Source organism: Eubalaena glacialis, chromosome 8 (genome assembly GCF_028564815.1).
Source record: "Eubalaena glacialis isolate mEubGla1 chromosome 8, mEubGla1.1.hap2.+ XY, whole genome shotgun sequence".
Classification (NCBI taxonomy): Eukaryota; Metazoa; Chordata; class Mammalia; order Artiodactyla; family Balaenidae; genus Eubalaena; species Eubalaena glacialis.
Genome location: NC_083723.1, coordinates 116,264,398 through 116,408,576, shown reverse-complemented (window position 1 = coordinate 116,408,576; position 144,179 = coordinate 116,264,398). Strand labels below are relative to the sequence as shown.

Genomic DNA, 144,179 nt, shown 5'->3' with positions numbered 1-144,179 from the left:
GAGTTCCCCATGTTTATCAATCCTTTGTCTTTGGAGGAACAGGAGATCTGACTGCAGTGTATTTATTCACTCATCAATTATTTATTAAGCTCCTACAATGTGCCAAGCACTCTTCCAGGAGCTGGTTATGCAACAACAAACAAAAAGGTAAAAATTCTTGCCCTCATGGGACTTACATTCCTGTGGGTAGAAAAAAAGAGACAAAAAAATAAATGAATACCCATAGGTTAGACTTTGGTAAGTGCTGTGGAGAAAAATAAAGCCTGGGCGGGGGAAGGACGAGGAATGTGAATGAGGGTTGCAATTTTAATTAGGCTGCTTAGGGAAAATCTCACGGGAAAGCTGCAAATTATTACTGTACATAAATTGTGCAGACTCCAACGGTAATTTTTTCCTTGAATTAAAATGGTTATACAAATAATTGCCAAAGCTCATTTTCCTGGTACGGTTATAATCATTTAGGCAAAGTAGATGGAGAAAGCAGGTGGGGCCCAAACTACTGAGATTGCTATCTGAATTCATTAGGAAAAACTGGATAATCAATTTTCATTTTTTTCTGAATTATAGCCATTAGCTGATTTACATATGGCATTCTAAGCCTTTCTTTCAAAAATCCTTTGATAACACAAGGCAAGAGCTCTCGTGGAAAAGAGAGGGTTAGTTTTACAGAGGCTGAGAATAACTTGCAAAGAGGACCCCAGCAAGTCATGGCTATTCCTCAAAACTCCTGGGCAAAATTTACTGACTTTGTACATTGTCGTCCGGATATTTAGAGAATGGGAAGGAAAAAAGGAGCTAACGATCTTTTTCTCCCTAGTCTGGTCACATCCAAAGTGCAAAGATGTAAAAGCCAGCTTGACCCGACTTAGCTGTGTGGCCTTGGAAAAACGTGGGCCTCATTTTCCCCATCTGAACCCAAAGGGATTGTGTCTAGAAGACAGCTATGACCTACGGTGACCCCAGCGGCCGGGTGTGCAAAGGCTGATCTGCTCCATCACGTTCTGCAGTCTTGGAAATTTTTAGATGGACAATTTCTTCTTCTAGAGCCATCCAGTCCTTAGTATTCCATGCTCAGGGAGCAGTTTACAGAGTAACGTTATTAGCCCATCAAAACTCCCATTTGTGAGGGATGCCGGATAATAAAAATCACTGGCATCTGCGGAAGCGTGAGTGAAACAGCGATGAGCTATCTTCAGTTGGGGGTACAGGACAGAAGGTCCTCCATATCATTTGGTCCTTCTCAGCACAGCAAACCAAAGACCCCTCCCTCTTCCTCCTACCTGCCCACCACACATACACACTGCTCCACACCGTGACAAAGAGCAATAGACAGTTTGGAGATCTGGAGGTCCTTTTAGCCCATGAAAGCTGCCATTCAGACCCTCTATCAGGAACCCATGGAAGCTTTTTCTAGTGAGACCTGGGGGACTGATCTTGGTCTCCTGTTTCCCCAGTTGCAACTCTCCCTTCTCACCTCCATGGCCCATCAGAAAAGGAATGCCCACGTGTGTTTAGCTAGACTCTCAACCACTAGTGAGGATACCCCCCTCTCTTACTTTGTTTTACCAGAGAGGAGCCAGCAACAATCCTTCCCTTCCCTTTCCCCTAGGCACTTTCATTCCATTTGGACAGGAGACAGTTCAGACGCCGAGTCTTTCCCTTCATAACCTCCTTCCAGACCCCACAGGAAATCACTACACACCAATGTGTGCACACACCCCAGTACTTCACACACACACACACATGCACTTTTAGACTCTTCCCCATAATAATTCTTTATTTGATCAATAAAGGCACCAAACTCACAGGGATAGAAATATATAGATTTCTCGATTTCCTGACCGTGATGGGTTCTCTAAATACCACTTCTCAGTCCCAGCTCCACATCCTTTTAGAAGGAACATCCCCAAATGCCCTAATCTAACTTCCAAATTCTAACTCCTTCCCCTCACTTCCCCCACCCCATCTCAAGAATCAGAAAGAATTTCTACCAGTTACCTCACCCTGAATATTAAATCATTCATCACCACACAGACATGCACACACACATACATCCCAAGAAAAAAAGAGCTGAATTTTGTTAAATATGTGTAATTTTGTGGTTTGTTGTTGATGTTTTTTTTGGTCTGTGTTTAACCAATTAACATGGGCATTTGATTGAAAGAGCTGAGCACAAGTCCATGCACACTTGCACACACACATCTGCAGCTGTAAGAGAGCGCACAGTTTAGGTACATACCTCATCCCCCCCGCTGCTCCCTCTCTCTGAAGGATGGGCTGGCAATCAGGGCAGAGCACCGTCCACAGAAAGCAGCCACAGCCCTGGTGACTGGTTACTGTACTGATGTTAATGGAGTTCAAAAGCAAATGACCGCCCAGCTCTTTTTCAGGATCAGATTTGCTAGTTAATTAGTAATCAAGGTCTCTCTGAGGCAGTCATCCCTAAGACCTTGGGGCGAGAAGTAACCACCCTGACCCTTGGGGCACTGAATGTCTCTGCCTTAGTGAGGACGCTCCCTGTGCCTGGTAGCAGAACAAGACTGACCCAAAGTGTAGACGATAAAGAGCAAAAAAAAAATGATCCTGGTACCCCAGAAGAGCCCCATCTCTCCCAGTGACCCCTAATCTCATCCACTGATCTGTGTTTGAAGGAAATAATTCTGAAAATGTTTTCAAAATAGTTTTCCTCTTTTCCTGCCTCTAGGAGGGGTATCCTTAAGCTTTTTTGTGTTAAAGAGACCCTTTGGCCATCCGGTCGGTACCTCCTAGGGTACCTCTCTTAGAATTACATTTTTTTAGAATTACATTTTTAAATGAATGAGACAAAATACAAAAATACAAAATAAGCATACAATAGAAACCAAGTTCATTGAATTACAGTTACTAGAATACTTTTTAAATTGTAGTAATGTATGTGCTTCTTTAATGATATATTGTATTAACTAACAAATCTAGCAGTTGGTCTAATAGCTACTGCAGTTTCAAAATAGTGTAAACAGTATTTTGAGATTATCTTCAACATATGATATAAAAGTATCTGTGACCTCTCTTGGAATCAAAGTCTTAGGTACTGCTCACACTACTGTGATTTGTGGCCTAACTTTACATTTTGAAAGACATATTAAACGTCAGTATTTCAGCAAAGAAAAAAACATAAACACTTCCCCCTTCCAAGTTCACCTGCTCTCTGAATTAAATGCACAAACCCCAGGTTAAGAGCTCCACTCTATTGCTAGGCAGACCCTCCCTCAAAGCAGGCAGTGTCCTTGCCTGGGTGCCACTCCAAGTGATGCCAGTGATCCATGAACCCATTATTGCCAGTCCCGAGGAAAGAAGTACCAAACCCGAGGATAAATATTTAGACGCTTCTATTGCCACTTGTCATGGTAATTTATGTCCATTGACCCTAATAATTAAAAACTGGAGTTTGTGTTTGTGTATGTATATGGTTTTTAATTTTCTTTTTCTAGTAATTTATTTTTTTTAATTAATTTATTTATTTATTTATGGCTGTGTTGGGTCTTCGTTTCTGTGCGAGGGCTTTCTCCAGTTGTGGCAAGTGGGGGCCACTCTTCATCGCGGTGCGCGGGCCTCTCACTATCGCGGCCTCTCTTGTTGCGGAGCACAGGCTCCAGACGCGCAGGCTCAGTAGTTGTGGTGCACGGGCCCAGTTGCTCCGCGGCATGTGGGATCTTCCCAGACCAGGGCTCGAAACCGTGTCCCCTGTATTGGCAGGCAGATTCTCAACCACTGCGCCACCAGGGAAGCCCTAGTAATTTATTTTTATTTTAAATTTACAAAAGTCTCAGTCTGTGATATAATGGAAATTTTTATTTTTAAAAAAACCTGATTTTTTACCACGGATCATTTTAAAAGCTCTGCTCAACTACTGTTATTCCTGGTCATTTGCTTTTATGGATCAGTGAAAATTCAAGAAAAACTTAGGCCAAGGGACATAAATTTATAACCTGTGTATCACCGAGAAAAACTAAACAAAAGTCACCATCTATTATCATTATTTCATTTTGGACACAGACTATTAAAATGGAATGAATTTATCTTTTTGAAAAGTTCACTTTCTTGTCCTTATTTTTCTCATTTCATCGACCAACAGAGAAGGAGGCTCAGCTCAGTGCTCTGTGATGACCTAGATGGGTGGGACTGGGGGGGGGGGGCGGTGGGAGGGAGGTCCAAGAGGGAGGAGACATAGGTATACATAGAGCTGATTCACTTCATTGTACAGCAGAAACTAACACAACATTGTAAAGCAATTATACTCCAATAAAAAAATTAAATAAATAAATTTTTAAAAAGGGAGTTTGCGATTGACATGTACACACTGCTATATTTAAAATGGACAACCAACAAGGACCTACTGTATAGCACAGGGAACCCTGCTCAATATTCTGTAACAACCTAATTGGGAAAAGAATTTGAAAAAGAATAGGTACATGTATATGTATAACTGAATCACTTTGTTGTACACCTGAAACTAACACAACATTGTTAATCAACTGTACTCCAATATAAAACAAAACGTTAAAAGAAAAAAAAGAAATGTTGGGAACCAGTAAGACCTGCAGACCAGGTATTGGGAACCCCTGATCTACTGCGTTTGTTTGGCATCACAACGACAAAGAATTTTGAGCTAAAGAGGAAGAAAAGGAAAACTAAGGTGTATGGAGGCCTGTTGGGTACTGACGCCTTTTGCCGTCATTATCTCACCAGTGTTCACAACGGCCTGACAGCTGCCAGGGTCTGAACTGCCATGCGGATACTTGCCCACTCTGCATCAGGGCCCACGCAGACCGTTTAGTATTAGCCCGAAAGAACTTCAAAGATCACCACATATAGCCCCTTCATTTTACAGACGGGGAGCCTAGGACCTAGCAATTTAGCGAGGTTTGCATTAGTCTAATCACGGAATGTAGTACGTGCGTGTTAACATTTAAAAAAGAAAAATTTTTGGCAGCTATATACTTTGCCCAAGGCCCTGTACTAGTCACTGACTCTATGATGTTGCCTGACTAGAGCTTTTGAAAAGTGTAGCCCTTGGATTTAAAAAAGAGATGATTCAGGACAGACCAATGTACAGAACTGTGATGCTGAGAGTGGGTTGTGACTCTGGTGACACAGCCTTACTTGAGCCTGAGGATGTCAGGAAAACATGTCTGTCTGGGAGCCATGGGGGCCATGCAACTGTGAGAACCAGTAATGTGAGGACAAACCCTCCTCCTCAGAACTCTCCAGCCAAGCCCCTTCCCCAGACCCCGTGGCCCCATGTCTGGATCATGCAGTAGCTCCTGGGCCTCCTCTCTCCTTCCAACCCCTGAAAATACGATAACCACTTCCTAAACACAAGTCAATTCAATGTTTAGTTATTATACGTGTGTATAAACAAGCATCTATCAGAATAGCAATGACAGCAATATTTATGGAACACTTATATGGCCCGTGCATTATGTTAAATGAGTCACAGGCATGATTTCAATTTCTCCTGATAATTACACTATGAGGCAGTGACTGTTATCACCCCAGTTTTACAGCTGAGAACCCTGAGGCACAAAGAGCAACTGCCCGAAGGCTGTGTAACTAACAAGAGGTGAAACCAGAATGCAAGCGCAGGCAGTCTGGTCGAGCCTACACTGGAACACAAATGTGAGTGATGCCTCCGTAACCTCACAGCCAAGAGCGTGTAAGAAGTCAAATGGCTACGCTACAAAAGACAAGGCAGCACTGACAAATGTCATTGGAAAAAGAACACTCCCAATTGGGAGGGACAGGAAAGAAAGAAATTAAAGGCCAAGATAGATGGGAGTGGGAAAGACGGAGAGACGTTAAGATTTTGCGGGCGAAGGGATCAGCATAAGCAAGGCACAGAGGTAAGAAAGAATGGGACCTGCTTCAGAAACTGCAGCAGAAAGACAAGGGAAGACAGTTGTGGGAAAGTCAGGACATTATTGGAAAAGTACCCTAGAGCCGCCGCATCACGGAGATTCTGTTAACAAGAAGACTTCCACCAGCAACAGGGACCCATCGCAGGCAAGACACTGCCCAGGCTGTCATAAACATGAAATAGATTTCTGAGCCTAGGATTTCTCCGCCTAGGACTCAATGTGCAGGATTATCTGTCTCTGAGTCTTTACGCAGAATATTACTTCTTCCCACACCTCCAAACAGAACAAGACATATCCATAGGGAACACTGGGAACTGTACAAGCTGCATGTCCATTGGAGTGGCCCAAAAGTATGGAACTCTGCTACCCTGAGATCCTCCATGGGCATTCCCTGAAGACCAAAGAGCCAGTGGATCACAGTCAATCCTGGGCGAGAACACCCGTCTCTCCCTGTGCAACTTTCCCAAAACAAAACTTTATTCAGGCTTCTCTTCTAAAACCTAAAATAGCCATGGTCTAGTTCTCACGATAAATCGCACTTTTCTTTCTCTCTTTAAGCCCCTCACTGTCATTTTGACTCCACTACTCCAGTGTTTTTCACTATGCACCAGTCAACTTGGCTCATGGCTGCTTCTGCATTTTTGCCTGAGGGCAGCCCTCCACCAGGGCTGTGTCTACATCCTCTTGTCCTCTGTTTTCTGTGAAAACCCCTCTCCTATTGCAAAGCCAAGTTTAAAATCCACTTGGTCATGAAATTTTCTCCAAACACTCAATTCACATTGGTGTTTCCTCTTTTCTGAACTACTGAAGTAATAGTACATTCAAGAATAGTGTTCTGTCTTATGGGTGAACATACCCCAAAGTGCTCAGGGGAAAGCTAGCCTCTCATCAAGTCCCTGCTGGCTGAGTTCCCTCAGAGTCTCCCCAAAGCCAGACCCAAGTGAGGAGCCTATTCTGACCTCTTGAGTGGAGAAGGGACAGCTGAGCCCCAGTGTGTGTTCTCCATCCTCCTAGCACTGAACATGGCAATGGATTCTCCCTTCTTGGAATAAAATCCTTATGAAAAGATACTCATCTGTCTGGATTTTACCAGCAATGGACTGTGGGTGGGTTAGATAATCCTGAAAGTATTCCTAAATAAGCTTATTAATCTGAAACAGGTAGATAGAACATTTAAATCAAGTTAAATCATCTCTTGGACACTGTTTCCATGTTAAGTCTTCAGCTGGTGGTTTAGTAGTTCCCTGTATGGTGTCATAGAAAGAGCATGGGGTTTGGAAACAAACTAGCTGGGGTTTGAATATTGGATTCTCTGCTTACTTTCCACAGGCCTTGGGCAGTCATTTCAATGCTCTGAAGCTCAATTGCCCTCTCTGTACATTAGGGGTGAGAATACGTGTGACATATTATTTTGCACCTAAGCTGAGATAATAAGTACCTGATATCCAGTGTCAGTTTCCCAGTCCCTCCCTAACTTGTCTTTTCTGAAAATAAGGTCAAATAAAACCCAGCAAGCAGTCACCTTAGCTTAAATTCTGTTAACAACTTCTCCTTCAGTTCATCCACCCCCAGGAAGAGCCTCACAAGCCTGGGCCGGAGGAGGCGTTCTCTTGCATCCATGGACCACCGACAGACAAGTGCGGAGCATCAGTGCCTCCCACGGGGAACCACAGGCTGAGGGGGAAAAGCAGCCCAGCCCATGACTTTGCTCTCCATGGCTCCTCAACATTCCTTCTTCCCCATCTCTCCCCACCCCCCACTCCCAAGCACATGCCGTCTCCACACCTTCTTGTCACAAAGCATCTCTCACAGCCTCCACAGCCTACAAAATTGTATAAATTGTACCTCTTTCTTTTTATTGCGACCGAGTTCCTTCTTTCATTCCCAAAATAAGCTCTTCACATCAGATGCTATCTGGCAACGGAGAAGTTGCTTAGAGTGAGAGTAATTTCCCTGCCCAGAAATGTTCAAAGAAAGGTGAAAATAAAAGAGACTTATACTGGGCATTACAGCATTTCCTTCTCTTGTGAAATACCTATTATTCAGCAGTTCTACACGACCTTTCATCCTTTCCTACCTCACCCCCACAGACAGGAATACGTGCAAACACTGGTGTGAGTCCAAGGAGAGAGTTATTAGGAATAATATGTTACTTAGTATTCACCTGTTAGTAATGAAACTTTGTATTTGTATAATACATTGCAGTTTTCAGAGCACTTTAATCTGTATTATCTGTCTGATCACACAAAGAAATAGAGCAGGAATTTTTAATCCCCATGTATAATGAGGAAACAAACTAAGAAAAATGATTTGCTAAAGGTCACTCAAATACTGGCCAAGTCGAACTAGTGCTAACTTAGTTTCAAACTAGTAATCCAGTGTTCACAGAGTCTGAAGTCAGTAAATCCAGAAACTGCTTTTTCAGACTAAATACTTGTTCATTCATTCAACAGATTCAGAGTTCACTCTCCACGTGTCCCAAAGAGGAAAGCTCAGATCCCATCCGTTATCAAATTCTACCATCCTCCCCTCACAGATGGATACTTCTCTTAAGTCCAAAGCTTGTCCTAGAGATTTCTACCATTTCCTCCATGGCTCCCCTACCCCATGCCCAGGGAACACTGGCCCAATCCTGTAAGGGACCCCAATACAGCCCTAACTCACTAGTTACAGCTGACTGGACCAGCACTGGACAGCTGATCCAACCTGGTCCAATTGGATTCTCTCTCCTGGAAATTAGGATTTGAGACACAGAGTCTGAATCATATTCAGGCTGTGGGATCATGTCATGTTACTGAGAGGCAGAAATTAAGGTTTTACTGAAAATACCTGTTTTCCCAAAAGAGAACAGGATAGACATATAGAAAGAAGCAGGAGTAAGAGATTATTCAAACCCAAAGAAGAAAAAGTAAAGAGACTAGCTACCAGTATTTTTCCTATTTCTTTTAAGACCAATACACAACAGAATTTCAGGTGATTCTCCTGCTTCTTCACCAAAATACTACTTCTACAATTACTGCCACCACTTCTACTACTAACCACCATCATCACCACCACCATCACCACCACCACCGCCACCATCACCATCACCATTATCACCATCACCACCACCACCATCACCACCACCATCACCATCACCACCACCACCATCACCACCACCATCACCATCACCATTACCACCACCACCACCACCATCACCACCACCATCACCATCACCACCACCCTCACCATCACCATCACCACCACCATCACCAGCATCACCATCACCACCATCACCATCAACATCATCCTTTACTGCAGCCATGTACTGTGAGTTTCTATACCTGGCAACCAAATAGTCTCTGATGGCCCTGCTATGGCAGGCTCTAACTGTCTCCCTCTGTCCAGTGTAAATACCTTCACGAGAAATTTCTAACCACTCCAGTCCAACCTACAAGCAACATATTGGCAACACTTTGCTGACTTCTACAACCACTTGCAATTGTAGGACCTTCAAATCCCCACAAAGTCCCTCTGAATTATTTGGCCTCCCTATAGAATTGTGCTTTTTAGTTCAGGATACATGTAATCTAGGGGTATGTGGTGACACACTGAGAGGTACGTAACACATCCTCTTGGAAAATCAACTTTAGTCAAAGTCCTTGGAGAAGAATAGGCAATTTGAATCAATATTTGGAATTATGAAAAATATGGCAGTATAAAGTAATGGCATGCATAATTTTTTTCAACATAAAACGCTAAATTTACAGAAATTTTCCTGTGAGCCTGCTTCCCCCAGGTCCCCACCCCAGGGGAAACTGTGAAAAGAATGCCATAGGGAATGTCTTAAAGGCGCCAATAATGTCTCACAGCCACACACAGGCTCTGGCTATCATTGTTGCCCTCTTCTCTGGCTTGGCCTCTCTCCCCCACATACTCCCTCGCCGTTCCGGTCTCTGGGAATCTCCGTGTCACACCATCTCCCCCGTCTCTGCCAGACAGTGACCCTCAAAGTGTCACGGCTGCTCAGCGTTCTCTTCCTTTTTCCATTACAGAGAAACGGAACAGGGCTGATTGTCATCCCATGTCTCATCGCTCTATCAGCTTTCACTTAACACCTCCTCTTCCATAATTCATATTAGTGGACAAAATAAAGCTCAAAAAGGGGTCGAGCACCTTCTAAACCAATCCCTACCCACAGGTCCCTGCTGGGGAAAGTGACCCAAGTATGTCCCTGATCACAAGATTCCGTGCTGGCACCTGTGCTGACTGGACCTGGGCTGGGCACTAACCCAAGACAGCCAGTCCTTCAACTGACTGGCATCTCCAGACATCGCCTGCTGTGTGAGCACCAGACAACTCAGATTCTCTTTCTGAATGGAACGCACAGAGAATCTGCAGCAGGATCGGTTAGTAGCAAGAGCAAAACTGGAAGGTAGAGAAACAGAAATAAGAGCTGTGTGAGACCATCTTTAACCTCATCTCCCCTGGCATTACCTCTCTGCCCTCCTCCCTTTGACAGTTCAAAAGGGACAGGATATGCTTTAAATGCAGGAAGCAGAGACGTCCTTCCTTTTGTTTCCTCTCTTGCGCTTCCTGTTTTCTGCCTCTTCATGACAAACGAACCTAGACACAGGGCAGGCTGCCTTTCCCTCTGTCCACTTCCTCGCTTCACATCCCCAGATGTGCAGAGGGACTCAGAGCCCTTCTCACAGGCAAGTTATCAGTTAGTCGTTGCGTTCAGCGTCCAGGCACAGTGGCCCAGGCATTGTGACTTAAAGACAGAAAGATATTACCTTTCTCACTTTCTCTGCTCTCTCTGGAGCACAGTAGTCACTGGTGTGCTTTCACGAACTCAAAAACTTCAGGGTTGAGATTCTCTTGGCTTTTCGCTCATGGTTGGAGCTCCAACCATAACATCTTAGTTCAGGCACAGAAGGAAGAAAAGGAGACAAGGGCTTTCTAAAAACTCCCACCCAATGTCTTCTTCTTGTGTCTCACTGGCTACTCTTATCTGAAAGAAAGATGGGAAATGCAGTTAATATTGACATACCCAATAACACAGGGGTTCTGTTGGCAATGAAAAGGAGAGAACTAATAGTCTGCAGGCAATTAGCAATAACTACCATGAACAGAATGGCAAGTTGATGCGTGGATTCTGCCTAGGTCTACTGCGTGCTCCAAACCAAGCTGTACCAGAGCTCCACCTTGGGAGCTTTCAGATGCTGCTCTAGCTTTTAAAAAAGTAACACACACCCTACACCCCATTTCCCTGCTGCTCCTCTCATGTAATCGGCGTGATTGGCAGAGCTGGATTTGGGAATTCCCGGGACTCTTGGCTACGTGCCATCTAAAAGCATCAACATCCTAACTCCTCACTTAGTAACCTTGGCCAAGATATCTAACTAACCTTCCTGAAACTCCACTTTGTCATCAGTAAAATGGAAGTATCACTACACTCTTCACACAGCAACTCTGAGATTAAAGGATATTCAGCCTGCCATAGCATGATAAATGGTATCTAAAATTTCACTTCTGTGACATACGGGCCACATTATTGCAAGAGTAAATCAATGACGGGCGAGCTTGCACGGAGAGCAGGGCAGGAATTCCAGGTCTCACAGTGGTCTGGCGCCACCTCGTGGCAGCTGTTGAGTAATGATAGGAAGATTCTGGATCCCAAGCTGGCTTTGACTTGGGAAAATGGGAGGGATTACATGACTCTTCCAGTTCGATTATCTGGGGAGTTCGGAGACACAAGACTCATCCTCAGGTGCCATGCTTCCTAAGAGCAATTTACCTGTTCTTTCCCACTGGTCTCAGACAACCCTCTGAGGCGGGAGATAGATGGGCCCCAGGCTGAGCAGCTGGTGTCTGTCCCCTGTGGACAGATACTCCAAGGTAAAGATAATGGCAGGGGCAGGGAGGACCTGAGTGCCGCCCAGATAAAAGATCAAGAGGCCACATATTTCCATTCTTGAGGTCAAGGAGACTTTCCCAACTACACAGGAGCAGAAAGGCTCCTCGGGGGCCAAAAAGGGAGGGGGCGCCACCCCATAATAGGTGGTGTCAACCTTCCCATAGGCCTCTGTGCTAGAATCCATCTTGGCTAAGAGATGCACGGGCACACAGGGAAGGACCCGGAGTTAAACCAAATACGGACTCAGAACCAGGCAAAGCAAGATGATTGGCCAGAGGAAACCCAGAAGAAATGTCCACATAAGTGATTCAAACACCACGGAGGCACGTCTCTCTCTCTGAGCCAGCCCGTGTGCGCCTATTCACAGGTACATTTTTCCTCCTAAAAAACACTTTACTTGTTTCACTATTTTCCATTTCTTTGCTGAAATTTATTTCTACAAAGCAGACAAGCCAGGGCCTTCTCACTGGTCACTGGCCCTCATGGTCTAGTGGCTAGGATTCAGCGCTCTCACTGCCACAGCCTGACTTCAATCTCTGGTCAGGGAACTGAGACCCTGCTTCAAGCCACTGAAGGCCGAGGCCACACAAGATCACCTCCATAACTGCCTACCCACAGGGTAAGAACTGAAGCCAGTCCCCAGGTAGGAATGGGGGCAGGTGCCAGACGAGAAGAAGCCAATCATGGATCACTTTATATTATAATTCTCACAGAAGTGAAAGAAACAGTCTTGATCAGGAGCCCGGCCCCTCCAGTCTCACCTCCTGCTACAAGGCAGCACTGGCCTCGTCTCACCCATCAGAGCACAGGGCTCCTTCCCACCCTGGTACCTTCCTGGGGGCCATATCCTCATCGTCACCATGGCCCTACTTCAGAACAACACCATCCCAGTCATCTGCTTCCTGTCAGTTGTCTGTCCCATTAACATTAAATTGTTTCTTTCAGTTATCTCTGTTATCTCAAGTCGTTTAGCCGTACTTTCCCGTCTAAATTAAAATGATCTCTCTCCCTGAGGAATACACTCTTTCACATATAAACTGCCATTTCTTCACAATTCCTGTTGTCTTGGCTTACTTTCTCAAGGCCTCACGGGACTTCCCTGCTGTCTCTCTCCCTCCACGCCTTTGCTTTGCATCTAGATAATTAAGCAGGTGAGGGCGAGTGAGGTTGCAGGGACTGAGGAATCTCAGCTCAGTGATGTTCAAACAGGAAGCTCACTTTCTTCTCAGAAATGTACATACTTTCTTACAATAGCCAAGATATGAAAGCAACCTAAGTGCCCATCAACACATGAATGGATAAAGAAGATGTGGTGTGTGTGTGTGTGTATATATATATATATATATAGTGTGAAATACTACTCAGCCATAAAAAAGAATGAAAATTTGCCATTTGCAACAACATAGATTGACCTGGAGAGTATTCTGCTTAGCGAAATAAGTCAGAGAACAACAAATATTGTATGTTTTCACTTACATGTGAAATCTATATATATTTGGTGAGAACATTTAAGTTTTACTCTCTAAGCAAATTTTATTTATACAATTCAGTGTTATACATTGTACGTTATACACTGGATCCTCAGACTTTATTTGTACCCTTTTACCAACCTCTCCTTATTTCTCCCACCTGCCAACCACTGGCAATCACTGTTTTACTCTTTGTTTCTATGTTTGACTCTTTTTCTCATATTCCACATACAGTATAAGTGATACCATGCACTATTTGTCTTTCTCTGTCCGGCTTATTTCACTTCGCACAATGTCCTCATGGTCCATCCATGTTGTCGCAAATCACAGGATTCCCTTTTTCTCATGCCTGAATAATATTCCACCGTATCCATTCATCCATTAATGGACCCTTGGGTTGTTGCCATATCTTGGCTATTGTGAATAATGCTGCAATGAACATGGGAATGAGGACATATCTTTGATATCCTTTTGCATTCCCTTTGGATATATACCCAGAAGAGGAACTGCTGGATCGTATGATAGTTCTACAACTAGCATTTATTGATTGGACGTCATGTGCCAAGCACAATCCCAGTCACGTTACATGTGTCAATTCGGGTCATCCTCCCAACCCTCTGAGGTAGGTATTATTTTGTTCATCATCTCTATTTCATATGAGATGAGCGAAGAGGGTTCAATCACTTGCCAAATTCTCACAGAGAGGAAGCAGCAGAGCCAGGCCTTGACCTGAAAGAGCTTGGTTCTAGAGCCCACACTCTCAACACAGAGCGCCCTTCAGAGGAGGACATCTGAGAAGGGACAGAGGCCCTGATTATGTACGCAGGACCTCTAGGTCACTGTGAAAACTTGGCTGATACGGTGAAGGAGATGGGGGGCCCTGAAAGGTTTGAACAGAGCAATGACGTGATCTTAGTTATATGTTAACAGGATCACTATTGCTGCTTTGTAGAAAGTGGGGTATGGGAGGGGTATGGGAAGCAGACAGAGCAGTTGTAAGGCTTCGGCAATGATCCAGGCCAGATATCCACCCCCTACCCCTTCATAGCAACACGCTGGCCTTGTTCATGTTAATACTCCTCTTGCCAAGCACAGTACCTGGCATAATAATGATGGTTGAATGAAATCTTTGGCAATGGCAGTCATACTAGTCATACAGGGGAGGAACCATGCACTTGTCCATATTAAAAACATAGTCTATGATCAGTCACCCTCAGGGGTGATAGAAGGCATGCAAATGGAAAGAGGCACCATCTCAATCCTTAGTTCACAGAGAATATATGCTCTGTCTGCTGCCAGTTTCCTTAAAACCCATAAGCAAATCCTGCTCTCCTCTCCACTCATGTGGGTCCAGATGGGCATGCAAAACTGGGCTTGGGAAATCAAGACCTTGTCTTATTTGCATCCCTGATGCCAGGCCATGGTCCTCTGGGAAGGCTGTTGTTACAGAAACATCCGGGTTTATTCAAAGCTTCTGCATCACCCAAGAGATAGAACCATCATTCTTCTACTCTTATGATGAGCCTTTGTGTGTATCCAAGAGATATTCTAAAGCAACAATATCCCTCTAAGTTTACTGTCAGAACTTTTCATGCACTCACTCTGGGATAGCTCTAGAGCAAGAGCTGGATGTCTCGTGAAGGAAAGGTCGTGGCTCAGAATGTACACTTACCCTTCTCTGCTGGGCGGTATTTGAGTCTTAGATTAGCCAAGTAAGAAGAGACATCATGGTGACTCTGACTGCCATCGTAACTGTGCCCTATGAAGTCAGGAATGCATTTCTGTTCTTTTCAGTCCTGGAGTTTGCAGTAGGGATCCTGGTCAATGCCTTCATTTTCTTGATGAATTTTTGGGTCGTGGTGAGGAGGTGGCCACTGAGCAACTGTGATCTTGTCCTGCTGAATCTCAGCCTCACCTGGCTTTTCCTGCACGGGCTGCTCTTTCTGGATGCCATCCAGCTTACCCACTTCCAGTGGATAAAAGACCCGCTGAGCCTCTGCTACCAGACCATCCTCATGCTCTGGATGCTCGTAAATCAAGCTGGCCTCTGGCTCACCACTTGCCTTAGTCTCCTCTACTGCTCCAAGACTGTCCATTTCTTTCACACCTTCCTCCTCCGCTTGGCAAGCTGGATCTCCAGGAAGATCCCCCAGATGCTCCTGGGTGCTATTTTTTCCTCCTGTGTCTGCATTGTTCTCTATTTGTGGGACTTTTTCAGTAGATCTCACTTCTCAGTTGCAACCATGTTACTCATGAATAACAATACAGAACTCAATTGAGAAATTGAGAAAACTCAATTTCTTTCATTCCTTCCTCTTCTGCAGCCTGGGGTCCATCCCCTCTTTCTTGCTTTTTCTGGTCTCTTCTGGGGTGCTGATTGTCTCCCTGGGGAGGCACATGAGGACAAGGAGGGCCAAAACCAGAGACTCTCGGGACCCCAGCCTGGAGGCCCATATCAAAGCACTCAGGTCTCGTCTCTTTCTTCTGCCTGTATGTGGTGTCCTTCTGCGCTGCCTTCATCTCGGTGCCTTTGCTGATGCCGTGGCACAACAAGATCGGGGTCATGGTCTGTGCAGAGATACTGGCAGCCTGCCCCTCGGGGCACACAGTCATCCTGATCTCAGGCAATGCCAAGCTGAAGAGAGCTGTGGAGACCATTCTTCTCCGGGCTCAGAGCAGCCTAAAGGTAAGGGCGGACCACAAGGCAGATCCCAGGATGCCAGATCTATGTTGAGAGTGGACATGAAACAGGCTCTTCATAACTATGCCTCTGATTGTTCATAAAGCCTTCAGAAACCTATTCCAATTTCTTTTCTAAGGTATAACGCCAAGTCTCTCTACTTTACATCCATGATCCCACCCATAGTAGAAAAAAATAATTAAAGCTCTACACATGGCCTAGGCAAGTAGAATGGCATTGGTTGTCTAGATAAAATGAACAAAATAGAGAAGTGAAGTACTCAGTGTAAATTCTTTGTATACTATAGCTTACTAGTGCTTGGTATAAGCCAAACCATGAGAAATCCCCTCTTATGAAATGATATCTAAATCCCAATATAGCATGGTTGGTTTTTCACATGACTGCTATTTCTTAACATGAGTGCTAGTGGGACTTCCCCAGTGGTCCAGTGGTTAAGACTCCGTGCTCCCAATGCAGGGGCCCTGGATTCGATCCCTGGTCAGGGAACTAGATCCCGCATGCCGCAACTAAGATCTGGCACAGCCAAATAAATAAATATTTTTTTAAAAAAATAGATGCTAGCATATAATATTTGAACATATTCACTACTATGGCAATTATATTATCCTCCTCAAGCTCCACAATATTCATGGAAACATAAGATATGAAAAGACAAACTTGGAAGAACAATGATGTCATCACTTCAGCTTCAAGAGGTACTACATTAAAACGCCTACAGGAACCAGAGGATGGGTCATTTTGTCTGAAAATGCACTGACTCAGAAATGTACATTCACCTGCTTTAGAGTGGGAGAAGAAGAGAGGGAGATACTTGCTCCGTGGGCGCCCTGGCCGGCAAAGCCTGCGTGTGTCTCCTGGCTCTACTCCACTTGCTCATGAGGACGGTGCTTTGCCTGGTGCCAAGCACCGGTCAGTCTAGTTGGGGAACCTGCCAAAATAGCCTCGCTAAAAGGCCTATTTGTGGAGACCGGCATTCTCTGCCTGCCTGCACAGGAACCTAGCCGGGAAGGCTTTCCTCAAATCACACCCTAAATGGCTCAGCAGAGAGAAAGGTATACCAGACATAGATCTTTATGGGCTTCAAAGCACAGCCCATGACCACAGTGGCTCCTGGTTCTGCTGGCTGTGGGTGCTGCTGAGTACTGCTTCCTCCTCCCAGGACCTGTTCTTGATAACTCCAATCCCTCCTCTCAGTTTTCCCAAATTACCCTTTTTGCCACCTCCAATGGCTGCAAAATTTGTGCCTTCATCTGGTTTCCTTTTCTTGGTGGACACCAAAGTTGTCCTAGAATTTCCTCAAAGACAGTGGTCCCCACTCTTGGCTGCACATTAAAATTGCCCGGGGAGCTTTTAAAATCTCAATGCCCAGGCCACATACTAGGCTGATTAAATCAAATCTCTGGAGGTTGAACCCAGGCGTCACTTTTTTAAAGATCCCTGAGTGATTCCAGGGTGCAACCAGTATTGAGAACCACTGTTCCAGATGCTCTTTTTCTTGAGCTGGATCATGTGACCCTCTGACTGAACTGTATTGTGACCTTTTAATTCCGCCTTTCCCTAAAGTACTTGGAGGAATATGAAAGAAAACCTTAAAGGACATCCTTTCTTATTCTTCTTTCTCTCTTTTTTCACAAACTCTCTCTGGACAGGTCTCCATTACATCTTACTGCTCTCCACAGCTTTATTTTTATTTAACATTATATTTTGATGTAATTTCATACTTAAAGTTGCGAGAATTTCCGTATACCCTTTATCCAGATTTACTCATTTTGCCCCATTTCTCTCTCCTCTCTGCCCCCAATTACAATCCAAAAATATAGGGTTCACTTTAGTCTTCCGCTTTTATATATTTGTAACTCCCTTCTCTAACCATGAGAAATATCCTCCACTCATACTCAATATATTTGCCCATTTGCCTACGGCTAGAATACAGAGAAAGTGGTTTCAGAATTGCTATAACACTGCAAAAAGCAAAATTAACTAGAGTTCAATATTCGTTTACAGATTTTTTTTCATTTTTAGGCAAAATTTATACACAGCAAAATACACAGATGTTAAATGTACAACTTGGTGAGGCTGGATAAGTATGAATATATATATATTTTTTTTTCATGTAACCAACACCCCAAATATGATATACAATATTTCCATCAGCACAGAAAGTTCCAGTATTCCTCTTCCAGTAAATCTCCACCCACCATGGGCAACCACTGTACTAATTTCTTTCCATAGGTTATTTCTTTCCATAGATTATTCCTTCCCATAGATTAGTTTTGCCTGTTCTTGTACGGAATCATGTGGTATAGACTCTTGTTTTGCTACTTTAACTCAACACAACGCCTTTGAGATTCACCCTTAATAGTATGTGAGTCATAACTTGTTTATCCACTTTTGATGACCATTTGCATTGTTTACGGTTTGGAACTATTATGAATAAACATTCTTGAATTCATCTTTTTGTAGCCACAGTTTTCATTTCTCTTAGATAAATACTTAGGAGTGGAATTACTGTGTCATAAAGCTGATGTACATTTAGCTTTACAAGAAACTGCTAAAGAGTTTTCTAGAGCGATTCTAGCATTTCACGCTCCCATCAACAATGTAGGAGAGTTCTACATTTTCACAAACATTTGGTATTGTCAGTCTTTTTTAATTTGGGCCATTCTAGTGGAGGTGAATGGTATCTCAATCTCGTTGTGGTTTTAATTTGTATTTCCCTGACAACTAGTAATATGGAGCACCTTTTCATGTGGTCCATGGCCATTTGAACATCTTCTATTATAAAGCTACTATTGACTTGTTTGCCCCTTTTTTAATATTCAGTTGTCTTTTTATTATTTCTTTGTAGAAGTTTATTGATCTGCAGCATTTGTGTGTGTGTATGTTCTTAAAATATATATATATATATTTTAAAAATATTCAGCCTGTAAAAAACTAAAAATAGAGTTACCATATGATCCAGCAATCCCACTCCCAGACATATATCCAGAAAAGATGAAAACTCTAATTCAAAAAGATACACGAACCCCAATGTTCATAGCAGCACTATTTACAATAGCCAAGACATGGAAGCAACCTAAATGTCCATTGACAGATGAATGGATAAATAAGATGTGGTATACATATATAAATATAATGGAATATTAATCAGCCATAAGAAAGAATCCATTTCCAGCAACATGGACTGACCTAAAGATTATCATACTAAGTGAAGTAAGTCAGAAAGGAAAGACAAACATCATATGATATCACTTATATGTGGAATCTTAAAAAATGATACAAATGAACTTATTTACAAAGCAGAACAGACTCACAGACATAGAAAACAAACTTATGGTTACCAAAGGGGAAAGGGGGCAGGGAGGGATAAATTAGGAGTTTGGGATTAGCAAATACAAACTACTACATATAAAATAGATAAACAACAAGGCCCTACAGTATAGCACAGGGAACTATATTCAATATCTTGTAATAAACTACAATGGAAAAAAATATTTAGTCTAACAATCTATGAACAGGATATAGCTCTTCATTTATTTGTCTATAATTTCTCTCAGCAATATTTTATAGTTTTTAGTGTAGAGGTCTTGCATGTCTTTTGATAAAATTATACCTAGGTATTTAATATTTTATAATGTTACATACAGTAATGTTAAATGGGATATTTAAATCTTCATATTTCAATTATTTGCTGCTAGTTTATAAAATTTTTGTACATTAACCATGTATCTTGTCACTTTCCTAAATGAATTTAATAGTGCCAATAGTTTTTTGTAGGTTCTTTGAAATTTCATACTGAAACAATCATGCCATCAGCAAATACGAGAACTTATATCTCCCTTCTCAATCTTTATGGCCTTTATTTAACTTATTTCACTGGCTGGAACCATCAGTACAATCTTGATTAGAAGTAATGTGAGTATACATCCTGCCTCATTCCTGATCTTACAGAGAAAACATTATTTCATCATTGAGTATAATATCAGCTGTAGATCTCTTATAGATCTCCTTTATCAGATTAAGAAAGACCATTTTTATTGCTAGTATGCTAAGAATTTTTATCAGTGGAGGTTGAATTTATTGAAATGAGTGAATGGTTTCTCTCCTCTATTTTGTTAACACAGTGATTTATATTGAAAAAATTTTGCATGTTAAATCAGTCTTGCATTCCTGGGATAAGTCCCAATTAGTCATAATGTATTATTTTTATATGTTGCTCTATTTGACTTGCTAACATATTGTTAAGAATCTTTGCATCTATCTTAGTATGTACTATTAACTTAACTTTTATTCTCGGTAGACTATATTTGTTACTTGCCCTTTCAAAGAGAATCTGTGGGTTATAAACTTTATGAATCCTCTATGTCTAAAATTGTTTGCCCAACTAAAATAGGTTAGCTGAGTATAGAATTCTACATTCAAGTTTATTTTATCTTAATTATATGAAGATATTACTACTTTATCTTCTCAAAAACAGTATTACTAATGTTATTCTATTTCTCATTCCTTTGTAGTTTATTTTTCTTTTCTATATAAAGTTTCTCCTCAGAAGTGAATTTCTTTCCATTATTTTCTTAAGTTTCATTTTGTTATTTCTAGTTATGAGTGTTTGTTCTTCTGTTTGTTTTTTAATCTTGCTTGGTAGCTACAGAAACCTTTAATCTTAGGAGTCATGTTTTCTTCATTTTTGGAAAATTCTTGGTCATATTTCTTTAATATTATCTCCCCTCTATTCTCTCTCTTTTTTCCTTCTGCAACTTCTTTTAGCTGAATATTTAGATTCTGGACCTATTCTTGTCTTTGACTTTTCTTTAATATTTTCAGTATTTTGGGACATGTTCAGGGAAGTTTCTCAGCTCCGTTTTCTAGCACATTTTTTAACCCCTTTGTTTTTTTAAAATTAAAATACATTTTTTTAATTAATAGAATTTTTATTTTGTTCTTCATAAGCACCTGTTCTTTATCATAATGTTTGGTTCTAACTTTTTGAAGCTAGTTTTTGGAAGAAGTTACCTCCTTTGGCTCTTTGAGAATATTAAATATTACTTTAAAATCCTTTTTAGGCTGCATTATGACCTTTAATTCCTAGGTTATATGTTCTTTTGGTGGTTGAGTTTATCTGTGTTTCTGTAAAGATGTTGGTGTTACTTAGCAGTTTTGTCATTCTTAGCTGTTTGTACAGGAATTCTTTCCACACTCTGTGGCAGGAATTTCTCCTAGTATAGTGGCTTCACAATTGTGTAGATACTAACCTTGAAGATGGCTTAGCTTTAGATTTGTCTGCTGGGCAGAGACATATCAGAATTTGTTTCCAAGAAACACAGCCCTAGTTCCCACTTCATGATAGTAAAGCAGCAGACTCTGTGGTGGTTTTGAGTTTGTTTTACTCTTTTAGAAATGCTTCTCCAATTCTGGTTCATGAAACTTTCTCTTACTTGTTTTTGAGTGTGGCTAAAAATCTGTGCATTAAAAAAATATGTATATATCATTTTAATGGGTTTTGTGTAGAGGGGAGATATTTTATCAAATTTCTCATGTGCCACCTTGAACTTAAAAAGAATCACTGATATTTCTAGTTTTCTAAAATATTTTATAAAGAATAAGAATTATTTTTAACACATATCCTTTCAGCAACGATTGAGTTAAATATGACTGTATCCTCTGTTGTGCTGACATGATATATTACATCAGTGATTTCTGAAGAGATGTATGAGTGCCTCAGTAGCTGTTTGCCTGCTTTATGTTAAAGAATATTTTAATAGTTCCTATGGGGTATGGTTTTTTTTTTTTTTTTAATTTCTTTGTTTTGTTTTCCACTTCCTCATTCTTTTAAAAGTGAGGTCCTCTTAAGTCTGGTGTTAGAATTTGTATGAGTGGATTTCCCTAGATCTAGTTTTATCTTCAAATGATGACTGGAAGAATATTTCTCTGACCTTACTATTTCACTCAGACTTTAGTCTGAAGATCTGGTTGATGTGTAAAACATTTAGTTAAATCTCTAGTATTTAGTTGTCATTTATCACATTATTTTTCCTAAATTTTCCTGCTTTCCTGTTGGGTCATTTCTCTTTGTGTGGAGAAATATATTCCTGGAAAAGTTGAAATTGATTATTATATTTCAACTGAGTAATAGTCTCTTTTTTTTCTAGAGAAAAACTATAATACTATTTTTGAAATGAAACGCACCTGTTGGTCTAGAGGTTCTATACTTCACTGAGGGTATAACGGTCCAAATTATATTCACTTCTGTCTCTAAAAATACTGCATTCTTTGTGTATAGGCCTGAAATGTGAAAAATACAGTACTAACTAGAGACCTAGAATATTGTCCTAACCCTGCACCTCATAAAGCTTTGCAATAATTTCTTTTTAACCCAGAAATGGCTTTCTGGCTTCTATTCGGCAAAAGTTCCATATCTCTTAGAGAGGCATGGAGAAGGGTATTGAAGTCTCCATTTTCCTGCTTGACTTTGTTATTTTGCTTCATTGTTATTGTTTTAACTGCTACTGCTCTTAATATTCAATACCCAAAGCACTACAGACCTCAAACATAAATAAAAATTTTCTCTGCTTTTGTAAATTTCAAAAAAAAAAAAAAAATCTTTGCATCTATTTCCATGAGAAATACTAACTTCTATTTTTCTTTTTTTCTTTTAAATATCTTTGTTAAGTTTGGTATCAAGGTTATTCTGGCCTCATAACATAAATTGAGAAATGTTTCCTCTGTCTTTATTTTCTTTAAGATTTTGTAAAATTGGTATTATTCCTTCCTTAAATATTTGATAGCATTCACCAGAGAAGTCATTTGGGCCTGAAATTTCCTATTCAGGAAAAGTTTTTTAATTATAATAATTACAATTTATTTAATAGATACAGTATTATTAAGATTGTCTATTTCTTCTTGTGTCTATTTTTGTAAGTTGTGCTTTTAAAGGAATTTGTCTCTTTCATCTAAGTTTGTAAATGTATTGCCATAAATTTGATCATATCCCTTTATTATCATCTTAATGTCTATAGTATCTGCTTTGCTATTCCCTCTTTCATTCCCAATTTAGATAACTTTTGTTATCTCTTTTTAATTCATCACTCTAGGTAGAGATTTATCAATTTATTGATAATTCCAAGAAATCACCTTTTGGTTTCGTTTATTTCCTCTATTTCTTTTATTTTCTTCTACCTATTTTTTTATTATTTATTATTTCCTTCCTCTACTTTTTAGGTTTAATTTCTCTTCCTGATTTAGCTTCTTAAGTTAGAGAATTAGATCAGTGATTTTAAGTCTTTTTTTCTGTTCTAATATAAACATTTAAAGCTTTAAGCTTTAAGTTTCCTGCTAAACACATTTTGCCACATCCCCACATATTTCAATACATTGCATTTTCCCCCAGCTTTATTGAGATATAATTAATGTATAATGTCTGTAAGTTTACAGTGTACAATGTAACAATTTGATTTCACATATATATTGCAAAATGTTTACTACAATAAGATTAGTTAACACATTCTTTACTCACATAATTACCGTTTTGTTGTTGTTGTTATAGTTACAGTGAGAACACTAAATCTTTATTCTCATAACAACTTTAAAGTATACAATATAGTATTGCTAAATATAGTCACCATGCTATACATTAGATCCCAAGAACTTATTCATCTTATAAGTGAGAATCTGTACCTTTTGACCAACATATCCTCATTCCCCCCATGCCCCATCCCCTGGCAACCTCCATTCTACTCTCTGTTTCTATGAATTTGATGATTTTAGATTTCAAAATAAGTGAGATCATACAGTATACTTGTTCTTCTCTGTCTGGCTTATTTTATTTAGTAATATAATGTCTCTTAGGTTCATCTATGTTGTTGCAAATGGCAAATGACAAGATTTCCTTCTTTCTCACAGCTGAATAACATTCCATATTATATATATGTGTGTGTGTGTGTGTGTGTGTATACACACATCCATCTTCCTTACGCATTCATCTTAGGTTGTTTCCAAATCTTGGTTGTTGTGAATAATGCTGCAACGACCATAGAAGTGACCACCTCTCTCTGAGATACTGATTTCATTTCCTTCGGAATATATACCCAGAAGCAGGATTGCTGGATCATATGGTAGTCCTATTTTTAACTTTTCAAGGAGCCTCCATACTGTTTTCCATAGTGGCTACACCAATTTGCATTCCCATCAACAGTGTGCAAAGGATCTTTTTCTCCACATCTTCATTAGCATTTGTTATCTCTTGTTTTGATAACAGCCATTCTAACAGGTGTGCGGAGATATCTCATTGTGGTTTTGACTTGAATTTCCCTAATGATTAGTGATCTTGAGCACCTGTTCATATACTTTTTGGACACTTGTGTGTCTTCTTTGGAACAATGTCTATTCAAGTCCTTTGCCCATTTTTTAACTGAATTGGTTTTTTGCTATTGAGTTGTGTGTGTTCCTTAAACGTCTAGGATAGTAACCCCTTATGAGATATATAGTTTGCAAATATTTTCTCCCAGTTGGTAGGTTGCCTTTCCATTGTGTTGATTGTTTCCTTTGCTGTGTAGAAGCTTTTCAATATTCTTTTTTATATAGGATAGACTGCTCTGTTGATGCTGAGTGTAAAGCCATAATTTGCCCCTCTGAAGGTCTTTTCTGATGCTTTTATTCCACTTGATCTCTCGGTAGCTTTCTTTTTTTGATTCAGGTACTATGAGAATGGCTGAGGGCTCAGAGCAGTGAATTAATAGACATGTGCTAGTTTCCTATAGCTGTTTTTAAGATGCTTAATTTAGTTTACAGAAATTTGACATTATGTGCCTAGGTGTGAGTTTCTTTTTATAAAATCTGTCTGGAGTTTGCTGATTTTGTTCAGTCTATAAGTTGATATTTTTCATTAGAGAAATTATGAGCCATATTTCTCCATATGACTCCTCCAGATAGTGCCCTCAAGAAACTTTTTTTTTTCTTTGCTCTCTCAAACAAAAAAAATTTTTTTCTCTTTTTAAAATTAAAAAAAAATTTTTAATGAAATATAGTTGATTTACAATGTTGTGTTAGTTTCAGTGTACAGCAAAGTGATTCAAGTGATATATATATAATTGAATATATATATTATATTCAATATATATATATTCTTTTTCAGATTATTTTCCCTTATAGGTTATTACAGAATGTTGGCAAGGTTGGAGGCCATAAATTTCTGGCAGCAATAAGTGGGCAAGAAGTAATGAGAATCGTTGGAATAGGCCAGATGTGTGTGTGTGTGTGTGCGTGCGTGCGTGTGTGTGTGCGTGCATGTTTGTGTGTGTGTGTGCCTTCCCAGCACCTTCTTTCTTCTGAGAACAACCACATCCACCTACGGGTAACTGCTCCTCATGCTCCAGTTAGGATGTTTACCATGACCCTGCCCCTGACTATATTTGCTGGGTCTTTTCTAGTGCCACCAATGTCTACCTTTGGGATTTTTCTAACTCGATCCAAGAAAAATTTGTAAGACATGAAATACAGCAGCTTCTCCTGGTTACGCTTCCTGCCATATTTCCTATCACAAGAGGAAATGAGCAGAGACAAGAGGTAGATATGGCAAGACCTAGTTTTATTTGGTTCTTGATGTTCCAGAGGTTCAGCTATATCCTTTGCCTGCTTTGGTTTCATTGTACAACCCTTTATTATATGTCATGAGCCAACACATACCACTTTTGCCTAAATTAGTTTGAATTGAATTTTTCACTTGCAGCCAAAAGATTTATGACACAATGATAATACATAACCCATGAATGGAAGAGGGGGATGTGACTGGTGAGTAGTACAAAGAGTTTCAGTTATACTATAAAGTTTCATTTCTTGGATTAGGAGATGGGTGTTTATTATATTATTCTTTATCCTTTTTTGTACACCTGAAATATTACATGATATAGTTTTTAAAATACTGCATCAGAGACTTGACATTACATGTCATCTAAGTACTTTGAATATGTTGTTGCTGGGGCATTTACATGGAGGCACACCGCTGTATAATTAGATTCACTCTGTCCTACAAAAAGTCTGATTTGGGAAAATTTATTTAGCACTAAATAATCTAGTTCACTTTCTATGCCAAAATTAGTTTTCAGAAATGAAACAGATGACATGAAATAAATTTCTGAGCCTATAAAAAATTAATTTTCAATATATGTTCTCCAATTTCAAAATTATTGGACAAATGTTCTATTCATATTTAGAAGACCCTATACTTAAAAAGAACTATTTTCCATTTATGAAGCAGAATGCAGTTAAATATGGTTCCTAATTAAAAGAATTCAAGTATGAATTCTGTACTTTACATCTCAATGCACAATATTAACCTGAAATGGCAAACCACAAAAGAAAATAAGTTTTTAGTTCCAAATCAAAGACATGTAACAATTAAACGTTTCTAACTTTCAATTTGTATTTTTTCAATGAATTTAAAATATTGTCTCCAATATCATACATTTGTGTTATGTGTTCAGTTGAGTAAAAATTAAAAGTTTCATATGGTTCTGGCAAGTGTTTGTCTTATGCTTGGTTAACTTCATTCAATATATTCATTGTCAAGTATCGATAGGCATTTGAGTTTGTAAACCACTGGTTTATAAGCCACAATACTATAAAAACGTATAAAGGAAAGGTGTATTTCTTCACTCAGAAGGAGGGGGAAAGATCTCTGAGGTTTAACTTTGGCAGAATTACACACAATATCCATCACCAAACAAAATGATGAAATTTGTGGCTTAATGTACCTCCACTGCAGTTAATTCGCTGTTTACACCAGCCATCACCACAAAATCTGAAGGTCTTACCTTTATAATTGTGTATCTGACCAATTCAAGAAGCCAAGGAATAGTGTTCCTCAAAAATGATTTCACAGAAATCATTAACACAGAAAATGCCACGTTTAAAAAACATTTTCTTGCAGTTTTGCTTTACAATTTCCAAAATCTTAAGGCCATCTGTTAGCAAAGACACTTCAAGTTTTCTTCTCATGAGTCCATTTTGATAAGTTATATTTGTGTAGTGATTTATCTATTTTATCAAAGTTTAAAACTTTAATGGCTTAAATTTATGGTATTTTCTTACCATCATAGTTCACAGAATCTAAAATAGCATCAATTGTAAGATACACCCTTATTTTACATACTACTAAAGAAGAAAAATTCAAAGCTGTCAATTAAACAATGCTTTCTTATCATTAACTATGATATATCCTAAATCCAGAGATGTCATAATGTGAAAAAAAATGTGTTTCTCAGAGTCGGTGAAATATTGTATATTTTAAATCTCAGTGTATGTGTTCCTTTGTTAACTTCTAATGTTGCTTAGTAGATGCCTGGAGTACAACAGACTATGGTGTGGTGAATCCAATTCACACAAAGCCCTGTTTTTTCTGTAGTTCCAGACCTTTCAAGCGTGTCTGGTACACAGCTTTAATTACCACATCCATGAATGTTTTAGCACAGTGGGTTTCTTGACAAATGATGCAATGAGCAGGTTTCAATTCTTTGCCATTGCAAAATGTTGCCACAGTGGTTTAAATTCAGTAATAAGTCTGACTTTCACACCTACCATCACAGAATTTCCACCTAGTCACGCTTACTAATTTGAACTTTCTATAGTAAAATATCAAAGCTTTTCTTAGTACACAGATATAGATCATTTCTTGAAGTTGTAGATATCATGGGTACCATTTTAATAAATGCATTGGTTGCATAACCTTTTCAATCAATACCACAAGTAAATATAGCTAGCTACTTGTAATTATTATTTATACCCTTGCTTTCATCTGCTGCAATTATAAAACACCACAGATTAATTCCTCTCCAGCAAGTGCTCAGGCAATATTCTAAGTGACCGTCCTTCTGGCTATAATATATTCATGAATGTTTGATTCTGTTGAAGTCATATAATTTCTCCTTCACTTCGTAGACAATCTTTAAGAAATTCATTGTCTGTAAAGGATTTTATGGCCACTTTTCCACAAAAGCATTTGGGAAACGTTCTATTTTCATTCAGAAATTAATCATGGAAAATCTAGTTCTCTCAGTTAATTGAGTTTTCATCATATGTCTTTTCTATAGAGCAGCTGTTCTTTAATTTATTTCGTAACTGTATTTAAGTTTTATTTTTTGGTGAAGACACATTTTGCATTTTCAATACATAAAATATTGTTTACTTTTTGCAAAGAAAGATTTTCTCTCCCATTTTTCTGAAAGCATATAGACTCTTCATTCTACTTTTTGTTTGCCCTCTTTCAATAGACTTTAAACAACTCTTGCTCTACTCCAGGAAAAAAAAATAGCTATGTAAACATGATAATAGCTGGTACAGTAACTGGATTTCTTACAGTGAGATGGTGAGATTGGAGGCAGACCGAGCGAGCCCTGACCCCTGCTCCAACCAACTACTGCCCGGAGGGAATGTGTTTTCAGCAGTGTCAGAGCTTCTAGATACCTGGATAGCTACTGAAATCTCCAAAGCTTCAAAATGTTAATTCAAGTTTCTTTCTGTTTAACAGATCAAACAGAATATAGCTGCAATCTGTGGGCCACCAGTTTGTAACCTCTGCTACCAATTTGCAGCCTCTCCCTAATGGGATATGAGAGAGTATTTTTCTGTTTGAGCAGAAAAGAAATGAGGAACTGAGACAAAGAACCATGAGATAAACTCCTAAGAAGGTGCTATTTAGGCTGAATAACTCAGAATGTAATGTGGGACTATTATCTACTGGTGCACATAGCCCTGCAGAATCCTCCTGAAAGTTGCTGAGTTTCCAAACTAGAGAGAAGGGTAGACTCTTCCATCTTACTAAGCTTCCTATCCGTTAGGCCTATAGTCTGGAGACCACAGAGAGGCTCTGAGAGCTCCCAGTATGGAGAGAGTGGGGGCTGGGTGGAGGTCTAACAGCCACAGCCCATGAGCAGTTACAAGTCAAACTCTGTATTGCACTTGACTGATATTATTGGTTCCTAGATCACAATGTTTCTCCATCAGAACTTTAGATATCAATTTATGGTCTTCTGGGATTTAGAATTTTTGAACAAAAATCTGAAGAATAGTGTTTTACCTCCTTCTTAGGTTTTTCTACCTAGAAGCCTCTGGAATATATTTTACCTACTTTTTAAAATTAAAACAAATCACCAGAATTATGCAGGTCTGAATCTAATTTCATTGATTTTGCCTGACTTTCAGCCTTTTCAATTACATTTTCTTCCACAATTTCTTTGGTTATTACTGCTGTTTATTAAGTTTTCATGTTTTCTCTTCTGCAAACCACAGCATATGTAAATGACCTGCTAGATCTGACATCACATCTCTCTTTCTCTCTCCTCTAATCACATTTCTTTTTTCCTTTTTTCTATGAATTCTGAATTAATATTTTAGTAATATCTTCAAATATTCTCATTTTTTTCTGGAGCATCTAATCTGCTATTCAGACCTCTTCCCTCCACTGATTTTTTTTTTAATCAATAATTAAATCTTGAAGCATTTGTTTTTTAATTTCATTATATTAGGTCATATTCTTTTTATAAAATCAGTGTTCTCTAAACTCTGAATGAAAACATAAGTGAGATGTTTTCTAACATTTCCTATGACTTATAATGACTTTATTTCACAGACAGGCATTGGATCTTTTTTTTTCATAATGCTCATCTTATTTTAAGTTATTATATTCTCACACATCCATTGATTTTTTTTTTTTTTTTTTTTTTTGCTATATATTAAACTTTGAAGTAGGAGGTTAGCGAGTCTTTTACCCCACATTTGAAGTTGTGATGGGACCTGATAGATGTTGGAAGGGTTAAATATTGTAAGATTTGATGAAGGAAGATGGGGGAAGTATTTTATTTTCTCTGGTTCTGTTTTGCCAGGCTACAGACAACCTGAGCAGAAAGTCTGATCACTGAACATAGTGTTTCTTCTGCCCGGTGCTGTGGCAGCTTGATAGAAATGAAGTCATGTCCTCCCTACCCAATTGAATGACTGTCCTCAGCAGAAGGACTTCTAATTTATTCAATGAGCCCCTGCACAACGTGAAAGCCAAGTGTGAGCATCTCCCTAGGATCTCTGCGCTAGAACCTGACAGCCTTCCCACAGGCTCTAAAGCATCCCCTCTCCAAGCTCCAGAGCCACACCTCACCTCCAGGCCCTAACTCTTCAGATTAAAGGATATATTATAGAGTTCTCCTAGGGGGTCCTTCTAGTTACTCCCAAAGCAGGCTTATTCCGTGCATTCTGTGAATTCTGGATTGTCACCTTGTCTGAGTGGTAATGTGCATTAAAATAACACAGTAGTGGTGATATGTCTGTGAATATAAATTAACTCTATCACAAACTAGGGGGTGGTTAGCTGCCATCTGAAGTACTAGAGTCATAATTCATACTCCAGGGTGGTTATTTAAGATATGAAGCTTTCTAATCGGGAATTAGTATCTTCAGAAATGGTCTAGCACTTAAAGTTTCCTTATTGAAAACTACAATAGCAAATGTGTTAATTAACATGAAGAATACAACACAAATTTTTAACTGATTAGGAATATTTTGTGGACCCTACAAATGAATAAATTGCAAAAATCCAATAAACTTAGAAGCCTAATGTCATGCAGCAGTGTTCTAAGCACTGTGGATGAGCTGCAGTTACAGCGGTGATGAAGAAAGACTCAGCCCTGCTTCCACGATTTCACAGAATCTAGGAGGCAAAGCAAACAATGCATTATCATGCACTTTCCCCTCAAGGATAAAATACGAGACCATATCATGAGACCATAGATAAGGGGCACCTAGAGACAACTGGGGCAGGGAGGGAGAACTGGCAGAAAAATTCTCCTGAAAAAAGTAACATTTAACCTGAGACCCAAAGGATGAGTCAGAATTATCTAGTTAAGGGGCGTATACAGGAATATAGGACTTCCCTGGTGGTCTGGTGGTTGACACTTCACCTTCCAATGCAGGGGGTGCAGGTTCGATCCCTGGTCAGGGAGCTAGGATCCCACATGTCTCACGGCCAAAAAACCAAAACATAAAACAGAAGCAATATTGTAACAAATTCAATAAAGACTTTAAAAAAATGGTCTCCATCAAAAAAAAAAGAGAGTATACAGGAATATATATGTGCTTGGGAAAGGGGAGGTGGTTCTATTAGTGCTTTGTACATATTACATGCTCAATAAATATGTGTCAGGTGAATAAGTGAAGACTTGAATCCAAGAGAGAGTGTATGAAGAACCAAAAGTTTAATGTTGCCAGTAGACAGTGCTAGGGGGCTAGCAGACGTAGTGTCATAAGATGTACTGAAAAACCAGAACCTATATCCCAAGTGCCTAGCAGAGTCTCTGGCACATAGTAAGCACTCAACAACCTCTGCTGAAAAACTGAACATGCAAAGACCCATAGACCATGTTAAGGAGCCCAAAACTTATCCTAAGAGCAATGGAAAGTTACTAAAATATTTCGTCAAGGGAATGATATGATCAAGTCTGCATTTTAGAAAGATCATTCTGACTGAAGAGTGGAAAACTGTTAAAGCCAGATTACGGCAGAGAGGTTTCTTTAGAGACTGTTGAGGAGGTCCAGGAGAGAGCAGATGATGACGGGATACAGGGTAGCAGTGAGAAGGTGGAGGAGAAGACAGGTTTGATAAGCTCTGAGGAGACAGAATCATCATGACTTGGAGTTTGATTGAATGGGAAGGAGGAGAGAGAGAGAAGCCAAGGATAATACCCTCATTTCATGATTTGGGCAACTAAATAGATGGTCTTCCCATTCAGAGATAGGGAACTTAAGAGGATGAACATGTTTTTAGCAGAGGATGGTAATTAATACACTCGGGGGCATGTCGACACTGCGCAGTCTGTGGAGCATCTCAGTGAAAAGTGAAACTACTCAGAAGATACACCAATCTGAAGCTCCGTAGAGATTGGGGCTCAGGTAAAGACTTGGGAATCATCTTCATGAACCTGGTGATTGAAATCATGAGACTGGGAGAACAGGGAAAAGTACAGAATTTGAGGAATAGGCAGAGGAGAAGTAAATAAAGGAGAGGGCAGAGAGAAAGAAGGAAAACCAGGAGAATGTAGAATCATGGAGGCCAAGAAAAAGAGTATATAACATAGCATGATATGGGCCCCTGTTGCAAGATAAGGCAATAAAAAGACCAAATGGCGTTCATTTAATCTACTGAGTAGGAGTCATTACTTGGGGATGTGGTTGTGGTGGAATTCAGACTGGAGGGAGTGAGGAGTAAGTGGAAGATAGAGGAGGCAGTGAAAACTGACCATCCTTTCAGGAATTCTGACTTTGGGGATAAGAGGAAACATCAGGTCTCTTTGAATTTCTAGTTTTCTCATAAAACGTCTTGAAAGAATTCCTGTAATATATACATTTAAATGTATATATGCCTAATAATAAAGCTCAAGAGACAGTATTAGTCTTCCTGTGCTTGAGGTACAAAATAACAACTTTTTTGTAAATATTCATATTCATGTCACTCCAAAACTCCGATCAATGAATCACAGGATGTCCGTTCTTCTTCTAGGTTTCCATTCTCAGACATCCCCCTGCAAGTATACACATGGCGGCTAATCAACCAAACAGGTCAATCACAGTTCCTACTGCCACACAGTCTCACCAGCCCACCAAGCTGGTGTTGTTGCTGCCACTGTCACCATAGGGAGGTGACTCTGAAAATAGGCAGTCCATCTGTTTGGTGCTGGACTCTGTCAGTTTCAACAGTGGATGCTGGAAGATGGTGTAAGGAAAACTACATTGTCCCTATTTTTGCTCTTCCTTAGAAGAGTTCTTGACTATCCATTTCAATTCACACATACACACACACACACACACAAGCTGTTTTCCCCACAACACACCCACAGTACACCTAGAAGCCTCGTTTAACCATATACTATGTGTCCCCTACAAATTTTTTCCCAGAACAACTGTGGGCATGATCTTCATCTCCCTTAACTCTCTGGTAATTACAGTTTACAGCAGACTCCACTGTCTCAGTAAGACAATTATAACATTGCATAATACACTTCCTAAAAACTTAGCATTTTCATCTTAATATTACTTGAAGACTATCAAAGTCAAATCCCAGTTTTGCTATGTCTTTCATTTTTTAAAATTGTGGTAAATATACATAACATAAAATTTACCATCTTAACCATCTTTAGATGTACAATTCAGCAGTATTAACTACATTCGTGTTGCGCAGTCATCACGACCATCCATCTCCATGGCTCTATCCATTTCGTAAAACCGAAACTCTATACCCATTGAACTCAGTTTTTCTCTTTGAGAAAGATGTTCTCCTTTATTTTTAGGGCTTAGTCTAGAGAAAAACATGTCTAATTTGACTCTCTAAGCAGAGAATCTTATATCTCAGTCTACAACACCTGGTTGAGAATTACAGTGCTCTTGTCTTTTCCCAGAAAAAATTAGGGGTATTTTCTTTACAATTGTGTGACTAGAATGTCCTTCTGATTTTTCCAAAGCAACAGAGGTGGACTCTGAATGCTATTGACTTCAGCTCCAGAAATCCCTCAGTGGCATTTCTGATTGCCACTGCAGACTGCTGACTTTTTGTAGCAAGTTTTCCGATATTATCAAGTTTAAAGAAATCACTGGACTCCAAAAGCCTTGAATAAGAATTTGAATCTTTCTTTAGACTTGCTTATAAGAGGCAGAAGTTTCCCACAGTGCATTAGTCACAACACCTCCCCAGATCCTCTATAATCATCCCTTTGTACTATTACATTTTCTCCCTTTTTGATCGTATTTGAAGGATTTGTTTTACTTTTTTGTTGTAGTAGAAAACTCATCTGCTATCCAAGTGTATTTATTTTATTGGTAAGGTTTAATCAGAAAGTCTCTCCTCTACTATTCGAAAAGTTCCTCAATAATAACAACCAAGTCTCTGAACCCTATTGTGTCCAGCAGAGTGATGGAGTGAGCATAACTGGTATCCAGTAAATATGTGGAGTCCTTCTGGACAGCAACCCAGGGTCTGCAAGTAATTAAACTGTGACCACAGGAAATGAAGTTTGATAAGATTAAATAAAAAAAAAACTTGGAGGATTATCCAAGTAAAATAAAAGGCAGCATTAATATCCAAGCCCTCAAAATATGCACGCCCATGATCCAACACTTACGTTTCTGAGCACTTAGCTTAAGAAAATTATTTAGGGTGTGTACAAAGATGCTTGTGCTTGGGTGTTCAGTGTACATTTGCTGTGCCAGAAAAAGAGCTAGAATACTAAGAATTTATAGTCAAGGTACCAGGTAGCATGCTAATAAACTTGTAAGCATTTTCTTGCTAATTTCCATAACAAACCTTTATGGAATTTTACTGTAATTACTCCTATTTAGAGACGAAGAAATGGAAGCTTAAAGAGATGAAGTAACTTAGTCAAAGACATCCAGCTAGTAAATGGCAGAGCCAGGAATCAAACCCAAGACTAACTTAAAACCTTTGTTCTTACCCACTACTCTTTACTAGAAGAATCACAATTGTCCAAATGTTGAATAAATCATATATATGTATATGTAATATCATCAAAATCTATATTCTGACTAGAAGGGATATCTATAATATAGTGTTAGTTTAACCTATAGTACCTATACTACAAAATAATATATACAATATCATCCCAATTTTCTAAATGACCCAGTATCTATCTACCTACCTACCTATCTTCTTACCTACTTACTCATCTAGAAAGTGTACACATCCAGAGAAGTTAACAATAACTATAGCTAAATGTGTAAAGTAATATGAATGTTTTTATTTTCTCAGTTTTCCTTTCCAGTGTTTTCTAACCATTTTTTGTAATGAGTACATGTAGCCTTCACAGTAAGGAAAGTATAATAAAAGGAAAACTTTAAATGTAATATGCAATAAAGATTCCTTGATAGTAAGACTTCAGTATTGTTCACCCTCACCCCACTCCCTGTATCCAGTGGCGTGCCATGCTCGAGAAATACTGAATAGTCACCACCTTCACGTAGCATATGGTCTGGAAGGTGAGCGGTTGGGGCCAGAGAGGAGGAGTCTGTCATAAAGGGGACTGAGCAGAGTGTGTGACAGTCACGGGGCCAATGGGACACATGAGGACCTGCTCACTAGGAGTAGTGACTTCAGATGAATTTCTTAAAATTTTTATTTTGACAATTACAGACTTGCAGAAATGTTGTAAGGAAAGTACAAATAAATAATTTACAGATACTCTTCACCCAGACTCTTTATTTGTTAACATTTTACTATATTTTCTTTCCACTCTATTTCAAGAAGATTCAGACACAGAGAAAGGGTAAGTCTGTGTTAAGGTATTCTGTTTTCTAAATTCTCCTAAAATCGTTCCCCTGTATTAGAATCCCTCTAGGGGGAACCTTCCTCTTTCAGAGGCTACAGACTCCTTTCCCCTCCTTGCCCAACCCGCTCCCTTTGCCAAGAACACTTATCAGGAAGAAGTGTTTGCTCAGGGACACTGACAAGACAGAGACTGCTAGAGGAAGGAAGGAAGGATACTGCCTGAGCAGGAGGAGCGGATTCTCATTGGAAGAGCCTCCACCACCACACTGGGAAGATCCCCACCTGCAGACCAGCCCAGTCTTCCAGGGAGAGAGCAGGTGAGTCTGTGTCCATCCCCTCTGTACAGACTGCTGGCTCTGGCCCCATGCCAAGGACTTCAGGGACACTTGTCCTGTCTGTCTGACTCCTGGCATAGTCTTTTTTTTTTTTTTGCTACTTTTTATTTTATTTTTTCCATTTTTTTATTGACATGTAGTTGATGTATAATCTTATATATAAATTACACGTGTACAATACAGTGATTCACAATTTTTAAAGGTTATACTTCATTTAGTTATTATAAAATATTGGTTATATTCCCCGTGTTGTACAATATATCCTTGTAGCTTATTTTATTTTTTAATAGATCTTTATTGGAGTATAATTGCTTCACAATACTGTGTTAAGTTTCTGTTGTACAACAAAGTGAATCAGCCATATGCATACATATGTTCCCACATCCCCTCCCTCTTGAGCCTCCCTCCCATCCTCCCTAACCCATCCCTCTAGGTGATCGCAAAGCACCGAGCTGATCTCCCTGTGCTATCCTGCTGATTCCCACTAACTAACTATTTTACATTCAGTAGTGCATATATGTCGATGCTACTCTCACTTTGCCCCAGCTTCCCCCTCCCACCCCGTGTCCTCAAGTCCATTCTCTATGTCTACATCTTTATTCCTGCCCTACAACTAGGTTGTAGTATCATTTTTTATTTTGGATTCCATATACATGGAATATATATGTGTTACTGCGTTAACACATGGTATTTGTTTTTCTCTTTCTGACTTACTTCACTCTGTATGACAGACTATAGGTCCATCCACCTCACTACAAATAATTTTGTTTTTTTTATGGCTGAGTAATACTCCACTGTATATATGTGCCACATCTTCTTTATCCATTCATCTGTCGATGGACATTTAGGTTGGTTCCATGTCCTAGCTATTGTAAATAATGCTGCAATGAACATTGTGGTACATGTCTCTTTTTGAATTATGGTTTTCTCAGGGCATATGCCCAGTAATGGGATTGCTGGGTCATATGGTAGTTCTATTATCAGTTTTTTAAGGAACCTCCATACTGTTTTCCACAGTGGTTGTATCAATTTACATTCCCACCAACAGTGCAGGAGGGTTCCCTTTTTACCACACCCTTTCCAGCATTTATTGTTTCTAGATTTTTTGATAATGGCCATTGTGACTGGGGTGAGGTGATACCTCATTGTAGTTTTGATTTGCATTTCTCTAATAATTAGTGATATTGAGCATCTTTTCATGTGCCTCTGGGTCATCTGTATGTCTTCCTTGGTGAAATGTCTATTTAGGTCTTCCACCCATTTTTTAACTGGATTGTTTGTTTTTTTTTTTGATATTGAACTCCATGAGCTGTTTGCATGTTTTGGAGATTAATCCTTTGTCTGTTGTTTCATTTGCAAATATTTTCTCCCATTCTGAGGGTTGTCTTTTTGTCTTGTTTATGGTTTCCTTTGCTGTGCAAAGGCTTTTAAGTTTAATTAAGTCCCATTGTTTATTTTTGTTTTCATTTCCATTACTCTAGGAGGTGGGTCAAAAAAGATCTTGCTGTGGTTTATGTCAAAGAGTGTTTTTCCTATGTTTTCCTCTAAGAGTTTTAGAGTGTCTGGTCTTACATTTAAGTCTTTAATCCATTTTGAGTTTATTTTTGTGTATGGTGTTAGGGAGTGTTCTAATTTCATTCTTTTACATGTAGCTGTCCAGTTTTCCCAGCACCACTTATTGAAGAGGCTGTTTTTTCTCCATTGTATATTCTTGCCTCCTTTGTCATATATTAGGTGCCCATATGTGCGTGGGTTTATCTCGGGCTTTCTATCCTGTCTCATTGATCTATATTTCTGTTTTTGTGCCAGTACCATACTGTCTTGATTACCGTCACTTTGTGGTGTAGTTTGAAGTCGGGGAGCCTGATTCCTCCAGCTCCATTTTTCTTTCTCAAGATTGCTTTGGCTATTTGGGGTCTTCTGTGTTTCCATACGAATTGTAAAATTTTTTGTTCTAATTCTGTGAAGAATGCCACTGGTAGTTTAATAGGGATTGCACTGAATCTGTAGATTGCTTTGGGAAGTATAGTCATTTTCACAATATTGATTCTTCCAATCCAAGAACATGGTATATTTCTCCATCTCTTTATGTCATCTTTGATTTCTTTCATCAGTGTTTTATAGTTTTCTGAGTACAAGCCTTTCGCCTCCTTGGGCAGGTTTATTCCTAGGTATTTTATTTTTTTTTGTTGCGATGGCAAATGGGAGTGTTTCCTTAATTTCTCTTTCTGATTTTTCATTCTTGGTGTATAGGAATGCCAGAGACTTCTGTGCATTAATTTTGTATCCTGCAACCTTACCAAATTCATTGATTAACTCTAGTAGTTTTCTGGTGGCATCTTTAGGATTCTCTATGTATAGTATCATGTCATCTGCAAACAGTGACAGTTTTACTTCTTTTCCTATTTGGATTCCTTTTATTTCTTTTTCTTCTCTGATTGCTGTGGCTAGGACTTCCAAAACTATGTTGAATAAGAATGGCGAGAGTGGACATCCTTGTCTTGTTCCTGATCTTAGTGGAAATGCTTTCAGTTTTTCACCATTGAGTATGATGCTTGCTGTGGGTTTGTCATATGTGGCCTTTATTATGTTGAGGAAGGTTCCCTCTATGCCCATTTTCTGGAGAGTTTTTATCATAAATGGGTGTTGAATTTTGTCAAAAGCTTTTTCTGCATCTATTGAGATGATCATATGGTTTTTCTTCTTCAATTTGTTAATATGGTGTATCACATTGATTGATTTGCGTATATTGAAGAATCCTTGCATCCCTGGGATAAATCCCACTTAATCATGGTGTATGATCCTTTTAATGTGCTGTTGGATTCTGTTTGCTAGTATTTTGTTCAGGATTTTTGCATCTATGTTCATCAGTGATACTGGTCTATAATTTTCTTTATTTGTGATATCTTTTTCTGGTTTTGGTATCAGGGTAATGGTGGCTTCGTAGAATGAATTTGGGAGTGTTTCTCCCTCTGCAATTTTTTGGAAGAACTTGAGAAGGATCGGTGTTAGCTCTTCTCTAAATATTTGCTAGAATTCGCCTGTGAAGCCATCTGGTCCTGGACTTTTGTTTGCTGGAAGATTTTTAATTATGGTTTCAATTTCATTACTTGTGATAGATCTGTTTACATTTTCTAATTCTTCCTGGTTCAGTCTTGGAAAATTGTACCTTTCCAAGAATTTGTCCATTTCTTCGTGGTTGTCCTTTTTATTGGCATATAGTTGTTTGTAGTAGTCTCTTATAATCCTTTGTATTTCTGCAGTGTCAGTTGTGATTTCTCCTTTTTCATTTCTAATTTTATTGATTTGTGTCCTCTCTCTTTTTGTCTTGATGAGTCTGGCTAAGGGTTTTCAATTTTGTTTATCTTCTCAAAGAACCAACTCTTAGTTTTATTGATCTTTGCTACTGATTTCTTCATTTCTATTTCATTTATTTCTGCTCTGATCTTTATGATTTCTTTCCTTCTACTGACTTTGGGTTTTCTTTGTTCTTCTTTGTCTAGTTGTTTTAAGTGTAAGGTTAGATTGTTTGAGATTTTTCTTGTTTCTTGAGGTGAGACTGAATTGCTATAAACTTCCCTCTTAGCACTGCTTTTGCTGCATCCCATAGGTTTTGGATCATCGTGTTTTCATTGTCATTTGTTTCTATGTATTTTTAAATTTCTTCTGTGATTTCTTCAGTGATCTCTTGGTTATTTAGTAGTGCACTGTTTAGCCTCCATATATTTGTGTTTTTTACAGGTTTTTTTTTCCTGTAATTGATTTCCAATTTCATGGTGTTGTGGTCAGAAAAGATGCTTGATATGATTTCAATTTTCTTAAATTTTCCAAGGCTTGATTTGTGACCCAAGATGTGATCTATCCTGGAGAATGTTCCGTGTGCACTTGAGAAGAAAGTTTATTCTGCCACTTTTGGGTGGAATGTTCTATAAATATCAATTAAATCTATCTGGTCTATTGTGTCATTTAAAGCTTGTGTTTCCTTGTTTATTTTCTGTTTGGATGATCTGTCCGTTGGTGTAAGGGGGGTGTTAAAGTCCCCTACTATTATTGTGTTACCGTCGATTTCTCCTTTCATGGTTGTTAGCATTTGCCTTATATATTGAGGTGCTCCTATGTTGGGTGCATAAACATTTATAATTGTTATGTCTTCTTCTTGGATTGATCCTTTGATCATTATGTAGTGTCCCTCCTTATCTCTTGTAACAGTCTTTATTTTAAAGTCTATTTTATCTGATATGAGTATTACTACTCCAACGTTCTTTTGATTTCCATTTGCATGGAATATCTTTTTCCATCCCTCACTTTCAGTCTGTATGTGTCCCTAGGTCTGAAATGGGTCTCTTGTAGACAGCGTATATATGGGTCTTGTTTTTGTATCCATTCAGCCTGTCTGTATCTTTTGGTTGAGGCATTTAGTCCATTTATGTTCAAGGTTATTAGTGATATGTATGTTCCTATTACCATTTTCTTAATTGTTTTGGGTTTGTTTTTGTGGGTCTTTTTCTTCACTTGTGTTTCCCGCCTAGAGAAGTTTCTTTAGCATTTGTTGTAAAGCTGGTTTGGTGGTGCTGAATTCTCTTAGCTTTTGCTTGTCTGAAAAGCTTTTGTTTTCTCCATCGAATCTGAATGAGATCCTTGCTGGGTAGAGTAATCTTGGTTGTAGGTTTTTCTTTCATCACTTTAAGTATATCCTGCCACTCCCTTCTGGCCTGCAGAGTTTCTCCTGAAAAATCAGCTGATAACCTTATGGGGGTATTCCTTTGTATGTTATTTTTTGGTTTTCCCTTGCTGTTTTTAATAGTTTTTCTTTGAATTTAATTTTTGTTAGTTTGATTAATATGTGTCTTGGTGTGTTTTTCCTAGGGTTTATCCTGTATGGGACTCTCTGCTTCCTGGACTTGGGTGACTATTTCCTTTCCCATGTTAGGGAAGTTTTCGACCATAATTTCTTCAAATATTTTCTCACACCCTTTCTTTTTCTCTTCTTCTTCTGGGACCTCTATAATTCGAATGTTGGTGTGTTTAGTGTTGTCCCAGAGGTCTCTGAGATTTCCATTCTTTTCATTCTTTTTTCTTTATTCTGTTCTTTGGCAGTTATTTCCACCATTTTGTCTTCCAGCTCACTTATTCGTTCTTCTGCCTCAGTTTTTCTGTTATTGATTCCTTCTAGTGTATTTTTCATTTCAGTTATTGTATTGTTTATCTCTGTTTGTTTGTTCTTTAGTTCTTCTAGATCTTTGTTAAACATTTCTTGTATTTTCTCAATCTGTGCCTCCATTCTATTTCTGAGATTCTGGATCATCTTTACTATCATTACTCTGGATAGTTTTTCAGGTAGATTGCCTATCTCCTCTTCATTTATTTGGTCTTGTAGGTTTTCACCTTGCTCCTTCATCTGTGACATATTGTTTTGCCGTCTCATTTTTTTTTTTAATGAGTGGGATTGTGTTCCTGTCTTAATGGTTGTTTCGCCTGAGGCTTCCAACATTGGAGTCTGTAGGCTGTTGGGTAGAGCTGGGTCTTGGTGCTGAGATGAGGACCTCCATGAGACCTCACTCCGATGAATATTCCCTGGGGTCTGAGGTTTTCTGTTGGTCCAGTGGTTCGGACTTGGAGCTTCCACCTCAGGAGCTTCAGCCCAACCCCCGGCTCATGAACCAAGATCCCACAAGCCGCGTGGGGTGGGAAAAAAAAAAAGAGAATAACAAAGTAAAGAATAAAATTAGACTATGAAACTAACAGATATGTTAGAAAGAATATAAAAATAAAAATATAGATGAATCAACAAGCAGAAAGTACATCAGTACCACAATAGTAAAAAAGAGGAGGAGGGAAAAGAAAAAAAAGGGGGGGGTTGGAGGGCGGGGCCTAAGCAAGGGCGAGGTTTGGGCAGTGGGTGGGGCCAATGCTCAGGACCCATAGGGCTGGAAAAGGCCCTGGGGGCTGTGGGGAGTGGGGCTTAGGCTCAAGGAACAGAAGGGTCCCAGGCGTGCCCCCCACCCCTGGGCTCAGACGGCGGGGGGCCTCACCTGGGAGCCCAGCAGGCTTCCTGGGCTCAAGTGGGCAGGGCAATCACCCTCCTCTCCTCTCCTGCTCCCCTGGTCCCGGAGGGCCTCTCCCGCCTGTCTCTCCTGATCTCCCCGGCCTCAGGGGTGTCAATCCTGTCTGGTTTCCACTTATCCTCCCCCCTCAATCTCCCCACATCCTACCAGTTCACTTGGGGGCTCCTCCCATCTCCTTGGGCGTCAGGGTCCCCCACCGGCAGCCAGCAGGTGCCCTAGTTGTGGGGAGACGCTAATTTGGTGTCTTCCCACACCGCCATCTTGACTCCGCCCCTGGCATACTCTTTTGAAGACAAAGACTTTTGAGAGCTGAAATCAGTATGGCCAAGACTACAAATTAAAGTTCCAGGGAACAAGGGTCATTTCAAGGTTAAGGGTTCTCAAAGTCCAGGAGAGGATTTATTTCATCAGACAGAGTTTAGGAGTCCACAAATGGGAACAGGGCTGAGGCCTAGAGCTAGGGATGGTGAAAGAGAGGCAGTACGCCAAGTTCAGAGGCTCCCAATGAGCACAAGATCCTACTTGTCTTCTGGGCATGTGCTGAGTCTCCTCCTTGTACCTATCAGTGTCATGCCTGGCTTCCAAGCCCTTCAAGGGTGCTCTGAGAAAGAGTCTGGCATGTGCCCTGGTGGAAAGAAGGCTTGTCCCAGATTCCAATGCTGATATTGTGCTCTCATGCCCACAGGCCGCCTCATCTCCTGCATCATGAACTGGCACATGATAATCTCTGGGCTTATCGTAGTTGTTTTAAAATTGTTGGAATGACCTTATTTCTGCTTTATTGTGAGTATTTGATCAACCTCTTACCCCAACTCACATTGTTTCGTTCTTTGACTCTTCTCTCAGAATGCAGGGTTGAATATAAAGGTTAAATGCCCAGGTCTTTCCAGCTGAGGGCAACTGACTGCCCTTCTCACTCCCCGACACACACAATGGGTCAGGTTCCTTGGTCTACCTTGGAGATGTAGATAGAACGGACCAGTGTCTGACAGTTAGAACCCCACACAAACCTTTGGCCACTAGAGTATTAGTTGAGTAATCTGACCTGAAGTACTCAGCAGTGCTTGTTATAGTTGCTAAATTTTGAAAATACAGCTCCAGTCCAACCCAATGATAAGCTCTGGGAAGAGCTACATTAAAGGTAATAGGATTTTACTGAGCGAGATATTTTCCTTTATGTACACAGAAACTAATTCATCCAAATGTTCAGAAAAAGAGGCCTCATGTCAAAAGATTTTACTGCAATTGCAGCAAGTAAAATTTTCTCCAGCCTCAGAAGCCAGTGGGGAAAATAAATGAGGAAGGAAATGTGATTTGGAGGCAGCAGTTGGTTAAGAGGTGTCTACCGTATGACCCAATCTAAAGGTGCAATTCCTACCACGTAAGAGAGCGGGAAGAAAATATGGATGTGAATGAGTAAAAATATTCACAGAAAACACATGCACATCTTGACTGACCTGAGTCAGAGAGTTCAACATGTCACATTAACATGTGTCACAGTGCCCTAGCAGCCTCACGGTGATGTCTGTCTGTTATATTCATTGTGCAGCCACCTTTGGGGCTGAGCCAACAGCTGATTTTCTTTTCAGTCCCACAGATTTTTGGCAAAAATAATGTCAGCTTCATTCCTACCGAGAGCTGTGGAACAGGTAATGTGCATGAAAATAATCTCTCCACCCTTCAGGTTTTTTGTGCTAAATTCTTAAAGACCTTTCTCAAGGCCTCCTTTCCCTAGAAATGCAGGAAGGGTTCATCAAGAGCTGCTAATTGTTACAAGATGAATAAGTTCCAAAGCTCCAATGTACAACATGGTGACTATAGTTAACAACACTGTAATATATACAGGGAAGTTGCTAAGAGAGTAGATCTTTAATGTTCTCACTACACACACAAAAAGATAATTACATAAAGTGATGGACGTGTTAACTAACCTTATTGTGTTGATAATTTTGCAATAAATACATGTATCAAATACATGTATCATGCTGTATATCTTAAAATTACACAATATTATATGCCAATTATATCTCAATAAAGCTGGAAAAATAAAATAAATGCAGCACACCCAGAAAAAAAATAATCTTCTAATTAATTCTCTTCCTTTTATAGATGAGAAACCAAGACTAGACTTAGTAAAATTTCAGATCCTCTGTTTTCCTCCTGGGGATGTGCATGATTTGCGTATAATTACTGTAATGTAACGTGAAAGTACTTTATAAACTCCATCATTTAAAGAATTGTTGTAAAGAAACCCATGTCCCCACAACAATAGTCAAAAATTGTATTCAGCACCTTTTTGTGTGCCAAGCAGTATGCCAGACCAAACAGAGAAGGAGACTAAAAACAGGAGATATTAGTCAACTATCACCTATAAAGCACAAAGTACGATGCCAGAAGCTATGGGGGCTACAGATACGAGTGAGGCATGGCTCTCCCTATTAAACCCACCTCCTCTTCAAGCTTTTCCAAGGATCTCCTTCTCACTTGCTCTTAAGGCCTATTACTATACATATCTTTATCAGAAAGATAATTTCTTCTTCATCTTTTTATCAACTGAGGCATCCAGTACAGTGAGCCATATGGAGGAAATGCTCATGAAACATGTATGCAGTTCTGTTCAGTTATAATCCCCAAGTCGTTTCTAATGAAAACCAGGTTATGATATATTACAAAGGACCTTTGAACTGGGGACCGAAATAAAAAGTGAATGCTAACTTGTATGTTTTATTAATATAATTGTCAGTAGCTGATTTGGTGCTCTGGGTAAACTAAACTGGTCTTCAACCACAATGGACAAACAACTGGGCCATTGAGAAGTTTGACCAGCCTCTGAAGCCACTGTAGCTGCCTGCTCGGAGAGCCAGTGTTCCCCCCGAATAATGAGGCCTCTTGGAGGCCTATCAATTCCCCTATTTATATTTAAAGAAATAAATGGACTCTTCTCTGCCCATAGGAAATCTCTGGAATGTCCACCTGCCTCCCTTGTCTGCCAAGAGCTGCTTGTTCTGAATCTAGTTCCAGTTAGCCCAATCCTCAGAGCTGATGAGTGCTGATGAGAGAGAGTCAAGAGCTGCCTGTCAGGATTATGAGTTTTCACATAGGGTTTGGGGCACCAGAAGTGGAGAGAACAGCAAAGATGCTGTGTGGAGCCTGGAGGGGAAGTGCTCCAAACAGCTGTTTGGGGATAACCCCGTCAAAGGTATATATGAGAAAGAAGCGAGAGGTTTCCCTTCTGGTACGAAATTCATCTATTCCTCTTCCTTTCTCCTGCTCTTTTTCTTGGCATGTCACATCTACTGCCACACCAAAAAGAAGACATAAAATAGGACCTGGGGTGTGGGGCAGGCCAAATAATGGTAGGAGTTAGATGGAAGTTTCAAAGAAAGAAAATATCTGAAAAGTTCTAGCACAGAGTGGCTAAGAGCTCTTGTTAATGCCACTGTCCAGAGACAAGAGACACAGTGACCGAACAGCTGCTCTGACATTTGTGTGTTACATTCATCATACAGCTACCTTCAGGTTTTCTTTTCATTTCAGTCCCGCAGATTTTTGGGAGCAGCAATGTCAGCTTCACTCCCACAGAGAGCTACGGAACAGGTAAAAAGTACATGGTTATAACCCCCTGTCCACCTCCAGGTTCTTAAGTACTGAATTCTTAGAGACTTTTCCCATTGTCTCCTTTCTTATGAAACTTTTTTACTCAGTAGGGCCATAAAGACCTTATAAATCATTCCCTTCACGTTATAGAAAGGAAAACAGACTAAAGTGGATGACATTTCTTTCTGAATTGATGATTATTGTATTGATATAATAATTATAAAGAAACCCACATCCTACTGTCTTACTGTCAGTTCCAAAGTTCACACCCAAAACCACTAATCTCATACTCTCTTTTCTTGGATTTCTTTAGCCTGCCCCAACAGATGGGATTTTCATCAAGGGAGATGTTTTTTCTTGTCCATATCTGAATTGTCTTGGAACAACAGCATGAACTATTGCAAAACAAAAGAATCCACTTTGGCCATTGTCAACACGCCCGAGAAACTGGTGAGAGCATTAGAATGGTACAGAAAAGCAGCCCACGTTGCACCAGCCTCAGTGGGTGGATTTGGTGGGGCAATTTGATTTGTGGAGCAGGGGTGGGGTGGGGGTGGGATGGAGAGGGGACTGGCTGAGTCTGGGGGTGGGAGACTCTTCTCAATAGCAGTGGGGTGTGTTCCTCAGGTCCATTGGAGCTAATGAAATCCACACTACTCTATGATCTCTCCCATGCGCAGTGTCCTGGGGACGGGCCAGGACATTTAAAGTACAAGGAATGACCAAATGAGCTGATGTGTATAAAGCTTTTTAAAAACTACAGAATTCTTCACAGATATGAGCTGTTAATATATGATTCCCAGTCAGCCTAATAAATAAGGAAGTTAAGAATTAACAAAATTAGTAATATGAAAAACAAAGAATCAGGTCCTAGAATTGGGATTTCAGTATACAATTATGATTTAAAAAATAGCTAACACTATGTAAAAGCTTTATTTTATTATCTCTTTTGATCCTCATAACAATTCTGAGGAGTTATTATTTATATTTTATATGTGGGAAAACGAGGGCTCAGAAAAATAATTTGATCAAGGTCATACACCTACTAATGACAGCACATGGAACTGAATTGAGATCTAAGTCTAAAACCCACACTCTAATCAATTTTAGACCATAATTTAAGTTAGCTTATAGTTGCCTCTCCTTCAAACCCTAAGTATTTGCTGAGCGCTAGGCATTGTGCTCTTACACAGTATTCTTGCTTCTCTCCCCTCTTTCCCTTCGCCCTTCCTCTAAAAAGTCCTGTGATTGAGAAGAATTTATAAGAAAGTCTTCTGTAAATCTTGGTAATAGGTGCCCAACAAAGAACAGGGATCAGGATGCTATAGCTCCTCTAGGGCTAAGGACCCAAGTGGGAAGGAAAAATGCCTTAAAGTAGAAAACCAAGAGCAAGACAGGGGCAGAAGAGAGAAAAAAAGAAAAGAAGAGCGGAATGGGACAGGAAGTCGATAACCTCTTTTCTTCTACTCAACCCTTAAAAGTTGGAGCATCTCAAATGCCATCGCTGGCATTCTCCACCACTTACGCTCCTGCTAACCCCAGAAAAAGCTTATCACACCAAAGGCTTGCAGATGACCCTTATGTCTGTGTCTCCAGTTCCCTTCTCTAGATCAGACAATGTATCATGTTCCACTTTGATGTTTCAAAAGCACCACAAACTCACCATGTTTAAAACTAAATCAAGTATATTTTACCCCAACTGCTCCTCCTCTTGTATCCCAAATACTGGTGAGTGGTCATGTCACCCAAGATGAAACACTGACAGCTTTCTGGGACTTTGCCTTTTCTCTTCTCTCCTAAATTAGTTTCAAACCAAGTTCTTTCCTTGCTATCCCCACAGCGGATTGTTCAGCTCTCCCCTGGATCTCTTTGGGATTCTTCTAACTCCTCTCCTTGCCCCTAGTTTTGCCCCTTTTTTACCTATCCTCCACAGAACTGACATAATAATATCTCTAAGGCTCTAAACTGTCTGTGACTCTTTCCAAATTGAAGTGAGTTAAAGTCCAGTTTCCCTAACACGACATACAAGGCTTTGTATTGTCCAGCCTCTGCCTTCTCTCCAGTCTTGCCTCAGAACCCACCTCCTTTCTATCTCCGAACCAACCAAATTGAACATCTTGTGGTTCCCCAGATGCTCCAGCCTGCTCTGCTGTCTGCCTGTGATCTGATGCTCCCTCTTCCAGGAAGTCCAATCCTGACCCACACCCTCCCTAGCACTTGCCTGACAACAGCTATCTCCCCAAATCCATCTCAAGTATCATCTCATCTACAGTCTTTCTACAAACCCCCAAATCCACATAGAATTGATCACTGCCTCCTTTCTCCCTGTGCCATATCTAGTACATATTTCCTGGCACTTCACCTGGGACACCTCACTATGCTGGTGAACTCATAGATCTGTGGGTCTTCAACATGCTGGGATCACTGATGTTTTAGAAGTGATGCTAAAATCTGCATCTCTTCCCAGAAACATTACACAAGCACAATATTTTGAATAAAATTCCAGTGGCTTTCTAGATCCCCATAAAACCATCTCTGGCTTCCAGCAAGAGAGTGAAGGGTTAAGAACGCTTGTTTTAGACATGGGTCAGCAAATGGTTTTTTTTAAAGAAATAGTGTATATTTTACGCTTTTCAGATCATGAGTTCTCTGTCACAACTACTTAACAGTGCCATTGTAGCTCAAAAGCAGCTACAGATAATATGTAACGAATCGTCACAGTGTGTTCCATTACTTATAAAAATGAGCTCCAGTCTGGATTTGGCCCGCTGGTCAGAGTTGCCAACCCATTTTAGATCATAATTTCTTTGAGGAGAAACAAATTTATTTCTGCATCTAGAGCCTTGTACAATGCCTGGCACATAACAAACACTCAAAGATGTTTATTAAAAGAGTAGATTTGATCATTAATTTTTTAAAATAATGATATGAGATATTTCAGGGAAGGAGAATATTAGGAAAGGGGAATACAGGCAATAGCCATGGGGATGGAGAGAATATCAAGTGGACTTGGATATCCACTGATCATGGGAGGAATGTGAAGAATACAGGAGGGTCCAGGGGACTCCCAGACTTCTGGCCGGAGTGATCTGTGACTCATTAATTTAATACAGAAACTAAGATGTCTAGGATTAGTGTGAATTTAGCAAATACTCAATAAACACTGATTATTTCTCATGGCATTATCTGCTTTAGCAACACACTTTTAAATCTCCCTGTTTTCCCTTGCCAACTACTCAAGGAATTCACTTGATCCAACCTCAGTTGGAATGCAAAAATTCTGGCAATGAAAACAATCCTATGCAGAGAAGATCAAAGAATTACATATTTGAGCTTACCCTTTTTTAAATGGTACAGTACCCTCCCCCTTCATTTTCAAAGTGTAGTCTCTGGAGGGCATCAGCATCATCTGGGAATTTGTTAGGAATGCAAATTCTTGGTCCCCTACACCAGACCTACTAAACCGGAGCCCAGCAATCTGTGTTTTAACAAGACCTCCAGGTGATCCTGATGCTCTGTGTAAACAGAGAATCACTTCCCTGGGGTTTATGGGGAGCACCAGTGATAGCCAGCGCCAGAGTCCCCTACCAGCCTTCCTTGTTCCCAGAATCAAATATAATCATGGGCCACTGACACAAAGGAGGCAGCAGAAAAGAACTTTCTGTTGAACTGTTTAATTTTTTTTTTTAATTTCTAGAAGTTTCTCCAGGACATAACTGGTGCTGAGAAGTATTTTACTGGCTTACTATACCAGCATACAGAGAAAAGGTGGCACTGGATCAATAACGTCGTGTTTAACGGCAAGTATGTGAATATCCCACGTTTTTCTGGGGATCTTGGTTTGCCTCAAGAGACCAGACCTGAGATTCAGTGGTCTTGCCCTGGAAGAGCACAAAGGCTGAGACTTACCTCTATGTTCTACTCCTCTCCCTTCTTCCAACTCATCTATTCCCAGAGACACATTTTTTGGTAAATTTTTTATTATGGAAAATATCAAACATTTCTAAGTAGAGAGGAGTATTCATTCAACAAATTATTTTGTTCAAATCAGGATCCAAACAAATCCACATACGTACCATGTTTGACATATCTCATAAGTATCTTTTAACCCATAGATCACATTTTATTACTACATTCTTACAAGTTCCCCAGATATGGCTTCTTTATCTAAAGAAAGGTTATTATAGACAACTTGTCTATGCCTTAAAGCTATTGAACTTCAACTCCCAAGAGCTATCTCCTATGTATTAATCCATGGACATAGCCTTAATGGAGAACATGACACTCCCAGTATACCTATGAGGATGGTGAGTCAGACAGAAAGCAAGTAAGTTCCCCAGACTGTAACCGGCCTCTCGCAGAGAGGAGTAAATTAATACTCATTCCGTGTCTACTAAATGCCAGGCACTTTGCTAAGCACTTTACACAAGTCATTTCCTGTAGTATTAATGATGCTATAGAAAAAGGCTTCATTAATCCCCATTTGACAGGTAAATTGAGGATGAGAGGCTTAGAAATGCATTGAATATCACAAAGCCAGGAAGTGGCAGAGCTGCAATTCAACACTACATCCACTTGACTCCAAAACTTATGACCTTTCCATGAAACCAGACTCTTTCCGGTCAGACTTAAAGAGACAGAATGACAGAAAAAGAGGTAGGAAAAGGCCAGCGAAGTTTTTCGTAAAGCCAGCTGGTGTCCAGGAAAGGAAGAGAAATCTCTTTCCTCCTTTTCCTCTTGGTCCTCCTGCTGAAAACATAGTATATCCAGCACTAAAACATTATTTCTGGGAGAAAAGGGGATATATGACCCATAAGATGTTTCTGACCAAACACAGAGTGAGTTAATCCAAGACTGTGAGTCCATAAAAGCTCACAGGAGAGCTGACAGGAAAGCATCAGTTTCAGAGCTGGATTTGGGGATGATGAGGGGGAACCAGACCCAGGAAAAGGCAGGGCTGAAACAATGGGACTTAACCACACTTTCTTTTCCCAATTAGTGTTACCCATCAGGGTCAGAATTTCCACTGTGTGACCATAGGCCTAACAAAGACATTCGATGCTGCATCCTGTGACACCACCTACCGCTGGATCTGTGAGAAGAGGGCCCAATGATGCAGTTCTCTGTGGGCTCTGACAAGATCAACAAATACACTTATGGAGACGGCAAAAGAGAATATTGGCAATTGGGGCCGGTCCAGGAAATACAGAACATCAAATTACTACGTCAGTCTTCCACAGGTCACTGGCAGTGCTCCCTAACGAATCCTCAGGTCTAAAGCACTGGTGCCGCCACAAATATACTTGCATACACACAGCTGAGGCAGACCCCTCATTCTTTTTTTTTTTTCAGCTTCTTCAGACTTCTTTATTAAGGAAAATGTCAACAGGCACAAAAGTAAAGAGGGCAGTGATGTGAATCCCGGGTCCCACCATCCAGCTTCAATATTCAGCAACTCATGGCTGGTCCTGTTGCCTGGGGGACCCCCACCTGCCCCCCTCCTCCCCTTATTACTGGGGACCAGATCCTGGACAGCCTGGCCATCCAACTGGAGATATTTGGGATCCATCTTGAAAGAGTCGGTCTTTTTGTACCGTGTCATTGTGGCTTCTCCTTTGTCTTTGGATGTGGGGTATCTTTTTTGGTGAGTTCCAGTGTCTTCCTGTCGATGACTGTCCAGCAGCTAGTTGTGATTCTGGTGTTCTTGCAAGAGGGAGTGAGAGCACGTCCTTCTACTCTGCCATCTTGGTTCCTCCCCCAGACCCCTCACTCTGAGTCAGCAATTCCCCAAGATCCTATTTCCTGTGAGAGTCACACCCGTGACTCTGGATCTGCACAGGTCAACTAATCAGTGATCCCTTTATCTATACGTCTACTAGTATAGTTTGTTTTGTCCTCAGAGCACATAACCATCCTACCAGGGAGAAACTGCAGATGTGAACATTATTTAGAGAATAGCAAGGATGGAAGAGGGATAAACTCAGCTTCTGGAGCTCACCTTTGTCCCCAAGAGACCCCTGTTCACATGCCCCCCACCCCTGCCTAGGGAGGGACAGCAGAGGCCCTCCTCAGTCTGAACCGAGGCCAGACCTAGGAATGGGCTTGAGAGCTGAGCTTGGAGCAGAGACGACACTGTTCATGGGAATGGAGAGGGGGCCGGGCAGGGCAGGAATCTGCTAGGAAACCCCTTTGAAGACAACCTAACAGCCAAGATGACCAAGCTTCAGAGAACTGAATCTCTGTTCTTCAGCAAAGTCCTAAAGAAACACTCAAGCTAAAAATTTTCTTGATCTTGGCCTGAATCTCCATTTTAATGGATTTTGATTACCTGACCATGTTTGTTGAGTATATTTTAAGAATTTGGAATAGTCTCTTGGGCCCCAGTGGTCACAATATATTCCTGCCTGCAGTTCTAGAGAGACCTTGCTGCCAGGTACAGCCTACCGACCCAAAGACGCCACAGCCTTGCACTAGTTGGTATCACACTGACCCAGGACTGGTCCAGCAGACCAAGGAGTAGAAAAAGAGGAGGGCTGCTCAAGGAGACATTGGGTGGAGACAAGGAGTAGGTATATGGTAGAAAGGGAACACCAGGGATGAATGAAAACCATATGCAGGAGGAAACAGAGTTCATTTGGCCATACTGAAAGAAAGGCAAGAAAAAGGTAGAACAGTCTTGCGGGCATCCTGTTTGTTCTCTGTACTTGCAAGAGGACATCAGCTACAGACTTTCCTCAGTACATGGAAAAGAGAAAAGACATGCATATGTGTTTTAACAAGAATTAAACCACAAGGGGAGATTGTATAAAATTAATGGAAATTATAGTCACCTAAGTAAATTTATGTCTAATAACAATGTACTACAATGATTCTGTACATCACTATATGTGTGTCAAATTAAACTGATGACAGTTTTATATTTTATTACAATACTAAGCTCTGTTCCTATACTCCTAAGCTTCATAATTTTTGGTTAATTAGCATGGCCACTTACAATGTTTAAAAATGAGATAATACATTATGTGTTAGAACTTGTTTAAAGGAGGTTATCAGAAATAATTTGTGTTTTGGTGCAGTGGATGTTGCAATTACATTAGAACTCGATGGAGATACAAGCTCTCTGATGGTGTTAGTGAAGACAAATGCTACAGTGAAGGAGGGGGAGGGTGTATCTGTGGTAAAGAAAAGAATGAACAGGAGGGACCTTCAAGATGGCGGGGGAGTAAGACGTGGAGATCACCTTCCTCCCCACAAATACATCAGAAATACATCTACATGTGGAACAACTCCTACAGAACACCTACTAAATGCTGGCAGAAGATTTCACACTTCCCAAAAGGCAAGAAACTCCCCATGTACCTGGGTAGGGCAAAAGAAAAAAGGAAAAGCAGAGACAAAAGAATAGGGACGGGACCTGCACCTCGGGGAGGGAGCTGTGAAGGAGGAAAAGTTTCCACATGCTAGGAAGTCCCTTCACTGGCGGAGACTGCGGGTGGCAGAGGGGGGAGCTTCGGAGCCACGGAGGAGAGCGCAGCAACAGGGGTGTGGAGGGCAAAGCGGAGAGATTCCCACACAGAGGATCGGTGCCGACCAGCACTCACCAGCCCGAGAGGCTTGTCTGCTCACCCACCGGGGCGGGTGGGGGCTGGGAGCTGAGTCTCGGGCATCGGAGGTCAGATCCCAGGGAGAGGAGCGGGGCTGGCTGCGTGAACACAGACTGAAGGGGGCTACTGCGCCACAGCTAGCCTGGAGGGAGTCCAGGGAAAAATCTGGAACTGCCTAAGAGGCAAGAGACCATTGTTTTGGGGTGCACGAGGAGAGGGGATTCAGAGCAACACCTAAACGAGCTCCAGAGATGGGCACGAGCTGTGGGTATCAGCGCAGGCACCAGAGACCGGCATGAAACTCTAACTCTGCTGCTGCAGCCACCAAGAAGCCCGTGTGCAAGCACAGGTCACTCTCCACACCTCCCCTCCCAGGAGCCTGGGCATCCTGCCACTGCCAGGGTCCCATGATCCAGGGACAACATCCCCAGGAAAACACAAAGCGCCTCAGGCTGTTGCAATGTCATGTGGGCCTCTGCCACAGCAGCCTTGCCCCGCATTCCATACCCCTCCCTACCCCCCCAACCCTGACACCAGCCTGAGTGAGCAGAGGCCCCTAATCAGCCGCTCCTTTAACCCCCTCCTGTCTGGGCGAAGAACAGATGCCCTCAGGCGACCTACACGCAGAGGCGGGGCCAAATCCAAAGCTGAACACCAGGAGCTGTGCGAACAAAGAGAAAGGGAAATCTCTCCATGCAGCCTCAGGAGCAGCGGATTAAATCTCCACAATCAACTTGATGTACCCTGCCTCTGTGGAATACCTGAATAGACAACGAAACATCCCAAAATTGAGGTGGTGGACTTTGGGAGCAACTGTAGACTTGGGGTTTGATTTCTGCACGTAATTTGTTTCTGGTTTTATGTTTATCTTAGTTTAGCATCTAGAGTTTATTATCATTGGTAGATTTGTTTACTGATTTGGTTGCTCTCTTCCTTTTTTTTTTCTTTTATATACATATTTTTTGTTTGTTTGTTTGTTTTCCTTTTTCTCTTTTTGTGAGTGTGTATGTATATGCCTCTTTGTGTGATTTTGTCAGTATAGCTTTGCTTTTACCATTTGCCCTAGGGTTCTGTCTGTTTTGGTTGGTTATTTTTTTAGTATAGTTTTTAGTGCTTGTTATCATTGCTGGATTTGTTTTTTGGTTTGGTTGCTCTCTTCTTTCTTTCTTTTTTTTTAATTACTTTTTTATTTTTTTAATTTATAATAATATTTTTTAAATTTTTTATTTTAATAACTTTATTTTATTCCTTCCTTCCTTCCTTCCTTCCTTTCTTTTTTCTCCCTTTTCTTCTGAGCTGTGTGGCTGACAGGGTCTTGGTGCTCTAGCCGGGTGTCAGGCCTGAGCCCTTAAGGTGGGAGAGCCAAGTTCAAGACACTGGTCCACCTGAGACCTCTGGGCTCCACGTAATATCAAATGGCAAAAGCTCTGCCAGAGATCTCCATCTTAACACTAAGACCCAGGTCCACTCAACGACCAGCAAGCTACAGTGCTGGACACCCTATGCCAATCAACTAGCAAGACAGGAACACAACCCCACCCATTAGCAGAGAGGCTACCTAAAATCATAATAAGGTCACAGACACCCCAAAACACACCATCGGATGCAGTCCTGACCACCAGAAAGACAAGATCCAGCCTCATCCACCAGAACACAGCACCAGTCCCCTCCACCAGGAAGCCTACACAACCCACTGAACCAACATACCACTGGGGGCAGACATCAAAAACAAAGGGAACTACGAACCTGCAGCCTGCGAAAAGGAGACACCAAACACAGTAAGTTACGCAAGTTAAGTAAGTTAAGCAAAATGAGAAGACAGAAAAATACACAGCAGATGAAGGAGCAAGGTAAAAACCTATCAGAACAAACAAATGAAGAGGAAATAGGCCGTCTACCTGAAAAAGAATTCAGAATAATGATAGTAAAGATGATCCAAAACCTTAGATACAGAATGGAGAAAATACAAGAAACATTTAACAAGGACCTACAAGAACTAAAGAGCAAACAAACAATGATGAACAACACAATAAATGAAATTAAAAATTCTCTAGAAGGAATCAATAGCAGAATAACTGAGGCAGAAGAACGGATAAGTGACCTGGAAGATAAAAGAGTGGAAATAACTACCACAGAGCAGAATAAAGTAAAAAGAATGAAAAGAATGAAAAGAATTTAGGACAGTCTCAGAGACCTCTGGGACAACATTAAACACACCAGCATTTGAATTACAGGGGTCCCAGAAGAAGAAGAGAAGAAGAAAGGGACTGAGAAAATATTTGAAGAGATTATAGCTGTAAACTTACCTAATATGGGAAAGGAAATAATCAATCAAGTCCAGGAAGCACAGAGAGTCCCATACAGGACAAATCCAGGGAGAAACACGCCAAGACACATATTAATCAAACTATCAAAAATTAAATACACAGAAAAAATATTAAAAGCAGCAAGGGAAAAGCAACAAATCACACACAAGGGAATCCCCATAAGGTTAACAGCTGATCTTTCAGCAGAAACTCTGCAAGCCAGAAGGGAGTGGCAGGACATATTTAAAGTGATGAAAGGGAAAAACCTACAACCAAGATTACTCTACCAAGCAAGGATCTCATTCAGATTTGACGGAGAAATTAAAACTTTTACAGACAAGCAAAAGCTAAGAGAATTCAGCACCACCAAACCAGCTTTACAACAAATGCTAAAGGAACTTCTCTAGGCAGGAAACACAAGAGAAGGAAAGGACCTACAACAACAAACCCAAAACAATTAAGAAAATGGTAATAGGAACATACATATCGATAACTACCTTAAATGTAAATGGTTAAATGCTCCAACCAAAAGACATAGACTGGCTGAAAGGATACAAAAACAAGACCCATATATATGCTGTCTACAAGAGACCCACTTCAGACCTAGAGACACATACAGACTGAAAGTGAGGGGATGGAAAAAGATATTCCATGCAAATGGAAATCAAAAGAAAGCTGGAGCAGCAATTCTCATATCAGACAAAATAGACTTTAAAATAAAGACTATTACAAGAGACAAAGAAGGACACTACATAATGATCAAGGGATCAATCCAAGAAGAAGATATAAAATTGTAAATATTTATGCACCCAACATAGGAGCACCTCAATACATAAGGCAAATGCTAACAGCCATACAAGGGGAAATTGACAGTAACACAATCATAGTAGGGGACTTTAACACCCCACTTTCACCAATGGACAGATCATCCAAAATGAAAATAAGGAAACACAAGCTTTAAATGATACATTAAACAAGATGGACTTAATTGATAATTATAGGACATTCAAACCAAAAACAGCAGAATACACTTTCTTCTCAAGTGCTCACAGAACATTCTCCAGGATAGATCATATCTTGGGTCACAAATCAAGCCTTGGTAAAATTAAGAAAATTGAAATCGTATCAAGTTATCTTTTCCGACCACAATGCTATGAGACTAGATATCGATTACAGGAAAAAACCCGTAAAAAATACAAACACATGGAGGCTAAACAATACATTACTAAATAACCAAGAGATCACTGAGGAAATCACAAAATATCTAGAAACAAATGACAATGAAAACACGACGACCCAAAACCTATGGGATGCAGCAAAAGCAGTTCTAAGAGGGAAGTTTATATCAATACAATACTACCTCAAGAAACAAGAAACATCTCAAATAAACAACCTAACCTCACACCTAAAGCAATTAGAGAAAGAAGAACAAAAAAACCCCAAAGTTAGCAGAAGGAAAGAAATCATAAACATCACAGATCAGAAATAAATGAAACACAAATGAAGGAAACAATAGCAAAGATCAATAAAACTAAAAGCTGGTTCTTTGAGAAGATAAACAAAATTGATAAACCATTAGCCAGACTCATCAAGAAAAAAAGGGAGAAGACTCAAATCAACAGAATTAGAAATGAAAAAGGAGAAGTAACAACTGACACTGCAGAAACAGAAACGATCATGAGAGATTACTACAAGTAACTCTACGACAATAAAACGACAACATGGAAGAAATGGACAAATACTTAGAAAAGCACAACCTTCCTAGACTGAACCAGGAAGAAACAGAAAATATAAACAGACCAGTCACAAGCACTGAAATTGAGACTGTGATGAAAATTCTTCCAACAAACAAAAGCTCAGGACCAGATGGCTTCACAGGTGAATTCTATCAAACATTTAGGGAAGAACTAACACCTCTCCTTCTCAAACACTTCCAAAATATAGCAGAGGGAGGAACACTCCCAAATTCATTCTACGAGGCCACCATCACCCTGATACCAAAACCAGACAAAGATGTCACAAAAAAAGAAAACTATAGGACAATATCACTGATGAACACAGATGCAAAAATCCTCAACAAAATACTGACAAACAGAATCCAATAGCACATTAAAAGGATCATACACCATGATCAAGTGGGGTTTATTCCAGGAATGCCAGGATTCTTCAATATACGCAAATCAATCAACGTGATACATCATATTAACAAATTGAAGGAGAAAAACCGTATGATCATCTCAATAGATGCAGAGAAAGCTTTCGACAAAATTCAACACCCATTTATGATAAAAGCCCTGCAGAAAGTAGGCATAGAGGGAACTTTCCTCAACATAATAAAGGCCGTATATGACAAACCCACAGCCAACATTGTCCTCAATGGTGAAAAACTGAAACCATTTCCACTAAGATCAGGAACAAGACAAGGTTGCCCACTCTCACCACTATTATTCAACATAGTTTTGGAAGTGTTAGCCACAGCAATCAGAGAAGAAAAAGAAATAAAAGGAATCCAAATCGGAAAAGAAGAAGTAAAGCTGTCACTGTTTGCAGATGACATGATACTATACATAGAGAATCCTAAAGATGCTACCAGAAAACTACTAGAGCTAATCAATGAATTTGGTAAAGTAGCAGGATACAAAATTAATGCACAGAAATCTCTTGCATTCCTGTATACTAATGATGAAAAATCTGAAAGTGAAATTAAGAAAACACTCCCGTTTACCATTGCAACAAAAAGAATAAAATATCTAGGAATAAACCTACCTAAGGAGACAAAAGACCTGTATGCAGAAAATTATAGGACACTGATGAAAGAAATTAAAGATGATACAAATAGATGGAGAGATATACCATGTTCTTGGATTGGAAGAATCAACATTGTGAAAATGACTCTGCTACCCAAAGCAATCTACAGATTCAATGCAATCCCTATCAAACTACCACTGGCATTTTTCACAGAACTAGAACAAAAAATTTCACAATTTGTATGGAAACACAAAAGACCCCGAATAGCCAAAGCAATCTTGAGAACGAAAAATGGAGCTGGAGGAATCAGGCTCCCTGACTTCAGACTATATTACAAAGCTACAGTAATCAAGACAGTTTGGTACTGGCACAAAAACAGAAATATAGATCAATGGAACAGGATAGAAAGCCCAGAGATAAACCCACGCACATATGGTCACCTTATTTTTGATAAAGGAGGCAAGCATATACAGTGGAGAAAAGACAGCCTCTTCAATAAGTGGTGCTGGGAAAACTGGACAGCTACATGTAAAAGAATGAAATTAGAACACTCCCTAACACCATACACAAAAATAAACTCACAATGGATTAAAGACCTAAATGTAAGGCCAGACACTATCAAACTCTTAGAGGAAAACATAGGCAGAACACTCTATGACATAAATCACAGCAAGATCCTTTTTGACCCACCTCCTAGAGAAAGGGAAAGAAAAACAAAAATAAACAAATGGGACCTAAAGAAACTTCAAAGCTTTTGCAAAGCAAAGGAAACTACAAACAAAACGAAAAGACAACCCTCAGAATGGGAGGAAATATTTGCAAACAAATCAATGGACAAAGGATTAATCTCCAAAATGTATAAAGAGTTCATGCAGCTCAATATTAAAAAAACAAACAACCCAATCCAAAAATGGGCAGAAGACCTAAATAGACATTTCTCCAAAGAAGACATACAGATGGCCAAGAAGCACATGAAAAGCTGCTCAACATCACTAATTATTAGAGAAATGCAAATCAAAACTACAATGAGGTATCACCTCACACCAGTTAGAATGGGCATCATCAGAAAATCTACAAACCACAAATGCTGGAGAGGTGTGGAGAAAAGGGAACCCTCTTGCACTGTTGGTGGGAATGTAAATTGATACAGCCACTATGGAGAACAATATGGAGGTTCCTTATAAAACTAAAAATAGAATTACCATATGACCCAGCAATCCCACTACTGGGCATATAGCCTGAGAAAACCATAATTCAAAAAAACACATGCACCCCAATGTTCATTGCAGCACTATTTACAATAGCCAGGTCATGGAAGCAACCTAAATGCCCATCGACAGACAAATGGATAAAGAAGATGTGGTACATATATACAATGGAATATTACTCAGCCATAAAAAGGAACGAAATTGGGTCATTTGTAGAGACGTGGATGGATCTAGAGACTGTCATACAGAGTGAAGTAAGTCAGAAAGAGAAAAACAAATACCGTATGCTAACAAATATATATGGAATCTAAAGAAAAAAAAAAAAGGTTCTGAAGAACCTAGGGGCAGGACAGGAATAAAGACACAGACGTAGAGGATGGACTTTAGAACACGGGGAGGGGGAATGGTAAGCTGGGACAAAGTGAGAGAGTGGCATGGACATATAAACACTACCAAATGTAAAACAGATAGCTAGTGGGAAGCAGCCACATAGCACAGGGAGATCAGCTCGGTGCTTTGTGACCACCTAGAGGGGTGGGATAGGGAGGGTGGGAGGGAGATGCAAGAGGGAGGAGATATGGGGATATATGTATATGTATAGCTGATTCACTTTGTTATAAAGCAGAAACTGACACACCCTTGTAAAGCAATTATACTCCAATAAAGATGTTAAAAAAATGTATTTTACATTTCAGACACTGAAATTTCTGGAACGTTCAATATTTTATATGAAAATTAACAGGCTTTAAATCAAAATCAGTTTACTCTATTGAGGATTAATGAAACAATATGTGGAGAACACAGCTGTGGAATGACAAACAAGTGTCTTTTGGGTGTGCTTGAGAATGAAAGCGCGTGCTCATGAATACATGCGTGGCCTAGAAAGTGCATTCAGGGTCATGTATAAAAATTCTCAGGCAAAATCCTCATGAACTCCACTATTTTGTTCCCCTTTAAGAAAGTCTTGTGATTTTAAGCAAATAAAAAAGCAGTAAACTGGAAAGAAAATCTATTGGAAGAAACCCATCCTATCATTTATAAAATCCTTGATATTTGTAATATGCATTACAGCCATAGCTCAAAATACAGAAATCCGTATTCCAAAATTACACTGAACTTTGCGTGGCCTCAGCAAACCTAAGAAAAATTTTATTCTATAGATCTTTTAAGTGTTGATAGATAATGGAAACATTAACTACAACCCCTATACACACACACACACACACTCACACTCACTCTCACTCACCCAGGACACACCTGGTCATTAGAAGAACTGCTAAATCGTCTCATTAATTTTCAGCCAATTACTGTCCAGCTACGTGGTTTGCATCTTGTGCAAACAGACTCCTGGTAGTTATTGTCCCTCATTTCCACTTGTCTTCTGTGTGCTCAGGATAAAACAGGGAGTATTTTAACAGAAGTATCTGAGTTGGTAGAATCCAGAAAGCTTCCTGGGTGGACTACACTTCTTGAGACCAGCGTTCATGCTTTCAATGTTATAAACACTTATTCATGAGTTGGGAATAAGCAAAGAAACAGTTAAAGAAACTAGAGTAATGCTAACACCCAGGAGTCATCAGTGATCTCTTCTGAAACTCCACTCAAGCCTAGATCCTAGGAAAAACTGGGACTGAGATATATAATGTGGTTGCCATGGATCAGCTGGGATGTAAGGGTATCAGTGGAGTTCTATATCAGCTTATTTTGTAGAAATAATGTTCTCAATCCATGGAATGTAGCTGGAGATGTCAGTGAAGACAATAGTATGACCTGTCAGAATACCTCCAGTTGCCCAAGACATAATTCCTTGTAATTCACCGCCACATGTGGCTGGTGCAGCTGTGGTCACCTGCCAGACAGAGTAGAGGGGATCAGAACTTCCCTCCCACCTGGAAATTTTTCAGCACTGGAACAAAAGCAAAAGCCACTATATCTGCCATGCAAAAGGGCCCAGGATATAATACTGTGGAAGCTTCTTTCCATTGTACTAACTACCCCTACCACCCAGTCATCCCTAGACAGAAATTTCAAAATGGTAGCTGGAAGATAGCTTTACACTTCTCAAAAATCCATATCTCTCATCTCTAACATAGGGTGGAGGAGAGAGAGTCATCATTCTTCAGCCCCTTACTCTCTGAGCTCTTAGCCTGACTGCAAAATACAGACCCTCGTGAAGGATGAGAGGTAACAGAGACACAAAGACAAAGAGGAAGAGCACAGATTGAGCTTATGGGCAAATGAGATAAGAAAGGTTACCTGGCATTTATCTCTGCTTCTTCCTATGCGTCCCATACAGAACATGTCTTCAAGGAACTTTTCACCCAGTAAAGCTTTGCAGATTGAATCAGTGTTCAATTCATTCATAATGCTGTGCAGGTTACTGCCTGGATTTCCTAAGCACAAGAAATAAAGGAGGCTTTCATTCCTATTTGCATTTTCATAAGGTATCTTGCCTCCCTCTCCTTCAGGGCTTCTTTTCAGTTAGAATGGACTGCAGAGGAAGAACTGATGGAACAGACCATGGATTAAACATATCCTCCTGTTCATTCATCATCTTTGAAAGATAATCAGCATCAAGGAGTGGTGCCAACCAAGACACTCCACACATCAAACAAGATCTGAATCCAAGCTCTGCCATCACCAAGTTTATAACCTTGGACAATTAGTTAAATCTCCCTGAGTCTTGGTTTCCTCATTTACAAGATATAAATCCTAAGAAAATTTATCTACATGTTTGATGATGGCTAAATAATATGTATAGGATGCTTAGTGCCTGGGACGTAGTTAGTGCTCAACAAATGGTAGCTGTTATCATTGTTGTAAGTGATAACCATATCGCTGATAGGCAGGTAAAGGAAAAATGTGATTTTTACCAACTTGCAAATTAAGATTCAAAGAAGTTAAAGAATTTGTCAATAACCCTATAATAAATGGCAGAACCAAAACTCAAACATAAATCCCTGAATCCCAGTCCTCTGCAGTGTGTGCCAATGTGATACATACATGCAACACTTTTTGATTTAGGATTTGATTCCCAAAGCCCTAAAGGAGATTACCCCTTCTAGTCTAAAGAGCTGATATTGTTGCTCTATTTCTACCTTTACACATGTGCTTAAAAATAAGTTCCAATTCCTTCCCCTAACTCCTCAGAGACCCTGAAGATGTGAATATATCCAAGAACACAGCTAACTCTTCTTTTGGACAGTCACTCACCAACAGATTCTTTATTTACTCAGGTGTAAATCAAGCAATCTGGAAATTCCTTTATCTTGGCACTAGGCAACTGAAAAATGCTGGTGTAGAAGAAGGTGAGGGGTACAGACAACTTTATCAGCATAAGATCATTTTTAGGAGAAGTGACAGTGAAGTCTGGGTGAACGATGATCTTCTCATAAGGCAGAATCTCCCCAATAAAGTCTTGAAAACTGTTGGCTCCACCAGTTAAGATGACCCGGAGAGCTCTGGAAAATGAAAGAGAGAAAAAGTATTGATACTATCACATATCACAAGGCTATTCTTTCTCTCTCTCTCTCACACACACACACACAAACGCACTTTCCTTCATTTACTGGTATCAAGCAAAAAAAAAATTAGTAAGGATATAGAAGATTTGAACTACATAATTAAAACTTTTTATATACTGAACATAAATAGAACCTTCTATCCTAAAATTAGAGAGTACACATTCTTTCAAGCACACAAGAAACATTTATAAAAATTGACTCCATACTGGCCCAAAAAGTCTCAATTATTTTCAAAGAATCAGTATCACATAGATCACATTCTCTGACCACAAAACAATTAAATTAGAATTCAAAAGATTTTTTTCTTTTTTTTAAATTGAAGTATAGATGATTTACAATGTTTCAAGTATACAGCAAACTGATTCAGTTTTATGCATATATATATATACACACACATACATATATTCTTTTTCAGATTCTTTTCCATTATAGGTTATTACAAGATATTGAATATATTGATAGTTCCCTGTGCTATACAGTAGGTCCTTGTTGTTTATTTTATATATAGTAGTGTGTATCTGTTAATCCCAAACTCCTAATTTATCCCTCCCCTACTTCTCCCCTTTGGTAACCATAAGTTTGTTTTCTATGTCTCTGGGTCTATTTCTGTTTTGTATATAAGTTCATTTGTATCTTTTTTTTAGATTCCACATATAAGCAATATCATATATTTGTCTTTCTCTGGCTTACTTCACTTCTTATTATTTCTAGGTCAATCCATGTTGCAGCAAATGGCAGAATTTCATTCTTTTTTATGGCTGAGTAATATTCCATTGTATGTATATGTATGTGTGTGTGTGTATATATAAACACATCTTCTTTATCCATTCATCTGTCAAAGGACATTTAGGCTTCCATGTCTTGGCTACTGTAAATAGTGCTGCTATGAACATTGGGATGCAAGTATCTTTTAGCATTAGAGTTTTTCTCTTTTGTTGATATATGCCCAGAAGTGAGATTGCTGGGTCATATGGTAACTCTACTTTTAGTTGTTTTCTTTTAATGTTTACTTATTTATTTATTTATTTATTTATTTAGACTGCTCCGGGTCTTAGTTGCAGCACGTGGGATCTTTAGTTGTGGCATGCAGACTTCTTAGTTGTGGCCTGCGGACTTCTTAGTTGTGGCATGCAGACTCAGTTGCGGCATGCAGACTCCTCAGTTGCGGCATGTGGACTCTTAGTTGAGGCATGCATGCGGGATCTAGTTCCCCAACCAGGGATCGAACCTGGGCCCCCTGCATTGGGAGTGTGGAGTCCTACCCACTGGACCAACAGGGAAGTCCCTCTACTTTTAGTTTTTTAAGGAACCTCCATACTGCTTTCTATAATGGCTGCACCAATTGACATTCCTACCAACCAACAGTGGAGGAGAATTCCCTTTTCAAAAGATTTTTTTTTTTAATTTGGAAAGTTACCCCCTAAAATTTAGAAAATTTACCCTCCAAATTCTAAACTTACAAATGAAAGATTTAATCATGTGGAAATTCCATTTTATTCCTTTTTTATTGAAGTATATTTGATTTATAATATATTAGCTTCAGGTGTACAGCATAGTGATTCAGTATTTCTACAGATTATACTCCATTAATAGTCATTACAAGATAATGGCTATAGGAACTTCCCTAGTGGCACAGTGGTTGAGAATCTGCCTGCCAATGCAGGGTACACAGGTTCAATCCCTGGCCTGGGAAGATCCCACATGCTGCGAAGCAACTAAGCCCATGCGCCACAACTACTGAGCCTGCGCTCTAGAGCTTGTGAGCCACAACTACTGAAGTCTGCATGCCACAACTACTGAAGCCCACGTGCCACAATTACTGAAGCCCATGTGCCACAACTACTGAATCCCGCGCACCTAGAGCCCATGCTCTGCAACAAGAGAAGCCACTGCAATGAGAAGCCTGCATACTGCAACAAAGAGTAGCCCCCACTCACCACAACTAGAACAAGCCCACACACAGCAACGAAGACCAAATGCAGCCAAAAAATAAGAATTAATTAATTAATTAATTTTTTAAAGTACAAAAAAAAATTCTTTTTTTCTTTTTCATTGCATTTGTGTGTTTGTGCAGCAGAATACTGGAGCACATTGCCAAAGGGAAGTAGTTCTTTTTTTTTTTTTTTTTAACATCTTTATTGAAGTATAATTGCTTTACAATGGTGCGTTAGCTTCTGCTTTATAACAAAGTGAATCAGTTATACATATACATATGTTCCCATATCTCTTCCCTCTTGCATCTCCCTCCCTCCCACCCTCCCTATCCCACCCCTCTAGGTGGTCACAAAGCACCGAGCTGATCTCCCTGTGCTATGCGGCTGCTTCCCACTAGCTAGCTATTTTACATTTGGTAGTGTATATATGTCCATGACACTCTCTCACCCTGTCACATCTCACCCCTCCCCCTCCCCATATCCTCAAGTCCATTCTCTAGTAGGTCTGTGTCTTTATTCCCATCTTGCCACTAGGTTCTTCATGACCTTTTTTTTTTTTTCCTTAGATTCCATATATATGTGTTAGCATACTGTGTTTCTTTTTCTCTTTCTGACTTACTTCACTCTGTATGACAGACTCTAACTCCATCCACCTCATTACAAACACCTCCATTTCATTTCTTTTTATGGCTGAGTAATATTCCATTGTATATATGTGCCACATCTTCTTTATCCATTCATCCAATGATGGACACCTAGGTTGCTTCCATGTCCTGGCTATTGTAAACAGAGCTGCAATGAATATTTTGGTACATGACTCTTTCTGAATTATGGTTTTCTCAGGGTATATGCCCAGTAGTGGGATTGCTGGGTCGTATGGTAGTTCTATTTTTAGTTTTTTAAGGAACCTCCATACTGTTCTCCATAGTGGCTGTATCAATTTACATTCCCACCAACAGTGCAAGAGTGTTCCCTTTTCTCCACACCCTCTCCAGCATTTATTGTTTATAGATTTTTTGATGATGGCCATTCTGACCGGTGTGAGATGATACCTCATTGTAGTTTTGATTTGCATTTCTCTAATGATTAATGATGTTGAGCATTCTTTCATGTGTCTGTTGGCAATCTGTATATCTTGTTTGGAGAAATGTCTATTTAGGTCTTCTGCCCATTTTTGGATTGGGTTGTTTGTTTTTTTGTTATTGAGCTGCATGAGCTGCTTGTAAATCTTGGAGATTAATCCTTTGTCAGTTGCTTCATTTGCAAATATTTTCTCCCATTCTGAAGGTTGTCTTTTCATCTTGTTTATGGTTTCCTTTGCTGTGCAAAAGCTTTTAAGTTTCATTAGGTCCCATTTGTTTATTTGTGTTTTTCTTTCCCTTTCTCTAGGAGGTGGGTCAAAAAGGATCTTGCTGTGATTTATGTCATAGAGTGTTCTGCCTATGTTTTCCTCTAAGAGTTTGATAGTGTCTGGCCTTACACTTAGGTCTTTAATCCATTTTGAGTTTATTTTTGTGTATGGTGTCAGGGAGTGTTCTAATTTCATACTTTTACATGTACCTGTCCAATTTTCCCAGCACCACTTATTGAAGAGGCTGTCTTTTCTCCACTGTATATGCTTGCCTCCTTTATCAAAGATAAGGTGACCATATGTGCGTGGGCTTATCTCTGGGCTTTCTATCCTGTTCCATTGATCTATATTTCTGTTTTTGTGCCAGTACCAAACTGTCTTGATTACTGTAGCTTTGTAATATAGTCTGAAGTCAGGGAGCCTGATTCCTCCAGCTCCATTTTTCGTTCTCAAGATTGCTTTGGCTATTCGGGGTCTTTTGTGTTTCCATACAAATTGTGAAATTTTTTGTTCTAGTTCTGTGAAAAATGCCAGTGGTAGTTTGATAGGGATTGCATTGAATCTGTAGATTGCTTTGGGTAGCAGAGTCATTTTCACAATGTTGATTCTTCCAATCCAAGAACATGGTATATCTCTCCATCTATTTGTATCATCTTTAATTTCTTTCATCAGTGTCCTATAATTTTCTGCATACAGGTCTTTTGTCTCCTTAGGTAGGTTTATTCCTAGATATTTTATTCTTTTTGTTGCAATGGTAAACGGGAGTGTTTTCTTAATTTCACTTTCAGATTTTTCATCATTAGTATACAGGAATGCAAGAGATTTCTGTGCATTAATTTTGTATCCTGCTACTTTACCAAATTCATTGATTAGCTCTAGTAGTTTTCTGGTAGCATCTTTAGGATTCTCTATGTATAGTATCATGTCATCTGCAAACAGTGACAGCTTTACTTCTTCTTTTCCGATTTGGATTCCTTTTATTTCTTTTTCTTCTCTGATTGCTGTGGCTAACACTTCCAAAACTATGTTGAATAATAGTGGTGAGAGTGGGCAACCTTGTCTTGTTCCTGATCTTAGTGGAAATGGTTTCAGTTTTTCACCATTGAGGACAATGTTGGCTGTGGGTTTGTCATATATGGCCTTTATTATGTTGAGGAAAGTTCCCTCTATGCCTACTTTCTGCAGGGCTTTTATCATAAATGGGTGTTGAATTTTGTCGAAAGCTTTCTCTGCATCTGTTGAGATGATCATACGGTTTTTCTCCTTCAATTTGTTAATATGATGTATCACGTTGATTGATTTGCGTATATTGAAGAATCCTTGCATTCCTGGAATAAACCCCACTTGATCATGGTGTATAATCCTTTTAATGTGCTGTTGGATTCTGTTTGCTAGTATTTTGTTGAGGATTTTTGCATCTATGTTCATCAGTGATATTGGCCTGTAGTTTTCTTTCTTTGTGACATCTTTGTCTGGTTTTGGTATCAGGGTGATGGTGGCCTCGTAGAATGAGTTGGGGAGTGTTCCTCCCTCTGCAATATTTTGGAAGAGTTTGAGAAGGATAGGTGTTAGCTCTTCTCTAAATGTTTGATAGAATTCGCCTGTGAAGCCATCTGGTCCTGGGCTTTTGTGTGTTGGAAGATTTTTAATCACAGTTTCAATTTCAGTGCTTGTGATTGGTCTGTTCATATTTTCTATTTCTTCCTGGTTCAGTCTTGGCAGGTTGTGCATTTCTAAGAATCTGTCCATTTCTTCCAGGTTGTCCATTTTATTGGCATAGAGTTGCTTGTAGCAATCTCTCATGATCGTTTGTATTTCTGCAGTGTCAGTGGTTACTTCTCCTTTTTCATTTCTAATTCTATTAATTTGAGTCTTCTCCCTTTTTCTCTTGATGAGTCTGGCTAATGGTTTATCAATTTTGTTTATCTTCTCAAAGAACCAGCTTTTAGTTTCATTGATTTTTGCTATTGTTTCCTTCATTTCTTTTTCATTTATTTCTGATCTGATCTTTATGATGTCTTTCCTTCTGCTAGCTTTGGGGTTTTTTGTTCTTCTTTCTCTAATTGCTTTAGGTGCAAGGTTAGGTTGTTTATTCGAGATGTTTCCTGTTTCTTGATGTAGGCTTGTATTGCTATAAACTTCCCTCTTAGAACTGCTTTTGCTGTATCCCATAGGTTTTGGATCGTCGTGTCTCCATTGTCATTTGTTTCTAGGTATTTTTTGATTTCCCCTTTGATTTCTTCAGTGATCACTTCGTTATTAAGTAGTGTATTGTGTAGCCTCCATGTGTTTGTATTTTTTACAGATCTTTTCCTGTAATTGATATCTAGTCTCATAGCGTTGTGGTCGGAAAAGATACTTGATACGATTTCAATTTTTTTAAATTTACCAAGGCTTGATTTGTGACCCAAGGTATGATCTATCCTGGAGAATGTTCCATGAGCACTTGAGAAAAATGTGTATTCTGTTGTTTTTGGGTGGAATGTCCTATAAATATCAATTAAGTCCATCTTGTTTAATGTATCATTTAAAGCTTGTGTTTCCTTATTTATTTTCATTTTGGATGATCTGTCCATTGGTGAAAGTGGGGTGTTAAAGTCCCCTACTATGATTGTGTTACTGTCGATTTCCCCTTTTATGGCTGTTAGTATTTGCCTTATGTATTGAGGTGCTCCTATGTTGGGTGCATAAATATTTACAATTGTTATACCTTCCTCTTGGATCGATCCCTTGATCATTATATAGTGTCCTTCTTTGTCTCTTGTAATAGTCTTTATTTTAAAGTCTATTTTGTCTGATATGAGAATTGCTACTCCAGCTTTCTTTTGATTTCCATTTGCATGGAATATCTTTTTCCATCCCCTCACTTTCAGTCTGTATGTGTCTCTAGGTCTGAAGTGGGTCTCTTGTAGACAGCATATATATGGGTCTTGTTTTTGTATCCATTCAGCCAGTCTGTGTCTTTTGGTGGGAGCATTTAATCCATTTACATTTAAGGTAATTATCGATATGTATGTTCCTATTCCCATTTTCTTAAATGTTTTGGGTTTGTTATTGTAGGTGTTTTCCTTCTCTTGTGTTTCTTGCCTAGAGAAGTTCCTTTAGCATTTGTTGTAAAGCTGGTTTGGTGGTGCTGAACTCTCTCAGCTTTTGCTTGTCTGTAAAGGTTTTAATTTCTCCATCAAATCTGAATGAGATCCTTGCTGGGTAGAGTAATCTTGGTTGTAGGTTTTTCTCCTTCATCACTTTAAGTATATCCTGCCACTCCCTTCTGGCTTGCAGAGTTTCTATTGAAAGATCAGCTGTTAACCTTATGGGGATGCCCTTGTGTGTTATTTGTTGTTTTTCCCTTGCTGCTTTTAATATGTTTTCTTTATATTTAATTTTTGATAGTTTGATTAATATGTGTCTTGGTGTGTTTCTCCTTGGATTTATCCTGTATGGGACTCTCTGTGCTTCCAGGACTTGATTAACTATTTCCTTTCCCATATTAGGGAAGTTTTCAACTATAATCTCTTCAAATATTTTCTCAGTCCCTTTCTTTTTCTCTTCTTCTTCTGGGACCCCTATAATTCGAATGTTGGTGCGTTTAATGTTGTCCCAGAGGTCTCTGAGACTGTCCTCAGTTCTTTTCATTCTTTTTTCTTTATTCTGCTCTGCAGTAGTTATTTCCACCATTTTATCTTCCAGGTCACTCATCCGTTCTTCTGCCTCAGTTATTCTGCTATTGATCCCATCTAGAGTATTTTTAATTTCATTTATTGTGCTTTTCATCGTTGCTTGGTTCCTCTTTAGTTCTTCTACGTCCTTGTTAAATGTTTCTTGCATTTTGTCTATTCTATTTCCAAGATTTTGGATCATCCTTACTATCATTATTCTGAATTCTTTTTCAGGTAGACTACCTATTTCCTCTTCATTTGTTAGGTCTGGTGTGTTTTGACCCTGCTCCTTCATCTGCTGTGTGTTTTTCTGTCTTCTCATTTTGCTTATCTTACTGTGTTTGGGGTCTCCTTTTCACAGGCTGCAGGTTCATAGTTCCCGTTGTTTTTGGTATCTGTCCCCAGTGGCTAAGGTTGGTTCAGTGGGTTGTGTAGGTTTCCTGGTGGAGGGAACTAGTGCCTGTGTTCTGGTGGATGAGGCTGGATGTTGTCTTTCTGGTGGGCTCGTCCACGTCTGGTGGTGTGTTTTGGGGTGTCTGTGGCCTTATTATGATTTTAGGCAGCCTCTCTGTTAATGGATGGGGCTATGTTCCTGTCTTGCTAGTTGTTTGGCATAGGGTGTCCAGCACTGTAGCTTGCTGGTCGTTGAGTGAAGCTGGGTCTTGATGTTGAGATGGAGATCTGTGAGAGATTTTCGCCGTTTGGTATTACGTGGAGCTGGGAGGTCTCTTGTGGACCAGTGTCCTGAAGTTGGCTCTCCCACCTCAGAGGCACAGCCCTGATGCCTGGCTGGAGCACCAAGAGCCTTTCATCCACACGGCTCAGAATAAAAGGGAGAAAAAATGGAAAAAAAGAAAGAAAGAGGATAAAATAAAATAAAATAAAGCAATTATAATAAAAAATAAGAAAAAAAATTAAGAATAAATTTATTAAGAAAAAAATTTTTTTAATTTTTAAAAATAGATTTATTAATTTTTTATACCAGAAATAAGAAAAAAATTATTAAGAAAAAATTTATTAAGAAAAAAAATTTTTTAATTTTTTAAAATAAAAAATATGAAAAACTTATTTAAAAAATTTTTTTTAATTTTTTAAAAATAGAAAATAAGGAAAAAATTATTAAGAAAACATTTATTAGGAAAAAAATTTTTTCTAAGTAAAAAAAAAAAAAAAAAAAAAAAAAAAAAAACGGACGGACCTAGCCCTAGGACTAACCTAACGGTGAGAGCAAAGCTATACAGACAAAATCTCACCCAGAAGCATACACATATACACTCACAGAAAAAGGAAAAGGGGAAAAGTTAATATATCCTACTCCCAAAGTCCACCTCCTGAATTTGGGATGATTCATTGTCTATTCAGGTATTCAACAGATGCAGGCACATCAAGTTGTTTGTGGAGCTTTAATCCGCTGCTTCTGAGGCTGCTGGGAGAGATTTCCCTTTCTCTTCTTTGTTCGTACAGCTCCCGGGGTTCAGCTTTGGATTTGGACCCGCCTCTGCATGTAGGTCCCCTGAGGGTGTCTGTTCCCCGCCCAGACAGAACGGGGTTAAAGGAGCAGCTGATTCGGGGGCTCTGGCTCAGTCAGGCCGTGGGGAGGGAGCGGTACGGAGGAGGCGGGGCAAGCCTGCGGTGGCAGAAGCCAGCGTGACGTTGCAGCAGCCTGAGGCGCGCCGTGCGCTCTCCTGGGGTAGTTGTCCCTGGATCACGGGAGCCTGGCCGTTGCGGGCTGCACAGGCTCCCGGGAGGGGCGGTGTGGAGAATGACCTGTGCTCGCCCACAGGCTTTTTGGTGGCGGCAGCAGCAGCCTTAGCGTCTCATGCCCGTCTCTGGGGTCCGCGCTGATAGCCGCGGCTCGCGCCCGTCTCTGGAGTTCGTTTAAGTGGCGCTCTGAATCCCCTCTCCTTGCACGCCGCGAAACAAAGAGGCAAGAAAAAGTCTCTTGCCTCTTCGGCAGCTGCAGACTTTTTCTCGGGCACTCTCCCGGCTAGTTGTGGTGCGCTAGCCCCTTCAGGCTGTGTTCACGCAGCCAACCCCAGTCCTCTCCCTGGGATCCGACCGAAGCCCGCGCCTCAGCTCCCAACCCCCGCCCGCCCCGGCGGGTGAGCAGACAAGCCTCTCGGGCTGGTGAGTGCTGCTCGGCGCCGAGCCTCTGTGCGGGAATCTCTCCGTTTTTCGCTCTGCGTCCCTGTTGCTGTGGGATCCGCGCTGATAGCCGCGGCTCGCGCCCGTCTCTGGAGCTCGTTTAGGCGGCGCTCTGAATCCCCTCTCCTTGCGCGCCGCGAAACAAAGAGGCAAGAAAAAGTCTCTTGCCTCTTCGGCAGCTGCAGTCTTTTTCCCGGACTCCCTCCCGGCTAGCACCGAAGCCCGAGCCCCAGCTCCCAGTCCCCGCCTGCCCCGGCGGCTGAGCAGACAAGCCTCTCAGGCTGGTGAGTGCTGGTCGGCACCGCTCCTCTGTGCGGGAATCTCTCCGCTTTGCCCTCCGCACTACTGTGGCTGCGCTCTCCTCCGCGGCTCTGAAGCTTCCCCCCTCTGCTACCCGCAGTCTCTGCCCACGAAGGGGCTTCCTAGTGTGTGGAAACCTTTCCTCCTTCACAGCTCCCTCCCACTGGTGCAGGTCCCGTCCCTATTCTTTTGTCTCTGTTATTTCTTTTGTCTTTTGCCCTACCCAAGTACGTGGGGATTTTCTTGCCTTTTGGGAGGTCTGACGTCTTCTGCCAGCGTTCAGTGGGTGTTCTGTAGGAGCAGTTCCACGTGTAGATGTATTTCTCATGTATCTGTGGGGAGGAAGGTGATCTCCGCGTCTTACTCTTCCGCCATCTTGCCCCTCCCTCCTCTTTTTTTTTTTTTTATGATAAAGTAGCAGTTACCTAGTTCCTGCAGCCATGTAGGTAACTCCTTATTATTATTTATGTTGGGAAAGAAAAAAAATGTTAATTCCAAGACATTCACATCTGACATCCAGGATGGCATATAAGCTGCCCCTCACTTGCCTACTCCACCTGATATGTAGTGGTTGCCCAGAGACCCATGCTGAGAAGAATCTGGGGCTGCATCTAGGCTCAGCCATAATGAGTGCCCTAGATGCACAGCGATTTTGTCTATCCAGGTGAAAAGCAGCAGGTCCTATGTCAGGTACATGAAGAACCTGTCTTAAATGATGTAGATTTATTGCTTACCTCAGTGAAACTCACTGAAAAAACACAAAATCTTTATTTCATATTTTTGGTGTATTTTTGAAGTTAGCAGCACTAAAACAAGTATTTTTCCATAAGCTGTCAACCTGCTATTTGAATATGGTAAAGAATGAGAGCGAATGCTAGGGTTGCTAATACAGAAAATAGAGAAGTGAAAAAATAGAAATAAAACAAATATTTAACATTTAAGCATAAAAAAACCGATGATGTAGTACTATAGAAAGATTACCTGTTTCCCCAAGTATTTAATAATGTTTAGACTGCCAACAAAAAATAAAGTATCTGTTCTGTGATTTACTTTATTAACTGGCAGTTATTGAACATGCTTTATTTAAAAGTTTTTAGATGCTTCAAATACGTGAAATGATGTAAATCCTTACATTTTTAAAAATTTAGGTAATTATGCTATGCACAAATATGTCTGAGTTCATTGTCTATTTTATTTGCCTGTAAGTTCTTCCAGATAAAATAGCCCTGTGGCATTATAATTGCAACATAAATAACCTATATTAAAATTAACTATATAAACACCATTTAAGGTAACAATAGAATAACTATAAATTTGCACATACAATTTTTGGATTATTTTTCTTATTAAAAGGTACAATGAAAAATGTAAATATACCTGAATAAAATGTAAACCCAGAAAACTTGTCTTCATCTCATTTAAAGCCAAGACATGACAGAAAAGTTACATTTTCTTTGTAGCTTTGAAGCTGTACATGGCTAATTAATAGTCTTATTTAAAACAAGTATATTTTGTGGGCAGGATAAAGCGTCATGAGCATTCATTTCTTTTACTGACAAGTTCCAGTAGAGGCAAATTCTGGCTGTAGGTGTCATTAGGTAAAACAGTGTGTAGAAAGATACAGGAATAGAGGAGATAAATGAGAAAACCCAGAAACAGAATAAAATAAAAAGGTTTGGAGTGTCTACGTAGCTTGGTTATGAGGTAGTATTGACAACAGCATTGTTTATTACATCCATGTTATGTTTTTTGGGGGGGGGCAGGGCAAGATAAGGCTAATTTTATCTATTTTTTTTTTATACAGCAAGTTTTTATTAGTTATCTATTTTATACATATTAGTGTATATATGTCAGTCCCAATCTCCCAATTCATCCTACCACCACCACCTACATCCCACTTTCCCCTCTTGGTGTCCCACTACTGGGCATATACCCAGAGAAAACCATAACTCAAAAAGACACATGCACCCCAATGTTCATTGCAGCACTATTTACAATAGCCAGGTCATGGAAGCAACCTAAATGCCCATCAACAGATGAATGGATAAAGAAGATGTGGTACATATATACAATGGAATATTACTCAGCCATAAAAAGGAATGAAATTGGGTCACTTGTAGATACGTGGATGGACCTAGAGACTGTCATACAGAGTGAAGTTAAGTCAGAGAGAGAAAAACAAATATCGTATATTAACACATGTATGTGGAACCTAGAAAAATGGTACAGATGAACCGGTTTGCAGGGCAAAACTAGAGACACAGATATAGAGAACAAACATATGGACACCAATGGGGGCAAAGTGGTGGGGGGTGGGGGTGGTGGTGTGATGAATTGGGAGATTGGGATTGACATATATACACTAATATGTATAAAATAGATAACTAATAAGAACCTGCTGTATAAAAAAATATCTTTTTATTTCTTTAAAAAAAAAGATAGTGGCTATAATTCCCTATTCTATACAATAGACAACAATTGTATAGAACAACTGATATACAACAATATATCCTTGTTGCTTATCCATTTCAAACACAGTAGTCTGTATCTGTTAATCCCATACCCTTAATTTTCCCCTCCCCCCTTCTGTCTCCCCCCTGGTAACCACTAGTTTGTTTTCTGTATCTGTGAGTCTGTTTCTGTTTTGCATATACATTCATTTGTGTTATTTTTCAGATGCCACATATAAGTGACATCATATAGTATTTGTCTTTCTCTGATTTATTTCACTAAGCATAGTATTCTCTAGGTCCATCCATGTTGCTGCAAATGGCAGAACTTCATTTTTTTATGGCTGAGTAATATCCCATTGTATATATGTACCACATCTTCTTTATCCATTCATCTGTTGATGGGCACTTGGGTTGCTTCCATATCTTGGCTATTGTAAATAATGCTGCTATGAACACTGGGGTACATGTATCTTTTTAAATTAGTGTTTTCATTTTTTTCTGGATATATACCCAGGAGTAGAATTGCTGGATCATATGATAGTTTTATTTTTAGCTTTTTGAGGAACTCCATAATGTTTTCCACACTGGCTGCACCAACAGTGTATAAGAGTTCCCTTTTCTCCACATCCTCTCCAACATTTGTTATTTGTACATTTTTTGATGATAGCCATTCTGACCGGTGTGAGGTGATATCTCATTGTGGTTTTGATTTGCATTTCTCTAATACTAATACTGACTATCTTTTCATGTGCCTGTTAGCCACCTATATGTCTTCTTTGGAAAAATGTCTATTCAGGTCTTCTGCCCATTTTTTGACTGGGTTGTTTGTTTTTTCGGTATTGAGTTCTATGAGCTGTTTATAATCATGTGGATATTTCAAAAATTATTTAGAATTTAAATAGTGAAAATGGCCCATATCAAAGATGATGGATAGAAAACCCACAAGAACATATACATAAATTACTAGAAATAGTAAGAGAATATAGCAAAGCAACAAGCTATTAAATCAACTTATGAATACCAATTGCATTTCCATCCTCACCAATAAACAGAAAATATAATTTTATGCAAGTATGTCAATTAAAATGATAGAAAAATATAAAGCACTTTAGGAATAAACTTAATAAGATATGTACAAGACATGAATGCAGATAATATAAAACTCTTGAAATGCATCAAAGGGAAACATAAATAGAGAGCTATCTCAGATCCATGGCTGGGAACAATCAATATCAGAAAATATCAATACTTTGTAACTGATATAAAAAGTCAAAGCAATTCCAAATAAATCCCAGTAGAGTTTTTCATAGAACTTGACACGTTGATTTTTAAATTTATGTAAAAGAATTCCTAAGCATTCCTGATGAAGAATAAGATGGCTGGCCAACCATATCACACATCACAAATTATGATAAAGTCATAATTATCAAGGCATTGTGGTCTATAATAAATAAACCAATAGAACAGCAACAAGAGCCCAGAAACTGACCCATATACACATGGAACTCTGACAGATGACAGAACAGGTGTTGCAGATCAGTGGGGAAAGAAGGGCCATTGACAAATGATATTTGGATATTTAGCTTACTATCTTTAAAAAATGAAATTGGATCCCTACTTCACATCATTCACAAAAATCAATTCTAAATTATATGAAAATTTAAATATGAAAATCAAAGCTTTAAAATCTTTAGAAGTAAATATAAAGGAATATCTTTCTGATCTTGTGGTCATAAAAGATATTTTCAACTTGGCACAATGCTCAATAACCACAAAGACTGATAATTCAAGTTTTAAACTGAATTATCTTGAAGTTAAGAGCTCTTATTCATCAAAATACACCATAAAAAGAAGATCAAGCCACAGAGTGGAAGATGTTTGCAACATATATAACTGACAAACAAGTAATATCTAGAGCATTTATAGAAGTCCTATGAAGCAATATTTTTAAAATTTAACACACAAAATTTTCAAAAGACATAAAAGAGTTTTTCCCAAAAGAAACATTATTGTCAGAAGGAGAAGGAAGAGGAGGATGGGGGTGGAGGATGTTAATCATCATTACTAGTAAAGGTAATAAAATTAAAATGATAATAAGATATTTGACACTTAATCAGCAAAAAAATTTAAAAGCTTGACAATACCCAGTGTTGGAAGAACTCAGAAATTGCTGGAGGGTGTGTAAAAGTGAACATTTGCATGCTCTATGACCCAGCAATTCCATTCCTAATTATATGCTCTAGTTATATACCAAGAGGTGTACTTACAGATATAAACCGATATGTGAATATACCAATACACACACACACACACACACACACACACACACACACATATATATACATACAGAATATGTATCACAGATATATATACAAGAATACTTTCTAAGGTACATGGTACAAGTACATTTACAGTAACACTGTTCAAAATAGCAGAAAACTAGAAATAACTCAAATGTCTGTCAAGAAAAGAATGAACCAGTGTGAATTCACATTGAAGTATAATACAGCAATGAAAAATAAAATACCGTCACATCTAACAGTTTTGGATGAATCTTAAAAACATTAAGAACAATTTGCAGGTCTATTTTATATGTATGTAAGATATTATTTTATAACATAAAACTTTTTCCTTTCCTGACCATATTAAACATAAGAACGTGTAGTTAAGTTTTATCCAAGTAGCTGAGCTCCCCTTCACCATCAAATCGTTAGGATTTCCTGACCAGCACAAGTTTTTTAGAATTTCCACAAGGAGTGTTGAGCCCCAGCCTTGAAGCCTTAACAGAGTAGATTGATCCCCATCACTTACGGTAAGAAGCAGTGTGCTGCCGTTATCACCCACTGAGGAGCAATCAGAGTCCCCATATAGGACTGGTAACTGGATTTCAGGTATAATAAATAGAAAAGATGACGTAGGTCTTCAGTATCTTCAATAACAAATGAAATAACACCTGAAACACAGAGAGAGGAGAATCAGGGATACAACCCAGCTGATTAAAGGAAACTTGGTGTGGTTATGGAGATTTCAAGACACCAGTGTCTGATAATATCAATATTTACCACATTAATCACTTAGCCTACCATGTGGTACTAGAGTTCCATACTGTACAAACACTGTACTAAGCACTTTAGGTACTCTTAAAATGTTTTTTAATTTTCACAGGAAAAAAAAAAAACAAACCCTGCGGTGGATATATTTTATATTATTTTACAGAGTAAGAGCTTAACATTAGGAGACTTACTTAAAGCCGTACAACTAGTGAATGATGGTTGGTTCAAGGATTCCGATTTCAGTCTATTTGATCCTAAATCCCATGTGTGTACTTCTCCTCTATATGACCTCCCTGCTTCCCCTCACCCTGCTGCAGCTTTCCAGAATAGCTTAGCTCATTTCCAATCTCCCAAAGGCTCAAGGCTTCTTGGTTCTATCCATAGTCACAGCAATGCAGACTTTCCTACAGCTCCCTGACTTTTCCTACTAGTGAACTGCAGGGATGCTCTGAGACTAGTCATCATGACTCCAACAGCAATAAGTTCATTAATTAAATAAAAAATAAAAACTTTAATTCTGGCATGAAAACATAGGGAGAGATACTTTGTACTGATGGGCACTTAAATATAAAATAGTACTTATTCTCTGGAAATAGGTACCTGGATTCAAATTCTAGCTCTATCTTTACTAGTAGCATGAACTTGAACAAATTATGTAAATCTCTATATCTTAATTTCCTTATTTGTACACTGAAATCATAAATGAACTTCTCTCCTAAGGTGATTGTGAAGATTAAATGTGTTAATATATGTAAGTAGCTTGGAGGAACGTTTGGCATATAATGTGTTCAATAAATGTTATTTCTTACTAAGGCAGTTTCAAGAACATTTTTATGTTGATAAAGTGCAAAATAATGCTCAGAAAAAAGACATAGACAAAGCCTCTCCATGACCCACCAAATAACTAAACATCAGATATTGACTGATACCTCCCTTCTTTGCATTACTGCTGTTTCTTTACCAGTGATAGCTCTAGCCCTAATATAATCCTCCTACCCTTAAATAAAACTTTTGAGGTACCCAATTAGGGTTGGGGGACCCCAATTAGGGTTAGGATGTTCCCTCTTCTCAACTGCAACTAATTCTGAACTGACCCCATTTCTCTAACTCCATCTTCAGAATTATCCAGTACAAGCTCAAACCCTGTAAGACACCTCTTCCAACTCCCCCTTAACTGGGACACTTCTGAGGTTCTCTGGAGTGTGTTCTCCCTGCTGCATAAAGCAAAATAAATCTCACTTTAAAAAAATTACTGGTTAGTGGGTTCAACAAGTTACATCAAATCTTGTTTTCTCCAGTTTAGGAAAGGAGAGAGGAAAATATAAAGCTATTAATTTCTTAAAAATCTATGTTCTAATTGGGGCTTCTCTTGCTATGTCAATTTATATTTCTGGGTCTATTGGTTTTTCATCTATACACATTACATAGTAAAGGAACAATGACTTGTACAATATCCCCAGCATTTAGCACAATGTCTAGCACATAGTAGAAACTCAATACATATATATTACACAAATGAATTAATGAGAGATTAGAACTCACTTTGTGTGCAGGGGTCCACTGGAAGGCTATGAAATTAATGCAATGGTTTTATGGATTCATATGTGAAGCAAGCATCATCAGAAGACTAAAAGTTAATATTATGTATACATATGCATGTACTTTTTTTCCAAATCTATATATGCATGCATTTATTTTTTTAATTTACTGAATACTTATATGTACCAGGAAATATTGATATATTGGATGTTAAATATAAAGGGGTATCCAAGACAAAAGCAGACTTTGTCTTCATGAAACGAGGGAGGTAGACAATAAGCAAATTGTGATGAGACAATAAAAAAAACAAATTGTGATGAGACAGTAACAGTGTTTTATGAGAAAGAATAATAAAGGCAGTAAATGAAAAATCTAATTTACTTTGGTTGGCAAAGCAGTACTTGCTGGGAAAGTGACAGTTAATCTGAGACATAAAAGATGAGAAAAAACAGCCATGGGAAGGTTAGGGTAAAGAGTTTCCCAAGAGAGGAAATGCATGTGCAAAGGCTCAAAAATGGGGAAGAACTAGGAATACTCAGGAATCTGAAAAGAACCAGTGAGACTGAAGCCTAGAGAGCAAGGAAAATATTGGCCTAAGGTGAGTCTGGAGAGGAGGCAGGGACCTCATCAAGCAGGGCTTCAAAGCCATAGTCAGGAATTTGTATTTTATTCTAAGTGTAATAGAAAATTTTGAAGAATTTGATGTATGGGAGTGATATGATCCTATTATATTTTTAAAACATCACTTGCTTCCAATTAGACACAGGGTTAAAAAAGGCAAGAGTAGAAACAGGTTTATTGAAGTAGACCTAGCAAAAAGTGATGTGGCTTGTGTTAATGTGGCAGCAATGAAGTTGGAGAAGGTCAGATAAGTAGATGGATATGAGACTTATTTCAAAAGTAGAGTGGACAGGAAATCCAGTTAAATACTATTTTGGTAATAAAATACAAATTGCTTTAGCATGCATAGTTAATTCACCTTTTTGTTATTATATAAGTTTTTAATAACATCATAAAAAGACTCAAAATATTTTAAGACTAAAAGGGGTTCTCATGCTCAAAAAGGTTGAGAACCACTGGCATAGGTAGTGTTCTCATTCCTTCTTACTCTAAGCTCTTCCAGTACATAAATCTAAGTCTTATTTAACTCCCATAATCTATCCCTGATTCCAGACCATCTCTCACTAGCTTCTAAGTCTGCACTACCACTAGATCGAACTTATGTCTAGCAACAAGATATCCAGGGTCCCTTGAAGCCACTGGGACTTCCAAGGAAAGATGAAGAACAGATCTTCTCCTAATTAAGACTGAGTTATGTACCTGGCTGAGCCCCCCAACTAAATATTGGTCATATACTCTAAATGTGTCCACGTTTTTATCCACCAAAGCCCTGATGCCCTGTGACCCAAGGTACTGTGTCACTCTTAACAGAGCTTTATAAAGTCACTGATTCTAAGAACTCATTAGAAACCTATACATTGACTCTTTTTCCCCCTCCATTTCTTATCAGACCCTGCCTGTTTTTACTTCCCTCTCTACCCAAGTTAGATTCCTTTATTTATCATTTCAACTATGCTCTTATTCTTCGGAACTCCCTTGTCCTAACACCCTTGAGCCATACTTCAACTGGCCAAATCTTAACTCCATTTTAATGCAACTATATGCCTTCACTGTATCTGTAGCTTTAACTTTCTTAATTTCTCACAGAACACATTAACTACACCCTCCTCTTAGAAACAGACTCCCCTGACTTGTGTAAAATCACATTTTTATGTCCTCCTGACTCTTAAGGTACTTCACTGGTCTCTCATCTTCTACCCTCCAAAACATGAAAGCTCAACTTCCAGTTGATCCAAGATGGAGTAGCCCCACTCCTCCCAGCTCCTCCCTTTTACAACTAAAAGAACCCTGCACAACAAGCACAACAAACAAACGTAGACTCAGAGTTGAAAAGAAGGAAGTGTACTGCCTAGAAAACTGGGGACTTAAGGAACAACGTGGCAGTAACTTCCCCGCGTTTACCTTTTATTTATATCTCCAAAGATCCAGGACAGGGCACAGGAGCAGCCCACAACCCAGAACCTCCAACAGACAAAGACAAAAAACAAACAAACAACAACAAAAAAAACCCAAAAACGACCTCCAAGTAAAAACCTACTCCTCCTAGTTACAGGAAAGGGAAAAGGGTGGTCTAACAGGACGTCTTCTGGACAACACCCACCCTACTCTAACCAAACAACAAAGGAAAAAATGCCCACACACCATGGCTTCACCAGGGCTGAGCAGGCAGCTCATCTTCTATCCCCAGTCCCAGTGGAAGCAGGCTTCCTGTTAGACCACCTTTTTTCCCTTTCCTGTAACTAGGAGGAGCAGGTTTTTTACTAAAGGCTCTAATGGATAAAGGAGGCAGCATGCAATCACAGAAGGGGAAATATAAGCAGAGAATTGGAAATCTCAAGAAAGAACCAAAAAGAAATGTTAAAAATAAAAAACACTAACAGAAATACGCCTTTGATAGGTTTATTAGTAGACTGGACATGGCTGAGGAAAGAATCTTTGAGCTTCCACATGTATCAATAGAAACTTCCAAAGCTGAAAAAAGAGAACAAAGACTGAAAAAGACAGAACAGAATATCCCAAAACTGTGAGACAACTATAAAATGTGTAACATATGCATAACGAGAATACCAGAAGGAAAAGAGAGAAGGGAACAGAGGAATATTTGAAATAATAATAACTGAGAATTTCCTCCAAATTAATGACATATCAAATCACAGATCCAGGAAGCTCAGACAACACCAAGCAGGATAAGTACCAAGAAACTACACTTAGGCATATCACTTTCAAACTACAGAAAATCAAAGATAAAGGAACAATCCTGAAAGAAGCCAGAGGGAAAAAACACCTTACCTATGGAGGAACAAAAAAAAAAAGAAAGAATTACATCCAACTTCTCCTCAGAAGTCATGCAAACAAGAAGAAAGTGGAGAAAAATATTTGAAGTATTGAGAGAAAATAAACACCAACCTAGAATTCTGTACCCTGTGAAATTATCCTTCAAAAGTGAAGGAGACATACTTTGTCAACAAACAAAAATTAAGGGAATTTGTTGCCAGTAGACCTACCTTGCAAGAAATGTTAAAATAAAATCTTTAAGAGAAGAAAAATAATATACAACACAAACTCAGATCTACATAAAGAAAGGAAGAGCATTAAAGAAGAAATAAGCAAAGGTAAAAAACTTTTTTCCTATTTTTAATAGTAATTAATATCTATTATATCATAATAGATAACAGCTTGCTTAAAATAATAGTAGCAACTATGTATTCAATTATGTATGCTTACATATATACATATATATGTTAAATGACAGCAATGATATAAGGGACAGGAGGGAGGAACTAGGATTACTTTGTAATTATAAGGTACTCCACACTACCTGTGAACCGGCATAATGTTATCTGAAAGTGGACTAGGATTAGTTGCAAATGTATATTGCAAGCTCTAGGGCAACCATATAAAAACAGGAAAGTATAAAGAAGAGAAGTATAACCGATATGCTAAGAAAGGAGAGAAACTGGAATCATATAAAATGCTCAGTTAAAACCACGAAAGGCAGAAAAAGAGTGGAAGACAAAAACAAACATTCTTATTATTGTTAATAAGAAACAGTAACAAATATGGTAGATATTAATCCAACTATATGAATAATCACTTTTGAATGTCAATGGTCTAAATGCACCAATTAAAAGATGGAGATTGTCAGAGTGGATTAAAATATAAGACTCAACTATATGTTGTCTACAAGAAACCCACTTTAAATATAAAGATGCATATAGATTAAAATTAAATGGATGGATAAAGATATATCATACTAAGACTAATCAAAAGAAAGCAGGAATAGCTATACTGATTTGAGACAGAGCAGACTTCAAAGCAAGGAAAGTTATCAGAGATAAAGAGGGGCATTATGTTATGATAAAGGTGTCAATTATCCAAGAAGACATAACCACCCTCAATGTGCATGTGCCCAATGAGAGAGCCTCAAATTGTATGAGGTAAAAACTGATAGAACTGAAAGGAGAAATAGTTGAATCCACTATCATAGCTGGAGACTTCAACACCCCTCTATCAGAAATGGACAGTTCCTCATCAACAGACAAATGGATAAAGAAGATGTGGTACATATATACAATGGAACATTACTCAGCCATAAAAAGGAACGAAATTGGGTCATTTGAGGAGACATGGATAGACCTCGAGACTGTCATACAAAGTGAAGTAAGTCAGAAAGAAAAAAACAAATATTGTATATTAACGCATACATGTGGAATCTATAAAAATGGTATAGATGAACCAGTTTGCAAGGCAGAAATAGAGACACAGACGTAGAGAACAAACATATGGACACCAAGGGGGCGGGTGGGTGGGATGAATTGGGAGGTTGGGATTGACATATATACACTGATATGTATAAAATAGATAACTAATGAGAACATGCTGTATAGCACAGGGAACTCCACTTCGTTGTACAGTAGAAACTAACACAACATTGTAAAACAACTATACCCCAAATTAAAAAAAAAAAGAAAGAAATGGATGGTTCCTGAAGGCAGAAAATTAGTCAGGACATAGTTGAACTCAACAGCACCTTCAATCAACTGCATATAGTAAAAAACATTACAGAATACTTTATGCAAAAACAGCAGAATATATATTTTTTCAAGCTCACATGAAAAATTCATCAAGATAGACCACATTCTGTGTCATACAAGACACATAATAAATTTAAAAGAATAGGAAACATACAGTGTCTGCTCTCAGGCCACACTACAACTAAATTAGAAATCAATAACGGAAAGATAGCTAGAAAATCCCAAAATACATGGAGATTAAACAACATACTTACAAATAACACATGGGTCAAAGAAATCTCAAAAGGAATTTTAAAATATTTTAACTAAATTAAAATTAAAACACAATTTACCAAATTTGTGGATGCAGCAAAAACAGTGCTTAGAAGGAAATTTTTAGCATTGGATGTATATATTAGAAAAGAAAAAAAAGATCTAAAGTCAATAAAATGTTTCCACCTTAGGGAACAAGAAAAAGTAGAGCAAATTAAATCCTAAATAAGCAGAAGAAAAGATATTACAATATTATAATAATTAGAGCAGAAATCAAAGAAAATGAAAATAAGAAATAGAGAAAATCAACAAAACCAAAAACTGGTTCTTCGAAAAGATAAGAAAAATCAATAAGCCTTAGCCAACATAACCAAGAATAAAAGAGAGAGGACACAAATTACTAATATTAGAAGTGAAAGAGGAGATATCACTACCGACCCCATGGACAGTAAAAGGACTATAAAGGAATACTATAAACAACTCTATGCCTGCAAACATGAAAACCTAGATGAATTCTGTGAAAAACATAATCTGCCAAAACTCAAACAAGAAGAAATAGACAATCTAAATACACTTATATCTATTAGAGACATCGATTAAACAATAACCTTCCAAAACAGAAAACACTGGGCCCAGATGAGCTCACTCATGAATTCTACCAAACATTTAAGTAAGAAATTATACCAATTCTCGGCAACCTCTTTCAGAAGACAGAAGCAGAGGGAATATTTCCTAAATCATTCTATTAGGCCAGCATTATCCTAATACCAAAAACAAAGTCATTACAAGAAAACTACAAAAAAAATCCCTCATGATCATAGATGCAAAAATCCTCAACAAAACATTAGCAAATCAAATCCAACAATGTATAAAAAACATTATACATACACTAAGACCAAGTGGGATTTCTGCTAGGTATGCAAGACTGAAAATCAATTAGGAGCTTCTTCCCTATGTTTTCTTCTAGTAATCTCATGGTTTAAGTATTTAATTCATTCTGAGTCAATTTTTGTGAGTGGTGTAAGATAGCGTTCCCATTTCATTTTTTTGCATGTGGTTATCCAGTTTTCCCAATACCATTTGTTGAAGAAACTATCCTTTCTTCACTGAGTGTCCTTGGCTCTCTTGTCAAGTGTCAACTGACTGTACATACAGGGGGTTATTTCCAGGCTCTCTATTCTGTTTCATTGTTCTATGTTTCTATTTTTATACCAATACCACAATGTTTTAATTACTATAGCTTTGCAGTATAGTTTGAAATCAGGAAGTGTGATGCTTCTGGCTTTGTTCTCAGGATTGCTTTGGCTATTTGGGGTCTTTTGTGATTCCATACAAATTTTAGGATTTCTTTTCTATTTCTGTAAAAAAAAGTCATTGGAATTTTGATAGGGATTGCATTAAATCTATGGATGGCTTTGGGTAGTATGGAAATTTTGACAATATTAATTCTTCCAATCCATGAACATGGGATATCTCAATTTGTTTATGTCTCCTTTAATTTCTTTCTTCAAAGTCTTATAGTTTTCATTGTACAGATCTTTCACTTCCTTGGTTAAATTTATTCCTAAGTATTTTATTGTTTTTGATGCTATTGTAAATGGGATACCATAAAACTCCTTGAAGGAAACATAGAGAGGAAACTCCTTGACATGGGTCTTGGCAACGACTTTTTTGACATGACACTAACAGCACAAGCAACAAAAGCAAAAATCAACAAGTGAGGCTACATCAAACTAAAAAGCTTCTGTACAGCAAAAGAAACAATCAACAAAATGAAATTGTAACCTACAGAATGGGAGAAAATATTTGCAGACTATATAAAGAGATAAAGGGTTAATATTCAAAACATATAGAGGACTCATACAACTCAAAAACAACAACAACAACAAAAACAATTTAAAAATGAGCAGAGGAATTAAATAGACTTTTTTTCCAAAGAAGACGTCTAAATGGCCAACAGGTACATGAAAAGATACTCAACATCACTAATCATTGGGAAATGCAAATCAAAACCACAATGAGATATCATCTCACACCTGTTAGAATGTCTGTCATCAAGAAGATACAAAAATCCTTAACAAATATTAGAAAATCAAATCCAACTGCAAAGGAAGAAATATAATTGTCCCTTCCTGTAGGCGACATGATTGTCTACATAGAAAATCCCAAGGAATCTACAAAAAACTCCTAGAATACATGAGTTCAGCAAGGTCAGGGAATACAAAATCAACACATAGAAATCAGTCGCACTTCTATATACTAACAATGAACATATGAAACCTAAAATTAAAAATGCAATATGATTTACAATCACTCCAAAGAAAACTAAATAATTAGGCATATAGTTAACAAAATATGTACAGAATCTTTATGCTGAAAAATTTTAAATGTTGAAGAAAGATATCAAAGAACTAAATAAAAGGAATAACATGCTATGTTCATGGACTGGAAAACTAAACATAGTAAAGGTAGCAATTGTCCCCAGACTGATCGATAAGTTTAATGAAATTCCTATCAAAATTCCAGCAAGGTCTATTAATTGTGGAGAGAAGCTTATTGAAAATTTATCAGACATTCAGATGAGGTTTTAAGCCCATAATAAAAGTTTTAGGACTTCCCTGGTGGCGCAGCAGCGCAGGAATCCACCTGCCAATGCAGGGGACACAGGTTCGAGCCCTGGTCCAGGAAGATCCCACATGCAGTGGAGCAACTAAGCCCATGCACCACATTACTGAGCCTGCGCTCTAGAGCCCGCGAGCCACAGCTACTGAGCCCGCATGCCACAACTACTGAAGCCCACATGCCTAGAGCCCGTGCTCCGCAACAAGAGAAGCCACTGCAATGAGAAGCCCGCACACCACAACGAAGAGTAGCCCCTGCTCACCACTAGAGAAAGCCCGTGCACAGCAACAAAGACCCAACGCAGCCAAAAATAAAAATTTAATTTAAAAAAAAGTTTTAGTTAGGTTCTACAAATGACTGAGCCTGTACAGAAAATGACTAGTATATTACCTATTTCCCAAACTTTCCTGTTCCTAATCCATCAGCTCTCCCTCTCCAACAAAGCTCCACAGCCTCATCTCCTAGTAGAGCCCCAATCAAGCATGAGATACCTTCAGTCACTCACCAGTTATCATCAGCAAGGTTAATAGGATACACTTCATGTTGATGCCTGAATCTTGTCCTGAGGATAAGGTTGTAGTGGAAACTAACAGGCACAAAGCAGGGATAGAAAGTATATCCTGCTTGGGGATTCTGAACAGCAGGAGAAAGTGCAGGTGAGAGAACTGGGGATGAGGATTCTACAAGTCTGTCATTTAGAGGCTTCTCCTTCCAGTATTGATCCTTGGTGTAAAAAAAGGATTCATCAGTTACACCTGCCCACTCTCTCTGTCAATAGGCACAGAAATCCTCTCGGTCTAATTGATACCTGCCCTATGGGAAGATGAGTTTCAGGGGTCTGAGCTTTATCCACCTTATCTAGGGAAGTAGGAGCCAAGTGAACTTTCTGTGGAGTTAAAATTCATCCCAAGTTCTTTCTCTAGCCTCTCAGTTCTTTTCACCAGTTCCTGCCCCACAATGTGTAACTAGCACCCCTCCCTCTACATGTCCCACTGACCCTCTCCTTTCTGGGCTACTCTGATGAAGCAGAGCTATGTCTCCACTCTTCTTTGTGACACTGACTCCCCTCCCTTTTATGCATGTCACACTCAGCCCACCCCTCCTTAGAACTGCTTCACTTGTACAGGTCATATCTCACAACCACAGACACCATTTGAATAAAAGCTCCCAACCAACACCAGTACTAGTGGCTCCTGTCAGATCTCTAAATCTGTTCTTCCTATACTGTCCTCTTGGATGGGATACTCTCATTCACTTGCTCTCTCATTTCTCTGTGGCTGCCTTTTTCAAATTGATTTTTTTGGCGGCAAATATAACAAGAATATTACTTAAATAGAAAATCTGTTAGATGGCAGAATGAGACAATAATAGATTTAGAGTCCCTATAAACATGAGATATTCTGTGGAAAGAGGCCATGGACAGATATGTCTCCATATATACATGGAATCTATAATAACACTAACAGATAAAGAACTTAATGACAAAAAATTTACAGACATGAGGAAATGCTGAATAGCATACACATACATACACACCCACAGGATTCTGAAGATATTTTTACAAAGAGAAGCTTTATGAAAATGTCCATATCAGATACTAATATCCTAAAACAAAAAGGGAAAAAAATTAATGGGATTGGCAAACTAAAACATTCAAAGGCTAAAGTATTATGAAAGGTTATTTGTATTGAAACAAGAAAACCCACACTTGAAAGCAGTTTTGTAGGCTTGGAAATAAGTGTGTGGGGTCGGCAGGTGGGAGGGGGTGGCAAAGAGGGGATGAGAAGGGAGGGAGACAAAGACGAGACGAGACGAGACGAGACGAGACGAGACGAGATGAGATGAGATGAGATGAGGATCAAGGCAGCTCCCTAAACCATGCTAGGGGTTCATTCTACACTTAGTAGCAAACTACTGAAGAGCTTTAAGAAAGAGACTAACATGCTCTCATCTACATCTTAGAAACAAAATCTGAGTAAAAGAATGGCAAGTTGAGCAACAGTAGAGAGGCACATGCATTAGTTCAAGTGAGACAAGATTATGGCCTGGATTGGGGTGACAGCAGTGAGAATGGAAAGATATGGATGGCTTTAAGAGACTTCGGGAAGTAGGATGGACTTTGGGATTGAGTGGTCAGAAAGAGAAAATTTTTTAAAGTGGAAGGTAGAACTGTCTTCTAAAATAAGGAAAACAAGCAGAAGAATGAATTTGAAAGGCTGGAGGAATAAGGAGTTTAATTTTGACATGCTAAATTTCAGGAGCTGAGAGGAGACACAAATAATGGTTTCCAGGAGGCAGTTGTATATGTGGGACCAGAGCTCTGGGCTAGAGATACCAATGTGAAGCTCATCAACAGGTAGCAGTCCCCAGTGCCAACTCCTCCAGAAAATCTGCTTTTCTGCTCTTAGTCCTCACATCCCCAAACAAGCCTCAAACTCCCTTCCTGGTCCAGAATCTTTCCAAAAGATCTAGGAAAACAACCTGAAAGTAAAGTATTATCTCTTTCCCAAATTTTTACCAGTTTTAACTAATCCCACCCCCACCACAGAAAACCTTCCATAACTCCATCCTGTCTAGGAACCTCAAATATATTTCATAAACCAGCCCTACTCCCAATGTAGCTCTGTGTTCATTGTGAGGTTCATTGTGAGGGACTGTATAGCTTTCCCAGATCCATGAATGCTGGTTAATGAGCTGAAGCATGGAGGATGTGGTTGAAAAGTGGTGGGTATCCAGTAGTAAGATGTAGATTGTACTTCTAGTCTTTCCAATCATGTGTGATTTGAGAAAATCATTTAAATTCTCTGTGTCGGGTCTGTCACCTACAGGTCAGGAAAAAAGAAAAAATGATACCAGCCCCACCCCTGTCTCGTCTTTCCAGGGTTGCTGTGACACTGGAATGAGATTATGAGTTTAGGAAACTTTCAGGGGCTAGAATGATACAAAGCATAATTAATTTTACATCTCAAACTAACCTGATATAAAATCACCACTAACAATGTCTGTAAAGAACTTAGCTCAGTGCCTGGGATGCAGTAAGTGCTCAATGAATGTTAACTTTTAGCATCCCTGCTCTTTGTGTTCCCAACTAGCCAGGGATGACGGTGGCACTCTGTTATTGGCTGAGAAATCTTTTCATTAGGTAAAAAACACTTGGAGGTACTGCCTTCTGAATTGTCACCAACGATTCAGTAGATCCTAGATCTAATGTAATCTAGAATGTAAGTCATTCTCCAACTGTCAAAATAACCGCTCAATGAATGCTTTCCATTTCCACATTTCCATAGCTCAAAGCTGCTGATCACAACAACCAGACCAAGCTGGTGATGACGGCTGAGTGATGAAACAGTGACCACAGGGAAAGATGAAGTTAGTGTAATAAAGATGGGAGGGGCTGAAGGAAAGTATAAGTAACTGTTAGGGAGTTCACAGCAAACCTGAGCACACTGTCTTCCTGAACTAAGGTGGAGAGTCCTGTCCCCACAGCCCTGGCCTGAAAAACTCCATGGGGAGATAAGTCCTAAGCCTGGAGCTCCCTTTCCCACCGACAGTTTAACTACTTTTAGGCAGATGGGCTTTTAGGGACAGCAAATAGAGGGACCTGGATCCAGAAGTCCAGGAACTAGGCTTCCTTGTCCTTCCCTAAGAGACCCCAATAGAGGCATAGTCCCCCACCTTCCCTGGAGCAGAAGGGCCTCCATCTGCCTATCTGGAGCCCTCTTCCTCCTTCCTGTTTATGCCCAGAGCTGCTTTTCAATCCCACTGCGTGCCCCCATGCCTAACCATACCCACTGATGCTCCTAGGTGTTCCTGAGGAAAATACTGAGCTGAGAGCTCCATATTCTGGTCTTCCGCACCTCACAAGGAAAGACTTAGACGGCTATGAAATTTGTCTTCTGTTTGAGTGTCCTTGCTGGTATGTATCCATGACTTTCTACTCTTGTCCTATAAGGCACAGGTTAATATAGGATGGAGTGAGGCTGAGGCAGAGGCAGGATGTGTGGAAGGTCCAAAGAAGAGTCAAGAAAAACTGTCAGAAGCATAATTAGGGGTCACCGCTCTCAGACTCCAAAGGCTCTCGGGACGGGCGGGGCCCCCGTGCTAAGCTACGGGGTAGGTTATGGTGGACACCTGCCCGGAGAGCGCTCAACAGTGAGTGCTCCACCCTGGTTATTCCAGAATGCGGGCTTCATCACACACTGGGCAAGCCTAGTGTACTCACAAGGACAGAGCACTCATTTTGACATCTGATATGTCCCCTTTTTCAGAAGCTTAGAGACTCAGAATGCAGGGAATGGAGAACGTGGGAGCAGAAGATCAAATGCTAGGGCCCTATGTCCTACACTTCCTGACTACCATGAAGTTCTTCTGATGGCAGAATTTGCTTGTGAGGCCTTTCCCACCACACCCTGACTTGCCTAGGTTGCATCACAGATTAGCTGTGTGAGCTTGGACAAGTTAATTAATCTATCTGTGCTTCAGTGTCTACAGTCAAAATGGGGATATTACTACCTACATTATAGAGTCATTGTAAAGATTAAATAAATCCATGTAAAGCACTTAGAACAAGAGCTCAATGTCTCTTGTCCTTAATAATACTCCACCCTTTTTTCCTTGGGGTTTCTAACTGTGTGACCACACAGAGAAGGGTGTGGTGAGGTACAGGACTGGGCTTGGGGAGGATTAACATAAGAACCAAGGGCAGCTGAGACAAGAACAATATTTCTGATACTAGAATCAGCCTTCCTCCTCTTTATTCTCTAGTTTTTTTAAATAATATAATGCATTTATAAAAGCACTGCATGTTCATACTAGAAAATTTGGAAATATTAAAAAGTAGAAACAATAAACATCATTCATAATCCCACCTCAGTCAACACATGCTAATGCATTGTCTGAATTTACTCCCAGGCTTTATTTACTTTTAATGGTTTACTTTTGTTTCTTTACTTGTTTTTAGACAATCAGATTACTGGATTAAATGTGCATTTTTATTTTTTAACTTAAAGGTTATCAATATTTCCTTTGCTGTTTAATATTCTTTACAAATACAATTTTAATATATATGACATTCCATTTGTTCATATACTTTTGTATTTCAACGTCCAACATTACTGCATTGGACACATATTTTGACCATTTAGCTATTATAAATAGTGTTAAAATGAGCACAGTTATTAATAATCTGATTATTTCTTTAGAATCAAGAATTCTTGGCTTTGGAAATATTAGGTCAAAGTTGACGAACCATTTACAATTCTTGATGCCCATTTCTAAATTGCTTTTCAAGAAAATAGAATAAATTCCCATTCCTATAAGCAGTAAATGAGAGTCTCTCTCATTGTACTTTCTTAGACTGAATATTACCAATATTAAACAAAAATGATTCGTATAAATATTAGATGAAACACTATGTCATTTTGATTTACATTTTTATTCGAAAAAAATGTCAAACATTTTCACATTTCCTTGCCAACTGATTACTTCTTTAAAATCATCCATATTTCTATTCAACTAGGAAGTTGTTGATTGTCTTATTTGTTCTAAGAACATCTTATATATGTTTCTCAGGGACATTTTTCCCCGCTCACTCATCTGTGCAGAAAGAAGACCATGCCCCCTATCTGGTATACCTCAAGTCTCACTTCAACCCCTGTGTGGGTGTCCTCATCAAAAGCAACTGGGTGCTGGCCCCCGCTCACTGCTACCTACCGTGAGTGCTGGGCATCCTTACCCACTACAACAGCTATACTCATTCTGCATTGGTGGTTCTCAAGTAGAGGCAGCTTCCCCTCCAGGGTATTTACATTTGGCAAAGGCAGACATCTTTGGCTGTCACAATGGGATGAGGGATGGGGGAGGCTGTGCTAAGGGCGCCTACCCTGCGAACACCCTACCGCGCACAGAGCAGCCCCACCGCAGAGCAGAACCCGGCCCCAAACGTCAGCAGTGCTGCTCTTGAGGAGCCCCGTTCTACGTACTATGCCTCCTCAGTCTCCCGTGGGTTTTTCAAGTTTTTTCCTGGCAATTGGAATGTGTTTTGTCAGTTAAGGGACCAGCAGGTAACTGATGGTACACTCAAATTTGATTAAGTTGAGGAGAGTTTATAAAAAGAACTAATGACAAAGGTATGGTCTCGTTGTAGGGAAAACACAGGGAATAGTTCAGTCCCCCCGCGTTTAGTATTAGAAAGGTGCAGCTACTACCCCTAGACCTAAAGCAGCGGGGGAGAGAATGTTTACAAGGGGGGAGGGGGAAAGAAAGAGAGAGAGAGACAGAGAGAGAGAGAGAGTGCTGTGCGCAGGGACTGCCTGATAGGGGCTGTAACCTTTGGTCAAGAGACAGCCAACAGCCACACCCTGTGGCAACCTTACAGGAAGAAATATGGGAGGATATATACTCCAACCTCTCCCTTCTCCCTCCCCTTACTTTCCGGTGCTTCTTATTGGCCAAATACCAATCAAACGCTAGAGGACCAGAAAGCCCACTGACTTAATCCACATATATCACCTTCCAAAGTACAGAGCAGGATGAAAGAGTTGTGAGTAGATCTGATGAAGTAAACAGGAGATATCCAACACTCAAGTCACCTCATTCTCTTACTTCCACCAGAATGGAAATGCCCAATCTGATAGGCTGGAGCTGGAAAGGAGGGAAAATAATATTTCTATGCCATGCATCCTTTTCTTCTCCACTACATTAAGGACACTACATGAAAACATAGTGGTTAAAGGCTCCACCACTTAACTGTGTGACATGGGTGAATACTCTTACGTGCCTCCATTACTTCATCTGTAAAATGGGGATTCAAAATAGAATCCACCTCACAGATTTGTTGTGAGTGGTAAATGAGGTAATCCAGAATCCAGATAAAGCCCTTGGCAAAGTATCTGGCACATTATAACATTCAGCGTCAGCTTAGATGATGATGACGATGATGATGATGATTACTTCCAACCCCTTATCCCTCCAGAAACCTGAAAGTGATGCTGGGAAATCTCAGGGTCAGAATCAGAGATGGGACAGAGCAGATAATTGACCCTATCCAGATTGTCCGCTACTGGAACTACAGTCATAGTTCCCCCCAGGATGACCTCATGCTCATTAGGCTGGCTAAGCCCGCCAACCTCAACCACAAAGTCCAGCCCATTCCCCTCGCCACCAGCACCGTCAAGCCAGGCACCGTCTGTATGCTTTCAGGCTTGGACTGGAGCCAAGACAACAGCGGTGAGTGCACCTCCCACAGAAAATCAGGGTCATCAGTTATCCCTGAAGAGGAGCACCCATGTCTGTATAGCTGAGAAGGGAGGAGAATGGATGGAGACCAAAGGGAGATACTATATGAGTGGTCTGACAAAAAGTGACCCTCCCAGAAGTCCAAAGCTCCTCCCTTCCCAGGGTGACTAATGCTCCACTGCTTCTTCAGAGCTTTGACAGAGGGGGCCACCAGGCCACCTGACTCTGCACAGAGGCCATGCCATTCCTGATCGTCAGAGGTACAATTCACATTAAAGAGTCTGTGCTCCTCTCTCCCATACTGGCTCACTTAACATGTGGAGGACACCTGAGAACTTGAGTCAGGTCACCTCTTATGCCTCTAAGAACAGACACAGAGAAGAAAGAAAACTCTGCTTTTTAAAGGGACATAAAGGCTATTTCAAAATCCTCAAGATTAACTCTCATAACCATGCACAAAATCATGTCTTCCCTTTGTCTCATTATTTTCTTCAGACACACACAAAACACCAGTTGAAATACAAGGTGGTAATTGGAGCGCTAAATAACAATTGTGAAAAAAAAAACAATTGTGAACAGGAAGGTTTCTTTTATCACTGTCTTCCCTCAGGCAGACACCCTGATTTAAGGCAGAACCTGGAGGCCCCCATGATGTCTGATGCAGACTGCCGGAAAACCAAACAAGGAAAAAGCCACAGAAACTCCATATGTGTTAAATTTGTGAAAGTGTTCAGTCGAATTTTTGGGGTAATCTTTTCTCTCTATTCAACTTTCACTTACTTGTATTATATATGTCCAGTTAACTATTTAATCGTGATATTTAAAAAATTGAAAGCCCACAGCTTCATAATTTTTTGAAAATTTGATAAGGCTGCAGCAAAGCCCCCCATTATCTTCAGTAAAGGGCCCTCCTTAGAGATGTCTGTATTCATTAAAGGGCATCATGCAGTACCTAGAGTTAATAACACTTTGCTAGGTTTTTATTCTCATAGATGCAACTTTGAAACGGGCATTGCTTTTAAAAAATTAATTCAAACTTTTCACAAATTGAAACTGGCTTCACCAGTTCAAACAAATGGAGTTTGACTCATTTTACATTTGAGTTCTAGAAAGGTTTTTCTCTGACTTTCTCAATGTCACACAAGACTAGTTACGACAAAGCTAGATAAATGACTCAAGCTTCCAGTCTCCCAACTCAGTGCTCTTTTCTTGATGCAGCATGCTACCTCTAGACAGGGCGCATCCACATTGCGGACAAGAGGGCTCCTATAAGGAGAAGATCTGACCATATCTGTCTCTCTCCCTCTCTCTGCATGATCCTTTGTAGGAGGTGGCCGTTGCTACTGTCATCTGCAAAGGCAAGCTACAGGGGATCGAGGTCGGACACTTCATGGGAGGGGATGTGGGCATCTACACCAATGTTCAGAAATATATCACCTGGATTGAGAACGTCACTAAAGACAAATAAGACCAGACTACTCCCTCTGCATCCCAGTGGCTCTGCCATTGACAATACTAACCACAACTTTCCCCAAATTCAAAATAAAACATCCAAATAGAAATATTTGGATGTATCACACCAGTATCCTATGTTTTCTTATTTGTGTCTCTGTCCATATCCCATAATGATCTGAAGAACCAAGAACAAAACATGAAATAAGCACTTTCTACACTGTACTGGGTTATATCCATTATCTCATTTAATGCTTGTAACAACCCTTCGAGGTTATCGTTTATTCCTACTTTACAAATAAGAAAATTGAGACTAATATAGGTTACTTAACATTATCTATAGCTGGTAAATATCAGAACCTGAAATGGAACCCCAAAATGTCAGATTCTCAGCCCTGTGCTCTTAGCCTCGAAATTATAGGCAAGTCCATAGCATCACAACAGATGCTGGCTTCTGTTTTCCTGCTACCTCTCTTACCATTCAAAGGGCTTGAAGCTCTCAATTGTGTCTCAGATCTTGGGTACTGAAATAAACTCTCCCCAAAACACAGCAGGCTGAAGGGAGAGAGCTAGCGGATGGGTAGGAGGTTGAAAAGAAATGTCAGGACAGTGACAACAATCACCAATCAAGTCCAAAGGGAGGCCTGGCAGCTCCAGAACGAGATGAAGCAGTCATTTAGATCCAAGGAGAGCACCGTATCAGGGCAGCAGCAGAGCTTAAGAGGTAGAGATAGCTGAGGGGAGGTGAAAGAAGGGCAGAAATTGGGTTTGGCCTCAGACCATGGGATTAACAAGGTCAAGAAAGCAAGTAGCAGTCCTCTGGTTGAGAACTTGGTAAAACATCTCTCCAGATATCCCAGATCTGGAAGTGATAGAGGAATTCAGGATACCCAAGAGATTTGGTCATATAGGACAAGGAAGGTTAAAGTAATCTCCCAGCAGATGAAGATTCAGGAAACAACCCCACACTATCTTTGAGTAATATTTTCTATTCCCAAGGTTTAAAATACAATCTATACATTAACGACGTCTGTGTTAGGTAGAATAATGCCCCCAAAATATGTCCACACCCTAATCTTCAGAACCCATGAATATGTTACTTTACATGGAAAATGCAGCTTTGCAGATGTGATTATGCTTATGGACGTTGAGATTATCCTGGATTATCTGGGTGGGACCAATGTAATCACATGGGCCCTTAAAAGTGGAAGAGGAAGGCAGAATATCTGGTCAGAGAGACGTGACAACAGAAGAGGCAGCAGAGATTCAAAGCATGAGACGGACCTACCCCCCACTACAGGCTTTGAAGATGGAAAAAGGGAGCTACAAGGCAAGGAACATGAGCAGTCTCTAGAAACTGGAAATGACCCTCAGCCACCAATTAGCAAAGAAATGGGGACCTTAGTCCTACAATCCTTGACAACTTGATTTTAACCCAGTAAAATCTATCAAATTTCTAACCTACTACTAGTACTGTAAGATAATAAATTTGTATTGATTTAAGGTAATACATTTTATTGATTTAAGGTGTTTGTGGTAATTTGTTACAGCAGCCATAGAAAACTAATACAACTTTTAAATCCACAGCCCCTAAAAGAACTGCTTTTTATAATGGGATTTAAAAACCTTCAATGGTTCCCGATTGCCCTGAGAATAAATTCTAAACTTATTAGAATGGCATCCAAGCCTCCTTGATACTTCCCACCAACCTCATCCCACTCCCAAAATAGAATTTCTAATACTGTCTTGCCACTTGGCATTGCTTCCTGACCCTGTGAAATGTAAATCAGGTTAAAAAGAATGTCAGAGGAAAACATAAAAAAAAAAAAAAGCCCAACGCCCTCTTTCCTTTTAAGGTAGCAACCTGGTCAAGGCATAAACTTAACAAAGTTAGATCCATTTAAAAAAAAATTCCTTGAGTTGAAGTCAAGTCTTCAAGTGTTGAATGCAAAGGCAACAATATTCCAGGCAAAGTATTTCCTCTACTCCCATTGCCTATGACTTGGGCATAAACAAATCATATCAACCACTCTTAGAAGTAGATTGCAAACTGTGCTATGTTCAAATGTGTGAAAACTCCCTTAAATGCTGCCATGCGGCTGCTGTCTCATCAAATGATGCAAAGAACAATTATGCAATAGAAGCAACAAGAAAGATTAGGACTTGTTTAAATCAAAATTACTGCCAATATGACAAAAGATAACTCAAACAGCAGTGTAGATCTGGATCACCATTCAAAATCATCTGTCCTATAGCCTCAGCCAGAGGATGACCAAAAGGAAGTCTGAGAAATGAAAATTAAATCCATAATCCTACCTGTCAGAAAATTATCAATTCTGCAAAACAAGCAAGAACAAACCACAACCTATCTGGAAAGAAAGGACCACAAAAGTTTCAGAATCCAAATGGAAAAAGAAACACTGAATGCACTCTGTGCTCCAAAGCCAATTAAAAGTGAACAATCCCTATTCATTGCCCATTTCCAAAAGCTCACCCAGAAAAGATCACCCAATTTATAATCATAAGAGCTAGCCCTTAAAAAACCTTCTGTAACTCCCCTTCTGTGGACATCACTATGTTCTGTTCGTAGTAAGTTTTCCCTAGCTGGAACGATTATTAATAAATGACTCTGCTCTTGACATAGGCTTTCCTGATGATTTTGTGCAGATTTTAACAGCTTGTATCTAAAGCGAAGGCTCCACTTATTCACTAGATCCCATCCCCTCTCTTCTAGTCAAGAAAATCACTCTGGTAATATTTCTCTTTTGGTCTCTTGGTCTCTCAGTCTCTCTGTCTCTATCTCTGTCTCTTTCTCTCTCTCTCTCTCTCTCTCTCTCTCTCTCTCTCTCTCCCTCCTCCCATCAGTCCCATCAACACAGAACCATGTTGTTATATCTCCCATTTAAAAATTGTATTTAGATCTCATGTCCCCTGCCCCGGCTGCTATTCTCTCCTACAATTTACAGCAAAACTCCTTGAAAAGGTTGTCTATTTTCACTTTTTTTCACCAATTCCTCTCCATTCCAGTCTCTTGATCCAACTCAAATCTGGCTTTTGCACAGCACTCCCTCTAAAACTACTCTTTCTAAAGTCACCAATGACTTGTATATTTCTAAATCCACAGGTCAACTCTCAGCTCTCATTTTACTTGACATTATCAGCATCAATTGAAAATGTTAGTCATTCCCTCTTCCTGGAAACATTTTCTTTACTTGGCCTCCAGGACGTCATCTTTTTTCCATCTATCTCACTGGCTACTTCTTTTCAGTCTCTTCTATTGATTCCACCACATTTCTCCAACCTCTTAATATCAAAGTTCCCCAAGTTTTAGTCTTGGCCCTCTTCTCTTATCCATATCATCCACTTCCTTAGTGATCTATGTTAGTCTTAAGATTTTAAACATGATATATAATCTAACAGCTCCCAAATATATATCTCCAGTTTGGACTTTTCCCTTGATGTCCAGTCTCATGTATTTTACTCATATAGTCTACTTTGATATCTAATATGTATCTCAAACTTAACATGTTCAAAACTGAACCCCAAGTCTTACCCACAAGTCAACCAGCCTCACCCATGATCTTCCCCATATGAACTGATGACAAGCTGATGACCCTGCAATTTACTCAGGCCAAAAATATTGGAGTCACTTTTGATTACTCTCGTCTCTCATATCTTATATCTAATCTATAGGTAAATCCTGCCAGGTCTATCTTCAAAACATTTCGACAATCTTACCACGTCTCCCTGTCTCCACTGCAACCACTCTGGTAAACCTGGAGCAGTGCAATATCCCCCAACCCATTTTATTCTTCTACTTTTGCCTTACTAAATTTAACCTATTCTCAGTACAACTACCAAAGTGGTCTTTTAAAACCGAAGTCAAGTTTTGTCACTTGCCTCTGCTAAAAACCCTCCAATGGTTCCCCATCTCACTCAGAATAGAAGATAAAACTTGAACAATGGTCTATAAAGTCCCTAAAATCATGGGCTCCATGGCCCCTTTGACCTCAGTGCCCACTACACCCTCTACTCCAGCCACAGTGGCCTCCTCGCTCCTCCTTGAACGCATTAGATACTTTCTTACCTCAAACTTTTACACTTTCCCCAGATTCCTGCATGGCTACCTCCCTCATTTCCTAAAATCTTTGTTTAAATATTTTCTTAGTGAAGTCTTGTCTGACTACCCTATTTAAAATTAGGATCTCACTTTTGGTGGAAGTACATATTCATTTTCTACAAAAATTTGGCAATGCATATGATAAACCTTCGAATTATGCATATTCTGACTTCTACCTTTAGAGTTTTACAAGGATGTTTGCTGCAGCACTGTAGAGAGCAAAAAACTGGTGGGGTGGGGGCCATAGAGTATCCCTTATTTCTAAAAAGGCAGTACAAGCATACACAATAATGTGTGATCATTTAAAATGGTGTTGTAAAAGAATATGTATTGTCATGAAAATTATAAGCATAAGACTCAGTTTATGAAATAGTATATATGTTATGGTTCCAGCTATTCGTTCAACAATATCTACTATTCTATACTATGTTATGGTTATACTATGTTATGGTTATACTATGTTATGGTTCCAGCTATTCGTTCAACAATATCTACTATTCTAAACATTGAAGACACAAAAGAAAAACAAAGAAAAAGATTCTTGTCCTCAAGGAGTATACACTCTAGTTTAAAGGTACAGGTAATTAAATTTTAAAATGTATTATGTCAGATAAGTACTATGAAAGAAAACTAAAGTGGAATTGGGAGTACTGGGGTAACATTTTAAACAGAGTACATATTGAGATTCATTTGACAAGGATCCCCAAAACTTGAGCAGGTTCTAAGAATTCTCCTTGGGAATGCAGAAAATAGAGTTGAAAGGTGTTTGGGAAAGGTGGTGTCTGTTCTCCTAGAGATATCACGATAAACAGGGAATAGTGAAAATGCCACGATCAGGAGTGAGAAAGTGAGGATCAGGAATGCGTTTATGACAAGTTGTAATAATAAAGTGGGACAAATGTGGCTCCTGAGCCTGAATGTACCCAGAAGGCGATGACGATGAATGGACAAAAGAAGGGAAGAGGATAAGGGATCCATCCAGGGAACATCCAGCACATGGATCTCAGGAGTAAGGATCTGGATTGGCTACTGCTCCTGTGGGGATACTGGGAAAACCCAAAGCCAGTTTGCAAAGCTAGGGGCCTTGAAGTGAATGCTGCTGTCATCAGATGTTCCTCCAACTCTTTTACTAGTTCCTCAGAATTATCCAGTGCTGAATTATAAAACCTTATTAAAAGAAAAAAAGCCTGAACTGTTGATACCTGTTTTTTAAAGTTATCTTTTACCTTATATTCAAGATAAGTTCATCTCAGTGATACTATGCTAAGAAAACTTCAATGAGATTAATACTCTATTTTTCTTAACCTTTTTTGCACATCTGAATCACCTGAGGAACTTTAAAAGACATAATGCCTGGGTCCTATCTCAGAGATTCTGATGTAACTGCTCTTGGGCAAGACCTGGGCACTTGATACTTTTTAATCTGCCAAAGTGATTCTCATATGCAGCCAAGATTGAGAACCTGAAACTAACTTTCACCACGAAGCTTGTACTAACTAAAGCTTTCCCAGAATTTTACAGCACACTAGAGGCTGTGAAAAATGGTTTTCTAAAAACCCAGGTTTACTAATTGTTTCATACTGCTATATAGAAACACACTAACATTTGGGTACTGACCTTATATATAGCTACATTTCTAAATTAACTCATTTCCTAAAATTTTTTAGATTATTGGGATTTTCTATGTAGACAATCATATCCTCTTAAAATAATGAGTTTTATTTCTTCTTTTCCAATACTTATATCTTTAATTTCTTTAATGTGTCTTTAAGTGTATAATTCAGTGATTTTTCATATAGTCACAGATTTAAGCAATTATTACCACCATCTAATTTTAGAACATTTTCATGACCCTGATAGAAACCTATATCCATAAGTAGTCACTACCCAATACCTCTATTCCCCAGCACCTGGAGACCACTAATCAACTTTCTGGTTCTATAGATTTGCCTATTCTGGACCTTTCATAGAAAGGGAATCATATAATATGCAGTCTTTGTGACAGGCTCCCTTCAGTTAGCATAATGCTTCAAGGTCTATCTGTGTTGTAGCATGTATCAGTACTTCTTTCCTTCTTATGGCTGAATAATATTCCATCATATGAATATGTGTGTGCATGTACACACACACACACCACATTTTGTTTATCCATTCATCGGATGATGGACATTTGGGTTGTTTCCACTTCTTGACTATTATGAACAGTGTTGCCATGAACATTCATTGGTAAATTTTTGTGTGGATATATATTTTCATTTCTCTTGGCTACATACCTATGAGAGGAATTGCTGGCTCATATGATAACTGTATTTAACATAAAATGTAGAAGTTCTTGAAGTCACTCCACTAGCTCCCACTAAAGGAAAGCCCCTCAGCAAAGTTTTCAGCTTTGCTCTTAAAATGCTTATATATTGCTAACGTTTTCTCTTTAATTGAGAGAAAGTTGTCCCCAGTAGTTTCTTTTGTTTTCAATCTATATGCTTAATTTTTTTGGCCTGTTTCTCCTATTTCCATCTTTTTATTGCTTCCTGATACCTTCTGAGAGAGTTCTTTGAGCTGATCTTCCAGTTCATTAATCAACCGTCTGCTGTATCGATTCTGCTACTTAACCTCATTGTTGAGTACATTATTTCATCTAATTTAAAAATACATATTTTAGAAGCCAAAGGGAAATCAGACTTTTTCTCACCACAGGACCTATTATCTAGGGCAGGTGTGCAACCTATAATCAGCCAACCAGAAGCTCTTAGCCAGGGCTTATGTACTATGACGCAAAGGGACACATTCACAGAGGCAGTGGCACTGTCTAAGACATAATGCTGACAGTTGAAACATGAGTGTTGCTGCCAGCATCAGTCCCTCTAGAGTGACTTGGCTGTGTTCTCAGTTGTTTAAACCCTCTTGGTTCCCATTCTGATGTTGACTCTCCAGACTTCCCATTGATTCTAAGAGATAGCCAATTTCCTTCCAATAAATTAATTTCCTCCTTAAGTCATTTCAAGTTGGACGCATGAGTTGGGATGTGGGAAAAGTACATGAGAGTTAAAGCACTAATTTCTTCCTTCTACATAGTCAGATTCTGTAGACACTGTCATAAGTTATGGTTCAAAAAGTAAACTGAAAAACATATTACTTGAAGTTACAAAATTAGCAACCAGAAGAATGACAAGTAACTAAAACTAATCAAATATAGGAGAGGGGAATCAATTTGGGGTTAAGTGAGATGATTCCCAAACTTTGATGAATGGGATTCAAAAGTTACAGTTTCAAAGTTGATAAACCAAGTAAGAAAGGCAAAATATTATTTAGAGTTGTGAAAGTAATCACCAGAAGAACTAAGACAAATGGTAACATGTGACCACATCTGGGCAGTGGGACTAATAACAGGGAGTGGAATGGGAAATGCTGCTGTACACTTTCTACCTTTCTGTATTGTTTACATCTTTTTCTAGTCCCCCTCTAGGCTGCACCAGCAGAGATCATACCACATAACAGAAAGGGAAGTAGTAAGACCTACACACATACATACACACTTATGCACATGAACATGGATCCAGCTGCAGCTCGGAGAATGCAAACTATAAAAGATTTAATTACAGAAGATTCAATTCAAGAGCACAGATTTGCCTCCAGATTTGTTTTTTTGGATAAAACACAAAGTAGCCTCACATCCATCATGAGCTAAATCACGCACGGAAAAGGAAGGAAATCCAATCCCAAAAGATGACTGGGAAAATGCAAGTGTTTTGTCCCTAAGAAAAGCAAGTCATAGATACTTCAGTCTGTCATGATTTTGGATCTTGACTCCCAGGCATCCCACCAACACCAAACATGAAAGATTAGTTGCTTATTTCACCTGTTTAAAAATACTCACAAACTTGAGCATTCCACAGGCTAATCCCGGCATGAAGTCTTACAAGTATGAACAAGAGGAACTTAAGGTTTACTAGTAAAAGCACAAGACTTGGAGTCCAAACATTTGGGACTGTTTTATCTGACTGTTTACTAGTTGATGATGTTAAGCAAATCATCACTCCAGCCTGAGTTTTGTCATCTATAGAATGGGGATAGAATTACTACCTGCATAGAGTTGCTATTAAAATCAAATGAGATAATAGACTACATATAAGAATACCTGATAAAATGTAAAGCCCAATACAAATGTTAGGTTATTATCATTATGACAGTTGGTCACAACAGACAGCTGTATAAAAATAGGCATGGCATAGTGGAAAATTCATTCTACTACTAAAAGTATAACCTAGAGAAGCATCTCTATACTTGAAAAGGATGAATATTGTCATTTCCAGAAGACAAAGATGGTGCTTGACCTCACACAGCTCACAGTGACATCAGTGGAGCTATCCCTCCCTTGAACTATGACTAACACCCACACGTGGCTAGCACATACCTCAGCTCACAGCTTTGGATAAGGAAAAGACACGTGCTAGAACATGTTAATGAAAGTAGAAATGAAAAAAATGTTTAAGTATACCAAGTATTGTCCTTTGGATTACAGATCCTTTAGAACTGAACCAAAGGAAATGTGTTCAAATAAGCCTAAAAAGAAGGCTGAGAAAGTATATACAAAAAGGGACGAGATTCAAAGGAGGGAAAGGCAAAGCTAACTCTTTAGGAAAGTAGTGTGATATAAAGGAAAGAGCCTTGGACCAGGAGTCAGAAAACTTAGTTCTGGCTCTCTACGAAACTCTGGGCAGGCTATTGCCCTCTCTGGGCCTCAATCTCTCTATAATATATAAAAGGAGTTAAAAGACTAGTTAACACAGTTAATCAATCATTTAGAAAACATTTATTGTTTATTATGGGCCAGGTAATACACTAGGCACCAAGAACTTAGGAAGAAACAAAAACAGACACAGTTCCATGGATTTGATGTTCTAGATGATCTCCATCCAACTCAAAGACCCAACATGTTAAAACTCTGACTTTAGGCTGTGGAGAGGCCAGAGTGGACAGTCAGGATGGTCCAATGACCAAAGAAAATAAGGCTTGACCTCTCCAGGGAGCAATGTTCTTTTGGGGAGCAGAAGCAAGTGCCCCTCACTCCCATCTTGCCCCACCCTAGGTCCTGGGCATCAGAACTTAATACCAATTGTGGCAGCCAACTGACTTTTATCCTGAAAGGCAAGTCTAGGGCTCAAAGAAACTCCCAGAAATAGAAATATATATATATATATATATATATATATATTTTTTTTTTTTTTAACAAGGTTAGACTTTATTACCTAGATCCTATTTTTATTCCCCGGGAATTGTTTTTTTTTTTTTATATACATACACTTTTAAATATTTATTTATTTATTTATTTTATTTATGGCTGTGTTGGGTCCTCGTTTCTGTGCGAGGGCTCTCTCCAGCCGTGGCAAGCGGGGGCCACTCTTCATCGCGGCGCGCGGGCCTCTCACTATCGCGGCCTCTCTTGTTGCGGAGCACAGGCTCCAGACGCGCAGGCTCAGTAATTGTGGCTCACGGGCCCAGCTGCTCCGTGGCATGTGGGATCTTCCCAGACCAGGGCTCGAACCCGTGTCCCCTGCATTGGCAGGCAGATTCTCAACCACTGCGCCACCAGGGAAGCCCTAGAAATATATTTTGTTTTGTTTTTCAGTGAGATAACGAGACCAACTACAGTAGAGAAATGGGAAACTTATTTGATACTTTTTTTTTTAAGCTTATCTAAAATGACTAACATTAACAGATAGATGAAATTTCATAAAAATTAATGATCACTATATTAATTTTTCCTAATATCTATTTAATATAATAGGAAAAACACAACATATATGTAATTTTAAAAGAAATGAATTATTTTCTATATATAAACAGAACATAACACCTCATTTACCAAACATAAAGCCCTAGCCTTGATTTCTATCATACATTAAAATAATGTACTTTGCATTGTGAAAAGAGAAACAGTATTGATTTTTATTCTGCATTTTCTATTGCCCATTTATTGATATAGTGTTAAAGAAGGAAAACTTTTACTCAACCATTAAAAAGAATGAAATACACACACTACTATATATAAAATAGACAACTAATAAGAACCTACTGCATAGCACAGAGAAATCTACTTGATACTCTGTAATACCCTACATGGGAAAAGAATCTGAAAAAGAGTGGATATATGTATATCTATAACTGATTCACTTTGCTGTACACCTGAAACTAGCATAACATTGTAAATCAACTATACTCCAATAAAAATTTTTTTTAAAAAAAGAATGAAATAATACCATTAGCAGCAACATGGATGGACCTGGAGAGTATCATACTAAGTGAAGTAAGTCAGACAGAGAAAGACAAATATCATATGATACTGCTTATATGTGGAATCTAAAAGAAAAAATGATACAAACAAACTTATTTATGAAACAGAAACAAACTCACAGACATAGAGAACAAACTTATGGTTACCGGGGGCAGGGGGAGGGTGGGGGGGAGGGGGGAGGGACAGATTGGGAGTTTGGGATTGATATGTACACACTGCTATATTTAAAATAGATAACCAATAAGGACCTACTGTACAGCATAGGGAACTCTGCTCAATACTCTGTGATAATCTAAATGGGAAAAGAATTTGAAAAAGAATAGATACATGTCTATGTATAACTGAATCACTCTGCTGTACACTTGAAACTAACACAACATTGTTAATCAACGATACTTTAATATAAAATAAAAATTTTTTTAAAAAAAGAAGGAAAAATTTTAAAGATGTAAAAGTCAGCCCCCTTTTGGAGAGCTATCAAAAAAGTGTCTCAAAACAGTCTCCTGACCACTCCTTTCTCTCCAAGTATATATTGTCTTCCACAGGATTCTCTGACAAGTCTGCTTCATCCTGGGATTCCCCATGATCAATATGACAGAATGAAGAGAAGGGTAGGCAGCCATGAGTGTCTCAGAGATGAAGAGAGCGGTAAGATCAGCAGGAAAAGACTTGGAGGTGATGGAGAAGGGGCTGGCCAGGATGTAAACTATGTAAAGTATAAGGAAACAGCCCAAGGACTTCAGGACAGTGATGTGAGCCTTGGCCTGAGCATCTCTCCTGCCGGCTGTATGGACATTCATCTTCCTGTGGTGTCTACACAAAGAGACAATCAGCATCCCAGAGGAAATAAGCAACACCATGAAAGGCATTATACTTCCTGTATTGAGGCATAATATATACGGATAGTGCCAGTTTGAATGGGGGTATAAAATGCTGCTGTTTCCTTGGGAAGGATCGGAGAACTCTAAGCTACCATGGACTATAAGTAACAAACCGATCATGAAGTACACCAGAAGGCACCAGTGACTCAGGCAACAGGCCCTCTGCTTCAGCCACAAGTAGACAGGGTGTTCAAAGGTCATGATCTTCCTGCAGTAGAAGACACTGAGAAAAGTGGCAAACCACAGGCTGGTCTGGCTTACTAAGACCCAGAAGACACTGAGATAGCGAAGCCAATGGCTGCTCTGGAAAAGTGGAAACAGAAACGAAATTGAGTTATTTGTAGTGAGGTGGATGGACCTAGAGTCTGTCATACAGAATGAAATAAGTCAGAAAGAGAAAAACAAATACCGTATGCTAACATATATATATGGAATCTAAAAAAAAAAAAAATGGTCATGAAGAACCTAGGGGCAAGACGGGAATAAAGACACAGACCTACTAGAGAGTGGACTTGAGGATATGGGGAGGGGGAAGGGTAAGCTGGAACAAAGTGAGAGAGTGGCATGGACATATATACACTACCAAACGTAAAATAGCTAGCTAGTGGGAAGCAGCCGCATAGCACAGGGAGATCAGCTCGGTGCTTTGTGACCACCTAGAGGGGTGGGAGGGAGGGAGACGCAAGAGGGAAGAGATATGGGGACATATGTATATGTATAACTGATTCACTTTGTTATAAAACAGAAACTAACACACCATTGTAAAGCAATTATACTCCAATAAAGATGTTAAAAAAAAAAAATACCTGAGCCAAATAACAATGAAAATACAACCATATAAAATCTATGGGATGCAGCAACAGCAGTCCTAAGAGGGAAGTTCACAGCAATACAGGCCTTTCTCAAAAAACAAGAAAAAATCTCAAATAACCTAACCTACCACCTAAAAGAATTAGAAAAAGAAGAACAAACAAAACCTAAAGTCAGCAGAAGGAATAAAATCATGAAGATAAGAGAGGAAATAAATACAATACAGATTTTAAAAAATAGGAAAAGAAACAATTAAACCAAGAGCTTATTTTTTGAAAGGATAAACAAAATTGACAAAGCTCTGGCCAGGCTTTCCAAGAAGAAAAGAGAGAGGACCCAAATAAACAAAATAAGAAATGAAAGAGGAAAAATAACTGACACTGCAGAAATACAAAAAAACCGTAAGAGAATACTATAAACAATCAATTATATGCCAACAAATTGGACGACCTAGAAGAAATGGACAAGCTTCTAGAAACACAGAGCCCACCTAAACTGAATCAAGAAGAAATAGATAATTTGAACAGACTGATCACTAGAAGTGAAATAGAAATCTGTAATTAAAAAAAAAAAAAATCTCCCAGCAAACAAAAGTCCAGGACCAGATAGTTTCACTGGGGAATTCTAAAAAACATACAAAGAAGAACTTACGCCAATCCTTCTCAATCTCTTCCAAAAGACTGAAGAAGAGGGAACACTCCCAAAGTCATTCTATGAAGCCACCATCACCCTGATACCAAAACCAGACAAAGACACTGCCAAAAAAGAAAATTACACGTTAATATCTTTGATGAATATAAATGCAAAAATTCTCAACAAAATATTAGCAAACCAAATCCAACAACACATAAAAACATGACGAAGTCGGATTCATCCCAGGGTCACAAGGATGGTTCAACATACGCAAATCAATTAATGTGATACACCACATCAACAAAAGAAAAGACAAAAACCACATGACCATCTCAATAGACACAGAAAATCAATTAATGTGATACACCACATCAACAAAAGAAAAGACAAAAACCACATGACCATCTCAATAGACACAGAAAAAGCATTTGATAAAATTCAACATCCATTCATGATAAAAACTCTTACCAAAGTGGGTAGAGAGGGAACTTATCTCTACATAATAAAAGCTATTTATGGCAAATACATAACCAACATAATACTCAAAGGTGAAAAGCTGAAAGCCTTCCCACTAAAATCTGGAAAACAAAAGGATGCCTAGTCTCACCACTCATATTCAACATAGTATTGGAAGTCCTAACCACAGTAATCAGACAAGAAAAAGAAATAAAAGGTACCCAAATTGGAAGGGAAGAGGTAAAATTGTCATTATATGTAGATGACATGATACTATATATAGAAAACCCAAAGGACTCCACACAAAAACTATTAGAACTGATATACAAATTCAGCAAGATAGCAGGATACAAGATTAATATACAGAAATTGGTTGCATTTCTTTACACCAATAATGAAATATCAGAAAGGGAAAGTAAAAGAAAAAATCCCTTTTAAAATCACATCAAAAAAATACTTAGGAATAAACCTGACCAAGGAGATGAAAGACATATGCTGAGAACTATAAAACACTGATAAAGGAAATTGAAGATGATTCAAAGAAATGGAAAGATATCCCAGGCTCTTGGATTGGAAGAATTAATATTGCTTAAATGGCCATACTACCCAAAGCAATCTACAGATTTAATGCAATCACTATCAAATTACCCAAGACATTTTTCATAGAACTAGAACAAATAATACTAAAATTTATATAGAAACACAAAAGACCCAGAATTGCCAAAGCAATCCTGAGAAAAAAGAACAAAGCCGGAGGCATAACCCCCCCCAAACTTTAGACAATACTACAAAGCTACAGTAATCAAAACATCATGGTACTGGCACAAAAACAGACATATGGATCAACGGAACAGAACAGAGAGTCCAGAAATAAACCCACACACCTATGGTCAATAAGCTTTGACAAAGGAGGCAAGAATATACAATGGAGAAAAGACAGTCTCTTCAGCAAGTGGTGTTGGGAAAGCTGGAGAGCTGCATGTAAATCAATGAAACACTCCCTCACACCATACACACACACACACAAACTCGAAAGGGCTTAAAGACTTAAAAATAAGACATGATGTCATAAAACTCCTAGAAGAGAACATAGGCAAAACATTATCTGACATAAATTATAGCAATGTTTTCTTAGGTCAATCTCCGAAAGCAATAGAAATAAAAGCAAAAATAAACAAATGGGACCTTTCAAACATATAAGCTTTTGCACACCAAAGGAAAACATAAACAAAATGAAAAGACCCTTCAGCCTGGGAGAAAATATTTGCAAACAATGCGACTGACAAAGGCTTAATTTCCAAAATATACAAACAGCTCAGACAGCTCAATATCAAAAAAACAAACAACCCAATAAAAAAATGGGCAGAAGATCTAAATAGACATTTCTCCAAAGAAGACATACAGATGGCCAATAGGCACATGAAAAGATGCTCAACATCGCCAATTATTAGAGGACTGCAAATCAAAACTACAATGAGGTATCACCTCACAGCTGTCAGAACAGACATCATCAAAAAGTCTACAAATAACAAATGCTAGGTAGGGTGTGGAGAAAAGGGACCCCTTGTACACCGTTCGTGGGAATGTAAGTTGTGCTGCCACTATGAAAAAAGTCTGGAGGTTCCTTAAACAACTAAAAATAGAGCTACTAGATGATCCAGCAATCTCACTCCTGGGCATATATCTGGAGAAAACTCTAATTCAAAAAGATACATGTACCTCAATGTTCATAGCAGCACTATTTACAATAGCCAAGACACGGAAACAACCTAAACATCCATCAACAGGTAAATGGATAAAGAAGACGTGGTGTATATATATACAATGGAATATTACTCAGCCATAAAAAAAGAATGAAATAATGTCCTTTGCAGCAACATGGATGAACCTAGAGATTATCATACTAAGTGAAATAAGTCAGACAGAGAAAGATAAATATCATATGATATCACTTATATGTGGACTCTAAAAACCGATACAAATGAACTTACTTACAAAACAGAAACAGACTCACAGACATAGAAAACAAACTTATGGTTACCAAAGGGGAAAGGTAGGGGAGGGATAAATTAGGAGTTTGGGATTATCAGATACACACTACTATGTATAAAATAGATAAACAACAAGGACCTACTGTATAGCACAGGGAACTATATTCAATATCTTGTAATAAACTATAATGGAAAAAAACCTGAAAAAGAATATATATACACCCACATATGTATGCTGATATATGGATATATATATGTATGTTGATATATGGATATATATATGTATGTATCTGAATCACTTTGCTATACACCAGTAACTAACACAACATTGTAAATCAACTATACCTCAATTAAAAGAAAAAGTATTAAATGTTCCAAAAAAGAGGGGGAAACCCACTGTTGGGCAGTAGCAGACTCAATTCAGAGGTTGATATACCAAGCTGTTGGGTTCTCGGTAGCAGGAGGTACTATAATTAAGATGTGATCATGTTGGCTAGCGAGAACAATGAGTAAGCTGGCTCCATCTGAAGTTACCCTTCCATCTGAAAGGGTCACTATGGGAAAAGTGTTAACAAATCCTTTCTCCCCCTGCATGAGAATCTGACCTTCAGTTAAATATAAATATCTTATGGAGACCTCCTGTTTCCTTGAGTGTGATGGATGACTCTTAGGTGTGTATCCCTTGGCTCAACCCTGAGAGCTATGTCTATGAAATTATTACAAGAGAAATTGGATCCTTTGGGACATGAGGCTTTTGTTTTAGGGCAGCTTCCACCCTTACCCAAATGTGGATCTCTTCTCCTTGCACCTGAACTGTGTAACTGGCAGCAAGGACTCTGCAAAAGAAGAAGGTCTGACACTTCCCTGCTGGTGAACTGGATCCTTGAACTATACCCATCTGAGTACACTGGTGCCAGAGTGGCCTAAGACAGTCTTGTAAGTCTGACTATTTACTGGAAGCCAAGAAGACCCACTTGTGGGTGTGCTGCAGCTGTGAGTCCAAACTCCACTACCTGGCAGATCTGTAGGGAAAGTTTTAGGGCAAATAGTCAAAGCAAAAGGGTGACTTAGTTTATTTGATGAAGGCTTTAAATAATGAGATCAGCCACGATCAATAGGAATTACAACCTTTGAATTGTTTTCAAAAGAGTACCACTATTGCTTAGGAGGAAGAAAGAAGAAAACTTTTATTTCTTGGACTTTTTTGAGCGCTTATTATGTTCCCAGCAGTGTACCAGGCATCACAAATCTCAGCTAATCTTTAAAACAGTTCTAGGAGGGAGATCTGGTTATTCCTACATACAGGTGAGGAAAATTAAGATCAAAGAGAGTAAGTGACTGCCAAGCGTCACAGAAAATCAGTGGTTAAGTTGGAACGTCTTTCTGAGACTGAGCTCTTTCCAGTACACTAGGCCACCCCTCATTGGTTCATTCATTCAATAAATTGTTATTATCAGCCAGTCACTTATACGTTAGGTGCTGGGGAAACAAAGAAGAATCACCCACAGCACAACCTGCCTTCAAAGAACACACAGAATAGTGGGAGAGACAAACAGACTATTAGATCAGTGTATTAGGTGCTATAATAAGGAAAAACAAAGGGTACAGTGGGAGTGTTCAGGAGGGGCATTTAACACAACCTTGGATATTCATGAAAGGCTTCGTTAAGGAGACATATAAATTAACTCTTGAGGATGCAAAGCGGTCATCCAAGCAAAAGGCTAGAGTGGGAGGGAGAAGGATATTAGAACAGGGGGAGAACTCTACGTGAAGACTCAGAGGTGACAAAGATTGTGGTAAATTCAGAAAACAGAAGAATGGGGGGATGCAAGGAGAGGAAGAAGTGGTGAGAGATAAAACTGGAAAGATAAATAAGAGACAGATCATGAAGTATCTACGCCATAGGTACAGATTTTGGACATAAATAATCATTACAGTAATTTGATCTAACATTTTAGGAAAACACACAGAATAGGTCCTTAACTTTATCTGAGAAAGTCAGAGAAAGTTTCCTGGAGGAGACAGGTCTTGAAGGATAAGAGAATTTAACAAAGCTGGTAAGTGAGAAAGGGAATTCTAGGCAAAGAAAGCAGCTTATGCGAGAGTGTAGCAGCTAGAAGAGTATGGCATATTTGGGAACTAAAGTAGTTCAAGGTTCTTTTGAAAAAGTAAGGAATTGGAAGATGAAACCAGATAGGAAAATAGGGGCCAAGTGATGAATGGCTTCTCATTCCAAGCTAAGGCATTTGGACTTTATCCAAAGCAATGGAGAGTCACTGCAGGATTTTAAGAGAGGAGCGCCATGATTGTATGTTCACTGTATGAAGCCCACATCCCAGTAATGTGGAAATGCTTTGCTGGAAGGGGATGGAATTGGAAACAGGAAACTAGTTAGAATCCTGCTGCAGTCACTCTGATGGGTTGAAAAGAGCAGAAAAAGAGACAGGGGGGCATTTGAGAGAAAAATGTTTAGAGTACAACCAAAGGGATCTAGTGACCAAATAAATATTAAAGCTGAAGAAGAAGGAAGAATCTGGGATGATTTCCAAAATTCTAGTGCACTTGAGAAAACACAACACTTAACATATCTTTTAAAAAGACAAGAAGCATAGGCTGAAATACGATTAGACATTCAAGAGATTTTAGGTGGCAGGGAGCAAAGGAAGGTGAATAGAGTATTCAGACAGCAATGTAGGTCTGATACCTATAAAAAGGGAGGGAGAAGGAAGAAGAATTGGATAGGAAGAGCCCTAGACTGCAACACAGTTCCAAAAAAGGTTCACCCAAGCTGATGGAGAGTCCTTGGGCCAAAATTGCCTATTGGAAGAGTCTCATGTCTCAGTAGAACAGAGCTACCTTAGTACCCCCCAGTCTCCATCACTGGCTGACAGCAACCTGCAGGAAGTGTGGAGCTCAGCAGCTGGAGCCCTCAGTCAACTTTGCTCCCCACAGCAGGAGAAGTGAGCAGTACATTTTCATGGCTGCCAGAAAAGGGAACTAGAGACAAAGATCACCTGCGCCAGAACCCTCTGGTGATAAGAGGATTCCTTTATCATATTTGAAGCATCTGTTTCAATGATGTAGACATGGAATACTCATTTCTGTGTCTTTATTACCCACTAGATGCAATGTTGTTGAGAATAAGAACTGATCTAGTACAGTGTTTAGTGCACAGAGAGTGTTAAATAAATGTCTGTGGTATGAATGAATGAACTAGAATCAGGATAATCCAGAATCAAAATGGAGTAAGAAATTTATTTATTCCTGAAATATTACAGCAGCGTCCTACAGGTAGCCAGAACCCACCCCTATCTCAAAGAGATCTGCTAGCTGAGCAGTAAGGGTTCAAACCTGAGCAACCAAGAAAACTTCAGAAATCATCCCTCTCTGTGGCTGTGAGTACCCTATTTGGCAACAGATAGATACCCAGGCTAGACGGAACATGTCATGAGGAAAGTCTACTCATAAACATCTGATAACATATTTTTCAGGGTTAACCTGGAAATATTGCTCTGGTCATTGGGCGAGCTCCACCAAGTTACACAGACAATTTAATTATAGTGTGGGCAACAAAATTTACTCGCTCTGCAAACTAAGATATGTAGAGAAAACATAAGGTTCCTAATTTTGTCTAAAAGTGTTAGAGTTTTTCTCCTGAGTCTCCACCTGTGGTTGAGGGAAGAGTTTAATCCAATGGGATAATGCAAAGAATATCTTCAGAAAAATGTTCATTTTCTAAATTTAAAAATAAAAACCTCTGAGACATCCTCCCCATGCCATGCTTCTCTCCTTTAATTAGGGTCCAGGTGTGTACTGGGAGAGGGTTGAGGTTAACTACACCACATTGATGGCAGAGAAGTGTCATGTCCTCTCCTTCAGTGTCCTCGTCTCCTTGGGCTTCCAGGGAGAGGCCTTGTCCCTTGGTTGCTGCTAGCCCTGCCAGCATTCAAGGCTGAGTCTGTGCCTGTGCTTTGCTCCTACTGACTGCAAACAGGGAGCTTTCAGCCAGTCCTCAAAGAGGAGGAAAACCAGGACTCTCACCTACCCTACTTGCAATCCCTTTTCTTTCTCCCTCTTCTCCTTCCCACCATCCCCTGGGGGCTGAAAACAGTAGGCTTTCTCTTATATCATGTCCCCTCATACCACCAGCAACAATAAATTTCATTGATTCAGTGTCATAAGAGTAGGACTCCAAGAGGTACATACTTCCAGCTCAACCCTTGATAGGTTAAAATACTAATAGCTAATATTTGTTATGCATTTACTATGCTTTAGTTGCTAAAACACTTTCTATACGTTTAATCCTCACACCAATCCCATGAAGGATGCCTATTCTATAGCAAAGGAAACTGTGAAGTCCAAGGAGGTTTAGTAACTTGCCAAAGATCATGCATCTAATAAGTGGTGGGGTCAGGATTTGAACCCAAATGTGTGATTCCAGAACTAACATTCTTAGCCACTACATTATACATTTTTCTAGTCCAGAAAAATGTAGAAATACCAGAAAATAATATACAAGCATCAGCAGCACTTGTTGGAGTTTATAAGGTCACTTTTGTTTTCTTAAAACAGAACTTCTTCCAGATTATGAACAAATAACATTGACTTTCCTTTCCACTTATCCCAAATCAAGAAAATCACAAACACAACTTGCAGATCCTCTAGATAGCCCTGTTCGTCGACAGTTGGGAAATATCAGGGATATTGTATTGGTATAAGGTAAAGAGCATTGGTAAGCACTGAAACTGTTTAAGAAATGTTGGAATGTAATTTTGGGGGGTTTTTGGTTTTGTCTGGTTTTTTTCCATTCATAATCCTCCTGGGACCAAACTATGGTTCAATCTCATTAACTGTTAGGAGCTATGAACTCAGCCTAAGAGGTCAGAGAGTATCAAACACGAGTAATTCCACGAGACATGGAACATAGGGGGCCCTGGTGGAAACTTGGAAGGTTTCAGGAGGTACTGTCATAAGTTGCTGTTGATTCCTGTGCTAAAGCCCCCCACAATACACCGAAGAACAGATGTGCATGGCACAGACACGTGGCCTTAGGAACAAGCTCCAGCATGTAACTGGACTCCAAATGCGGGGACAATTCTCATTCCCATACTTTGACCCTGGTCACAGTGGGGGAACCAAGCCATGCTCTGGTCCTTTGTGCATGAAACAACTAGATTTAAGAGTCTTAAGGGATTTAGCAACTAAAGTTAATTTATTGAAAGAAAAACAAAACAAACAAAATGGCCGCTTCCAGGGTTTCTCAAAAAAGGGAGTGAGGCATTAGGTAGTTCTTCCCCATGGCCTGGGACTTGGTGAGGAGCTGAAAAATTAAGTATTTTCCCTGGTAGATTCAGAAGACCATATCCTCTCCAAAATAGCTAAACTTCCCTTCAGTGTGCCTCCAGCAGCAAGACTCCTTTCCTCGGCAACCCACCCACTACTCAGACCCATATCCCCACTCCCACCCCAGACTTTGATTAAGGGCAGTCCACATATTGATGAAGTCACATAACAAAGTCTCAGCTTTTCCATGTGTCACCTCCAAATTTCTCTGAAAGCGGAAACAGGGGAGGGGTTGGGAATGCCACACCTATGAATCTGATTTCATTTACTCCCAGGGAAGGAAACTCTGCACTCAGCCAATTGGACTACCACAACAGGCTCCCTATCAGGAAATTCTACATTTTCCATCCATATTCCAGGCTCCAGTGGAATGAACAGTAGTGGTAACTTGAGCAAGTTTACTGCACCACATCTGAATCTATTACATCAGGGTAGGATTTAATGGAGCCTCAGTAGAAATTCCTCAGTCAGAGGAGGAGTCCTTCAGAAGTTAGCCAAAGGCACCAGGAAACAAACAACAGCCAAGCCAAAATCTCTAGTAAAATGTTATGTTCAATTAAAAGAGAAGAAAATCCCCACACCCAAAGCAGAAGGCAGAATCAGGAACTCAGGTAAGGGCTAAAGAACCAGAAAGTCAGGGCTAGGTAGAGAAGCTGTCAAAGTGACAGGAAGTAGGAACAAGTGTTCAGAGTGGGTGAAGATGAATCCAAGAGCAGGATTTAGGGTGAACACAGCAGACACCAACTGAGACAGCATGGTTATTCCACGGTTAAACTTCCCTGTGCTGAAAAGAAGCACAGATATTTTTATTAGTTACAGAAGTACTCGTTTCAGAATCCTTCTTTTTTAGTGAATTATGAATGAATATTAAATCATTCTTATAAGTTTCAACAGATACCTTTTTGAAAGAGAATTTTAAGTTATGTCAGGATTAGGAATTCTCCTAGCAGCCCCAAGAGGCATGTATCAATTTGAAAGCAAACAATACAGACCAAAAGACATTTTATTCCTATAATTTTGAAAATGAATATATAAATCAGAACAACCCGAGAATTCATTTTTGCTTACATATGACAAAATGCCAAGTAATGTGGTGATCTTTCATGCTATGTCAGAATGTAACCCCTTCATAAAATAACAACAATAGCAGTATTTATTGATTATGTACTCCACGTGGGACTCTAAGCAGTTTTCACGTGTTAACTCACTCATTCCTTCCAACAACCTATCAAGAAAATACTATTACTATTCCCATTTTACAAATGAGGAAAGTGAAATAGAGAGAGGTTAAGAAACTTCCCCAAGGTCACCCAGTTTGTAAGGGCAGGGTCAGGATTTGAACCCAGGCCATCTGGTACACATTCTTAGCCCCAAAACTTTATACCTGAGAGCCCCATTAGTGATAGAAATCCAGATTCAGAATTGCCATGTGTCCTAAATATGTTTACAAGTTTGAGGTCTCAAGGAACAATATTCTCATTGACTTGTCAGCACTGTTCGGTGACAGGAAGGAAATCAATGCCTACATAATTTTATTAAAATAAAAGTGATTACACTTACAAAAACTGCTTAGGTTTTTTTTTTTTATAAAACTCTGAAATTTTAAAAGCAGATATGCATCTTGGTTAATTAAACAAACCAAAAAACTGTTTGGATTTTGCCCAGTCTAAAAAATTTAAAATGACTTGAAAATCTACTTTAGCAAAATGATAAAGGAATGCAAAGGACGACTGAAACTGAAGTAAAATGACTTAACCACCAGCCTGGATTAGAACCTAGTATCCAAGGGTCTTGATTTTCATTCCACTGCTTGTCATTACACAGTGGATTTGTGGAAACTGGTCTCTTGTGGGAATTGCTGTTGCCACACAATTCACGGTCTGTTACACTAACAGCTTCACCTACTGCATGCTGACACAATATACTGAGCTGAAATGACGGCACACATTGTCTCATGAATCTCTAAAACCCCGTGAGGTCAGTATCACAGTCCGCATTTTTAAAAGGGGGAAGAGAGGTAATTAAAGTAACTCACCTAAGGCCAAAAAGTCTTGGAAAATGGACAGAACCAGAATTCAAACCCAAGTCTGTGGGACTGCAATGCTTTTACCCTTTCCCCTCTAGATCACTACATTGCTATCAGTATAAGCTTTAAGTTAAAGTTAATAATCAGCCCATTATGTTGAGCTGATAGTTATTAAAATACAACTCCATGTCTACATAGTGAGTGTTTTACCACACTGACACTTTCCAAAGACTATTTCACCCTCTCCAAAACAACCATACAAGGAGAGGCCATGAGAAGTGTCCCCGAGTGGGACAGAATGAAGCAGTAGTGTCTCTCCTACTGATGCGACAGAAGTGGCGCCACGGGAGGGTCAGGAAGAGCCCCGTAATCCTGAACCAGGTCTAAGGACTCCTAGGCTCCCTCCTGTGCCCGCAGATGCTCTATGGAAAAACGGGTTCCTTGGATCCAGGCTTCAGATGACCAGGCTCACACCAAAGCATCTCCATGAACATCTGCTTCAGCCTATTATTTCCCAGAATGAGAATATATGAGCGGCCAGCAGGATATAACATTGTAATTACTTCTCCAGTCATCATAATCACCTCAGTTGCTGGTAGAAATAACTGGATGTCAAAATTGAAAAGAAAAGAAAGTAAAGTAGGAAGAGAAAGAGGAAGGAAAGGATGATTTTGATGGCCCTCCTGTGGGCCTCAGTACTTGGATCTCTGGAGCTGGTAAAGTTTTGCTGCATCTGCCGCATATGCCTCCCCAGGGAGAGGATGAGCAGAAAGTAGGAAGCTAGAGATACAATTAAGGGAGGGAGGTCCCACAGAGTCCCAAGAACATGGATCAGTTTATATTCATTTCTTTTCTTTCTAAAGGGTTCAGTCACATTCCCTATTCCATCAATTCCACTGAGAACAGAATAGATCTTAAATTCATGGATCAGAGAGACGGCACTGCTACATGATAAGAGGAGGGTACTCAACAGCATCCATACAACCAACCTGGAAACTCTCCACTTGAGCCAGAGGAACGTAGGATGGGAGAAACTGGCGACTTTCAGGCAGTAGAAGACACTGAGACAGGTGGCAAGCCAAATGCTCAGACGGTTTGTAAATGTCCAGAAAATATCACTAATTTGCATGATTGCAAATTATTCATCGTGGAGTTTGGAAGAGAACACCATTAAAACACCATCAATCAAGAGAATCCACAGCAGAACAATCCTGGAGAGACCCAGGTTAGTGATGATGAAGTCAGACAAAGAGGTTCTCTTGTTCTTGAACCAGCTGCTACCACTGACCAACCCGTGAAACTATGCCCCAGCATTCCCAGAATGAACTGAGTGGCAGTCAGAACCAGAAACCCGCACTCAGTGAGTCCCAGCATGTCAGCTATTAGGCAGACCTGATCTTCGTTCCTTCTGTGGATGAACACTCTCTTGCTAACTTGAAATCTCTGTTAATCACCTCTACCTGCTGCTTCCCTGTACCTGTCTCTTGTCTCTGCCCAATTTAGTCTGTTGTGGAGCACAATTTAGCAAACCCTCTCTGCTCTTTCAGGTTAGTCTGTCCTCTTCAGAGACGACATGGATTGTCACATTCCATCTATGATTTAAACTCAGAAGCTCTTTGCCAAAATGCAAATAGAGTAGTGTCCAGTGTCACACAGAGAAGGAAGAGATCTGAGTCACAAAGAAGATGCAGGATTTGGACTCAGTTTCAAAGGCAGAAGGGTTCTGAGCCACCCAGAATGGAAAGGTGTGTCACCAGAAGGGTCGCACAGAATCACTCAGAAGAGTGAGAAGTCTTACTCTTCAGGAGGGAGGACTCAGGGACACATACAAAAGGGCGAAATATCAGAATTCCACTATAAGGCACTATCACAGTCACCCTGGAGATAGGTTTACTTTCATAAAATAGAAAAGGTTCAGTGTCAATGGTCCTGGATTAGAATTTTAAAGTGTGTCTCTTAGAGTATGCCTTACATGAAGGGGCTACAAGCTCTTCCCTAATGAGCCATAGCATCGGAAATTCTTAACTACCTGAATATTTAATGATAACAATAATGAAGTAACATATGAGCTACTCAAAGTATGGATTTTTTCAGAGGGACGACCACTGTATTGACATGTCAGTAATAGTTCAGGCTGACAGAAAACACACACAGACACTGTCAGCCAAAACAGTGCCTTACAGATTTTGATTATAACCAATAGTAATACTTGTTATATTGTCTTATATATATATATATATAACATATATATGTATGTATATATACATATACATGTCACAATCTAAATATTGGGTTGGCCAAAAAGTTCGTTCGGGTTTTCATACGATGTCATGAAAAACCCAAACGAAATTTTTGGCCAACCCAATATATGTATATAATACTGGAACACAAAGGTTTCACAAAACCATATTTCCCTTCCTACATGTGTGGCATTCTGATATTTTCTATCCTATTCTATTTCTTTCAATGCTGCTTGTATATCACAAACTTGATTTTACAACCTACCAACGAGTTGTTACAAATACTGTTTGAAAACACTGATCTGAAGGGTAAAGAAAGAAATCCATGCCATCAAGATACAAAACAGAGAGTTCAGCAACATTATCTAGTAACAGACTGAGGGATACATGCCAAGGAGCCACTCACCTGAGCTAGTGAACCTCATCAGTCTTGGCATTATGTGGTGTACGCTACGGTTACAGAGCATCGTAGAGACACTCAGGCATAAGTCCTCAGCTTTCTCAGGCTAACTTGACAACCTGGCCCAAATGCTTCCTTAACTCCGTGCTACAGAATTAGAATAAGGCCAGTTCCCAGCTGTCCCTGGGAGTCTTGTAACAGAACCTCAGACCAGTTGTAGGGCTGATCCTGCAACCTACCACCGACCCTGTTCAGTTTTTTTCTCAGGGCCTCAGTTCTATAGATTCAGATTTTTGTCATTGTAACACCTTTTACCTCCCCTCATAAGAAGAAATACACTGATAAGATTCCTCTACCCATGTATTAGAATTATCCATGATGAAAAAGTTTAGAATATACAACATATCAGAATGCATTTCACTTACCATTTCAGTTCAATCATACTTTTTTACTACCCTTATTATTTTTACCCCTTCCAAAATTAGAACTTGTACCTTTCTTAAGTTGTTATTGAGCAATTTAGGGTTAACTGTCATTTTTCTCTCTCATGTTTTGATTCTTTCCGAGGACAGTGTGTTTCCATGTACACCAAATTAGCTGGTGACCAGAGTTCAATTTCCCAAATGACTTTTGTTGAATATCATCATCATCACTGCTATTATTCCATCAGGTACCAGTGATATGAATTATGAGCCCATAGTTATAACCATTCTCATCTCTTAACATAAATACTAAAACCATCATACTATAACTAACACCATAGCATTAGTAATGGCTGCTTCCAAAATGTATGTTGGCCATGGTCAACCAAATAACCACATATACTCCAAGTCCAATTCTATTAAGCCTGCAGTTTGTTGGAGGGATAAATACTAGAGCTGTGATATTGTGGCATCCCAGGTTGCAGACATCTAGAAAAACTACTTAGAGATCATGTACCTGCTTTCCTTCATTCTTTTTTTTTTTTTAACATCTTTATTAGAGTATAATTGCTTTACAATGGTGTGTTAGTTTCTGCTTTATAACAAAGTGAATCAGCTATACATATACATATATCCCCATATCTCCTCCCTCTTGCGTCTCCCTCCCACCCTCCTTATCCCACCCCTCTAGGTGGTCACAAAGCACCGAGCTGATCTCCCTGTGCTATGTGGCTGCTTCCCACTAGCTATCTATTTTACATTTAGTAGTGTATATATGTCCATGAGTAAAAGACCAAAGTAAGTATATAAGTGAGGGCCTTGGCAGAAAATAATCTGCATAAACTGGGTAATTCTAGAAGAGTTTTAAAAAGGGATTATTTACAAAATGATGGACAGAGTACAGGGAAGCCATAAACAGATAGTGCAGTACCTCAGGGCTAGGAACAGTGGGGCACCATACCATGATACCACTCAGAGAGAGAGAGAGAGAGAGAGAGAGAGACCTGTGTGGAGGGGACCTCCTGACCGTAGCTGAGATTTTTCAGTTGGGAGACCCTGAAGAGAGAGCTGAGAGAATACACTTCAAAACACAGATCAGCAGACTAACAAGGCATTCTGAGATCATCTTCCACTCCGTCATTATTCTTGACACTTTCTCCACAAGGACTTAGACATCATGGTCCAGGTCTTTGCATCATTCCCGCTTCTGATACTAATCTGCATGACAATTGTGTTGATAAACGTCAGGAGTACACTCGGACTGACATCAACACAAATCATAGATAATATCCATTTATACCAATCAAAGTTCAGTAATCTGAAGAACACAGAAGGAAATCAGTAGAGTTGAGTGTACACAGCAGAGAGATCAGCAATATATACAAAATGATAAGTGGTATGCAGCCTTCCAAGTCCCTTAAAGTCCTGACCTGGAGAATGCACAATGGCCAGTAATAAGTCTAAGTGAGCATCTTATCAGGATCCTAAAGGCCCACCCTCAAACTATATATGCATAAATACATTCTGTATGTGGCTAACATGGATGATTTTCCATTTCCATTGCCTCCACCGTGGTCCAAGCTACCATGATCTCTCATATGAACTGCTCAATGGCCTCCTAACCTATTTCTCTACTTCTAATCTTTTCTCCCATAATACATTCTCCATACAGCCACAAGAATGATCCTGTTAAAGTGTAAATTAGATCATTCCACTCCATTACTTAAAACACTTCACTGGCTTCCCAGTGCAACTGCACAAAATATAAACTCCTCATAGTATACTGTATACTGAGAATCTCTTCTAAATATCCTTCTGCATGCAACAGAATTCAAGATAAATTTTATAATATCACATGGTCTGAGTTAAGGAATAGGCTTTATTGGAGTAAGAGAAAACTTTTATATCAACAACAGAAATGAAAGCATGGTTCCTCCTCATCCTCCTATGACTACACAGAGGGACCTGGGCACTGTTAGGTTAGCAGTATACATCTGTACACCAATGGAGATACCTCATCCTCTCTATTGGTCTCACTTCTTGTAACAAAAGTGTGAAAGCAACTTTGTCAGTAGGAAAATAAACAGTCTGCCTAATGCCAGAAAATCTGGATTTGGGAAGCCAGCTATTACAGGAGTTGTCTAGGAAGGCCAGCTGACCAACACCCGGGGACCTTAGATGTTCTAGTTCCCAGTGTTAGAAGGAGAAAGTCATCAATTCTGTGGGAATTGAGCTTATGTGAAACACATAAGTGCTTCACATAAGTGAAAGAAGTGAAAGAAAGATAAACAGGTTATCTTTTCCCAGATAACCTGTTGTCCAGGCAACCTAGATTGAACTCCTAGGGTTATTTTTGGACGACTTTCATCTTTGCAGTATAAATTTCTTATAAGAAGAGTGTTCATATTTCCCAGTTTGTCCAGGACAATTATGGTTAGGTGCCTGTTGCTCCGAGTAATTTGTTAATAATGTACCCTTTTGGTGTTTTACTCACTGAATACCATCTGGCCCTAAGCTCAGTCCTTGGAACATAGTAGAACCTCAATAAATATATACGGAATAAATAAATTTTCCACAAGTTTCACTTTTGTTTTTATCTCAAGTTTTAGATTCATTTTCTAATATCGTTGGATTTCAGGAAAAATAATGGAAAATAAATGAACTAGAAATTAAATCTTATTTCTGTACTGCCACTCATTCATCTAACATTTCTTGAGCATCTACTACGTGACAGGAAGTGTACCAGGTGCACGAAATCATGGACTAGAAAGCAAGAGAGACATATCTACCAAAAAATTATGTAACGATGTGACCAATGCTTTAAGAGATAGATACAAAATATACATATTTGCACAGAGAAGGGACCAAATTCTGCCTGGAATAGTCACAGACTTGAAAGAGGAGATAACATTTGAGATATGTTTTTTAAAATAAATGGGAGTTCACCTGGCAGGCAAGGTAAAGAAATGGGAATTCCATGCACTACCGAAATAGATGATGATTTATCCACCAACATACCTACAGACTATCCAAGCAAGAAAATAATAAACACACATAATACTTAATTACATGCTATGCACTGTTTTAAGGTAGCTAGAGTAAGTCACTTAATTTTCAACACATGAGGTGAGTTCTATTATTGTCCCCATTTTTAAAGAGGAGGAAGCTAAGGCTCAGAGATTCTCATAGAGCTAGTAATCAGTGCAGCAAGGATTCTGACCCAGGCACTCTGGCTTCAGAATCCATTGCCTTAACTAAAGACCTCAAAGATCACCTATTGATGACACCTCAATAAATACAAGAAAAAAATGGGGCCTTGAGCAGTAATGTTATGTCAGAGACAAGATCTTAGATCCCCTCTCTTTTAGATCACACTGCATCATCTGCTCTGGTTCCTAATGATCCTTATAAACTCTCAAACCATGGGCTGCACCTCAAACCAACAGGTGTTTTATTGAGAACCCTCTGGGTCCCATTCTCTTCCTTTAACATTACTCCTCATTTATCTGTATAACACATTTTATCAATTAGGGATCTGCCACTATGGTAAATTGGAAAAAATCCCAGAAGATAGTAACCTAGGATACTTGTATCCTTGCCACAGAAATGCTTTAAGCTAATTATGTGACATTAGGCAAATGTCTTGATCTTTCTGATCCTCAGGTTGGAAATAAATAAAATGAGGAGGTACCAGAGAGTCAATATGAATGAATGGTTGAAGGACCTGGGTTCTGGAATCAGGCCTGGATTTGAATCTGAGGGCCACTGCTGATTAGCTATGTGACCTTAGGCAAGCTAATCTGCCTAAACTTAAATTTGCTCATCTGTGAAATAGGCATAATAATAGTACCTATTTCACAGAATTGTTAGTGATTAAATAAGATAGTGACTATAAAAATGTAAAATGCAGGAGTGTTTTTTAAATGTTAGCTATTAACAGGGTCACTGCCCTATACATTATCCATACTTAGGATATTTTTATGAAAACTGCTATTCTTTTAATGTAATATTTAATACATATAAAAATACATGTAACATATAGGTATATTCTAAAGCAAACAAATTAAGTACCCATAATCCCACCACCCAACTTAAGTAAAACATCACCAGTGGTACCACTGCACATGTGTGCTTCTTCTGTGTCCTACCCCTTGTTCCTTCCCTCAGCTTCCTATGGTAACTCATCTTGAATTCTGTATTTATCATTCCTTTTTGAATAGTTTTATCATATAGATATCTATCCATTAAAATATTGTATACCTGTTTGATTTTAACCTTTATAAAAATAACATGCTATAACAAATATCCTCCACAACCAGAGCAACATTATGTTTATAAAAGCTATTCCTGTTACAGGATAACTGTAATTCATTTACCCAGCTGTATGATAATCTACTGTGTGAGCATTTATTTATCCATTCTCTGTGGATGAACCTTGGGGTTGTTTGCAGTTTTGTACTATTATGTACATTATTGCTATGAACACCTTTGGACCTGTTTCTTGGGCCACATGGGTAAGAGTTTCCTATAGAGTGTACCTTAAAGGTGGAATAACTAGGTGAAATTTCAACAATATCAAAATGATTTCTCAAACAAGGCAAGTTAATCTCCCTCAAAAAGAGGTGCCAATTTACACTCCCCCCACTAGTTTCCATTGGTCTACAACATCCTCCTTCACACTTTGTTCTTTCAAATGTGTTGAAATTCGCTAGCATGGAGGTCTTGAAAGTTCACTGCAGTTTCTAGTTTTCATTTCCTGGATTAATGAGGTTGACCACTTTTTCATATATTAATAGATTGTATTTCCTTCTCTGTGAAATGCCTGTGTCTTTGACCATTTTTGTACTAAGCTGTCATTTTCTTATTGCTCCGTAGGTTTTCATATATTCTAGATCATATTCTTTTTGCTTTGTAGGTCTTTACATGTTTCAGATTGTATTTCAGTTATATTATTTCAAATATCTTCTCTGGCAGTTTGTGACTTGTCATTTTGCTTTCTTTATGGTGATTTTTGGTTTAAAAAAAGGTTATTTTTAAGTTAAATTTATCACTCTTTTCTACATTCAAGTTTTTGTTTTTAAAAAAAAAAAAAACTCCACACCCCCAAATTATAAAGCCATTGTCCTATATTTTCTTCCCCAAAAATTTATTTTCTAAAGAAGGGGGAAAGTTCCCCCTTAATTTTTACCTCCTATTGTTTGTTTATTTATTTAGGCCACCCCACACGACTTGCAGGATCCTAGTTCCCTGACCAGGGATCAAACCAAGGCCCCCAGCAGTGGAAACACCGAGTCCTAACCCCTGGACCGCCAGGGAGTTCCCCTCTTGCAAAATTTTTAGTTTTTCCTTTTACTCTTTAAATAACCAAGAATTGACTTTTGCCTAAGGTGTAAGGTAGAGATCCAATTTCACTTTTTTCTATTGATTTATGGATGACAAATTTTCCTAGCATCATTTACTGAATAATCTATACTTTACCCAGTGATCTAGAATGCCACTTTCGTCATATATCCTTTCCATATATGCATGGTCTGTTTGTGGGTTCTCTATTCTACACCACAGTTTCATTTGTTTATTCCTGCATCCATAGTATACTCAATTTATCACTGTAATGTTACTTTCAAAAAAGAAAAAAAAAACTGTCTTGCCAACTGGCAGAGCAAGCCCCCCATCTCACTCTTCCTCTTCAGGAACATGCTGACTGGTCTTAGACCTTTGCTCAACAGTACATCTTTAGAATCAACTTGTCCAGTTCCCCCAAAACACTTCTGGGAATTTTTGATCTGTAAACATCAACTTGGGGAAGGTTCACATCTTTACATTTTGATGCTTCCAATAAATAAAAATGGTGTACCAATGTGTTTTAAGTCTTCTTTTAATGTATTTCAGTAAGTTTTATGTCCTCCATAGGGACCACACACCTGGAGACATCTTTCATCTTCTCACGCTCTTGTATACGGCATCTTTTTAAAACTACATTTTCTCTGCTGTTGTTTGCGATTGACTTTGGTATACTGATCTTATTTCCAGCAACTCTTAATTACTCATCCATAGATTCTTTTGTATCTTCTATGTAATCACAGCCTTGTAACTTTCTTCCTTTCCTGTCTTAAAACTTTTTCTTTCCCTTCCTAACTGTGCCCTGATACAACAGATTAGTTCCTCCAAAGAGATACAAGAGAGCTCTCATTCTCGCTCTCTGCCAACACTCACAAACAAGAGGTCACGTGGGCACACAGTGAGATGCTGGTCACCTACAAGCCAGGAACACAGGCCTCAGAAGAAACCATGCTGGTACCCTGACCTTGGGACTTCCAGCCTCCAGAATAGTGAGAAAATAAATGCCTGTTGTTTACATCTCCTAGCCTATGGTATTTTGTTATAGCAGCCCCAACTAAGACATCCAATGATGCAAATAAAAACTATGTTATACTTAGGATCCGGTTATTTTCCTGTGGGAAGTCTCCTCACTCCAGATTATCTAGTCTGCTACACTGCCAGGAGAAGCATAAGGGCAGTACTTCTGTTCTTAAGTGTTCCTTTATTTAACAGGGGGCTGTTAACTAAGGGTCCTCATTAGGGACTTCAAGCAAAATTAAACAATATTTATTTGAAGAGAGAGTGTGCTCATATTCATGCTTTTTAAGGCTAATTGCTAAGGCTTTGTGTGTCTTTGTTCCAATCCCCTCCTCAAATTTAGAATGAGATGTAAATTAAAAGCCTGAAGGACTGTGGGAGCAGAGGTGAGATTTTACTTCTACTTACAGTGGAAGTCGTACAAGAGAAAGGCAAGAGTAATGAGTTGATCATGTATATGGAGATAAAGGTATGTGTAAATTCGTAAGGATTAGGTTTAACTGCAAAGCACAAATCAGTGGCTTAAACAAGGTAGAGATTTATTTGTGTCTCCAAAAGAAGTCCAGAAGTAGACTGTCCAGGACTGGTATGGTGGTTCCATGGTCATCACAGATCCCAACTTCTTCTGTCTTCCATCCTGAAGATTGTATCATGCTCCAAGACCACTAGTGGAGATTCAGCCACAATGTCCACATTTCAGACAAGAAAAAGCCAAATGAGGGTTTAGAGAAGCACACAGGATGAGCCTCCCAACAGAGTTAGTTCACTGAAGGAACTTCCCTGGAAACACCATCAAATAACTTCTGCTTATAGCCCCTTAGCAATCCTTAACTGCAAAGGAGAATAGAAATACAATATTTTAGCTGTTCACACTGTCATCCCCAATAAAATATGGGTTCTGTAAATGTAAAAGGAGTAATAGATATTGGGTATCATATTAACAACGTTTCTTTTTTTTTTTTTTAAATGACGTTTCTCATTTTCTGTATTTTACGATGCTTTGACATCTTGGGGCCTGGCAGACCCTGGGAGGGACTTTCCCCACTCCACCCCCAAATGATAGCGGATTCCTAGAAATAGTAAAGGACTTGTCCACGAGCATGCCTTTGATATGCACACCAAGCAACCCTGAGTTCATACCCCTCATTAGCCTTTCATCAGGCTCCTGAAGTCCAGGACACTATTCCTCTGCCTGAAATCACCCCAGGGCAAGGTACCTGACAACTAGGGACCACCCCTTATTACCCATTGCCTGCTGAAATGTATTCAAACTGTCCAATCCTAAACTTGCTCAGCTCTCCTATCCTGTCTCACCCTTTCCCCATGAAAACAACAATAAAAGCTCTGACCCACGCTTTTCCCTCACTCCTTCTGCCTCCTGACCTACCCTGGTACCTCTCCGTGTGGTCCTGGCATGGTGTGTTGCACGCCCTCCTCTTGAGAATTGTAAGTAATAAACTCTTCGTTCAAAGGCAGTTGTCTCTGTGTCTGTCATCATACCATTCCTGATTAGAACAAATCCCATGTACATCGTAAAACAGGTAGGCAACTGGAAATCCTTCCCACAATATGGTTTTCCACAACAGGAAGCTGGAATCCTGGCATCATCTGAAAGTTATCTCACAAATATCTGCTTACAGTGTGTCTGGCAGAAGAAAAATAAAGTCACTCTTGCCTCAGCGTCTCTTCTGAGCGCCAGACTCGTTAACCTTCACCCTCCCAAATATAAGCTAGAAAGTCTACAGTTAAACTATTTTCAAAACTAAACTCATTATCTTCGCTCTTCTCAAATCTGCTGCCACATCCATGTTCCTTAGTCTCTAATAAAACGTCATCATCTACACAGCTGCCCAAGCAGAAGTTTCAAAATTATCTTCTGGAGTCCCACGAAGTGGCCTCTGGGATGCTTTCAGGCACCCGGGTAGACCCACGCAGTCCACCAGGGGGGTCACTAGAGGCCACCGAGCTCTAAATTGCGGCCGGACAGCGTGACCGGGAGTAAGTGTAACACACACCGGACGCCAAGACTGAGGACGGATGGGAGGGGAGTGTATGATATTCCCTTGATGACTTTTTATATTGACATGTTGGAATATTTTGTATACATTGAGTTAAGTAAAAGTATTAAAATTTAGGGGAAAAAAATTATCTTCTGATTGCCTTTTCTCTTACCACCAACACCTGTTCTGTCACCACTAGATCCTGGACAGGAGCTACGCGTTCTCGGTTAACTCCAACCCAGAGCCTAGCACAGGATCTGGCACACAGTTGGTACACGATGAATGAGTCAATGGGAATCCTAAACATCCCTCGTGTCACCTCTCATCCCCACTTTACTAACCTTTCCAGGCTTATTCAGTAGCTTCCTAACTACCGCCAGGCTTTGCTCCTTCTAACCCTTCAACTGTCTTCACAGTTCTTTCTAAAGCACAATTCTGATGAGATGTCCCTCTTTTAAAACCTTCTATGGATCCCACTGCCAAAGTCCTCTGCAAGCTTTCAACACCCTTTACAATCTAGCCTCGAATACCTTTCGTGTTTTATCTTTGAATGCTTCGTATACTTTTAAGTTTCTGGACCTTCGTTCGTGCTGTTTCCTCTGCTGAAAACTAACCTAACTATTCTCCTCTGCGCCCCACAGGACTCTGTTTCTACCGTGACTGGAGTGTCCCTCCCACCGTATCACACTTGTCTACACAACTCCTGCTTTTACCCCCCCCACCCAACTCCCCCCACCCTACACCGCGAGTCCCTTCAGTGCAGGAGTCCTGTCATATTTACCCCTACATCCATGCTGTACGGCTGCATGGCATAGAGCAGGTGCCCACATGGCCTCTGAGTGCAAAAAGATGCCCAGGTTAATTGTAAACAGCCACAGAAGATTAACAACAAACCAAAGAAAAAAAATGACCAAAGTGGAATATGTGCTCAGTAATCCACGGACATTAATAACTCAACAAAAAAATGTCAAGTACGATAAACTGAAATTAAAATGCTCTCCTAAGTATCTCCTGAGACTTGGTGAGACGGGCATGGTGACTGAAAGAGAGACACACCTTGTTTAAAATAACTGCAACAACAGTAATAATAGCCAGCATGTATTGAGCACTTGATTCAGTTACTATGTGCTAAGTAAGTTACAGGTATTACTTACTGTGTTCTTCACAGTAGGCCTATAAAAGTATGACTACTATTATCCCTGTTTTATTCACAGGAAAACAAAACAACAAAAATCAAAGGCATGGAAAGTTAAGAAACTCACCAGAGTTCACCCAGCTGCTCCGAGTAAAGCAAAAATTCAGATGCAGGCTTTCTGACTGCACAGCCTTAAGTGAACTATTATGACAGACCACCTTTTTCCCAAATGACTGGTACAGCAGAAAAACTAAAAAAGATGTACACTTATTTGGACAAATAGGACCCTAAGGTCCAAAGCATGGCAGAGAGCTAATGGATGAAGGGTAAAGAGAGAAAAAGAAAAATTTCAATATTGTGGATGCATGATTCTGACAGCCGAAAAAGCTACACATCATCCTATCACAGACTGTGGGACTAGCACAGGGGCCAAGTATAGTAGTTTTGAGAGGGGACTTCAATGCTGTTGGTGCCTGCCAAAAGTCTCACTCTCTAAAAAGTGAGCCTGACAAATTCTTGAACTATCTTCCTGATAATTTCAATGCTCAGTAGGAAGGAAACAATTATAGGAAAGAATAAAAGAAGCAGACACTCTGAACTTATTTTAACCAGTAAAGAGACACTGCTTGACAAAAAGAAAGAGGAATATGTAAAGATAACCTGGTAGAGAAATTGTGACTTATCTTCCTGTGGGATCATCGGACTGAAAATGAGAAAGAATAAAGAGGTAGAGGTATTTCTCCCTCACTCGTAATTCTCCCCCTCAACCAAAACCTATTATGTACTGAACTCCTGGTGTGATCCAGATGCACCTTGCATAGGGCGCTGGTCAGAAGTCAGCAGTGGGGTTTCTGGTTATGTAGGGCCAATGCGAGTGGGAAGGCAGCAGGAAGGAGACTGTAGGCAGAAAGCAAAATGCAAACTTCACGTACCCAAGTTCAAACCCCAGGTGTGCCTCTTACAAGCTGTGTGACTTTGACATGTCTCTTAACCTCTCCATTTCAAGTTTCCTCACCTGTAAAACGGAAATAATACTACCTTCTTCTTAGGGTAATAGTTAAATGAGACAATGATAAAAAGCACTTAGCTCAGGGCCTTGTGTGCAGGTGGTAAGCACACAATAAATGTCAGCCGTTAATATGATTACTGTTACCTTGTAAGATATTTCTCTGTAGCGCATTAACCTTGGGATTATCTCTCATTTTCTACAATGATCTGCTTGCTGTTACTGCCACCAAATCTTCAGGGCACGTAATGCAAACCCTGACAGCAAAATAAGTAAAGTGATCCTGCCCTCATTTTCATGTTGATGTTTCAGGGCAATCCAACTGAACCACACACATTTACAAAGCCCTAAAATGTCACTGTGCTCAGCTGAGCTGGACAAGGGCAAAAGGGTAGTTTGAGCAAAAGACAACACTGCCTTCAAGAATTACACGATATCTTTTGGGAACAATGAGAAACTACCACTAATTTCCCCTAAATGAGCTGCAAAGGTTAGACTGAAACCCAGTTGGCAATGACAAGTAATCCCCAAAACAGCCACAGAAACATGTCTTTGGTGTTTTCAGATGTCTTTGGACTGATCAATCATCCAGCGATTTTTAAGAAATGGATGACTCTCTGAGAACTGCACCTCGCAGCAAATAGTGGCTCTTATCTGGGCTGGTCTTTAAAGTCAGCCATTCTGGGTTGTGTACGTTTATTAAGAGAAGAATACAAGAAAAAAAGAAAAAAAAAAAAAGAAATGAAGTGTTTAAGCATGAGATGTTACAATACAGATAATGGGGGGAAAAAATGCATGAAAGAATATCTTGTTCACCTCTAGCACATCAAGTGGTACTAGCTTAAGGTGAATGAGGAGAGCAAGCCTGGGTTGGAAATAATGGATAGATTTTTTTCCCCCAAAATGTAAAGAGCTTTATTTACTTCCTCTTCTTATAAAGGTAATACATACTCAATGCTAAAAAAAACAAAAACAAAAACAAAAACAACAAAAGTGTAAAAAATAAGGAAAACCATAATCTTCTCAGAGATCATCAGAGCATTTTGATTTTTCTCCTTCCAGACTCTCCTAAGTATATATTTATATCAATTACTTCTTTTTCAAATATGGGAATAACACCACACATGCTGTTTGATACTTTTTCTCCCACACTTCCATGGATCATACTCATCTTTCTACCTAACCCAGAATCCCAAAATCAAAGACACAGGGCAGTTTTCTGCAGGTACATTCCCTGACACCACAAGAACATGGAAAAAGGAAATGCAGGACACAAAACTTGGACTAGAAGACCCCTACGGTCTGTTACTGCTATCAGATTCCACAGGTCTACTCTGAGGCTAGGCTGGGAACAGTAGAAAGTTTCTCAGGAGACGGGGCTGCCTGCGGGGAGGGCAGAGTTTATGCTCCCACAGCCTGCCCGGTCGTGGACCCCGGGTCTGCAGTGCCACGCGCACGCTGAGGCCCCCGCACTGAACACCTGACTCTGAAAGCCCTGCTGCCCAGCCGCAGAGCCTCTCAAGCAATCTCCCGTGGGAGTCTGCAGAAGAGCCCCTCGGCTCACGGGGATCCTGCAGGACACACTCTCTGCCCTTGCACCCTGGACTCAGAATCGCTTGGGGTTGGTAATTAAGCAGTTTTGTTCACCATGTCACTTTCCCAAAGCACAGATTCATCACTCAGTTTAAACAGGAATACTAATCCGCGTTAACTTCTCACAACTTTGAAGGAGCATAAAAGTACCTTTGCTGAGGAAAAAAATAAAAAGTTGCCCAAAAGACAAATTTTATCTACTTTACAATTCTGCTTAAGGAATGTGGCGTAAAGGAGTGAGGACTACATCACCAGACAGTTTTAATGTGGGAACTCAAGAGAGCAGACTTAATATGTTGATTAATGGTCCCAGCTACAGGAAAAAAAGAAAAAGATGGTTGGAAAAAAAATAATTAAAATTTAAAAATAAATAAAGATAGCTGATATGAGGAAACAGTAATTAATCTTCTACTGTTCCTGGGCAAAAGAAAGGATAAAGCTAAGGAACTCCATTTCTCCCTAACCAAACTGTGAGTACAAAATGCTGCTGATGTGTGCAGAAAATACCTTAAAACAAAAAGTCAAGGGTCCATAAAATAACGTGTGAATTCTGAACCTGTTAAAGTCCAGCAGGATCTAAGCTACAGTTAGCACCACACTCTCTCAGGCAGAGGGGAGAGGACATGTAAAAGTAAAAGATGCATTAAAAAACTGAGTTTGTTTTATGTAATCTTTACTAGTAAATTACTAGTACTGTCAGAATCTTATAATAAAGGTAACTGTGCGTACACAATTGTACACAGTATGTACGTCAAGAGACCATGTAGAAAAATAAGAGGAAAATGTCATACCTGGGGCGCTAACCTAGAGAGGCAGGGACTCCCCTGAGAGCTCTGTATGAGACTAAAAGGACAGAGAATGGGGTTTAGAAAGATAGAAAATAGTGAAACCAGAGCCTATGTCATCACCTGGAGATGGACTACTTCATCCCTAGTTATACTTTAGGTCTTTACTGCTAGTAAACTGTTTCACAAATGCTACTAGTGAAATTGTCCAAAAACAGAAGACGTGAATAATACAGGTTCATCTTGAAGCTATTTAGATTAGATATTAACCACTGTTCAGCAAGCCCCTACAATTTAGGCTAAAGCTTAATATCCCGTTGGGATCATTCATGTGTCAACATTTACTGCCTATTCTGTGCCAAGCAATGGTTAAGACGCAGGTACATAAAGAAGATACAGTTCTTGCCTTCTAGTCTATAAACCAAACAGATAAGGAAATCAGTATTTACAACCATGGGATAAATGTATGACATACAGCAATGCTCAATACACACTGAGTGGCTAAATCAATACGATAATAGAAGTGTGCACAAAAAAGGGGAGGGGGGCCTTCCGAAAGGACAGTTATCCCTCTGCCATAACACGGATGAACCTAACAGTTCACTATTTCGTATACTTATACACAGAAACCATCTCTTAAAGAATAAACAACTAGTGAATACCATAACATACAGGAGCTACCAAGGTTCATGACACAAAAAGGGAAAGGAGAACAGCAGTCAGGAAAAATATTATCACTCATTTTACATAGAGTATTTTAATTATTGCCCTCAGAAACTATAAAGACTATCAAGATTTGGAAACGAGACTGTACCAAACAATGGCCAAAGAAGAATCGTCCATTCTATGCCTTCTCTTTCGTCTGGTCACTCAGAAATATAATGTTATCTGTAAAGAAGCCAAAGCATAAATGTTATTTTCAGAACGCTTTCTCCATCTCAGTTAATCATTCCCCTCTACCACATACATATTTTAGTGCTATTCACTGAAAAGACTTTAGACAAATTCTCAAAATATTATGTTCTTGCTATATTGCTTGCTATCTCCTTGAGAGGTATATACAATAGGCATAATGGAGCTAAAAGCTGGGCTTCAACCGTTTATCGACAACTCAGACCTTGTGAGAAAAGGTGGGACACTTCTCATCTTCCCTGAAGACAGCTAAGGTCTTCTCAGCAATAACTTTCTACAAAAGAGCTAGTCACAAATTCTGACGCTTGCAGTGCTCAGACAGATTCCATGAAACCAGGGAGCGCATCCTCGCAGAGAAAAGGATGCCAGCATCACAGTCCACAGGCTGGAGGGATGGACGAAGGGCAGGGTTCAACAAACGGCCCCATCGCACAGACTTATTTATGTTTTTTACGTCTGAACACTTATAGAGAACACATTTTATTTTTAAATTTTAAAACAGAATGAGTTTTATATATTCACTCGAGAAAATTTTTACTAATCAGTATTTCAGAGAGAACATTTTTATCCAAAAACATCAGACGTTGCTCTTAAAATACTGTGCGGAAAGAGTTAGTTTAAGACAAGCAAAGGAAAAGAAGTAGTAGCTCCCGTATAACACCGAAAGATCTACATTCTTAAAACTTCAGAATTATTCAAAAATGGTTGTTATATAGTAATTGAATATTTGTTGACGACTGTAGTCTTCTAAAACTAGAATGTTTTGGTACAGAATGGTTAGTATTTTAGAAGCGATTATCAGAATTGACATCACAAGCGTGCCACCTGCTGGTGGTTATTTTTAAGCTACATTGATCCAAAGGATAAAAAAATATGGCCTATAAAACAGATCAGCCAAATTAAAACTCTATTCCCTTCCATTCTAATGTCACTAAAGACCTGTTCAATTTTACTATTAGCCATAAACCTATGTTAACTGCTTAATCATTCATGCTAGTGAGTACTGGTGACAAGAAAAAAAAAAAAAAAAGGCAGATAATTTGAAATGCTTCTATTTGGCCTGGTTTATAACAATTCGCACAATCCAAAATTTGCCCTCACAATAGGTTTACAGTGGAATATTAAAGTGTTAAATGCTTCATAAATACATGATCAATAGATTTTAAACTGTCAATTATTTTATTAGAAAGCTTGATCTTCCACTGCTGAAATCACAGGGGTAGTTCTATACAATATACAGGTCTAGAAAAAAATTTTTGAATAGGTAGATACGTCTGGAGGCTTGACCCAAGGAGGAACAGGGCAGGCAGGAAGTAATTTACTGTCAAAACACTCAAGAATTATGAAAGCAAACTGGTCAGAAAAAACCTCATCTAAGTCATCAAGGTCAGTATACTTTCAAAGAAACCAGTAAGAAAATATACAATTATTATTTACAACAAATTATAATTTATCCATATGGCACAGTAGTTACGACAAACTGTGGAGCAAGTGAAAAGAGAAAGAGGAAAATCTGTCAATTAGGAGACTTAAGTTGTCAGACTTTTCGCCTCCAGAATTGTGAGAAAATTCATTTCTGTTGTTTAAAAAAAGAAAATAAGAGACACTTAAGATACATATAAACCATGTAATATAATGTATGGACTGGTATTTATGAAGCAAAGAAATTTCAAAACTATGACATCTGGTAAAAAAAAATTTAACAATAATTTCTTAATATTAGGTGTGATAATAGCACTATAGTTATGTTTTAAAAAGGAATCTGTATCTTTCAGAGATACCTACTGAAATATTTCTGGATGATATAATGTCTCAGATTCCCTCAAAATAATCCAGGTGGGGGAAAAGGGGGCTGGGGCATAGATGAAACAATATTGGCCATCTGTTGATAGTTGTTAAAGCTGCATGATGGGAGCTTTCGTTTCTTACTATTCTCTCTCCTTTTGTGTATGTTTGACATTTTCCATAATAAAAAAATTAATTTTTAAATGATATCTAATTTGGGCATACCTCAGAAGTTCATAAATATTGAGATACTACTATAATAAAAGTTCTTTTATTCCCGTCTACTTATTTATCAAAACAAGATTTCCCAGTTTTTATATCGATAAAAAACCAGAGAACAGAATGAATACTTAACTATTTTAGCAATTTATCCAAAAGGCAAAAAATGCATCATCTATCTCATTAAAATACATTTTCAATAAAATTTTAGTTTGTATACATATATACTAAAGTTGTTTTGGTCAATTATGTTCTAAAAACAACTGTAATGATAACCCAATTCAAGGAGAAACCTAACATTTAGAGCTCTACTGTTGCAGAATTTTTTTATTATTTTTAAATTTCTATTTATGCATGTACTTTTGTTACAGTTAATTGAATGAATGACAAAAGAGTCTTGACTATACAATATATTAAGGTACACTTCTGAGGAGAAAATGAAATTGAAAAACAAGTTCAGAGAAAAGGGAATAATGTAAAATTTCCAGATGTTGAGGTGTTGGTATCTTTTTTAATGATGATGGATATCAAATTGCTATAATATTTAGATCCATTAATACCTGTGAGAGTAACATAATTTTACATTAAAAAAAAATTTAATGTCAACTTAAACATGTCCAAAGGGGTATATTATTTTCAAAATTCTTGTAGAATTTTCAGAAAAGTTTGAAAACTCTGCTCTAGAAGATATCTTCTTAACCTCCTGAAGCTTCGTGTGTCCATCTTTTCTATGTTGTTTTGTATTTTGTTTAATGAGAACAAAAGGAATTTAAAACAAAATCATCATGTTAAGTACCAAACAGGTTCTGAACAAATCTGCACAAATGTCTAATGCCACTCACTTTAGTATAACTCTGTCTCGACACATGCTTTTTCCCTGTTTAGGCCATGTCCTTCAAAGACACTAGATTAAAGGTTTTCTAAGTCCAAATAGTAAGTACTGGCTTAGACAGTTCAACTGATAAGTTACTTGTGAACTAAAACTGTGAGTACAGAGATAATTTTCTAAAGGAAGAGATAAATGCAGAAACCTGGAGCAAGCCCACAAACCTCACTGGGAATTCTCCTGGTGAAGTGCCTTACAATCTCATTAGCATCAGTACTAACAGCCTCAGGTAAAGTTACAACATAGCCAAGCTTTCAAAAAAGGAAGGAGAAAAAAAAAAAAAAAAAAGAATAGCTATTATCACAAGAGCCTTACCAGCTATAATTGTTGTTGCTTGTCGTCTCACATTATTTTTATCCATATATTCACCATAGTCTACTTTCCCTTCCACATAAATTCGAGACCTGATATAAATAAAATTTACAGTTTTTAGTCTGGAGATTCTAATGTACTTTACAGGAGAGAGTCAGGTCAGAGAGGGTAAGTATACATTAAGGATGAAACAGATAATCATACAGAACCTCATTTTTGCTACCACTTCTCAAAATTCAGAATTAGGAGTACTGAAACAGGCAGTTCCCTTGTGGCCTAGTGGATTCCTAGGGAATCCTAGCTCTAGGATTCCAGGCTTTCACTGCCAGGGCCCAGGTTCAATCCCTGGTCAGGGAACTGAGATCCCACAAGCCACGTGGTATAGCCAAAAAGAAAAAGTAGTGAAACAGAATGTGCAGAGACTTGCCACACCTAGGAAAAAGGACAATGTTTTCATCCTTGAGCTAACTGTGGTCCTTATGGAAGTTTAAAAAAAAAAAGCTGTTCAAAAGTTTAAGCCAAAATTAAAAAAAAAAAAAAAGCAACCTTAAGACCATGAAGAGCAACCTAGTGGCATCCTTTAAATCTCTATGATTAACTTCCAATGTGTTATTTTCCGTCACCTCTGATTTTGGATTCTCTAACAGATTTGTTGATTTTTTTCATTTATTTTTTAGTTAGTTCCTTTCTATATTGAGGTTCATAAACTTATTCTCAAAAGACTTAGATTATTAAAATGCAAAATTTTCAGCTTTAGTATTTCACTCAGAGTTAATTACTAAGACTATACTGCACTCTCTAGAAGGCTGAACTAGAAGACAACTGTAACTCTGATTTCAAAGAGTAGAAAATGGCCATAATGACACCAATTTTCAGAGTCTAACACCACCAAAAATGTACAATACAGAAAACAGACAAGACTGGTAAAATGACTGGGTGCCAAAGGGAACAGTCACACAGATTCATCAATCAGTAGATGAAACTGCATATAGACATTTTCCTTGAAATTTCCTCCGTGTTTATATGCATATATATGCACATATCATACATACATGACAATGGAGGTACATATGAAGAAAAGGTATGCACTTATTTTTAAAAAATAGAAATTTTAGTTACTGCTGAAATTATTTTACATGAAATGTTTTATTTCTATAAAACAAGTACATTTCTAAACATACTATGACTACAACTGCTGTTAAATACATCCTTTTGTCCTTCTGTGGGTTTGGAAAAGAATACTTTTTACACATAATCAATCCAAGCATTCCAAAAGGGAACTACTAAGCTTACATAAAATTATCAAATATGAAATAACTGCTGTGAATATTACCATAATACCTCACTGTGTCAGGCTTCCGACATTCCAGACCCTCTGTTAGGCCATCATGTGATGCCAAGAGGCAAGACACCTGCCTTCAGGATCCCTGGCCGTGGAGGCATGGGAACTCCTAACAGCACTGCTGCACTTGCTCACATAGTACTCGGTACCCTTTGCCTTCTCTCTTACCTCATCAGCTCCATTTAAGTACACATCCTCTTTGCCCTAAATTATAAGTTCTTAAAAGGCTAAACCATGTTAAAACCTTTGAATTAGTCACATATGGCAATGCGCTATGTTTACAGTATTAAGCACTGAATGAATACCTCTTGGGTTAACACAGAGTAATTAGTGGTACTACATAAATAAAGGAGCTATGCAGTCCATGAGAACACGTTACCAGTTTCTTAAACCAGCAGTCCCCAACCTTTTTGGCACCAGGGACCGGTTTCGTGGAGACAATTTTTCCCTGGACGGGGGAAGAGCGGGTGGAGGGGGTGGGCGGGTGGCTCGGGCAGTAACGCGAGCCATGGGAAGGGGCAGGTGAAGCTTCGCTCGCTCACCCACCGCTCACCTCCTGCTGTGTGGCCCGGTGCCTAACAGGCCGTGGACCGGGACCGGTCTGTGGCCTGGAGGTTGGGGACCCGTGTTTTAAACCATTCAATCTGTAAGATCCTTCCTTCCTCAACTTACCCCTTTTTCACATACTGATATGCCACATCTCTCAGGCCTGGTCGGAATACTGAAATTCTGTGCCACGTTGTCTTTTGACTGACATCACCTAAATCACAAGAATAGGGAATGTGGTTACAAATGCAAAAGACAAATGCCAAAGGACAACGTGTCCCAGCAAAACCAATGCCACAATTTCTAAAAGAGCAGAACAGAATTAGAGAAGGTCCTTTCTAAAAGTATCTAATTAGATAATTCACAATAAATAATGTCTATTTACTGCTGATAAAATTAAGAGCCCGGGCTTTTGTACTCACCCACTTGGTGTGTTTCATTTTCCCCTGATCGCCACATCTCATTTGTTGCTAGAGAAAATATTGTGACTGGGTTTTTTCCTTCTACCTGTCTCATGACAGGGTCCTGACCTACTCGACCAAGTAACTGCACACGATTCAGAGCTGAAAGGCAATGTGTAGATAAAATGAGACTGAGAGAAATGTCCAGGGAGGAACAGCTACAAACACTACTCCAACTTCAGTCTTGGCATTAAGCAAACCCAAGTTCTAAAAGGTTTGAAAATAAGTTGAAGGGGCAAACAGACAAGAGATTGGGAGGGAAAAAGGATTGGCAAGAAAGGAGAAAATATTCAGAGGAAGTAGCCCCACAAAACAAACGTTAAGCTCTTTATCTAAATTCTTCTTTTAAATACCTAAAAAAACTTCTTTAAACTGTCTGTAGAGTTAAAAGAACAAATCTGAATATCTTTATAAATACAAGGGACTATTTCTGTGAAACAACAGCTTTCACAAACATTCACTACTTCAGCCAAATAGCACATACCCTTGGAAGACTTAGATAACCAAACAGGACTCAAGGAAATTCTTGGCAGGAAAGTGACAACAAGAGCGAGTAAAAACTGACTGGTAAAGGAAGAAGGGCCCAATTTACATGAGGCCCCTGCAGCCTGGTGGGGCAAGGCCAAGATCTGAGAGGCAAATATGAGTCAAGAGCGTGATGATTAACAGATTATAACCCAACGAATACACCTCTTGTGCAACACTGAGAATATTAGCATACTGCTATAAATAACACACTTTAAACTTGGAAATCAGTTACTACTTACATCTTTCGAGAACCAAACCGCCAGCTATTTCAGACTCATGTCTTACAAACTGATGAAGGACCTAAAGTGGAACAAATGAGTAAAACAGCTTTAATCCGGGGGAAAGGCAAATACAAACTGAAGACCCATTCACACGTGGTCACCATCTAGTCAGTAGCTCCTACGGCATACATCCACACAAGACAAGAGGTGTGCCCATCACACAGAGCCAGGAGGACCATGCAAACACTTAAGGGCAGCCTACTGCAGAAGCCCACAGGTACAAAGGAGGTACTACACGGTATACCCAAGAGAGTTCATTTACAGTCCTCTCCCGCTTCTTTTGTGGCAATCTTCCTGATTATGGTGCCTCTGTGTTTGCACACAAAAGGTAAATAAATACATGTTGGAAAAAGTCATGCTTTCGACAGACCAAAGAAAAAAGTCTAAGATAAACAAAAATGGTTCTTTGATAAAGTGCAAAGATATGCCTGCCCAAATCAGTCTGTCAGACAAAGGGAATCACTGCCACGTAACAGCAGCACTCAGTGATAACAACAGCTATTACCTGCTAACTGCTTTACCTCTCATCAATTATTCCTCAGACTAAATCTATAAACTATGTAAAATTACCACCACTTTATAGATGAGAAAAATGAAATTCAAAGAGAAAGAGTAACTTGCCCAAAATCCTCCAGGAAATAAGTGGCAAGTCACGCCGAGATCCCAGGGCCGTCTGACCCCAAGGCTGCCACTTTTCCCACTGCCCTCTGCTGCCTCTTTAAGGACATTCTGTGTAAGGGCTACTGCCAAGATATGAGGACACATCACTGGGAACATCCCTGGGTTCAGAGAGCTAACCATTACACCAGAGAAACATGTGTCAAGTGGTGGCACTGTTAATAAGCGACCAATTAAAACAATACCCACTCCAGGGGTGGTACTTCTGGCTATGGAATCCTAGCGCTATGTCTGGGAGCAGAAAGTGGGGTAAGAAAATAAAAATGTGAGTTCCAACATATTAAAGATCAAACTGCTAACTGCTCCCTGTGTCATGATTCCAGAAAGGTGCTAATCTGAGTGCTCAGATGAGCCAGAGCTCCTAAGTTTCATGGAACAATAGTTTGCCTCATTGCGGGCACACAAAAATCAAGACCTACTGGAGGAGCAGAAATGGGGAAAGAATTAATTTAACTGAGATACTTTTTTAAATTAAACATTTCACTCTTTTATAAACGGCTTTAAAGATACCGTAATACTGTAGAATCGTGTATGAAGACAGGAATAACTTTTCCATGCTTCACATTTCAACACGTGAAAAAGTATATGTTTCAAAAGTACGTATAAGTTAGTACGGATCCAAGAATATAGGGCCAACTCTACAGCAGAGCGGGGGAAATGTGAACAGGTTTCACGGAGGAATTGCTTCTTCCTCATCTTCACAAGATGAGGAGTGAGAGAGGTGTTCTAAAGGAGCATCTATAGAACTTGGTGCCCAGATGAGCTTAAGCGAGCAAAAAGGGGTCTAGGCTGGCTCAAGGCTGGCGAGGCTGACAGGAGATCAAGTGAGAAGTCTGACTGGGTGACGTGAGAAGCAATCCTGGACCTGGTAAACGTGTGGTGATGCTGAGACTTCACCTGCTCTCCTCAGCACAAGGAGGCAGGGCGGGGTGGGGAGGCAGGCTGACAACACCTGAGGCACGTGGTCAGAAAAGAAACCACCTGTCTTATTAAAAATAAAAAAATAATTTAAAAAAAAGCTGGAACAACGGTTCTCATAGTCTGCAGATCAACAACGACTTTCGATGCTCTCTAACTGATCTACGTGCAAGTGGCACATGTTTTTAAAAGTAATTATTCCTATGATATATGTGAACACACTAGAAGAGTTTCGTTTTGCTTTAGTGAACATTATTTACCCAAGTAAAATCTGTCCCCAACCCTCATGTCAAATAAGTACACCAAGGTGTGTGGGCTCAAAGGACTTCTGCCTCTGCAGGCAAAAGCCTAAAGAAATTTGATCACTATGGCTTATAGTAACACACCCCAACACTAATACGAAGAAGTGATTACCTGCACTACAGGTCTTCGAAACATGGCTTCTATTTCCTTTTCTTCCAATCTAACCTTTAACCTGTTCCTGAAGAAAAAAGAGATCAATTAAGTCCTACAGCAAGAACATGAATTCACTGAGTCCTAAGTGCCTAACTGCATCCACGACTTTTACGCAACCCACCTTGCGACCGTATCGCATCAACAGCCCTGCACAGGGGACGGGAAGGAGTCCCTCCTGCTCCCAGAAAGCCCCTCTCGCACATTCATGTCTCTTTGATCCCCTTTAACTTCCTCTTCCTCCAACCCACACCAAAAAATCCTGATTCCATCCCCATTTCCGTTCCACTGTCTTCTCAAATTTTATTAAAATGCAAGTTCCCTTCGAGCAGGGACTTCTGTCGGACTTATTCACTGGTACACCCAATACCCCTAAAACAGTTCCCAAGACATAGTAAGGGCTCAGTAACTATTAAAATGTTAGCACGGGGCTTCAATCTGAAACGTGTGGCCACAAAAACTACCGCCTCCAGCCCCGTCAGCAAAGACCAAGGAGACCCCTGGGCTTCGCCGCCTCACCGCCGAGATGTGCGGGCGCCCCTTCTCCAAGGTGACGCTCCCAACCAACAACATAGGGGAACTGAGAGAGGCGACGAAACCACGGAGTCCTCTGCGCGAGTGAGAAGACAAGGTCCACACACCGACATAGTACCGCCTCCAGGACCCACGCAGAGCCTTACGCACACCTAACGCAGGACTCAGGCCTTCCACCCTTTCTCCCTCCCTCACCTGGCGCTCAGGCTCCGACAGCCTCCAGGCAAGAAATAATTTCCGGTTGCTGCAGGGACGCAAGACTCGCGAGAAGAAGGAGGAAATGGAAATTCCGCTGCGTGCGTCGTAGAAATGAGGCCGGCCGGCGCCGCGGGAAACACGCCCCCTTAACGCGGTAGTTCCGAGAGCTTCCTTCTGGGCGGGAGCGAATGAGTCAACGCCGACAAGTGGTTCAGTTAACCTCTTTGCAAGTTTCTAGCGAAAGGAAATTACTATTTGAAGACGTTCCCGGCCCGGCCCGGGACTCGGCAAGCTGGACGAAACAGAGGATAGCTGTGTCT

General features: G+C 39.4%; 7 protein-coding genes across 16 annotated transcripts; 3 read left to right on the top strand and 4 right to left on the bottom strand.

Moving 5' to 3' along the window:
- Positions 1-14,992: 14,992 nt before the first annotated feature.
- Positions 14,993-15,999, top strand: TAS2R38 (taste 2 receptor member 38). The gene is given in 3 exon segments (XM_061198118.1): positions 14,993-15,550; positions 15,552-15,733; positions 15,735-15,999. Coding segments are annotated over 3 exon segments (1,005 nt in total).
- Positions 16,000-42,383: 26,384 nt separating this feature from the next.
- On the top strand, positions 42,384-50,389 carry CLEC5A (C-type lectin domain containing 5A). Its single transcript, XM_061198117.1, is given in 7 exon segments — positions 42,384-42,429; positions 42,432-42,461; positions 43,268-43,327; positions 45,216-45,275; positions 45,589-45,725; positions 48,973-49,079; positions 50,275-50,389. Coding segments are annotated over 7 exon segments (555 nt in total).
- A 10,451-nt stretch (positions 50,390-60,840) lies between these two features.
- LOC133096650 (serine protease 58-like) lies at positions 60,841-90,329 on the bottom strand. The gene is given in 6 exon segments (XM_061198266.1): positions 60,841-60,990; positions 61,398-61,534; positions 62,355-62,602; positions 77,319-77,460; positions 87,134-87,261; positions 90,304-90,329. Coding segments are annotated over 6 exon segments (831 nt in total).
- A 181-nt stretch (positions 90,330-90,510) lies between these two features.
- Positions 90,511-95,332, top strand: PRSS37 (serine protease 37). Of its 2 annotated transcripts, none has more exons than XM_061198116.1 (5): positions 90,511-90,544; positions 92,200-92,341; positions 93,602-93,852; positions 94,475-94,611; positions 95,192-95,332. In XM_061198116.1, the coding sequence occupies exons 1-5, from the start codon at positions 90,511-90,513 to the stop codon at positions 95,330-95,332; spliced, it is 705 nt and encodes a 234-aa protein (XP_061054099.1). The 2 variants fall into 2 exon arrangements, with proteins under 2 accessions (XP_061054099.1, XP_061054098.1); XM_061198115.1 differs by having other exon boundaries at positions 93,602-93,855.
- Positions 95,333-106,183: 10,851 nt separating this feature from the next.
- Positions 106,184-109,682, bottom strand: TAS2R5 (taste 2 receptor member 5; the record flags this gene model as incomplete). The annotated part of the gene is made up of 2 exons (XM_061198265.1): positions 106,184-106,931; positions 109,639-109,682. Coding segments are annotated over 2 exons (792 nt in total), but the record flags the coding sequence as incomplete, so codon positions are not given.
- An 8,608-nt stretch (positions 109,683-118,290) lies between these two features.
- Positions 118,291-119,242, bottom strand: LOC133096648 (taste receptor type 2 member 3-like). Its single transcript, XM_061198263.1, is given in 3 exon segments — positions 118,291-118,472; positions 118,475-119,161; positions 119,164-119,242. Coding segments are annotated over 3 exon segments (948 nt in total).
- Positions 119,243-127,805: 8,563 nt separating this feature from the next.
- On the bottom strand, positions 127,806-143,922 carry SSBP1 (single stranded DNA binding protein 1). Of its 9 annotated transcripts, XR_009701901.1 has the most exons (10): positions 143,647-143,843; positions 143,089-143,155; positions 141,037-141,097; positions 140,231-140,371; positions 139,935-140,022; positions 137,924-138,012; positions 134,621-134,694; positions 130,069-130,122; positions 128,675-128,932; positions 127,806-128,118 (listed from the first exon to the last, which is right to left on the bottom strand). XR_009701901.1 is itself a non-coding variant. In XM_061198828.1 (8 exons), the coding sequence occupies exons 1-7, from the start codon at positions 143,772-143,774 to the stop codon at positions 134,651-134,653; spliced, it is 618 nt and encodes a 205-aa protein (XP_061054811.1). In that variant the 5' UTR covers positions 143,775-143,843; the 3' UTR covers positions 127,806-128,118; positions 134,621-134,650. The 9 variants fall into 9 exon arrangements, 1 of the variants encoding a protein (XP_061054811.1); XR_009701906.1 differs by lacking the exons at positions 130,069-130,122; positions 143,647-143,843 and adding an exon at positions 143,857-143,922; XR_009701907.1 differs by lacking the exon at positions 130,069-130,122 and having other exon boundaries at positions 143,769-143,844.
- Between the last annotated feature and the right edge of the window lie 257 nt (positions 143,923-144,179).

Coding starts and splice junctions, on each gene's coding strand:
- PRSS37 (XM_061198115.1), top strand. CDS start 90,511: ATGAAATTTGTCTTCTGTTTGAGTGTCCTTGCTG. Junction 92,342..93,601: donor CCCGCTCACTGCTACCTACC/GTGAGTGCTGGG, acceptor TTATCCCTCCAG/AAACCTGAAAGTGATGCTGG. Junction 94,612..95,191: donor TGTTCAGTCGAATTTTTGGG/GTAATCTTTTCT, acceptor GATCCTTTGTAG/GAGGTGGCCGTTGCTACTGT.
- SSBP1 (XM_061198828.1), bottom strand. CDS start 143,774: ATGTCGGTGTGTGGACCTTGTCTTCTCACTCGCGCAGAGGACTCCGTG. Junction 143,156..143,646: donor GGCGCCCGCACATCTCGGCG/GTGAGGCGGCGA, acceptor TTTTTTCTTCAG/GAACAGGTTAAAGGTTAGAT. Junction 140,372..141,036: donor CGGTTTGGTTCTCGAAAGAT/GTAAGTAGTAAC, acceptor ATTGCCTTTCAG/CTCTGAATCGTGTGCAGTTA.